The 144,179-nt window shown below is 45.9% G+C and overlaps 2 protein-coding genes across 3 annotated transcripts; both read right to left on the bottom strand.

The window, feature by feature from the left end:
• Positions 1 to 51,237: 51,237 nt before the first annotated feature.
• Positions 51,238 to 130,286, bottom strand: DHRSX (dehydrogenase/reductase X-linked; the record flags this gene model as incomplete). Its single annotated transcript, XM_038757090.1, has 7 exons — positions 51,238 to 51,569; positions 62,453 to 62,660; positions 71,442 to 71,649; positions 80,795 to 80,896; positions 100,936 to 101,004; positions 103,244 to 103,351; positions 130,256 to 130,286. Coding segments are annotated over 7 exons (975 nt in total), but the record flags the coding sequence as incomplete, so codon positions are not given.
• On the bottom strand, positions 116,741 to 130,297 carry ZBED1 (zinc finger BED-type containing 1). Of its 2 annotated transcripts, none has more exons than XM_038757088.1 (2): positions 130,256 to 130,297; positions 116,741 to 120,863 (listed from the first exon to the last, which is right to left on the bottom strand). In XM_038757088.1, exon 2 carries the CDS (start codon positions 120,805 to 120,807, stop codon positions 118,720 to 118,722), a length of 2,088 nt encoding a protein of 695 aa, XP_038613016.1. In that variant the 5' UTR covers positions 120,808 to 120,863; positions 130,256 to 130,297; the 3' UTR covers positions 116,741 to 118,719. The 2 variants fall into 2 exon arrangements, with proteins under 2 accessions (XP_038613016.1, XP_038613017.1); XM_038757089.1 differs by having other exon boundaries at positions 116,741 to 120,860; positions 130,256 to 130,282.
• Between the last annotated feature and the right edge of the window lie 13,882 nt (positions 130,298 to 144,179).

The raw sequence follows: 144,179 nt of genomic DNA, 5'->3' as shown, positions 1-144,179 counted from the left end.
TCAACATACCACTTCATTAACATCCTCTAATCATCCATTGGAGAAGCAGGGTGGCTCAGGGGAAAGAGCCCGGGTTTTGGAGTCAGAGGTCATGTGTTCAAATCCCGGCTCCGCCAGTTGTCAGCTGGGTGACTTGGGGCAAGTCACTTCACTTCTCTGGGCCTCAGTGACCTCATCTGTAAAATGGGGATTAAGACTGTGAGCCCCCCTGTGGGACAACCTGATCACCTTGTACTTGTAACCTCCCCAGTGCTTAGCACATAGTAAGTGCTTAATAAATGCCATTATTATTATTATTATTATTATTATCCTCGTCAAAAACTGCCACTGCTAGTTGGAAGAGTTGCATCGGCCATTTATTTGTATTGATGTGTGTCTCCCCACCTGTAGACTGTAAGCTCATTGTGGGCAGGGAATGTGCCTGTTTATTGTATTGTACTCTCCCGAGCGCTTAGTACAGTGCCCTGCACACACTAAGCACTCAGTTAAATACCACTGAATGAATGAATTCTCCTCTTGCCCAGCCCCCCTAGTTATTTCTTCCTCTTCTGTGGGGTCCTGCCTTAAAGGGGAGCAGATAGCTCCAAGCAGTATTGCTTAGTGGATAGAGCATTGGTTAGGGAGACAGAAGGACCTGGGTTCTAATTCTGGCTGCTCCCACATTCATTCATTCAATCATATTTATTCAGTGCCTACTGTGTGCAAAGCACTGTACTAAGCACTTGGGAGAGTACAACACAACGACAGACACATTCCCTGCCCACAGTGAGCTGCTGTGTGACCTGTTTGTACAGATTTATTACTCTATTTATTTTACTGATACATATTTACTATTCTATTTATTGTGTTAATAACAATAATAATGATGGCATTTATTCATTCTTTCATTCAATCGTATTGAGCGCTTACCGTGCGCAGAGCACTGTACTAAGTGCTTGGGAAGTCCAAGTTGGCAACATATAGAGACGGTCCCTACCCAACAGCGGGCTCACAACCTAGAAGGGGGGAGACAGACAACAAAACATTAACAAAATAAAATAAATAGAATAAATATGTACAAATAAAATAAAATGAGTAATAAATACGTACAAACATATATACAGGTGCTGTGGGGATGGGAAGGAGGTGAGGAGGGGGAGACGAAGGAGGGGGCTCAGTCTGGGAGCCCTTCACTTCTCTTTATTAAATGCTTACTATGTGCAAAGCACTGTTGTAAGTGCTGGAGAGGTTACGAAGTGATCAGGCTGTCCCACGGAGGCTCACAGTCTTAATCCCCATTTTACAGATGAGGGAACTGAGGCCCAGAGAAGTGAAGTGACTTGCCCAAAGTCACACAGCTGACAACTGGCGGAGCCAGGATTTGAACCCATGACCTCTAATGATGTGCATCTAGCTTTATTTCTATTTGTTCTGACGACTTGACACCTGTCCACATGTTTTTTTGTCTGTCTCCCCCGTCTAGACTGTGAGCCCGTTGTTGGGTAGGGACCCTCTCTATCTGTTGTCGACTTGTACTTCCCAAGCGCTTAGTACAGTGCTCTGCACACAGTAAGCGCTCAATAAATATGATTGAATGAGTGAATGACCTGGGGCTTGTCACATCACTTTTCTCTTGTCCTCATCTGTGAAATGGGGATGAAGGCTGTGAGCCCCATGTGGGACACGGGCTGTGTCCAACCCGATTAACTTATATCCACCTAAGCACTTAGTACAGTCGCCGGCACTTGGTGAGTGCTTAACAAATACCATTATTATCACAGTTGTTATTCAGTCACCTCATCTGAAAAATGGGGATTAAGGCTATGAGCCCAATATGGCACGTGGACTGCCTTCAACCGTGTATCTACCTCAGCGCTTAGTAATAATGGCATTTATTAAGTGCTATGTGCAAAGCACTGTACTAAGCACTGGGGAGGTTGCAAGGTGATCAGGTTGTCCCATGGCGGGGCTCACAGTCTTAATCCCCATTTTACAGATGCGGTAACTGAGGCCCAGACAAGTCAAGTGACTTGCCCAAAGTCACACAGCTGACAATTGGTCGAGCCGGGATTTGAACCCCTGACCTCTGACTCCAAAGCCCGAGCTCTTTCCACTGCGCCACGCTGCTTCTCCACTGCTTAGTACAGTGCCTGGTGCATAGTAAGCGCTTAACAAAAAATCACTGTTGGGTAGGGACTGTCTCTATATGTTGCCAACTTGTACTTCCCAAGCACTTAGTACAGTGCTCTGCACACAGTAAGTGCTCAATAAATGCGATTGATTGAAAAAATCATTTAAAAAAATAGAAGTGGACCCTTACTGTGCTGTGCTGATTTCTATTTAGAAAGCCAACTGTGTATAGATATTAAAAGATTCTATTTGCGCGCTCTAACAATCTGCTCCCTTCTGTAGCCTTAATGCATTTTTTTTGTCCCTGGGTTCATTAGAGCGAGTAGGATCATAAAATATTGTGAAAGAAAGCAGGATTCTAGTGGGAAGGATCTAAATTGTGCCTCAAGGGCCAGGTTTTCAGCTCCACCAAGAAGATAATAATAATGATAATAGTATTTAGCCCATTTCTTAAACAAGATTTATGGTGTAAAGGACCTGTCCTCTTTGGATATTGGATCGCAAACAATGTCACCACTTGGGCTGCTTCCTCTTCTTTCCCCCAGCAGATTGGATTTTTGAGTTTGAGGCTTTTCCTGCTTCTAAACTTCCCAAATGCGCCTCTTTTTTTTTTTTTGTGGTATTAAGTGCTTACTGTGTGTCAGGCACTGCACTAAGAGCTGGGATAGATGAGAATAATAATAATAATAATAATCATTCAATCAATCGTATTTATTGAGCACTTACTGTGTGCAGAGCACTGTACTAAGTGCTTATAATTAAGCGCTTACTAGGAGGCCCAGAGAAGTGGTGACCTGTCTGAGGCCACACAGCAGACAAGTGACAGAGCCGGGAATGACACAGTCGCTCACAGCAGGGAAAGCAGAGTTGATATTGAGGCTGTGAGCCCCACGTGGCACAGGGAACGTGAGCTGTCCGATTTACTTGTATCCACCCCCAGCGTTCAGTACTGTGTCTGGCACTTAGTAAGCGCTTAACAAATACCACAATTCTGATTAACATTATCCTTTTAATGGCATCTCTTTGTGTGAAACATCTGAATCTCTGCATCCTCTTGTACTCCCCAGGACCTTTCCCTGGCTCATCAATGATTGGGAATAACCCCCTTGTTTCCTTTCCACCCTAAATAGATCTGGTCGTGGGTTCTAATTCCGGCTCTGCCACTTGTCAGCTGTGTGACTTTGGGTAAGTCACTTAACGTCTCTGGGCCTCAGTTACCTCATCTGTAAAACAGGGATTAAGACTGTGAGCCCCATGTGGGACAACCTGATGACCTTGTATCTACCCCAGCACTTAGAACAGTGCTTGGCATATAGTAAGTGCTTAACAAATACCAATATTATTATTATCTGGTGCAAAACCTTTTCAATCCCCATCACTCCCATTTTAGTACTAAATCTCAAACTCAATCGAAACCGATTTGTCAACCTCTCCTGCTCTTCAACCATCCATCCGCAAGCTCTGATAAAAGAGGTGGCGGGGCTGAAGAGGTGGATTTCTGAACCAGCCCTAGTTGAAGACTCAGTGCAACTATCTCCATTTTCCAGAAAGAGGAATAGAGTAATTAGTACCTGACCTTGAAATTCATTGCGAGGGTCATCTACATGCTTTCAATTAGGCCAAGCCCTGTTCTAGTGCCCCGTAGGAAACCCGATTATTAACCAAAGCGTAGAAGCCAGTGGGAGAATAATAACATCCAGATGAACCGGACGATTCAGACGTTTCTTGGGGGAATTAGGGTTTTGACGATGAAAATATGATATCTCTCTTCTGCCCCCTCCCAATGTCTTGGGTTTCACTTATGGAAATTTTATTTGCACATCAAACAATGTTGTGGGGAGACTGTATTTCCAAAAGGTCACCCTAATGAGGAATTCCCAAAACAGGGCTGAGGGGATGGGGTTGCATTGACTTTGCCGTGTAAAAGGAATTGAAGTGGATTTTGCCTTCTGATCCTTGCAATAGCACGCTGCAGGGGCTCACGGTCTTAATCGCCATTTTACAGGTGAGGTAACTGAGGCCCAGAGAAGTGAAGTAACTTGCCCAAGGTCAAACAGCAGACAAGTGGTGGAGAAGGGATTAGAACCCAGACCTTTCCGACTCCCGGATCCACCAGATCATCCTCTATTCTAATTCAGCTCACGTGGACCTGAAAAAGTTACCAAAAATCCATATTTGATTTATTGGCTTTAATTTCTTCCCCTTAACTTTATAACTCAGCAGATTAAAGGAGAATCACTGCGTCTCATTGATTTTTGTTGGCGGGGCATGAGATTTTTTTCTTCTGGTCTCAGTTGAAAGATGGTTTAATTATTTGTGGCTTGGCTTTTTGTACGAGAGCAGAAACGGATTAGATCAATAGAGAGTTATAACCCAAAAATTAGGATGAGGAGAAAAGGAAGATTCTCCCTTTCTCCACAGTCCAGTGGAGAAAATCCTGTTGACCTGTGGGAAGTTGAGACTTCCATGAGGAGTTTTCAAATATTGCTTGAGGTCTCATTGACGCTCCCTTATTTGCCCACTTTTCCATGACCTCTCTTCTCCGAGGTACTACCCAGCCTCACAAAGTTCCCTACACATCATCTTCAGTGGTATTGAGCGCTCACTACCTGCAGGGCACTGTGCTAAGCGCTCCGGAGAATAGCACCGCCACCAGAGAAGGGGCCGAAAAAAATCAAAGGAGGCAGAACTTGAGTTGATGTGGTTTTTCTTGTCGTTAGCTGCTCCGGCAAAGAGGTTCGGTGGGAGAAAAGTTAACCGAAAAGCAGTGGAAGAAACAGCAGGAAAGTGAAGTGACTTGCCCAGGGTCTCACAGCAGAGAAGCAGCGTGGTCTAGTGGAAAGAGCATGGTCCCGGTCCTCAGAGGACCCAGGCTCTAATCCCAGCTCTGCCGCTTGTCTAATAATAATAATAATAATAATAATGGTATTTATTAAACGCTTACTCTGTCAGCCGCTGTTCTAAGTGCTGGGGTAGATACGATATAATCAGGTTGGACACAGTCCCTGTCCCACAAGGGACTCACAATCTGAATCCCTATCTTAGAGTTGAGGAAACTGAGGCCCAGAGAAGTGAAGTGCCTTGTCCAAGATCACACAGCCGGCCAGTGGAGGAGTCAGGATCAGAATCTCGGTCTCCCTGCTCTCAGATCCACGTTCTTCGCACTCAGATTTTCACGCTGTTTCTGTACGGGCATAAAAGAAATAGCTGGTTCTCGTCTTCCTGGCCCCTGGATCAAAAGTACCCCCCAAATCTATGTTTAAACCAGCTCTACCTAGTTGTTAGCACCACAGAAGCAAGATAGGAATGGGGTCCAAAAGTCAAGGCAGGTGTTCATTATTCCTAGGAAATCTTGTGTGTTCCAGAGGAAGGACAGGGTGATGGGGAGAGATTAGGTCCTGATTATCTGGCAGTTTTATTAAAGAACAGCAGGGCTTCTAGTTGGCTGGGAAACACCAGTGGATTGGAAGCCACCTCAGCCGAATGTACCCATCAAGGCAGAACGAGATTTCATATTTCGCGAGTGCCAAAGGGAACAGATTGTGTGTCCGCTGCACGGTAATCTCCCCTCTCGGGCCAAAAAAATAGATCAGCCTCCTTCATTTGTGGCACCAGATTTCGATCCCGGAGCGGGGCAGGTCGTGGTGGCCTAATGGAAAGAGCCCGGGCCTGGGTGTCAGAGGTTCTGGGTTCTAATCCTGACTCCGCCACTTGGTTGTGTAAATCACCTCAGTTTCCTCAGTTGTGAAGTGGGGATTCAATTCTTGCTCTCCCTCTTACTTAGACTGTGAGCCCTATGCGGTACAGGGACTTTCTGACCTAATTAACTTGTACCCACCCCAGTGCTTAGAACAGTGTTTGACACATGGTAAGAGCTTAACAAATAGCATTTAAAAAAATGGAGGCACTCAACCTCCTCTTCAAGCAACACACACAGGCCGTTGGCCTGGTGTGGAAACTGTTTTATGTTCCTTGAGATCAAACCAGCTGGTTTTTTTCGTTTTGCGGAAGGAGTTGGTTTTTGGTTTTTTAATAGTATTTGTGACACACTTGAGCAGTGTGGCCTGGTGGATAGATCCCGGGCATGGGAGCTGGAGGACCAGGGTTCTGATCCTGACTCCTCCACGTGCCTGCTGTGTGACCTTGAGGGGGTCACTTGACTTCTCTGTGCCTGTGGGGGAATCAATCAGTCAATGGCTTGTATTGAGTGTGCAAATCAGTCCTATTTATTGAGCCCTTACTGCGGGCACAGCATTGTACCAAGTTCTTGAGAGAGTCCAGTACAGTAGAATTAGCAGACATGTTTCCTGCCCATCACAATAATAATAATAATAATAATAATAATAATAATAGCATTTATTAAGCGCTTACTATGTGCAAAGCACTGTTCTAAGCGCTGGGGAGGTTACAGGGTGATCAGGTTCTCCCACGGGGGGGCTCACAGTCTTAATCCCCATTTTCCAGATGAGGTAACTGAGGCCCAGAGAAGTTAAGCGACTTGCCCAAAGTCACCCAGCTAATTGGCGGAGCTGGGATTGGAACCCATGACCTCTGACTCCAAAGCCCGGGCTCTTTCCACTGAGCCAGGCTGCATCACAAGCCATTAACATGACCAAATAAGTTACTTACAGTATATAATTGAAAGATACGTGCAGAAGCGCTGTGTGGCTGGGGTGAATAGCAAATGTCCAAGCGCACAGACGAAGCGGAGGATTAAATCCTTGTTTTCCCTGCTACTTAGAGGGGGAGCCCCATGTGGGACCTGATTGTCTTTTATCTAGTTTTATGCCGTCGAGGCGTCTCCGACCCATAGTCGACCCTTCCGCTCACTAGTCGCTGCCCAAGCTAGAAATGGAGTGGGTCTGCCTCTGCTCGACCCTCCTTCCCGTAGTCGAGACTGGTAGAGTATTAGAAACTCTCCAGGTGCGACTCTAAAAGCGGTGGTATCTTGTATCAACCCCATAACAAGAGAGGGAGACAGGCATTAATATGAAGAAATAAGTAATTCATAATATATAATTTAAGGATATGTTCATAAGTGCTGTGGGAAATACTGAGTTCCGTTGGGGGCTTTTTTTTTACCAAAGCGCCTCACAGTGCTTACTTTTATTTATTCTCCTTAACACCCTTGTGAGGTAGGTAGTATCTCCATTTGACAGCTGGGGAAACTGAGGCATGGGGAGGTGAAGTGGCTTCCCCGAGGCCACACAGTAGATAGCAGATCCAGAACTAGAACCCGGGACCTCAAACTCCCGTGGCTACAAGCTCCCATTTTGCCACACTGCCTTTCCATCATGTCCTCTGCTTTGTTGGGAGCAAAGCTATCAATTCTGTTGTAATGTACACTCCCAAACACTTAGTACAGTGCTCTACACACAGTAAGTGCTCACTAAATGCCATTGATTGACAATGAGGACTTAGATCATAAGATCATTGTGGACAGGGATTATATCTATTTATTGTTAAATTGTACTCAGGTACTTAGTACTGTGCTCTGCACACAGTAAGCACTCAATAAATATGATTGAATGAATAACAAATACTAAAATTATTGTTACTGTTTAGGGAGGTTCCAGGGAAGACCGACTAAGGCTTGAGATTTTTCTTTTTTTTCCCGGCATCTTCTTAGTCTTTTTCTTTTAATACCAGACAAAGACCGTTTCTTCACTTTGCAGCGTCTGCCAACAGCAGCTTTGTAAGACGTGATTTATCCCTTCTAGGTGAGCCAAAATTCAAGTAGAACTGGGCACTAGACCAATAATTTGTTTCCTCTTGGAAGGCAAGGGACTTCTCTTTTGTTCCAACATGTTCTCTCATCTGCTGTTATCTCTTTTATAAAAACAAACAAAAAGCCATCCCTCAGAACAACACTAAATCAAGGGCAAGTTTGATAAGCAATTTCATTTTCATTTCAACTGAATTGCGCAGCACGGAACTAGATGAATTAGCCAAGTGAGAGAAAATGTTGATTTGACAAATCAGCAGCTTTATGGACCTCAGCTAGAGCTATTTTTCTTCCCTGTTTGAGCTCCCGGAGAGGAATGTACCTCACTAGTGACTGTTAGGAATATTCCACTTAAATCTTCAGAGGGACCTCAAACTGAGAAAGTATTAAAATCGGATTGACCTTAGTGTATGAAATCAATGTGAAGAGAAGTTAGTTATCAATCTGCATGAGCCCGGGAGTTAAAAGGACCTGGGTTCTAATCCCGACTCCACCACTTGTCTGCTGTGTGACCGTGGGTAAGTCACTTAACTTCTCGGAGACTCAGTTAACCTCATCTGTAAAGTGGGGAGTAAGACACCGATCCCCTTGTAGTACATGGACTGTGTCCAACCTGTTTAGCTCGTATTTATCCCAGCGTTTAGTACAGTGCCTGGCATATAGTATAAGTACCATCCCCAAAATAATCAGAGGCACTTATTGATTTTTTTCTTCTATGAAGTCACATACTAATTGCTTGGCAGAGTACATAGAGTTAGTAGACAGATAGGATCCTTGCTATCAGGGACCTTACACTCTAATCATCCTTCTTCATCTAAATTTCTCATTGTAAAATTTTTCAGAATCATTTTCTAACGTTTCCCTAGCAATCCAGGCACGCAGTTTTTAGTCGGCAGGAAGCCAAGAGGAGCAGCGCGGTCCAGTGGATAGCGCCCAGGCTTGAGAGTCAGAAGGACCTGGGTTCTAATCCTCCACCTGTCTGCTGTGTGACCTTGGGCAAGTCGCTTCACTTCTCTGGGCCTCAGCTACCTCATCTTAATCCTGTGAGCCCCGTGTGGGTTATGAACTGCATCCAAACTGATTAGCTTCTATCTACCCCAATGCTTAGTACAGTGCCTGGCACATAGTAAGCGCCGAACAAATATCTGAAGGAAAAAAAGAGAAAACAGGTCACAGACTAGCCCAGTGGTAGAGTTGATTTAGAAGGCAGGTCTCCTGATTTCCTGGTTTCATGCTCATTTCCTAGTGAATCTGTTCTATTGCTTATTGATAATAGATCTCTTTTGATGATTCCAAGGTTCTGAATTATTCAGATAATTTGCTAGTCCTCATTGTCACCGTGAATCGTTGATTCCAGGTGCTCAACACTATCATGTTGAGGAGATTTAATTTGCCCAAACCTCAAAGCTAGAAAATCTTAAAATACTGTTTCGTAAACCGTTAACATGATGTACCCTAAAAATCAAACAGAGACTTTAAGGTGAAAAATAAATGACCTTCTCTTTGGAGCCAGAAAGTATTTGGCTTGGTTTTTTACAAAAGTCACCCTAAAGGCTTTTTGGTGTCCTTGAGAAGTCAGCCAGCAAAACCACTTGACAGTGATTAATATTGATCTTGTAGAAGACTGTTCAGTTGGAATTCTTTCAGCCAACAGAATAGTGTTCATTGCTTTAGACAGGAAACAATTAATGTTGCCTAAATAATCCGAGAATTATTGATCTGGGGCTTTAAGGCCTCCCTTTTTGGAGATTACAAGAAGCGGTGTTTAATGCGCTTTATCAAAATAACAATTATGGTTGGCAATCTCATTAGTGATTCTATAAAGGTCGAGAAAGGCGAATGAACACATCAAAAAACGCTAGGCAGAAAATCAGCTCTGAGACTCCGTGGGTCAGGGCCGAGCCATTTGACTGATTAAACCCAGCAGTGCCCTGAATCAGACTTTTGTCGATAGCTCTTTTTTTTATGGTATCTGTTAAGCACTTACTATTTGCCAGGCACTGTATTAAGCACTGGAGTAGTCCAGCATCATTAGGTTGAACACAGTCCCAGTCCCGCTTGGGGCTCACAGTCAGAATCCCCGTTTTACAGATGAGGTAACTGAGGTACAGAGAGGTGACACGACCCGCCCCAGGTCACACGGCAGACAAATGGCAGAACAGGGATTAGAACCCAGGTCCTGCCGATTCCCATGCCTGGACTCTATTCACTAGTTCACGCTGCTTCTCAAACTGTAAAATAGGATGAACTAAACAGAGGTGAGAAATGAAGTTGGGTCACAATTGGATGACTCCTACACATTCTGAAATTATTATTATTCATTCATTCAATCGTATTGAGCGCTTACTGTGTGCAGAGTACCGTACTAAGCACTTGGGAAGTACAAATCGGCAACATAATTATCATTATTATTATTATTGTATTTGCTAAGCACTTCCTATGTGTCAAGCACTGAGGTAGATACAAAGTTAATCAGGTTGGACACTTTACCTGTCCTGCCTGGGGCTCATAGTTTAAGTAGGAATTTAATGAATTGAAGAGAATTAACTAGCTGGCTTCTTCAGGTGACATTAAAGGTGGCATTGAGAAGGAGCCAGCGTGGCATAGTGGATAAAGCACGGGCCTAGGAGTCCTAAGGACCTGGGTTCTAATCCTGACTCCCCACTTGCCTGCTGTGACCTTGGGCGAGTCGCTTCACTTCTCTGTGCCTCAGTTACCTCATCTGGGAATTGGGGGCTAAGACTGCGAGTCCCTTGTGGGACATGGACCGCGTCCATCCTGATTTCTCTGAATCTACCCCAGGGTTTAGAACGGTGCCTGCACAAAGTAAGTGCTTAACAAATACCATTTAAAAAATGATGCAAAGCTGCAATGTGAACAAAGCGATATTAACTAAGGTTCGCCGAAGTCTCTGAGAAGCGGACTTCAACCCGCTAATTCTTGAGGTAAATTTCATAATGTGAAAAGAAAGGGCTAACTTTTCCAAAGGATATGGGATTAAACCTCAAATGAAATTGGGTTTCTCATTCATGCTTCCCTTTTCTGCCCAGATCACTTAAAAGACAAAAACTTTCAGTCCACATCTTTCAGTGGTTGCCAATCTGTGAGTCTGTTGATTTGTAGAGTATTATCTGGGGTCATTCCCCTTCGCACAACCAGCCTTTCTTCCCGGCACCTTTCTGGTGATCATCATCATCATCAATCATATTTATTGAGCGCTTACTGTGTGCAGAGCACTGTACTAAGCGCTTGGGAAGTACAAGTTGGCAACATAATCCCCTAGATAACGCACTTTGTAATCCAAAATCTCCAAAGAGTCTGCTTAATCCCCCATGCCACAGGTCTCACTCAGCTTTCTCACTTCTGTGATGGTCATGCTGTCTGGGAGAAGAGATTTGTCAGGACATTTTGAAGCCTGCTCAGAAAGACTGGCTTGATATAATCACTGACAGAATCGCGGTTTGACAGGCCACCTCTAGTTCCACTTTGAACACATTCTGGCTTTGCTCCCTCTGCCCTGACAGAGCTCAGAGTGAGAAGCAGGCCTGAAAGAATCAGTCTAGAGGGGTTCTGTGCACTCCCTATGTGCCAGGCACTGTACTAAACACTGGGGTAGATAAAAGGTAATTGGGTTGGATTAAAGCAACTACCAGCAGCCAATCAAGATATAGTACAGAAACTTGTGAGTTTGGAATTGTAAGCTCTTTGAAGGCAGGGATCATGTCTACCAATCCTGTTGTCTCATACTCTCCCAAGCGCTTAGTACAGTGCTCTGCATTCAGTAAGTAAATCGATCAAGTCAGTCAATAGTATTTATTGAGCCCTTATTGTATGCAGAGCACTGTACTAAACGCTCTGGAGAGAACAAAAGAACAATAAACAGACACATCCCATGCCCACAATGAGCTAACCGCCTAGAGAAGCACCTTGGCTCAATGGTAAGAGCAAGGGCTTTGGGTTCAAATCCCAGCTCTGCCACTTGTCAGCTGTGTGACTTTGGGCAAGTCGCAACTTCTCTGGGCCTCAGTTCCCTCATCTGTAAAATGGGGATTAAGACTGTGAGCTCCCCGTGGGACAACCTGATCACTCTGTAAGCTCCCCAGCACTTAGAGCAGTGCTTTGCACATAGTAAGCGCTTAATAAATGCCATTATTATTTTATTATTATTAGAGGACCTGATAAAGTTAGGAGGTGTCCCCACATTGCTTCCCTCTGAGTGATTTCTCCCGCCACATTTTGAAGAATCGGTGAGTTTAATTTAGATGACGTTGTGAAGGAGCTCATTTTTTTTCCTGCTTAACGAGACTGAGAGGCTCATACCCCAAAAGCACTACTAAACAGTAATTCCTGGAGATGTTGGGGCTGACATTGAAATTGACATCAATCCATGGCAAGCCCACTTCACAGGCTAGTTCCATTTCAGAAAGTCCTTCTTTGTCGATTTGTCTTCAGTTTGAAACCCCCACATTCTGCTAACCGGCACTATTTAATAGACCACCTGTCGCTAATCAGTTTTTATTATTGATAACACTCTCATCACCAGATGGAGCTTCTCAAAAGAAACATTTATCTGCAGTAACTGCCATTACTGATGGCCAGTTCATTGCTCTGTTAATTCCGTAACCAATTTCTCACTTAGGTGATCCTGACATTCAAAATGAAAAATGGTGAAAACGCCAAGGATGACTCCATTAATTAATAGTCCCCGGGCTGAATTGGTCTTATGTGCTCACTGTGTGTCAGGCGCTGAACTAAGCCCTGGGATAGACACAAGATAGGTTACAGTCCCTGTCCCACATGGGGTTCGCAGTCCCAATCCCCATTTTACAGATAACTGAGGCGCAGAGAAGTGGAGCGACTTGCCCAAGGTTACACAGCAGACGAGTGGAGAGATTAGAACCCAGGTTCTGTGACTCCCAGGACTGTGCTCTTTCCATTTAGCCACAGTGCCTTGTTCAGAAGACTGGATTTGGGTGGAGAGGGAGTCCGTAATAGAATTTTAATGATTAATCCCAGGGAAGATTAGACTTTTTTCCAGAGTGTTATGCTCAGTAAGGCAGATTCAACAAATGAACTCATATGTAGAGACCCAAAATGCCATAATCTCGATTACATCTACCCACAGACTGCCATTTCATCTGGTAGGCTTTCTTGATAGTTCCATCCATCAATCAATCAATCAGTGGTATTGATTGAGTGCTTACTATATGCACAGCACTGTACTAAGTGCCCAGGAGAGCACAATACAACCGAGTTGGTAGACACATTCATTCCCTGCCATCTTCTACTGCTTTGGGAGCAGGAAGGGGAAAAGCATCAATACTAATTTGAAAACTGAATGACACTCAATTTAGAACCAGAATTACAAATGTTGGGGAAAAAAAATCAGTTTTAATTCCTTTTAAAATAAGTAGTGCTCTCAACTTTAGTAATCAATGCCACATGAAGGCTGAACTGTAAAGGCAAAGCAATACTGAAGAAAATAAGCACTGCATGATTCTGAGAGGCAGTTCACTTGAATTGAGCAGTAAATGTAGTGGATAAATCTTTCCACTGGGTTTATGGATTTCCTGTCAAAAGCCTTTTATTATTAATCATAACAAGAAAGGTTTCTTCTTTAAGAAAAAGAAATGTACACTAAAGACCATACCTACAATCTCATAAGCAAACTGAAAATAATTTATCATATCCACTTTTGTCAAAATGGCACTGTAGTTATACATCTGCAATCTGGTAACCTTAAATGGTGGCATTTATGAAAAGTCTTGGAAGATTGGGGAGTGGTGAGAAGAATGAAAATTCATAATAAGAAGCGGGTTGTCCTAGTGAGAAGCAGTGTGGCTTAGTGGAAAGAGCCTGGATGTGGGAATCAGAGGACCTGGGTTCTAATCCTGCTCCACCACCTATCTGCTTTGTAACATTAACTTAACTTCTCTGTGCCTCAGTTACCGCACCTGTAAAATGGGGTTTAAGACTATGAGCCTCACATGGGATATGAACTGTGTCCAGCTTGATTATCTTGTTTCTATCCCAATGCCTAGTACAGTGTCTGGTATGTAGTAAGCTCTTAACAAATACCATTTAAAAAGAAATATGGGCCACAGTGGTGGAATGAGTAAATTTAGCCTATTTTCAAGAACGACATTAACTAAGGGAAACCCTTCAGCTTACACAAAAACAATCTGCAAAGCTGCAGTTAACGGAATCATAAACATTCAGTAATCTAGATTTAGGAAAAGCGAATCAAGCCTGATAAACTTAATAGCTTTTTTTGACAGAAGTACCAGATCTGTGGATAAAGAGACTGCATTAGACATCATTTTGTGTAGTTTTAGCAATGTGCTGGATGAAGCGTCTGATGAAATCACGGTCATGGAATTAATTCCCATTGACTCCATTTTAATAGTAATTATTGTTATCATTAATAATAATGGTATTTGCTAAGCACTTATGGGCCAGGCACTGTACTAAGCCCTGCAGTGGACACAAGCAAGTCGTGTTGGACAAAAGACTGCAAAGTGTCATGGGCAATGGAAATCTATCTTTCAGAGCTTAGAGAAACATAGAGAAATCTGTGTTCAGTGCTTTGCACATAGTAAGAGCTTAATAAAAGCCATTATTATTATTATTATCTGGTTAGCCAGAAGGGATTGAATGGATTGGAGTCTGTGTGCTGAGGGAAAGGGAAGAATTAGTAGTCTTATTTGCCATCGAATTAATGATCTGGGAGAGAAGCATCTTGGAAGATGATGTTTCAGGGGCATGCCAGCAAAATCCTCTCAACTCACTCATCTTTCACTAAGGGATTAGCCCTGTGGGAAATCAAGTTCACATTTTGGGAAATGCGATGCAACTTTGATAAAATGAACCTGATTTGCAAGCCCAAACATGGATATTTAGGAAGGGAAAGAGATCTGAAATAGATGAAAGAGAAAGCAGGGAACGTGTCTACTAACTCTGTGGTATTGTACTTCCCCAAGTGCTTAGTAAACTGTGAACCAGTTGTTGGGTAGGGACCATCTCTATATGTTGCCGACTTGTACTTCCCAAGCGCTTAGTACAGTGCTCTGCACATGGTAACTGCTCAATAAATATGATTGAATGAATGAAGGAATAGTAGAGTGCTCTGCACAAAGTTAGCATTCAATAAATGATTGACTGATTTTTTGATTAATGGCTCTAGGAAAACATCCTCCAGTTCCATAAATTTTCTTGGATGAAAAGTAACAGACTCTATAGCCTGAAATCCACCCAGACCTTTAAATATCCTATAAAGATCACTTCCCCTATTCTAATTCATTTTCCCAATCTTCCATCTAAGTGAGATGCCCTCCAGTCTTTCTCAGTACCCTTTTGTCTGTTTTGTATAAACAAAACCCAACCTCAAGGACCTCGGCCTTTTTAAATTCATGTTATCAGCTTTTCATCTTTATCGACCTGATACTTATCATCTAAAACAATTGGAGATTTTGTGTCCCCTTTTATGATCCGGGAGAGTTGCATTTCCTTTCCAGATTTTGCTTTCCTCATTCTGCCCCTATTCAAGGGAATGTGTGTGTTTATGGTTGTGTTGTACTCTCTCAAGCACTTAGTACAGTGCCCTACATATAGTAAGTGCTCAATAACTGACTGAATAATTGACTCACTAAGACTGAGTGAATGCATGAATGTTATCCCTTCAGGGTTTTATCCCTTGTAGACTGTAAGCTCGTTGTGGGCAGGGAACATGTCTACCAATTCCAATGTACTCTCCTAGGTGCTCTGCACACAAGTGCTCAATAAATATGACTGTCTGGTTTCAGGGAGTTTGATTTTTTTTATTTTTTATTTTTTTTTAGTCTCGAGTGCTGGTCTCGGGTGACGTGGCATTTTGTCAGTTCTTCTTATAGCCCTTCCTCCAGTTTCATTTACTGCTGAGCCTGCTGAAATTAATTTTTTGGAAGAGGATAGTGACTTAAGCAATGTGGCTTCGTGGATAGAGCCGAGGCCTGGGAGACAGAAGGCTCTCCGGTGACCCTGGGCAAGTCGCTTCACTTCTCAGTGCCTCAGTTCCCTCATCTGTAAAATGAGGAGTAAGACTGTGAGCCCCACGTGGGGCAGGGACTGCATCCAAACCGAATGATCCACCGCCCGGGGCTCAGTACGGTGCCTGGCACAAAGTAAGCGCTGAACAAATACCATAATAAGTGACTCAAGTTTCTGAAGCCTGATCGAATTGAAAAAACTCTCAGCGTACAAATGTGACTTCGAATGTGATGAATTGCCTCAGAGCTGACAAGTTGCTCTTAACTCGGAGAACCCGGGAGCTAAAGACATGATTGCTGGCTGGAAAGAAGCAGCCAAAAGATCCAGATGGCAGAGTTGAAATTGTTTCAGGTGTTGGCAGACATTCACCCCCAGCTCTGCATGCGACCCTTATTTTTCTGTGACAGCACCAGGCAGCCCCAGGGAAAAGAAAGAGAAGAATGATTGATCATTATTTATTGTCCAAACTCTGTTGTTCTTCCAAAGGGAAGATTTTTTTTTCTTCATTTTTTTCCTCAAAGGAGAACAACCAGAAAATTTAGAGGAGCATTTTCCAAGTCACCTAAGCTCGTGTGATCTGGTCAGGTAGAAGATGTTCAGACTGGACTCTCTTCCAGCAAAGGCAGTTCCATAATTTGGCTTTTCCCACAAGAAAAACAGGGTTCATCTAGCAGGTTTGTCCAAAGATGCTTTTGCTACCACAAAAACAGTGATTTGATACCAGCCTGTAGTAATTTAACACTTGGTAGGCAAATGAGGAGACATTATGTAAATAGGACCTGAATTTTAGTCGTAATTTCTTCATTTGGCAGTTGATGTTTAAAACAATCATTCAAACAATGGTATTTATCGAGTGCTGTGTGCAGAGCACTATACTAAGCGCTTGAGGGAGTTCAGTACAGTAGAGATGATAGCCAAAGATCACTACTCAAAAGGAGCTTACAGCATAAACAAGCTCTACTTGATTTAATAACTGGTATTATTGAGGTTCTTACTTTGTGCCAAGCACTGTACTGAGCTCTGGAGTAGATATAATACAATCAGATCGGACACATAAGCAGCCTTAGTGGATAGAACAAGGGCTATGTGGGACAATCTGATTATCTTGTCTCTACCCCAGCGCTTAGAAGAAGGTTTGACACATAGTAAGTGCTTAACAAATACCAGAAAAGAAAAGCAACCAGCTCAAAACACTCAACAGGTATGGAAGTCAGTCAGTTGTAGTTATTGAGCGCTTAATGTGAGCAGAGCACTGTACTAAGCGTTTGGGAGAGTACAGTGTAACAAGCTTCTACCTCCACGTGATTCTTTAGTCCCTCATTTACCTGCTTATTTCTTCGGGTAGCTGTTCGATCTAGCCCTGCCCAGAGACCAACAAAAGGAGGGAAACAGTAGCAGAGAAATTAAATCCAACATTTTCAGCATATCGAGCTTTATTCCCTTGGCAGGTAGTGTAAGACGAGAACTAACCAACACTTTTAAATATGTGTATTATCTTCTTGTAACTTACGAATAGGCAACGTGGCTCAATGGAAAGAGCACGGGCTTGGGAGTCAGAGGTCATGGGTTCAAATCCCAGCTCCGCCACTGGTCAGCTGTGTGACTTTGGGCAAGTCACTTCCCTTCTCTGTGCCTCAGTTCTCTCATCTGGAAAAGGGGGATTAAGACTGTGAGCCCCACGTGACACATGGACTGTGTCCAACCTGATTTAATTTGTTTCTACCCTAGTGCTTAGGACAGGGCCTGGCATATAAGTGCTGAACAAATACCACTAACTCCCCACCCCACGACCCGTGAACTCCACATTTGAGTCCCCCCTCATCTTCCCTTTCTTTTATTTTCTGTCCTTATTCCCACCTCTTTCTTGTACTTTTTTCACAGCTACCTCGTCCATGACTCTTCCCATGAGCTGGGAAGCAGAATGATGAATTTCGGGCAGCCTTTTTTCTAGGGAAATGAGGGATGGGGAGGGGTAGGGGGTTGATGGAGGAAAATAAAAGAGAGAGGGTATACTCCAACTGAGAGTCCCTAATGCTTTAACTCAAGTATTGCGGTCCGTTTAGAGATGACAAAATGTAAACAGCTTCTGCCTATCTCACTCACCCTCCCTCAGTACGATTATTCTTAATCTTTGCCCATGTTTCAAAGGTTAACTGTGTTGCAGAAATCCACACCCCAAAGCTAAATGAACGCACAAAATAGAGAGGCTGGTAGAGATTGCACTATTCAACGTGAGCCGATGAGCTGAGATCAGTCATCCCCCCAGCCTGAAACCGCTCCGCTCCTAATCACACACAGCAGCGGGAAAATAGGCTCCTGCAATTAATTGTTGGGTTTTTTTCTTTCCATTCTGAATAGCCTTTGGTGTCCGCCGGTCTTACCAGCGGATTTTCCCCACAAGACCAGCGGAATTCGAAGAGGAAAATAGAAGCTGTGGATTATAGTTAGAACTGATCGGTTTCTTGGCCCATCATTTAATCACCCAGGTGGTGCCAAATGATAAAGGACTCAATTATTCAGCTCAGCACAGAGCTCAAACCATCTCATACCAGCTTGGGAGATTGATTTTTTTTTTTCCCCCAGTCCCGCAAGGAAAGAGAAGGCTAAGTGTATTCAGAAGAAAACCAATGTTTTGTCATTCCAATTTTGAAAGAGCTTATCTCACCCATCTGGCTTTGCACTGGAGGGGGAATAACTGCATGTTGAGATGAAATTTTATTTTAACATTTTTGAAAATGTCTCTTAGTAATTGTCCCCAGAAGAAAACGGGACAGGAAAAGGCACTTCATTCCTTCTGTGGATCTGGATCTGTGAGAACTCCCCTATTTTTTTTTTTCTTAATGGTATTAAGCGCTTACTATGTGGCAGGCACCGGATGAAGCCCAGGGTAGATCCAAGCTAATCGGGTTGGACACAGACCGTGTCCCATACGGGGCTGACTGTCTTAATCCCTGTTTTCCAGAGAAGGGAAATGAATTACCCAAGGTCACACAGCAGACACGTAGCAGGTCCTTCTGACTCCCAGGTGTGAGCTCTATCCACCAGACCACGCTATTTCTCTCTGGGAAAGAAGCTGCCCAACTCCCTTGCTTTTCAGAGCTCCCAGCAGTCAATCAATCGGTGTTATTTATTGAGCACTTATTGTGCGCAAAGCACTGTAGTAAGCACTTGGGAGAGTACAATGGAGCAGAGTTGGTCAACACGTTCCCTGCCCATAAGGAGCATCCAGTCTAGAAGGCTCTGCTCTGTCGGTCAGTCGTATTTATTGAGCACTTAGATGTGCAGAGCACTGTACTAAGCACTTGGGAGAGGACAATAAAGCAGACGCATTCTCCACCCACAGCTAAGATGGGCAAAGTGGTAGCAGAAGCCTGATTACTTCCTAATTTTCAAATTGTTTGGGGAAGTTTTGTGACTGCCCCATGCTCTGGTCCAGTTGGATTCATTGTGAGTTCGTTGGTAGGGGTCCAATAAATGCTACTGAATGAATGAATGAGAGGCTGGATAGGAGGGAGGAAGAGAGACGGATTTGGAAAACAAAGCTTTCATTTGAGAAGCCGTGTGGCTTAATGGAAAGAGCCTGGGAATGGATGTCAGTGGACCCGGCTTCTAATCGCGGCTCTGCCACTTGTCTGCTGTGTGACCTTGGGCAAGTCGCATCATTTCTCTGGGCCTCAGTTTCCTGTGAAATGGGAATTTGATACCCGTTCGCCACCCTACTTAGACGGTAAGCCTCTCGTGGGATAGGGGCCGTGTCCCAACTAATTGTATCTATCTCAGGTTTAGAAGAGTATTAAGTAAAAGCTTAATAAATACCACAATTACTTGCCGGCTATCAACCTGTAAAGGTTCAATTTTTTAATATGTATTGGATTGTCGCGGTATTTGTGGTAGATCACCACAATCCACATGGATTCATTCTTGAAGTAGTGTGGCTTAGTGGAAAGACCCTGGACCTGGGAGTTGGACAGTCAGGGTTCTAATCCTGGCTTCACCACCTGTCTGCTGTGTGACCTTGGGCAAGTCACTTCACTAGGCCCCAGTTGCCTCATTTTACAAAATGGGGATTCTATTTTGGGACCTGATTACTGTACATTCATTCAATCATATTTATTAAGCGCTTACTGTGTGCAGAGCACATCTACCCCAGTGCTTGGCAAATAGTAAGCACTTAACAAATACCACAACTATTATTATGCCTCGCCATCCTACCGCACTTCTGTGGAATACGGAGGGGAATTATCATCCTAGACTGGAAGCTTGCTCTGGGCACGGAATGTGTCTGTTTCTTGTTATTTTTGTACTCTCCCAAGCATCTAGTACAGTGCTGTGAGTGCAGACGCGCTCAATAAATCCGATTAAATGAAAGCCATGATATCTGTTCACCAGTTGATATCACACTGGAAATCTCTAGCTCACACAAGATCAAACTTTTCCTCAGCAACTCCATCTGACTGCATTCTACCAGAACTCACCCAATGGCATTTTGAGAATTTCCCCCAGAGTAATAATAATGGCCTTTATTAAGCACTTACTATGTGCAGAGCATTACCTCCTTCCCTTCCCCACAGCACCTGTATATATGTATATATGTTTGTACATATTTATTTTACTTGTACATATCTATTCTATTTTATTTTGTTAGTATGTTTGGTTTTGTTCTCTGTCTCCCCCTTTTAGACTGTGAGCCCACTGTTGGGTAGGGACTGTCCCTATATGTTGCCAACTTGTACTTCCCAAGCGCTTAGTACAGTGCTCTGCACACAGTAAGCGCTCAATAAATACGATTGCTGAGGAGGTTACAAGGCGATCAGGTTGTCCCACGGGGGGCTCACAGTCTTAATCCCCATTTTACAAATGAGGTAACTGAGAGAAGTGAAGTGACTTGCCCAGAACCACACAGCTAACAAGTGGCAGAGCAGGGATTTGAACCCATGACCTCTGACTCCAAAGCCCGGGCTCTTTCCACTGAGCCACGCTGCTTCTCAGTCCGAGCCCTCTTAAGAACAACTTCATGGGCTTTTCTCTCTGCTACATATCCAAACCACATCCGTCATTCACCTTTAATTCTTTCTCAGAAACATCCTCGCCCCCACCACCCTGCCTCTGGCGTTTAAATAACTTGTGGTTAACAGGTTGGATTTGGCCCAGTTCAATTGGACCAACAGGCTGCTAATTTCCCAACCTCTGTGAGAATTAGCAATAAAAGGAGGTCTTCAGTCAACCGCCGCTGAGACAGTTTAGTTAGTGATCAGGTAAGTCGGAGCATTTACTGATGTGTGGTGAAATGTCCTGTAGCGTTTTCCACTATCTTCTCGGTGTCCTATTAGAAGCCACAGGGAGTGAGGGAACTTGTAAGCCGTTAGCTGGGGAGGGTTTTTCCAAGAAAGAAAAGGCTTTAAATTTTCTCAGAAACTTTCCATCCTCACCTCTTCCCTGCCCTTTCCCCAGTCAACCAAAACACTGCGATTGAGAGGTTCAACACCTTTCAAAATGATTGTCGAATCAGGTATGAAGCCTTTAAACTAATGAGCCGGTACAATTAGGCGAATAGAAAGGAGTCTAAAGGAAGTCGATTATCCTCATTGTAATAAGCCTTCTAATTATCAAGAGCATAGGGGCTGAGAGTAGAGTGCTAAACACTAGGTAATCCCCGCCCCCAACCTCCACAGCCCTTATAATAATAATAATAATAATAATGGTATTTGTTAAGCGCTTACTATGTGCAAAGCACTGATTTAAGCGCTGGGGAGGATACAAGGTGATCAGGTTGTCCCACGTGGGGCTCACAGTCTTAGTCCCCATTTTACAGATGAGGTAACTGAGGCCCAGAGAAGTTAAGTGACTTGCCCAAAGTCACACAGTGACAATTGGTGGAGCTGGGATTTGAACCTGTGACCTCTGACTCCCAAGCCCGTGCTCTTTTCACTGAGCCACACTGCTTCTCTGCTAATCTGCCCCTTTCCCTACCTCTAGTTTATTTTAGGGCCCGACTACTCTGCTTGTTCGTAAGATCCTCAAGGGCAACGATAGTGTCTACCTACTTTTATTTTACTCTCCCAAGTGCTTAGTCTCGTTGCTCTGTACTGCTCTGCAAAGCAAAACCTGATGAGATTTATTTGATACCATTCATGTTTCTACCAGGAATTACCAGTTGTAAAATCAGATCAAGTTCTCTATAAAATCCATAAGCTTCTTAGCGTCAATAAGGCTCTTACCTTCAACCTTAAACATAACAGAGATGGTAGACATGTTCCCTGCCCAAAATTAGCTTTCATTCTAGAGGGGGATTGTATCCAACCCCGATTTGCTTGTCCACTCCAGCGCTTAGTATAGTGCCTAGCATAGAGTAAGAACTTAAATACCATTATTACTATTATTCATCAATTGATTATTAGTATTTATTGAGCACCTACTGTGGGCAGACCACTGGACTAAGTGCTTGGGAGAGTACAATATGGTAGACGTCCTCTGGACACCAGGAGCGTACATCTTTGGAGGTAGCCTTGGAGTGATCTGGTGCGGATATCGCACCAGCAGTGTTAGATATAAGATTCCCTGGGAGTTTCCAAAGCTATTGTGTTATTTTTTAAGGACTTTGTATGTGCCAGGCACCGAACTACGCACTGAGGCAGGTACAAGATAAGCAGGTTGGACACAGTCCCTGTCCCACATGGGGCTCACAGTCTTAATCCCCTTTTGACAGAAGATGAAACTGAGGCGTAGAGAAGCAAAGTGACTTGCCCAAGGCCGCATAACACAAGTGCCCAAGTCAGAATTTGAACCTGGGCCCTCTGCTCCCAGGCCCGGGCTCTATCTACTAGACCATCTTGTCTCTGATCTATTTAGAAATGGTTTCTAAAATATCTTCACCCGTATTGGTCCATTCATAAGAGGATCTAGATCAGTGAAAATTTCCGAATAAAAATCCCATTAACTAAGGATACATCGAATGGAAAGAAGTGATCGCATTCGGGTATTTGCTAGTGCCGAATTTCAATCCTTTCAGGAGATTAAAGTACATTTATATCAAGATAAAAACATCGACAAGGGAGTCTTGAGGTGAAGCAAAACCTGATGAGATTTATTTGATACCATTCATGTTTCTACCAGGATTTACCAGTTGTAAAATCAGATCAAGTTCTCTATAAAATCCATAAGCTTCTTAGCATCAATAAGGCTTTTACCTTCAACCTTAAAATGGGAATGGGAATTTGATATGAGATTTCTCTCCCGTGGTAGGATGTCCTGTGAACCGTGATGAAACTCCTATATGGGTATGATAATAGATCAATCAAAGTGTATTTATTGAGCACTTAAAATAAGTCCATCACGTTTGAGTGCTTACTAAAAATGGTGGAGCTAGGATTAATAATAATAATTATTGTAGTATTTGTTAAGTCCTTAGTTTGTGCCAAGCACTGTTTTAAGCACTGGGATAGACACAAGGTAGTCATTCATTCAATCGTATTTATTGAGCGCTTACTGTGTGCAGAGCACTGTACTAAGCGCTTGGGAAGTGCAAGTTGGCAGCATATAGAGACGGTCCCTACTCAACAACGGGCTCACAGTCTAGAAGTGGGAGACAGACAAAAAAACAAGGGTGGACACGGTCCCTGTCCCACATGGGGCTCACAGTCTTCATCCCCATTTGACAGATGAGGGAACTGAGGCCCAGAGAAGTGAAGTGACTTGACCAAGGTCACACAGCAGACAAGTGGCAGAGCCAGGATTAAAACTCAGGTCCTTCTGACTCTCTGGCCCGTGTTCTATCCACTAGGCCACGCTTCTTCTCTTGACTGTAACCGTCCCTGAGAGACAAGATGTAAATCATTAGGCATAAATCCCTCTTTTACTGGATCGAAAGTGGAGCTGCGAACCTTGACTTCGTTGCTGGAGTCTGAGGAACTTTTGTTGAGTTGGATTCATTCAGGTGAATAAAGGGGGAAAAATCGTTGCTTAGTTGGACCAGCACAGAGTCAGTGAATGTGGGTTCTAATCCCAGTTATACCATTTTTTAAAAAGGCAATATTTAAGTGCTGCTTATGTCTCAAACACTGTTCTAAATGCTGGGGTGGAAACAAGTTAATTAGGTTGGAATCGGGCCCTTTCTCACACGGGGCTCACAGTCTAATAATAATCATAATTATGATATTTGTTAACCATTTACTATGTGCCAGGCACTGTACTGAGCACGGGTGGATACAAGCAAATCGGGTTGAACGTAGTCCCTGTCCCATGTGGGGCTCACGGTCTCAATCCCCATTTTACAGATGAGGAAACTGAGGCTCAGAGAGGTGAAGTGACTTGCCCAAGGTCACACAGTAGACAAGTGGTGGAGCTGGGATTAGAACCCGTGACCTTCTGACTCCAGGCTCATGCTCTGTCCACTAGCGTGGCTCACTGGAAAGAGCACGGGCTTTGGAGTCAGAGGTCATGGGATCAAATCCCGGCTCCGCCAATTGTCAGCTGTGTGACTTTGGACAAGTCGCTTAACTTCTCTGGGCCTCAGTTCCCTCATCTGTAAAATGGGGATTAAGACTGTGAGCCCCATATGGGACAACCTGATCACCCTGTATCCCCCCAGTGCTTAGAACAGTGCTTTGCACATAGTAAGTGCTTAACAAATACCATCATTATTATTATTATTATTATTACTATACCAGGGAGAATACTTGTCTGCTGTTTGACCTCAGGCAAGTCACTTAACTTTTGTGTGCCTCACTTACCTCATCTGATTTAGACAGTGACCCCCATGTGGGACATGGACTGTGTCCAACTTCAGTATTTGTATCTACCCCAGTGTTAGTGCACTGCCTGGCCATTAATAAGCGGTTAACAATTACTAACACACACAATTTTGCCTCTTGCAGATGGGACCTGTGTTTTGCAGGTTGGATGTCAAAAGCCGAGAAAGCCCTTGTGCTTTCAAAACTAGGTTTTGCAGGGCTCATTAGGGTAGTTGATTGAAAAAGTAGGACATTTGGCCATGCCGCCTAAGTTCAGGGGAATAAATAAATGAGCATCCCAATTGAGAAAGATTAATTGCACTCAATTCAATCATCACAGGAACTATTGGGTAGGGACTGTCTCTATATGTTGCCAACTTGTACTTCCCAAGTGCTTAGTACAGTGCTTTGCACACAGTAAGCGCTCAATAAATATGATTGATGATGATAAAGCCCAGGCCCAGGAGTCAGAAGGACAGGGGTTCATTCATTCATTCAATCGTATTTATTGAGTGCTTACTGTGTGCAGAGCACTGTACTAAGCGCTTGGGAAGTACAAGTTTGCAACATATAGAGACGGTCCCTACCCAACAGCGGGCTCACAGTCTAGGGTTCTAGTCCTGCCTCTGCCGCTTGTCTGCTTTGTGACCTTCGGCCAGTCATTTCACTTCTCTGTGCTTGTTACCTCATCTGTAAAATGGGGATTAAGACTGTAAGTCCAGTGTGGCCAACCTGTACTTCCCAAGCGCTTAGTCCAGTGCTCTGCACACAGTAAGCGCTCAATAAATACGATTGAATGAATGAATGTGGGTTGTGGACTGTGAGGCCTTCCCAGACTGAGCCCCCTCCTTCCTCTCCCCCTCCTCCCCATCCCCCTGCCTTTCCTCCTTCCCCTCCCCACAGCACCTGTGTGTATATATATATATATATATATATATTTGTACATATTTATTACTCTATTTTACTTATACATATTTATTCTATTTATTTTATTTTGTTAATATGTTTTGTTTTGTTGTCTGTCTCCCCCTTCTAGACTGTGAGCCTGCTGTTGGGTAGGGACCATCTCTATATGTTGCCAACTTCTACTTCCCAAGCGCTTAGTACAGTGCTCTGCACACAGTAAGAGCTCAGTAAATACAATTGAATGAATGAGTGAATGTTCATCCTGACTTCCTTATATCTGTCCCAGTGCTTAGAACATAGTAAGCCCTTAATGCATTCCATTAAAAAATACGTTTTCTAGCACAAGACCGTGATCATGTTATCTCCCTCCTAATATTCAATATTCAAAGTTTTAATATTGTTTAAAATTGACCTTTCATTACATGCCCTGGAGGCTTTAAGCAAATAAATGTGTGTGAAATCAGGTCATTAGTGGAATGTGTTGAATATTTAAAAACCAAACAGCATTGGAATGAATTGATATTTCTCTTCCTTGGTTGAACCTGAGTTCTACTATTCATCAGTTTCTCACTTAGGGTTCAAGATGCATGTAGTATTTTAACTAGAAAAAAGAAAAGAGTTCCTTGGACTCTTATTTGCACCCTTTACTCACTCCCCCTCCCCACCCAGTAGTTGATTGATTGATGGATTAATTGAAGAGTAACTCCAAATTTGTTAGCAAATGGAAGGGAAAGTTGCTGTTATAATGTTTGAGTTGAAAATCAGAATACTCCATCTGGAGAACTTTGCCAAAAATAAAGCTTTGCATCTGTCTGGAAAGGGGAAAAGATGTGAACGGTTTGAAAAATTCCAACAGTCGCTGCAAAGTCTCTGTTTTCATTAGCTACAAAAAGCCTACTAGAAATGTTGCAAGATTAAGGAACACCAGAATGAGGTTTTTCACAGCTGGTGTGATTTTAAGGGAGATTAGATGAAATGGCATGGGGCTTTGAATAGCAGCCAGGAAGATCTCCCTGGAGAGGTTGTCCAACCTCAGTAAACAAGTCTCGTAAAAGCTGTGTGTTCTCTTTCAAGAATCCTAATTGTTATTCACCAAATTAATCTGCCCTCTATCCCAGAGAGATCTGATTGATCCCATTCTACCATCAAGAACCCAAGTTTTTCACAGGCAACATAAAACTTAATCCCACCTCTGAATTCTGCTACCTACACAGGCACTCCCCAGTGATGCTTGGATAAACAACATGAAAAGCAGAATGGATTTGGACATCGACATCTGTTTTCAAATAACACCGAAGGTTGGACATCGCTACAGCTTTTCATTCTCTCGATGTTAAGGTAAGGTTTGAGTCCGTTTCACCAAACTCTATTTTCTCTAAGCCTGTACCATTCTGTCCTGATTCGACTGTATGAGACACAACCGTATGAGATTGTACCGTATGAAACTTCAGAAGTTTCACCTATGAGCCGATTCAGCGTCGAATAGCAGCAGAAAATAATGAACAATGAGATTCTGAAACAGTAGCTCTCTCATTAGAGCTTAAGATCTTTGGGCAGGGAATGTATCATCTTGTGATTCTGAAGATTCTCTGAAGCACAATCTCAAGCAATGTGATTTAGTCGTGGACTGTTGGGCGGCCCCCACAGCAATTAATCCATGGTATTTATTTATTTTTTATACTATCTGTTAAGTGCTTACTATGTGCCAGGAACTATACTAAGTGCTGGGGTAGGTATCAGCCAATTAGGTTGGACGCAGTCTCTTTCCCACATGGGGCTCATAGTCTTAATCCCCATGTTACAGATGAGGAAACTGAGGCCCAGAGAAATGAAGTGTCTTACCCAAGGTCACACAGCAGATGAGTGATGGAGCTGAGATTAGAACCCAGGCCCCCTGATTCTCAGTCCTCTTTCCACTCGGCCACTCTGCCCCATGAATCCAGTATTCCTCTTTTAGGCATTTAACAGCCTAGGAAACTCAGTGATGGAATTCCTGGATACTTTTCCGTAGAGCTCATGACTTTGGTATCTGCACTTGGAGATTTAGCTCTCACACATTCCCACGTAGTAGGAAAATCCGTTCAAAAGGGAGCAGATTAGGAGAATGGCGAGGGCCATTTTACCTCATAAGGAAGGAATCTTCAAGTCCCATTTCCATTCACTGCAAGAACTCAGGGAAAGATCAGAGTGGTTTGAGCCTGCGTATCTTCATGTATCACTAGAGCGTGACATTTCTAATTAAGTTTATTGTGACCCTGGTAGAATATGGTTGTAGAACATTAGGCTGTGCATTTTGCCAAAAAGAAAAGGGCTTTGTTTCCTGATTACCTATTAATTTTCTTTCATGTCAGATCAATATGCCCTATTATGAGGTCACGGTAATTGAGTAGGTGGCAGTATCTTGAAATGATCGTAATACTCAAATTATTTCATTCATTCATTCATTCAATTGTACTTATTGAGCGCTGACTGTGTGCCGAGCACTGTACTAAGCGCTTGGAAAGTACAGTTCAGCAACAAATGATTAAAACAAATAGAGTTGTGTATCTATAGTTGTCCTATATCTTGGAGATGCTGATTAGGTTTGCCAATGGAGATGAAAATACTGCTGCAGAACAGACATGCTGTTTATCAGTATGGAGAGAGAAAGGTAACATAGGAACAAAATACTTAAGGAAGGCCATTCCTAGGTAGTAGTAATAGCATTTATTCTTTAATCAGTCAATCATACAATTGTATTTTTTGAGCACTTACTGTATGCAGAGCACTGTACTAACCCCTTGGGAGAGTAATGATGGCATTTTATTAAGCATTTACTATGCGCAAAGCACTGTTCTAAGCGCTGGGGAGGTTACAAGGTGATCAGGTTGTCCCACAGGGGGCTCACAGTCTTAATCCCCATTTTACAGATGAGGTAACTGAGGCACAAAGGGAGGGCGATAGCAATCCATCTGTACATGTGTTCTACATAATTTTTAATATTCGTTGTAATTACTGCCTAGGACCCAGAAGGATGAGAACAACTTGCAGTTACTTTAGGTGGATTGTGATCTTCTAGGGCAAATCACAGTTTAAAAGAACCATGTGATTCTCCGAGGGAGCAGAAAGACCTTTTATACACTCATTAGTAGAGTTGTGCTCTTCAGCTGCGGAGATGAAAACCAACCGTCTGACCTTCTGTAATTAGCTCAGGGGAAAGGGTGTTGGAGAATGTAAATAGAAGAAAAATAAAAGCTCAGGCCTTTGAGACCTCTATCTTTGCTGGGAAAAGTTAATCACTCTTCCTGCACAGTAGCAGAGTCAAATGTCAGCTCCAAAAGTGTCTTCTTTCAAATTCCTTATTTGCCTAGCTAAAATAGCAGACAAACCGGGGACCCAAATCTCCTTGAAGTTCCACTGGCGAAAGTCGATGAGAAAACCCCTTCGGACAGCCGGCCAGTTTGATTTGGCCAAGTCTGGGGAAGTTTCACGTCTTTTCTGTCTCTGTAGCGATAGCTCAACTGGAACGTGTTTGTACGCGATGAGTGTTTAACTACAGCTCCGGTCAGATTGGCAGAAGATGTGAGCGTCAATAAAATTCCAACGTGGAGGTGTAACGCTTGGAACTTCTTTTTGATTTGCGTTTGCCGGCACGGACATGCAGGATTTTCTGTTGTTCTGTCAGTTCCAGTGTTCTGGAAATATTTTGGGTTTGTGGGTTTTTTTTTTCTTTTATGGTACTTGTTAAGCGCTTCCTATTTTGCCAGGCACTGTTCTAAGCACTGGGGTAGAGCCAAGCAAATCAAGTTGACCACGGTCCATGTCCCACATGGGGCTCCCAGTCTTAATCCTTCTGTTCCAGATGAGGTAATTGAGGCACAGAGAAGTGAAGTGGCATGCCCAAGGTCACACAGCAGACAACTGGTGGAGCCGGGATTAGAACTCAGGTCCTTCTGATCCCCAGGCCTATGCTCTCTCCACTAAGCCACACTGTCAGACTTTTGGATTAAAATGGCTTACAAACTGCCTTCTCCTGGAGCCTGCTTAATCAATCAATGGTCTTCATTGAGCACTTACCATGTGTACAGAACTGTACTAAATGTTCAGGAAAGTACAAGACAACAGAATTAACATTATGGGTACATTCCCTGCCCATAATGAGCTTACAGTTTAGAGACAGGCATTAATATGAATAAAGGAGTTTATAATAAAAAATTTAAAAATAAGTACATAAGAGCTGCGGTGTAAAGACTCGTCTCAGTGAATCAATCAAAAAGTCAATCAATCAGTAGTATTCATTAAGCACTTATTGTGTGCAGAGCATTGTACTCGGTGCTTGGCTGGAAGTGTATCATACAATAGGGTAGGTAAACTAACTGCCCTCCGTGAGTTTATAATCTATCAGGGGAAACGGCCATGAAAATTAAATTACAGTTAGAGGAAGTGGCAGAGTATATGGATAGATACAAATATGCTTGTGGAGCTGGAGATAGTGAGAGTCTAAAGGGCTTAGGGGTACGGACTCAAATGTAGAAACTGTAAGCTAGGTGTCAGCAGGGAATGTGTCTACCACTCCGTTATAATAATAATAATAATAATAATAACAATAATGGCATTTATTAAACGCTTACTATGTGCAAAGCACTGTTCTAAGCGCTGGGGAGGTTGCAGGATGATCAGGTTGTCCCACAGGGGGCTCACAGTCTTCATCCCCAGTTTACAGATGAGGGAACTGAGGCCCAGAGAAGTGAAGTGACTTGCCCAAAGTCACACAGCTGACAAGTGTCAGAGCTGGGATTTGAACCCATGACCTCTGACTCCAAAGCCCTTTCCACTGAGCCACGCTGCTTCTACTCTCCCAAGTGCTTAGTCCAGTGCTCTGCACACAGTAAGTGCTCGGAAATTACCATCGATTGATTGCCTAGGCGACCCGGAAGAAAGGGCGAATTGGATGGGGAGATGAGAGGTTCGCCAGGGAAGGTTTCTGGGAGGAGGGCTGATTTTAGTAGGGTTTTGAAGATGGGGAGAGTGGGGATCTGTTGGATATGAGGGGTTGATGGTGAGAGATGAGCTTGAGGTACAGCAGTGTGGCTCAGTGGGAACAGCCTGGGCTTTGGAGTCAGAGGTCATGGGTTCAAATCCCGGCTCCGCCACTTGGCAGCTGTGTGACTTTGGATAAGTCACTTCACTTCTCTGAACCTCAGTTCCCTCATCTGTAAAATGGGGATTAAGACTGTGAGCCCCACGTGGGACCACCTGATCACCTTGTGTCTCCCCCAGCGCTTAGAACAGTGCTTTGCACATAGGAAGTGCTTAATAAATGCCATTATTATTATCATTATTATTATGCTTATTATTACAGTGAGTACGTTGGTGTCAGAGGACTAAAGGGTGTAGATTGGGTTGTAGTAGGGGAATAGCGAGGTGAGCAAGGAGGGGAAGAGTTGATTGAACAACTTAAAACTCCCGGTAAGGAGTTTCTTCCGATCCAAGGGTATAGGTTGGGTTGTAGTAGGGGAATAGCGAGGTGAGCAAGGAGGGGAAGAGTTGATTGAATGACTTGAAACTCCCGGTAAGGAGTTTCTTCTGAACCAAATCCCTGGGGAATATATTTTATAATGTTCAGACCTGGGCTGTTCAACTCATTGTGGGCGGGGAATATATCTGCCACCTCTGTTGCACTGGACCCTCCCAAGCGCTTAGTACAGTGCTCTGCACATAGGTGATCAATAAATACCATTGATTGATTGACCAGGCTCCAAATTTACAAGCCAGTTTAAACCAAAAGTTTGGGAAGGGAGTGTGGGCCAATGGATAGAGCATGGGCCTGCGAGTCAGACGGACCTGGGTTCATTCATTCATTGTCGTATTTATCGAGCGCTTACGGTGTGCAGAGCACTGTACTAAGCGCTTGGGAAGTACAAGCTGGCAACATCTAGAGACGGTCCCTACCCAACAAGGGGTTCACAGTCTAGAAGGGGGGAGACAGACAACAAAACAAAACGTGTGGACAGTAAATACGATTGAATGAATGAATGAATATATACCTGTATATATGTTTGTACGTATTTTAACTGTGTTTGTATGTATGTTTGTATTTGTATGTATGTATTTATTTATTTATTAAATGTATTTGTATGTATGTATATAGGTTTGTATGTATTTATTACTCTATTTTATTTGTATATATGTATTCTATTTATTTTATTTTGTTAATATGTTTTGTTTTGTTCTCTGTCTCCCCCTTCTAGACTATGAGCCCACTGTTGGGTAGGGACCATCTCTAGATGTTGCCAACTTGTACTTCCCAAGCGCTTAGTACAGTGCTCTGCACACAGTAAGTGCTCAGTAAATACAATTGAATGAATATATACCTGTATATATGTTTGTATGTATTTTAACTGTATTTGTATGTATGTATTTATTTATTAAATGTATTTGTATGTATGTAGGTTTGTATTTATTACTCTATTTTATTTGTATATATTTATTCTATTTATTTTGTTTTGTTAATATGTTTTGTTCTCTGTCTCCCCCTTCTAGACTGTGAGCCCACTGTTGGGTAGGGTCCTTCTCTATATGTTGCCAACTTGTACTTCCCAAGTGCTTAGTACAGTGCTCTGCACACAGTAAGCGCTCAATAAATACGATTGAATGAATGACTGAAATGAGCACTATCCAGCTTGGAAAGGTTATGAGCAATTGATTTATAGCTTGGCTTCCCAGTGGTACCACTGTCTTTTTCATCAGGAAAATGTTCACAGCACAGTATTTTACTTCCAATTTCTATACCTATCTAAACTAGGAGATTAAGCCTGCCAAAGATTTTTTTTCTTTTCCCCCACAGTGTGGAGGTCACAATGACAACTAAAATGACTAGTTTTTCCATTGGCACTGGGTGTCTTATTTTTGCTATTCTAAAACAAGGAGCAGGCGTGCATAAATTAAGCCTCAGTCTCTTCACAGCCAATAATTAACCATCTTCACGAGAAAAAGTGTGGGGTTTTAGTCCGTGTCACCTACAATTATATTTCTCCTTCAGTCTCAGTCCAATACCCCTTCCGTTTTAGACTGACCTTTCATTTTCTATATTGGAAACCTTCTGGGTTCTAATTCCAGTTCTGCCATTTGACTGCTGTAAGACCTTGACACATCACTTAACTTTTCTCCCTCTCTCTCTCTTTCTCTCTCTTTAATGGTACTTGTTAAGTGCTTACCAGGCACTCTACTAAGGGCTGAGATAGATACCAGATAATCAGGTTGGTCACATACAGGGCTCACAGTCTAAATACCTCCTGAGATTTAATCCTTGTTCTACCGAGGAGGAAATTTAGGCCCAGAGAAGTTAACTGACTTTCCCGAGGTCACACAGCAGATAAGTAATGGAGCAGGGGTAGAACCCAGGTCTCCTAGGCTTCTGTTCTTTCCTTTAGGCCACAATGCTTCTTGTGCTTCTGTTACCTCACCTGTAAAATGCCGGTTCGGTCCATATTCCTCCGTAATAATTATAATAATAATAATGATGGCATTTAAGTGCTTACCATGTGCAAAGCACTGTTGTAAGCGCTGGGGGGGGGGGATACAAGGTGATCACGTTGTCCCACATGGGGCTCACAGTCTTAATCCCCATTTTACAGATAACTGAGGCTCAGAGAAGTTATGACTTGACCAAGGTCACACAGCAGACATGTGGAGGAGCGGGGATTAGAACCCATGACCTTCTGATTCCCAATCCCGGGCTCTTCCCACTGAGCCACGCTGCTTCTCTAAGCCATGAACCCCACGTGGGGCAGGGACTGTGTCCGACCCTGATTATTTTTTTATCTACCCCAGTGCTTAGTACAGTGCCTGGCACAGAGTAAGCACTTAACAAACGCCACAATTATTTGAAATAATAGTAGTATAAGCAAGGACCGAAATTCTTGTTAGAATACAGATGGGGAGATATCACTTCCACAACCCACACTTTTGCACTGTTTCTGTAGATCACATCACCCGCAGGTTTGAAACTGATTCTCTAATCTCAGCTTTTTATAGAGGTGTCTTGAGTCTGGAAAGGTAATGGGAAATATCTAGGCTACGGAACTCCTAAATAAGATTCCTTCTGTGAAAGTGAATAAGGAGATGATTTCATCAAGCAGCAGTGTGGCTCAGTGGAAAGAGCCCGGGCTTGGGAGTCAGAGGTCATGGGTTCGAATCCCGACTCCGCCACTTGTCAGCTGTGTGACCTTGGGCAAGCCACTTAACTTCTCTGGGCCTCAGTTACCTCATCGGTAAAATGGGGATTAAAACTGAGCCCCACGTGGGACAGTCTCATCACCTTGTATCCCTCAGCGCCTAGAACAGTGCTTTGCACATAGTAAGCGTTTAACAAATACTATCATTATTATCAAGGAAGACGGAAAAGGAACGAGCCAGCTAGGCTTGTGAAATGATGATGTTGATGATGATGGTATTTGTTAAGCGCTTACTATGTGTCAAGGACTGTTCTAAGCGCTGGGGTAGATAAAAGCTAATCAGGTTGGACTCAGTTCCTGTCCCATATGGGGCTCCCAGTCTCGATCTTCATTTTACTAAAGAGGTAACTGAGGCACAGAGAAGTGAAGTGACTTGCCCAAGGTCACACAGCAGACAACTGATGGAGCCGGGATTAGAACTCAGGTCCTTCTGAGTCCCAGCCTGAGCTCTGTTCACTAGGCCACACTGCTTCTGTGAGATCTCCCCTGGCTTATGGTCACTGAGAGACACAGGACGGCTAGAATTCTCCCCCTCTAGACTGTAAGCTCATTGTGGGCAGGGAACATGTACAGAAGCAGCGTGGCTCAGTGGAAAGAGCCCGGGCTTGGGAGTCAGAGGTCATGGGTTCGAATTCCGGCTCCACCACTTGTCAGCTGTGTGACTTTGGGCAAATCACTTAACTTCTCTGTGCCTCAATTCCCTCATCTGTAAAATGGGGATAAAGACTGTGAGCCCCACGTGGGACAACCTTGATTACCTAGTATCCCCCCCAGTGCTTAGAACAGCACATAGTAAGCGCTTAACAAATACCAACATTATCATTATTTTTATTAACTCCATTACACTCTATGTTTCCAAGCACTTAGAGAAGCAGCATAATGTGGATAGAGGCAGAAGGCCCGGCTGTGTGACCCTGGGCAAGTCACTTCATTTATCTGGGCCTCAATTACCTCATCTCTAAAATGGGGATTAAGACTGTGAGCCCCATGTGGGACAGGGACTCTGTCTAATCTGGTTTGCTTTTATCCATCCCAGCGCCTGGCACATAATAAGCATTTAACAGATTCTACAATTTTTAATACTAGTTTTAAATGGATTTTCATACTCTGTATTTTAAGCCCTTCCTTGTCTGTAATTCCACCTTTCCATTCTGCTTCCTCCTTTCCGTAATTTATTTTTGTGTCGGTCTCCCCGCTAGATTGTCGGGTAGGGACTGTATCTTCTAACACAAACTTCTAGACTAAACCTCTAAATGGAGCAGCATAATAACGAGAAAATGGTGGGAATATTTGAACGTCTTCTGGTCAGGGATTAACTCCAATGGATCAGTTCCTTCCTCTCATCACTTTTTCTGCTTCATAAAATTCACTCAAAGCCGGAAATTCCAGTCACTCCAGTTTCTTGCTAAATGCCTCACCGGCATCTGCTTTTGGACGAAGCAGTCGGCCATGAAAACATACGAGAATCCCAGAAATACAAAAATATTATTTTCAGGTTGTTTCTAATACTCCCCAGAGAAGCAGCCGTGTTCACAAACGCAAACCCCCATCCCTGATTCCGAGTTCAAAGTTTTAAAGCCAGTAGCAATCCTTTGGTGCTGATAGTTCATTAGCACTTGGCAAATCATGACTTGTTTTTCTAAGGAAAAAGGTTTGAAACTCCATAGGGAGGATCTATCAAAGCCTCCCTGCCCAGCGCAGACTGCTTGAGGGCTTTGATCAAATATTCTTCAAGAGCATCAGAAAATCTCGTGATTATGTCTGCAGTGGACGGAAAAATCACTAGGAGTGATTAAGTAATTGATTACAGAATTTATCAAGCTCTTAGAATAATATTAATAATGGCATTTATTAAGTGATTACTATGTGCAAAGCGCTGTTCTAAGCACTGGGGGAGATACAAGGTGATCAGGTTGTCCCACGGGGGACTCAGTCTTCATCCCCATTTTACAGATGAGGGAACTAAGGCACAGAGAAGTGAAGTGACTTGCCCAAAGTCACACAGCTGACAAGTGGTGGAGCCGGAAATTGAACCCATGACCTCTGACTTTCCACTGAGCCACGCTGCTTCTCTAAAAGGACCTGGGTTAGAGAATGTACCAGGCATGGTCCTGGGACAGCCGCAAAATCAGACCAGACCCACTCTCTGTCCCCAAGAGGGGACTCAGTCATTCATTCATTCATTCATTCAATCGTATTTATTGAGCACTTACTGTGTGCAGAGCACTGTACTAAGCGCTTGGGAAGTACAAGTTGGCAACATATAGAAACGGTCCCTACCCAACAGAAGGCTCACAGTCAAGAAGCGGGCTCACAGCAGTCTAGGAGGTAGGCAGGGTGGTATCTTATTCCCATTTTACAGATGGGAAACTGAGGCACAGACTGCCACTGGGGTTCTTGCTGAGCACCTCCAGCTTTTCTCTGGAAGGTGCAGAAGAAATGGTAATATTAGCCGTAGCAGTAGGGAGAGGAGATGAGGCCGAGTCATTTCTGACCCCTAATGACTCCATGGACACATCTCTCCCAACATGCCGCACCTCCATCCCAAATTGTTCTGGGAGCGGATCCGTAGAGTTTTCTTGGGAAAAATCCGGAAGTGTTTTACCATCCCCTTGTTCCACGCAGTAAACTTGAGTCTCCGCCCTCAACTCTCTCCCAGGCCGCTGCTGCCCAGCACAGGGGAGTTTTGACTTGTAGAAGATGGCCCAACTACAAATGGAGTGGGTAGGCCTCTGCTTGACTTTTCCTCCTGTACCCGAGACTGTACCATCTCTATATGTTGCCAACTTGTACTTCCCAAGCGCTTAGTACAGTGCTCTGCACACAGTAAGCGCTCAATAAATACGATTGAATGAATGAATGACTGGTGGAGTATTGGAAACTCTCCAGGTGCCGTTCTGAACGGGGAAGGAGGAGGTAGAGAAGTAATAAAAGGGAATACTAATAGGAGGAGGAGGAGAAGGATGATACGATAGTAGTAATAGAAGTGGTGGTAGCATTTTTTTATGGTATTTAAGTGCTTACTATGTGCCAGGCACTGCACTAAGCACTGGGGTAGATTCAAGTTAATCAGATTGAACATATTAATCGTGGTGGGAGGAGGCAAAGTAGTAATAGTAGTGATAAATGTAATAATAGTAGGAGTCTTAGTAGTATTTGTAGGAAGAGAAGTAGTAATTGTAGCAATCGGAGGAGGAAGAGAAGTAGGGATAGTAATGATAGATGTAATGATAGTTTCGACGTCTGTCTTCCATGCTCTAGACTGTAAACCCGGTGTGGGCAGGGATTGTCTCTCTATCGCTGAATTGTACTTTCCAAGCACTTAGTACAGTGCTCTGCACACAATAAGTGCTGAGTAAATATGAATGAATAATAGTAGTAGTATTTGGAGGAGGAGGCGAAGTAATAATAGTGAGCATGTACTCGGTGCAACTGTCGTTGTGGTATTTGTTAAACGCCTACTATGTATCAAGCACTGTTCTAAGCATTGAGCTGTACAAAGGTCTTAGGAAGTAAAAACCACAATCAAGTCAATCTGAGCCTGTCCCCGATGAGTTCTGCGTAAATAAGCCACAGACATAGCTCCATTAGGGTCATCCTGAAAATAGCATTTATGTGTAAACGAGAGAGCGCCTTGGCAGATTCCTTCCACAACTAAGGAGTCAGCAAAGAAGGCTTCAGCTCTTCATTTCCCTGCCTGCTTTCTCCCCTCGTTTGAGGTTATTCACGGCCGAGGGAAAATCAATTCCCCATCCCTCCCCGTGAGTAAGTTAAAACACGAATATCAACCCAGATTCCGCTTAGGCCACTTACTTTGAGTAGAACACATCTGTGCCATTAATTAAACAGAGCAGGTCACAAGGCTAAACACAATGACGATGTCTTCTTTTGTTAGATTAATAACAGAGCCTGCGAGTCAAAGAGAAAAATCCTTTCAAGCCCAGGGCACTATAAACAGTCAAACTCCCAGACAAGAAGATACCTAAAGGAGCACCCGGAAACTTTAATTATCTATGTCAGTTCTACTTAATTACTCCACTGAGGGAGAATTACCTCAGTAGTCTGCCATATGTGGTCACTCTTCATTTCTTCCAGTCTTCAGCTCAACCAAAGGCATAATTTTCTCTGGGACTTGGACTTTTCATACTTTTGATCTTCAATTTGAATAGGCGCCTCCAAAACGATCACGGAGAAGCGGCCTGGCGGTTAGAGCCCGGTCCTGGGAGTCGGAAGGACCTGTGTTCTGACCCCGGCTCTGCCACTTGTCTGCTGAGTGACCTTGGGTAAGTCACTTCACTTCTCTGTGCCACAGTCACCTCATCTGGAAAATGGGGATTAAGACTGGGAGTCCTGGGTGAGAAATGGACTGTGTCCAATGTGATGACCTTGTATCGGTCCCAGCGCTTAGAACAGTGCCTGGCACATAGTAAGTGCTTAACACTTATCCGACAGACAGCGACTCTCCCCCACTGCAAGCCTTATTAAAATCCCATGCCCTCCCTGACTAAGCCCTCACCTCCCCTATGCCCGCTCCCTCCCGACACCTTTATGTGTGATCCCAAGCCCTTTAATAATAATGATAATAATAATTTTGGTAATTAAGTGCTTACTATGTGCAAAGCACTGTTCTTAAGCGCTGGGGAGGGTACAAAGTGATCAGGCTGTCCCATGTGGGGCTCACAATCTTAATCCCCATTTTCCAGATGAGGTAACTGAGGCCCAGAGAAGTTATGTGACTTGCCCAGAGTCACCCAGCTGACTAGAAGTGGAGCTGGGATTTCATTCATTCATTCAATCGTATTTATTGAGCGCTTACTGTGTGCAGAGCACTGTACTAAGCGCTTGGGAAGTCCAAGTTGGCAACATATAGAGACGGTCCCTACCCAACAGTGGGTTCACAGTCTTGAAGGGGGAGACAGAGAACAAAACAAAACATATTAACAAAATAAAATAAATATGACCACCTGATAAGCACCTGATATTCAACCCGTCCTCAGCCCCACAGTGCTTGTGTCCATATCCGGAATTTATTTTAATGTCTGCCTTCCCCTCTAGACTGTAAGCTCGTTGTGGGCAGGGAATGCGACCACCAACTGAATTGTTGCACTCTCCCCGTAGTGCATAATGGTGTTCTGTGCAGTACACACTCAATATCTACCATTGATTGAGTGATAGACTGAGAGTTGAGGTTTCACGTCACCGTTGTTGGAGTCCTCCTGGGGCTGAAGCAGGGGTTGACGGGAATCTTGGGGTCCTGAGGAAGGGGCAGCGCGTCTTCCCGTTGTAAGCAGACGATGATACTCTCCAGTCCTTTTCTGGGCAGTCTCCCCTCCAATTATGATAATAATAATAATGATGGTATTGGTTAAATGTTTACTATGCGTCAAGCACTGTTCTAAGTGCCGGGGTAGATACAAGCTAATCAGGATGGGCTTGGTCCCTGTCCCACATGAGGCTCCCAGTCCTGATCCCCAGAGAAGTGAAGCGACTTGCCCAAGGTCACACAGAAGACGAGTGGTGGAGCTGGGATTAGAACCCAGGTCCTTTGAATTCCCGGGCCCGGGGTCCACCCGCCAGGCCACGCTGCTCCTAATGCCTCGTCCGGTCCACGGCTGTGGTGAGAACTTCCCAAGGAGCCCGCTGAGTTATAGGGTAGTTTGATGAAAAGCCCACAAATACTCTCCTGGGGCCCTTTCTTCCTCCTCCTTGCCGAAGAACGGAACTGAAAAGGAAAGCGCTCTGAGTCGGTTAGAACAGAGGCTGCCCAGAGAAACAACAGCCTGTCAAATTCCCTCAGCATCATCGAGTAACCCCATGGTACGGGAAAGGCGGGGGGGTCAATATTTATCCGCCTCACAGCCCCACTGCTTGTGACGGTTAATGGGCTGGTAGCGTCAGCCAGCTAGTAGCCAGTTCCCATCAGAAGCCAGACAGCCAGAGCTAAAGGAGGAAACTTATCTGATCTGGCGGGAGAGGGTTTAAGGAGGCTAAAATTAACCTTAGACCACTCATGGAAGAAGTAATTGTTTGTGACGGCTAGATTTCAGCTTGTGGAAAAGATTCTTCTGAGGCACAGATCTTGTTCCCTACAGGTTGTTGCCCACCATGCACATCATGGAGGATAAAAGGGGGCATTTCAGGAGAACCAGAAGAGTCGGTAAAAAGCTCCTGAGTTTGGTACACAATGGGGACACTCCATAAATACTGATGATGATGATTTCAGTCAGTCATATTTATCGAGCACTTATTGTGTGCAGAGCACTGTAGTAACTAACCTAAGGACAATGCAACAATAAACAGACACATTCCCTGCCTATAATGAGCTGATTGGACTTATAATCAGCACATTCCAGCAGTTGCAGGCCCGTAGGCTCCCAGAAGTGGGCTGGAGTAGATGGTTTTGGACGTTTAGAAATCCTTTTAGAGATGAAACAAATGCCTGAGGGAAATCAGACGAGCCTCAGAAGAGAAGCAGTGTAGCCTAGTGGATAGACCTTGGGCCTGAGAGTCAGAAGGACCTGGGTTTTCTAATCCCACCTCTGCCACTTTCCTGCTGTGTGGCCTTGGGCAAGTCACTTCAATTCTCTGCCCCTCCATTCCCTCATCTGTCAAATGGGGATTAAGACCGTGAGTCCCACGTGGGACAGAGACTGCTTCCAACCCCATTTGTTTGTATCCACACTGGTCCTTAGTACAGTGCTGGGTGCATTGTTAGCGCTTAACAAATGTCACTATTATTAGTTAGGTCAGAATTCCCCTTCTCTCTGCTCTCTAAACCACACTGTCTCCTATTTGGCTTCTCATTGATAGTGACGATAATGGCATTTATTAAGAGCTCACTATGGACTAGCCACTGTGGTAGATACAGACTGAGCCCCCTCCTTCTTCTTCCCCTCCTCCCCCTCCCCATCCCCCCCCGCCTTACCTCCTTCCCCTCCCCACATATATATGTATATATGTTTGTACGGATTTATTACTGTATTTTATTTGTACATATTTATTCTATTTATTTAATTTTGTTAATATGTTTTGTTCTCTGTCTCCCCCTTCTAGACTGTGAGCCCGCTGTTGGGTAGGGACAGTCTCTATATGTTGCCAACTTGGACTTCCCAAGTGCTTAGTACAGTGCTCTGCACGCAGTAAGCGCTCAATAAATACGATTGAATGAATGATTGAATGAATACAGAATGTAAGCTCATTGTGGGCAGGGAATGTGCCTGCTAATTCTGTTGTATTTTCCTCTCCCAAGCACTTAGTACAGTGCTCTGCACATAGTAAGGGCTCAATTGATACCACTGTTTGATTAATAGATAATCAACACCGGTGCAGTTTCTCTACTTAAGAGATAGGGAAAGTGGGAATCTTACCACATTTTACATATGAGGAAACTAAGGCTCTGGTGATTTATCCGAGGTCACCAGGCCCTTAAGTGAGCTAGCTGTATTTATCGAGCGCTTACTGTGTGCAGACCACTGGACTAAGCACTCGACTTGCACTTCCCAAGCGCTTTGTACAGTGCTCTGCACACAGTAAGTGCTCAATAAATACGATTGAATGAATTGAATGAATGAATGAACCCCCACAGACCTTCCACCACCCCCATACAAGATCAAATTCTACAAGAATTTGAAGTAGCAAGGCCTACTGGGGGGCTAGAGCATGGACCTGGGATTCTGCTGTGTGACCTTAAGCAAGTCACTTAAATTCATTCATTCATATTTACTGAGTATTTACTGTGTGCAGAGCACTGTACTAAGCGCTTGGGAGAGTACAGTACAACAATAATCAGGCACATCCCCTACCCACGATGAGTCTACAGTCTTAATTCCTAACCCCTAGTCCTTAATCTTACTCCTTAATCCCTTGAGCTCCATGTGGGACAGGGGCTGTGTCTGACATGATTACCTTGCGTCTTGTCCCAGCCCGTACTACAGCACTTGGCACATAGTAAGCGCTTCAGAAATACCATAAAAACTAAAAAGAAGAATTCACAGGACTTAACTCTCATAGCTTTAGACCTCAGTACGGTAGTAGTTGTATTAAACATTTGCTGCCTATAGAGCACTGTATTAAGTGCTGGGAAGAATACAGTTGGTGATGATTGACTGATCAATCAGTGGTATTTATTGAGCATATACTGTGTGCTGAGCACTGTACTGAGCTCCTGGGAGAAAACTGTTCCATGCGCCTGAGAAGCAGCGGGGCCCAGTGGAAAGAGAGCGAGCCTGGGAGTCTGAGGACCTGGGTTCTAATCCCAGCACTGCCCACTGCTTTCTCTGTGACCTTGGGCAAATCAGTTACCTTCTCAGTTTCCTCAACTGGAAATTATTATTCTCCCTCCTACTTAAAACTGTGAGCCCCCTGAAGGACAGGGAAGGGGTCCAAACTAGTTAACTGCTTAGAGCAGCATAATAATAATAATGATGGCATTTATTAAACGCTATGTGCAAAGCACTGTTCTAAGCGCTAGGGAGGTTACAAGGTGATCAGGTTGTCCCACGTGGGGCTCACAGACAATAATAATAATAATGGCATTTATTAAGCGCTTACTATGTGCATTGCACTGTTCTAAGCACTGGGGAGGTTACAAGGAGATCAGGTTGTCCCACGGGGGGCTTACAGTCTTAATCCCCATTTTACAGATGAGGTAACTGAGGCCCACAGAAGTGAAGTGACTTGCCCAAAGTCACACAGCTGACAATTGGCAGAGCCGGGATTCGAACCCATGACCTCTGACTCCAAAGCCCGTGCTCCTCCTTTGGAGATGTGCTATTCACAACCAAAGATTTTCATGGGCTAAACGACACGTAGTGCTGATGACCAGATTCTGTTACCGAAGCAGTGAATCACATTTAACAGATGAGGTAACAGGCACAGAGAAGTTAAGTGACTTGTCCAAAGTCACACAGCTGACAATTGGTGGAGCCGGGATTTGAACCCGTAACTCTGACTCCAAAGCCCGGCTTCTTTCCAGTGAGCTATGCTGCTTCTCCATAGCACCGTTAGAGAGTGGGAGATGTGGCAGGAACTTGGAGAATTTGTCTGCTCATCCGGTGGAGAGAGTCGTAAGACAGACACCCGGTCGCGGCTTTTCAGGCGTCCACGGGATTTCAGGATTCTTCGGCCCAAAAGTTTTAGTTCTCCATATGAATCAAGCCCAAGAAAGTAGCTTAATTAAATAGAGAGGGCAGGAGGTCAACAGTTGGCAGGATAGTAGATGAATGAACCCGGCGGAAATTTTCCCCAGAGTCATTTCATGAGTGCATTTGAAGTAATTTTTTGTGGTTAGTGGATGACTTCACAGGCCTCCTGTTTTCTAATCTGCAGCCAATTTGTTCTGTGTTGAAAGCAGATTAATCTGTGGGTGTTGCCGTGGAGGAAAAAAGTTGTTGCCAAACCATCCTGGAAGAGTTGGAGCCATTCTTGTTTGGCCACGCATTGATATGCTAACCTTTGTCTTATTGTCTGACATTGATCACGATGATGTCAGTATTTGTAAAGCGCTTACTATTTAACCACTTTGTAACCTCCCCAGCGCTTAGAACAGTGCTTGGCACATAGTAAGTGCTTAATAAATAAATACTATTTACCAGGCATTGATCTAAACGCTGGGGTTGGTCCAACCCGATTTGCTTGTATCCACCCCAGGGCTTAGTACAGTGCCTGGCACATAGTAGGTGTTCAACAAATATCACAATTATTATTAGTAGTAGTAGTATTACAGGATAATCAGGTCAGACACAGTCATGTCCCACATGGGGCTCCACCGTCTGAGGGAGAAGGAGAATACGTATTGAATCCCCATTTTACAGATGAGGAAACTGAGGCCCAGAGAAATTTGGTGACTTGCCCGAGGTCACACGGCAGGTAAGAGATGGAGCCTGGATTAGAACCCGGGTGGTCGTTGAAGCTGTGGGAGTGCGGATCAGTCGATCGATCAGTGGTATTTATTGAGCGCTTACAATATGCAGAACACTGTACTAAGCGCAGAGAAGCAGCGTGGCTCAGTGGAAAGAGCATGGGCTTTGGAGTCAGAGGTCATGGGTTCAAATCCGGGCTCTGCCAATTGTCAGCTGTGTGACTTTGGGCAGGTCTCTGTGCCTCAGTTCCCTCATCTGTAAAATGGGGATTAAGACAAGTCACTTAACTTCTCTGTGCCTCAGTTTCCTCATCTGTAAAATGGGGATTGACTGAGCCCCCAGTGGGACAACTTGATCACCTTGTAACCTCCCCAGCGCTTAGAACAGTGCTTTGCACATAGTAAGCGCTTAATAAATGCCATTATTATTATTACGATACAACAGAATTAGCAGGCCTGCCCACTGTGAGCTTCCTGTTTAGAGGGGGAGACAAACACTAATATAAATATCGCAGATAGTAGAAAAGAACTGGAAACGGATACATGAGGAGTGATGGAACAGTAAAACACAACGAGCTTCTAGCAATCGCTACAGAGTCAGAGAGGGAAGATAGCCAGATCACAGAGCATCGAAAAAAGAGTGGGTGGACAGAAAGTCAGTCAATCAGGCAATTGCCAGTCAATCGCATTTACTGAGTGCAGGGCACTGTACTAAGCGCTTGGGAGAGGACAGTAGAACAGTATAACAGACACACTCCCTGCCCACAATAAGCTTACAGCCCAGTGTTATGAGCTTTCAGCCTAGAGGAAATGAAGACGGTGGGTGCATATGACCCGTTCTTAGAATTTGGATAGGAATCATCAATCGTATTTATTGAGCGCTTACTATGTGCAGAGCACTGTACATAGAATTTGGATAGGAATGGGACTAGGGAGAGGCAGGAGATGAGCGCTGGCCATTAACTTCTTTTTTATTATGGTATTTGTTAAGCGCTTACTGTGTGTGAGGCACTAGGGAATATATAAATTAATCAGGTTGGACACAGTCCGTGTCCCACATGGGGCTCCCAGTCTTCACCCCCATTTTACAGGTTGGTTCTATCGGTAACGCCGACCGTCGAAACAGCAAACTCAAACATGAAGGATAAGGCTTCAATAATTTAGTGCGTTAACTAAATGTCAGGAAAATTCACAAGATGTCCAAGACAGCGCATAGTTCCTTCAAACATCAATATGTCACAGTCAGGGACGGAATCCTAGGCAGGGAGGATCAGTTACTCTGTGCAAAAATCACCATGGATTAGGGTCTGACGTTTTTTCCCTCTAGACTGTGCGCTTATTGTGGGAAGGGAACATGTTTACTAACTGTCATATTGTATGCTCCCAAGTGCTTAATACAGTGGCACTCAAAAAATACAACTGATTCTGACGTTTTGCATTTCGATACGTTTCCAGACCCAGGCGCCTCCTGATTAATTTGGGTGACATTTTTGAGCGCATACGCTTATTGTTTCTCAATTCTGGGTCTTTAAAAATTGCCCGCATATTCTGACAGATCATATATTTCGGCACTTGGTGCTGAAATTAAAGTAAATTGGCTCCTTTCAGAGACATGGTTGCAATTCCGTGATCATGGCAGGGGAGGAAACGTTTCAGACGGATGAGTCGGGGAATCTCTCCGAGGAAATTCTCAAGACATAAATGGTGTGATGTAACGCAGGAGATGATGTTAAGAATAATAAATTACCCGATGACGAAAGAATTCCGGCATTGCGATGGTATTCACTTCCAGTTGGAAAGAAGGGGGAATCAAAACCCTTATAAAGGTGGGCTTTGGGAGAGGTGAGGAACCACGAGAAGCAGTGCGGCCTCGTGGCTAGAGCACGGGCCTGGGAGCCAGAAGGACCTGGGTTCTAATCCTGGCTCTGCCACTTGTCTGCTGTGTGACCTTGGGCCAGTCGCCTAACTTCTCTGTGCTTCAGTGACCTCATCTGAAAAATGGGCATTGTGACTGTGAGTCGTTTATTCATCCATTCAGTCATATTTATTGATCGCTTACTGTGTGCAGAGCACTGTACTAAGCGCTTGGGAGAGTACAACAGAACAATATAACAGACACATTCCCTGCCCACAACAAGCTTACAGTCTAGAGAGGGAGACAGGCATTAACAGAAACAAAGAAAGGACAGATATAGACCTAAGTGGCGTGGGACCGGGAGGGGGGATGAATAAAGTGAGCAAGTCAAAGCGATACAAAAGGGAGTGGGAGAAGAGGAAAGTGAGGGGCTTAGTCAGGGAAGGCCTCCTGGAGGAGATGGGCCTTCAATAAAGCTTTGAAGGTGGGGAGAGCAATTGTCTGTTGGATCTTCTAGACTGTGAGCCCACTGTTGGGTAGGGACCATCTCTATATGTTGCCAACTTGTACTTCCCAAGCGCTTATTACAGTGCCCTGCACACAGTAAGCGCTCAGTAAATACGACTGAATGAGTGAATCTGGGAAGGGAGAACATTCCAGGCTGGAAGCAGGATGGGGTCAGCAGGAGTCCAATATGGGACAAGGACTGGATCCACTCTGATTTCCTTTTATCTACCCCAGCATTTAGAACAATGCCTAGCAAATAGCAAGCCCTTAAATGCCATAGAAACCAACAAAGAAGTGCCAAGGGTATTTTATCTAATTCTGCCGCTTTTTCACCGGAACCCCATTCTGCTCAGTACCACAGCAAAAGAAGCATCTTGGTGTGTTGTTCAGTGGTCTGCACGCAGTAAGTAATCAATAAATATCACTGATAATGATGAAGAGGCTAACAGTCTAGGAGGATTAAATAGTGGTCATAAATTAGGTCTCCCAGTGTTAAATATTGACTAGGATTACGTCAGTTGACCAGGAAATCAGGAAAACAGAAATGAAGTCCTTGCCTTTTTCTCCTACAAAACACAGTATTTCCACTCGGGACTTCGGAAAGGCAACCTGTAGCCCAAAGCACAATTCCCGTCAGAGCCGAATGTGACGGGTCGCAGCTTTCCTGGCAGGCAGCCCACTTGAAGTTCATCTGTGGGTTTTCGTGAAGGGAAGTCTTCTAGGCAGCTGTCGGCTGCCTCGAGGAAACGATATGCAGGCACTCAAATAATCCTCAGAAATCATTCCCCGACACCCCGCGTGTGCCTGGAAATTACTGGCAGCAAAATGCCGCTACAATACCAGTGATTCCCGTCTTCCCTTTGTGATTCAGAAGGGCCGATTTTCAAACGGAATGAAATCCCACGCTCGGAGGATGGAGCCCGGTTGGGATACAGACCAGTTTCGGTACTAATTCAGAGACAAGGCAGGGGTCTGGCTTCTTTCACGCAAGCCAAGTGGGGAATCCGTAAATAGTAGAATCGAGATCCCTCACCTTCATGATCAATGGCATTGATCGTGTGCAGAGCATTGTACTAAGCACTTAGTACAATAGAACAGAGTTGGTAGACAGGTTCCCTGCCCACAGCGAGCTTTCGGTCTAGAGGAAAGGAGGAATCGGATTCACAAAGGAACCTTTCAACTCTCTCTTGCGGCTCAAACTCTGAGGTTTTAGGGTGCTGATCTTTAGGCATGAAATTCAGCATGGGTATTTCTGTTTCTTTCAGACTGTGAGCCCACTGCTGGGTAGGGACTGTCTCTATATGTTACCAACTTGTACTTCCCAAGCGCTTAGTACAGTGCTCTGCACACAGTAAGCGCTCAATAAATACGATTGATGATGATGATTGTACTAAGCACTTAGTACACTAGAACAGAGTTGGTAGACAGGTTCCCTGCCCACAGCGAGCTTTCGGTCTAGAGGAAAGGAGGAATCGGATTCACAATGGAACCTTTCAACTCTCTCTTGCGGCTCAAACTCTGAGGTTTTAGGGTGCTGATCTTTAGGCATGAAATTCAGCATGGGTATTTCTATTTCTTTTAGACTGTGAGCCCACTGCTGGGTAGGGACTGTCTCTATATGTTACCAACTTGTACTTCCCAAGCGCTTAGTACAGTGCTCCGCACACAGTAAGCGCTCAATAAATACGATTGATGATGATGATAATTTCTCCATTGTGAACTGTATCATATCACTCAATCAATTGTATTTATTGACACTTGTCTCCATGTTTTGTTGTCTGTCTCCCCCCTTCTAGATTTGTGAGCCCGTTGTTGGGTAGGGACCGTCTCTATATGTTGCCGACTTGTACTTCCCAAGTGCTCAGTACAGTGCTCTGCACACAGTAAGTGCTCAATAAATACGATTGAATGAATAAATGAATTGAGCGCTTACTGTGTGCAGAGCACTTATCTAAGTGCTTGGGAGTTGGGTAGGGACCATCTCTATATATTGCCAACTTGTACTTCCCAAGAGCTTAGTACAGTGCTCTGCACACAGTAAGCGCTCAATAAATACGATTGAATGAATGAATGAACAGAGTTGGCAGGCACATTTCCTGACCACAGGGATTAATTAACACTCTGTGATTCTGGTCTCAATTAGATGAATCAATCAACCCATGGTATTTATTTAGTTAGTTTATGGTATTTGTTAAGTGCTTACTATGTGCCAGGCACTGTACTAAGCACTGGGGTGGATACAAGCTAATCGGGTTGGACACAGCCCCTGTCCCACATGGGGCTCCCAGCCTTAATCCTCATTTTACAGATGAGGAAACTGAGGCACAGAGAAGAATAATAATGTTAGTATTTGTTAAGCTTTTACTATGTTCTAAGATACAGGGAAATGAGTTTGTCCCACATGGGGCTCCCAGCCTTAATCCTCATTTTACAGATGAGGAAACTGAGGCACAGAGGAGAACAATAATGTTAGTATTTGTTAAGCTCTTACTATGTTCTAAGATACATGGAAATGAGGTTGTCCCACATGGGGCTCACCGTCTTCATCCCCATCTTACAGATGAGGTAACTGAGGCCCAGAGAAGTTAAGTAACTTGCCCAGGGTCACACAGCTCCCAAGTGGCAGAGCCGGGATTAGAACCCACGACTTCTGACACCGAAGCCCGTGCTCTTTCCACTAAACCATGCTGCTTCTCAGTAATTATGGTATTTTATAAGCGCTTACTTTGTGCCCAGCACCGTTCTAAGCGCTGGGGTAGATAGAAGGTAATCAGGCCGTCCCACGTAGGGGCTCACAATCTTAATCCCGATTTTACAGATGAGGTCACTGAGGCACAGAGAAGTTAAGTGACTTGCCCAAGGTCACACAGCAGGCTAGTGGCGGAGGCGGGATTAGAACCCATGCCCTCTGACTCCCAAGCCCGGGCTCTTTCCACTAAGCCACGATGCTTCTCAGTTTTACTACTACTAACACCACCATCACAACTTCTGCTACCGCTCTCTCAATGACCCTCTATAAAGACACCAAAGCATGTCTTCTGCCTTAATTTACGTTCAATCTGAAGCACGCATTTGTGTCCTCTTTCCGAGCCGCTTCCCTTCTCTGTGCCTCGGTCATCTCATCTGTAAAAGGGGGATTTAGACTGTGAGCCCCTCACGGGCCGGGGACCGTGTCCAGCTCGATTTGCTTAGTACAGTGCCTGGCACATAGTAAACGCTTAACAAATCCCATCAGCGGCAGCATCCTTGGATTGTGGTTATATCAGTCATTTGCCAACGGATTCGGCTTTGGAAGTGGGTAGAGGTGTGCTACAGCTGAAAATCAGCAGGGTTTTGAATGTTTTTTTTAAAAAATAGTGTCATGTAGCATCTCCGACCCACCCTTTATGCCGTCTTAACAGCTCTATCCCAAAGCTCCATCTGGCCGATGAATGAGTCTCCTGGAAGCCAGTTTCCTCTGGCTCGTTTTCAAGTATTACGGCAACCGCTTGTAAAGCAGATGGTCCAATTTTACCTCTCGTTTACTCCCTCAGATCAATTATAATCCTGTTTTTCCAAGTGTAATTTCTCCAGGGCGGTGAGAGCGACGTCAGGACAGAACTTAATTTTCGTTTCAGTCGCAATCACTTGCGGGATGAAGACGGAGTCTAGTGAATAAGTGTGATTTGGTCTATTATGGTTTTTTTATGGTGTTTATTAAGCGCTTACTATGTGGCCAGGCACGGTACTAAGTGCTGGAGTACAAGCTACTATCTAATTCAGGTTTTTGGTTTTTTCTATGGTATTTATTAAGCGCTTACTACATGCCAGGCACTGTTCTAAGCGCTGGGGTAGATACAAGCAACTCAGGTCAGACACAGTCCCTGTCCCACATGAGACTCATCATATCAATCGTATTTATTGAGCGCGTACTATGTGCAGAGCACTGTACTAAGCGCTTGGGAAGTACAAATTGGCAACATATAGAGACAGTCCCTACCCAACAGTGGGCTCACAGTCTAAAAGACTCCCGGTCTTAATGTCCCTGAAGTAGCATGGCCTAGTGGATAGAGCACGCCTGGGAGCCAGAAGGTCATGGGTTCTAATCCCGGCTCCACCACTTGTCTGCTGTGGGACCCTGGCAGGTCGCGTAACTTCTCTGTGCCTCAGTTACCTCATCTTTAAAACAGAGATTGAGACTTTTGCTGTCTGTCTCCCCTTTCTAGACTGTGAGCCCGTTGTTGGGTAGGGATGGGCCGTCTCTATATGTTGCCAACTTGTACTTCCCAAGCGCTTAGTACAGTGCTCTGCACACAGTAAGCGCTCAATAAATATGATTGAATGAATGAATGTGAGCCCCACATGGGACAGGGACTGTGTCCAACTCGATATGTATATATGTTTGTACATATTTATTACTCTATTTATTTATTTTACTTGTACGTATCTATTCTATTTATTTTATTTTGTTAGTATGTTTGGTTTTGTTCTGTGTCTCCCCCTTTTAGACTGTGAGCCCACTGTTGGGTAGGGACCGTCTTTAGGTGTTGCCAACTTGGACTTCCCAAGCGCTTAGTACAGTGTTCTGCACACAGTAAGCGCTCAATAAATACGGTTGATGATGATGATGATTTGCTTGGCTCCACCCCAGCACTTAAAACAGTGCCCGGCACGTCCTAAGCGCTTAACAAATACCATTAGTATTATTCTACAGAGGAGGTCACTGAGGCACAGAGAAGTGAAATGGCTCGCCCAAGCGCATAAAGACCCTTCCCGCAGAGGTGAGCGAGAGGAAGCAGGCGGAAGCCGGGGAGAATTTCTCGTTTGTTTAATCACGCGAGGGATACGGAGCGGATCCCGGACGTGGGGCTGGACGTTCCTCCTTGGGGTGGTCTTCCCCCGGGGAGGGCAGGGAGAGGAACCCTTTCCGTGTGACCTTGGGAAGGTCACTTCACTTCTCCGGGCCTCAGTTACCTCATCAGTAGAATACAGATTGACGGTGAGCCCCCCCTTCTCCACCCCGGCAGAGCTCAGAACAGTGCTTGGCACATAGTAATAGTAATAATAGCATTTGTTAGACGCTTACTATGTGCAAAGCACCGTTCTAAGCGCTGGGGAGGCTACAAGGCGATCAGGTTGTCCCACAGGGGGCTCACAGCCAATCCCCATTTTACAGATGAGGTAACTGAGGCACAGGGAAGTGAGGTAACTTGCCCAAAGTCACACAGCTGACCATTGGCGGAGCCGGGATTTGAACCCATGACCACTGACTCCAAAGCCCGTGCTCTTTCCACTGAGCCACGCTGCTTCCATAAGTAAGTGCGCTTAACAAGAACAATTATTATCATTATAATGATTAATATTTCCGGGGGGACCAGGGACCTTGTCTCTAGTGGGGCCAGACGGGGTTTCAAGGCGCTCCAGGCCTGTCCCCGGGAGAGAGAGGCGGCGGTTTCTTCTTCGGGTCCTTTCTGTTGACCTCGTCCGGAATCCGCACCATTTTGCAACTCTGGGCCCAGAGTTTCCTCTGCAGCTCTTGATCGTAGGTTAGGTGGGCAGACCTGGTCCTCTCCTCCTCGTACAGGTAACAGCCCCCGACGCCCTCCAGCTCCGGGGACAAGGCCGCGTACAGGGAGGTGGACGCCCCTTCATCCGGGCTCTTTGCGGGAGAGGGGATGATGGGAATAATAAGAAAAAGCACGATGACAAAAATAATATTTATTATTATTATTAGACACTCCCCCTCTAATAATAATAATGATGGCATTTGTTAAGTGCTGACTGTGCTATTCATTCATTCAATCGTATTTATTGAGCACTTACTATGTGCTAATCTCCTCACCGTACCTCGTTCTCGCCTGTCCCGCCATCAACCCCCGGCCCACGTCATCCCCCGGGCCTGGAATGCCCCCAATCCCTCTGCCCATCCGCCAAGCTAGCTCTCTTCCTCCCTTCAAAGCCCTGCTGAGAGCTCACCTCCTCCAGGAGGCCTTCCCAGACTGAGCCCCTTCCTTCCTCTCCCCCTCGACCCCCTCTCCATCCCCCCCATCTTACCTCCTTCCCTTCCCCACAGCACCTGTATATATGTATATATGTTTGTACATATTTATTACTCTATTTATTTTATTTGTACATATCTATTCTATTTATTTTATTTTGTTAGTATGTTTGGTTTTGTTCTCTGTCTCCCCCCTTTTAGACTGTGAGCCCACTGTTGGGTAGGGACTGTCTCTATATGTTGCCAATTTGTACTTCCCAAGCGCTTAGTACAGTGATCTGCACATAGTAAGTGCTCAATAAATACGATTGATGATGATGATGATGATGTGCAGAGCACTGTACTAAGCGCTTGGGAAGTACAAGTTGGCAACATATAGAGACGGTCCCTACCCAACAATAGGTGCCAAACACTGTTCTAACTTCTGGAGTAGATACAATTTTATTTTGTTAGTATGTTTGGTTTATGTCTCCCCCTTTTAGACTGTGAGCCCACTGTTGGGTAGGGACTGTCTCTATATGTTGCCAATTTGTACTTCCCAAGCGCTTAGTACAGTGCTCTGCACACAGTAATCGCTCAATAAATACGATTGATGATGATGATACAAGTTCATCAGGTTGTCCCACGTGGGGCTCACAGTCTTAATCCCCATTTTAAAGGTGAGGTAACTGAGGCACAGAGAACGATGATGATGATGATGGTATTAAGCTCTTACTAAGTGCCAGAGAAGTGAAGTGACTTGCCCAAAGTCACATAGCTGACAAGTGGCGGAGCCAGGATTAGAACCCATGACCTCTGACTCCCAAGCCCAGGTTCTTTCCACTAAGCCACATTGCTTATCTAGACTATAAGCTTGCTGTGGGCCGGGAATGTGTCTGTTTATTGCTATATTTATTATTGTTGTGGAAAAATATTTTGATAAAATTAACATGCTGATTTCTACTGATACGTAAACACCCAATTTTCCTTTGGAGCACCTGACTCCAAACACAGAAATCTGTTAGAATAGTGCTTCGCACATAGTAAGCGCTTAAGAAAAGCCATCTTCTAGACTGTGAGCCCACTGTTGGGTAGGGACTGTCTCTATATGTTGCCAACTTGGACTTCCCAAGCGCTTAGTACAGTGCTCTGCACACAGTAAGCGCTCAATAAATACGATTGATTAAGAAATGCCATCATTACTATTATTATTTTAGTGCTGTTTTCACTGGGGAGCTATTTCTTGGAAGGAGACTGGTAATGTTTCTTCCCTGTTATTATAGAAATTAAGAACCGCTGTGAGTGACTAATTTAAAATCCAGTCATCCAGGGATACTCACGTACTCGAAAATGAACACTGTTGAACTTTCTCGGTCTTTGGTTTCCCTCTTTCTACCTCTCCCTTTCCTTTTGAGCCACCCGCCCTCGCCACATCCTGCCAAGGTGACTAGACTGGAAATCACAAAGGAGGGTCAAAATGTTTCATCAAAGAGATTATTACTCTGCTCACAGTAAGCGCTCCATTGATTGACTGACTGATACACACGTGTAGTAGTAGTAGAAGAAATTATTCTATAGAATAAATTTCTACAGAAAATACAGAATAAATATGTGACCTGCTCCCTGCCCACATGGACTTTATAATAATTAATAATTATGGTATTTGTTAAGCGCTTACTATGTGCCAGGCACTGTACTAATGGCTGGGGTGGATACAAGCAAATCAGGTTAGACACAGTCCCTGTCCCACGTGCCGCTCACAGTCTCAATCCCCATCTTACAGATGAGGTAACCGAGGCCCAGAGAATAATAATAATAATAATTGGCATTTCTTAAGCGCTTACTATGTGCAAAGTATTGTTCTAAGCGCTGGGGAGGATACAGGGTGATCAGGTTGTCCCACGTGGGGCTCACAGTCTTCCTCCCCATTTTACAGATGAGGTAACTGAGGCCCAGAGAAGTTAAGTGACCTGCCCAAGATCACACAGCTGACATGTGGCGGAGTCGGGATTCGAACCCTTGACCTCTGACTCCAAAGTCCTGGCTCTTTCCACTGAGCCACGCTGCTTCTCTATAGTAATTATGGTACTTGTTAAGTGCTTACTATGTGCCTAGCAAGTGAAGTGACTTGCCCAAGGTCTCACAGAGACAAGTGGCAGAGGTGGGATTGGAACCCGGGTCCTTCTGACTCCCAAGCGGGCTCCATCAACCAGAGCCTGCTGTTTTTCGACTCCCTGCAAATGCCTAGATCCAGGGATCTTAGTGGGGGTCTGGGGGGTGTTTGGAATCCTGTTCCCTTGGATGCATTCACCCCGATTCCCATATAAATAAGAAACCGAGAAGGGAAGTCGTCAGGCAAAGCAGGTGTTCTAACATTGGAAATGAAAGGGAATTTTTCCGTAGGCTGTTTTGTGGGGTGTGGAGAGGAGGGGGCTGACTTCTCTATTACTCAAGGTGGTGGGAGCGATCCATAAGAGAATTTAAACCAGTTATGCTAATGCTGCCTTCACGGGTGATAATCCCCCCGGCAAATTTCCTCCGGCCTGGAATTCCCTGTCCCTTTCTTATAAAACAGACCACCCCTCTCCCCACCTTCAAAGCACACCTAAAATCACACCTCCTCCAAGAGGCCTTCCCGGACTAAATCCTCATTTCCCCTACTTTCTCTCCCTTCTGCATCACCCTAGCTCTTGGATCTATCCCCTTTAGTACAGTGCTCTGCACACAGTAAGCGCTCAATAAATACGATCGATTGATTTATTCACCCCACCCTCAGCCCCGGCGCTTAGTACTAATAGTAACAATGATAATAATAATAATGATAGCATTTATTAAGTGGTTACTATGTGCAAAGCACTGTTCCAAGCGCTGGGGAGGTTGTACACATTTATTACCCTATTTATTTATTTTACTTGTACATATCTATTCCATTTATTTTATTTTGTTAGTATGTTTGGTTTTGTTCTCTGGCTCCCCCTTTTAGACTGTGAGCCCACTGTTGGGTAGGGACCGTCTCTATGTGTTGCCAACTTGTACTTCCCAAGTGCTTAGTACAGTGCTCTGCACACAGTAAGTGCTCAATAAATACGATTGATTGATTGATTGATTGATTACAAGGTGTTCAGGTTGTCCCATGGGGGGGGCGCACAGCCTTCATCCCCATTTGACAGATGAGGTAACTGAGGCCCAGAGAAGTAAAGTGACTTGCCAAAGTCACCCAGCTGACAAGTGGCGGAGCCGGGATTTGAACCCATGACCTCTGACTCCAAAGCCCGGGCTCTTTCCACTGAGCCACGCTGCTTCTCCGTAGTACAGTGCTTTGCACATAGTAAGCACTAAACAAATGCTATCATTATTATTATTACTGGTACATTTATCCGTCTTAGTGTCCATCCCCCCCTCTAGACTGTAAACTCCTTGTGGGCAGGAAAAACGTCTACCACCTCTGTTGTCTTGTTGCTCTCCCACACGCTTAGTATGGTGCTCTGCACGCTGCAAGTGCTCAATACCCAAGTCACTGATATTAATTTCCATTCCATTTGTTTAGCCCCCAAAGGCACATTGACTGCCATTCCTTTATCTGCCCTATGTCTTTTTATAAAAATAATTATGGTACTTGCTAAGCACTTACAATGTGCCAAGCACTGTAATAATAATAATGATTGTATTTGTTAAGTGCTTATTATGTGCCAAGGACTGTTCTAAGCAGTGCATCCCCATTTCCCAGATGAGGTAACTGAGGTACAGAGTTAAGTGACTTGCCCAAAGTCACACAGCTGACAAGTGGCAGAGGCAGAATTAGAACCCATGACCTCTGACTCCCAAGCCGGTGCTCTTTCCACTAAGCCATGGGGATATACAAGGCAGTCAGGCTGGACCTCTAGACTGTAAATTCATTGTGGTCAGGGGATGTGTCTGTTTATTGTTATATTGTACTCTCCCAAGCCCTTAGCACAGTGCTTGGCACATGGAAAGCGCTCAAGAAATACGATTAAATTAATAAATGAAAGACCCAGTCCCCATCTCTTGAGTTTCACAGTCTAAGTGGAAGGAAGTAGGAGTTAATTCCCATTTTACAGATGAGGAACCAGAGGCTGAGAGAAATGAAGTTCACCCAGAAGACAGGTGATGGAGTTGGGATTAGAACCCAGGTCCTGTGACTCTCATGCCCGGGCTCTTTCCTCTAGTCCACATTTCTTGTTGTTAAATCCTCCCCTGAAAGGCAAGAGTCGAGCTCAGAGAGAGGAAAAGTTAGAGCGAATCCTTCTTGCCTCAGGTAAAGCAACAATAACAAATACAAAACCCTCTTGGAGGCCATGTGTGCTGTCTGTTTTCTGAAGCTTGGCATTTTCCTAGTGTTTGCCCAACTGTCCTAGAATGCCACTAGCTGGGATTCTGGAACTGGTTTGTTTGTTTGTTTTGCGGGTTTTCACTTCGCTCAGTTTCCAAGTCATATTTCCCTTATTATAGATGAATAATTCATATAGTCGCATCGATTAGAATGGGAAATGTGAGTGTGAGATTGTCTGGTCTCAGATTATCACTGTGGGGATATGAGTGGGGATATCAATCATATTGAGCGCTTACTGTGTGCAGAGCACTGTATTAAGCGCTTGGGAAGTACAAGTTGGCAATCAATCAATCAATCAATCAATCGTATTTATTGAGCGCTTACTATGTGCAGAGCACTGTACTAAGCGCTTGGGAAGTACAAATTGGGACAAATTGGCAACATATAAAGACAGTCCCTACCCAACAGCGGTCTCACAGTCTAAAAGGGGGAGACAGAGAACAAAACCAAACATACTAACAAAATAAAATAAATAGAATAAATATGTACAAGTAAAATAAATGGAGTAATAAATAGGTACAAACATATATACATATATACAGGTGCTGTGGGGAGGGGAAGGAGGTAAGGTGGGGGAATGGAGAGGGAGAGGAGGGAGAGAGGAAGGAGGGGGCTCAATCTGGGAAGGCCTCCTGGAGGAGGTGAGCTCTCCCACATGGGGCTCACAGTCTTAATCCCCATTTTACAGATGAGGGAACTGAGGCCCAGAGAAGTGAAGTGACTTGCCCAAAGTCACAGAGCTGACAGTTGGTGGAGCCGGGACTTGAACCCATGACCTCTGACTCCAAAGATTCCACAAACACATTTTTTTGGGGCGGGGAGGGGGGTATGGTTTAAGCACCAGACACTGTAGTAAGCACTGGGGTAGATACAAGCTAGTCAAGCTGGACCCAGTCCATGTCCCACATGGGACTCCAGTCTTTACCCCCATTTTCCAGATGAGGGAATTGAGGCCTAGAAAACTTCAGTGAGCTGCCTGAGGGCACACGGCAGACGAGTGGCGGAGCCGGGATTCGAACCCAGGTCCTCCTGTTTCCCAGGCCCGCACTCTAGCCACTAGGCCACGCTTCTCTACAGTCCCATGGTTTGGTGGTGTTCATCCCACACAGATAGCTTATAAATGTCTTGATACATTTAAGTTGGGAAGACAGAGTCATTCTACTTTGCCTTTAGGTCTTCTAAATAAAGCAGCAATTTTTCATTCAAAATGAGATAATAGCCCCACACACAAGCAGAGGAAAGTATAATATTAATAATGATGGCATTTATTAAGCGCTTCCTATGTGCAAAGCACTGTTCTTAACGCTGGTGAGGTTACAAGGTGATCAGGTTGTCCCACGGGTGGCTCACAGTCTTCATCACCATTTTCCAGGTGAGGTAACTGAGGCCCAGAGAAGTGAAGTGACTTGCCCAAAGTCACACAGCTGGCAGGTGGTGGAGCTGCGATTTGAACCCATGACCTCTGACTCCAAAGCCCCGGGCTCTTTCCACTGAGCCACGCAAATATCATTTGGGATTTGAGAGGATACGGTATCAGAAATCCACAGAAGGGAAGTGAATGCTTGCAAGGGTTGATGCTCGTATGGGAAACTCGGCAGATAAACTCTCTGGAAAGAGCCCGGGCTTTGGAGTCAGAGGTCGTGAGTTCAAATCCCGGCTCTGCCAACTGTCAGCTGTGTGACTTTGGGCAAGTCACTTAACTTCTCTGGGCCTCAGTTACCTCATCTGTCAAATGGGGATTAAGACTGTGAGCCCTCCGTGGGACAACCTAATCACCTTGTAACCTCCCCAGCGCTTAGAACAGTGCTTTGCACATAGTAAGCGCTTAATAAATGCCATTATTATTATTACAGAAATGCGGAGGGAGGTGGAGAGGAAAAGGCAATAGGTCTGTTTTGGAATAATAAAAATTGTGTGGCAGGCACTCTGCTAGGGTTCTGCCACCTGTCTGCTGTGTGACCTTGGGCAAATCACTTCACTTCTCTGGGCTTCAGGTACCTCATCTATCAAATGTTGATGAAGACTGTAAACCCTAAGTGAGCCCACTGTTGGGTAGGGACCGTCTCTATATGTTACTGACTTGTACTTCCCAAGCGCTTAGTACAGTGCTTTGCACACAGTAAGCGCTCAATAAATATGATTGATTGAATGAATGAAAGAATGATAGGGACTACGTCCAACCTGATCGTCTTTTATCTACCACTGCTTAGAACAGTGCTTGTCAGGTAATACTCGCTTAACAAATTCACAATTGTTATACAGGAGAATTGGACACAGTCTCTGTCCCAAATGGGGCCCACAGTCAAAGTAGAAGGGAGACCAGATGTTGAATCCCCATTTTCAGGTGAGGAAACTGAGGCTCAGAGAAGTAAAGTGACTTTCCGAAAGCAGGCAGCAGGCAAGTGGCAGAACGGGTATTCGACCCCAGGTCCTTCAGATTCCCAGGCCGAGGCTCCATCCTGTAGGCCACACTGCTTATCTCCTTCCCCAACAATCAATCAATCAATCGTATTTATTGAGCGCTTACTGTGTGCAGAGCACTGTACTAAGCGCTTGGGAAGTACAAGTTGGCAACATATAGGGACAGTCCCTACCCAACAGTGGGCTCACAGCCTAGAAAGGGGAGACAGACAACAAAAGAAAACATATTAACAAAATAAAATAAATAGAATAGATATGTACAAGTAAAATAGAGTAATAAATATGTACAAACATATATATGTATATACAGGTGCTGTGGGGAAGGGAAGGAGGTAAGATGGGGGGGATGGAGACGGGGACGAGGGGGAGAGGATGGAAAACACATGTCTGTCCACTTTAACTCTGGGCTTACCCCCTCGTTTTGGGTCGGCGCCCAGGTATTTGTGAATTCCGTTCTCTGACTTTGTGACTCGGAAGCAGTGTGGCTCAGTGGAAAGAGCCCGGGCTTAGGAGTCAGAGGTCATGGGTTCAAATCCCGGCTCCACCTCTTGTCAGCTGGGTGACTTCAGGCAAGTCACTTCACTTCTCTGGGCCTCAGTTCCCTCGTCTGTAAAATGGGGATGAAGACTGTGAGCCCCCCGTGGGACAACCTGGTCACCTTGTAACCTCCCCAGCGCTTAGAACAGTGCTTTGCACCTAGTAAGCGCTTAATAAATGCTATCATTATTATTATTGTTATTAAGTGTGTTGGTAAACCCTGCTTTTCACTTGCCTCCAATCTCCACCTGCCTGCTCCCGGCGAAAAAAGCCATTCAGGCCTCTGACACCATTGGGCTTCGCTGGGTTCAGAAAGGAAAGCAGAAGTCCCACGTTTCGGTGTCGATCGGCCAAAATAAGCCGGCCAAACCGCTGTCAGCGATGTCTTTTGAATGTCTGCCCCATTTGCTGCCCTCTGAGTAGAAAATGCGTTTGGCTCTCCCACAAGAAGAAAGCACAGCAGGGGGTGTGGTAAGGTGCTGCAGCATTGTGTAACCAACACACAGCATTGTGTAACCAACACGCACTCATCTATCCGGGGCCGACGACTGTGACATTTGGGCACTGGGGAGAACGCTGCGTTTCTCCGATTTTGAGAGCCCACGGCCTTTCTCGAGTGGCACTCAAACTGGGCTCTTCGTGGCCAACTGGGGCAGGGTGAGTCCCGCATCTCAGGAGGCTTAATACATGCCATTCTTATTCTTATTATTGTAAACACCATTGATTGATTTTGGGGCAACTACTGCTCAGAAATAAAGTCCCCATGCTTAGATACCTAGCATATGCATATTCAGAAAACTGGGTTACCACATTTTTGGTTGTGATAAACATTTAAAGGGGTGTGCTATCTATATTCATCACTGTGTATATATGTTTGTACATATTTATTACTCTATTTTACTTGTACATATTTATTCTATTTATTTTGTTAATACGTTTTGTTGTCTGTCTCCGCCTTCTAGACTGAGCCCGCTGTTGGGTAGGGACCGTCTTTATATGTTGCCAACTTGTACTTCCCAAGCGCTCTGCACACAGTAAGTGCTCAATAAATATGATTGAATGAATGAATGAGCTCAGGGTATTAAAAATGGCAGCTACATTAGAAACAGCTATTTTTTCCCATCATAATCCTCTACAGATTCACGTAGAAAGAATGATTCCCAAGGTTTAATTTTGCTGGAGATGATATTATTGTTATGATTGTTCAGCCAGCTAAAAAGCCAAGCCGGCGAAACATAAAGCACTATACTCGAGGGAAACAGCCGAGGATCCAAAATAGTAATTAGAGCAATTATTTCTCTTTAAAATGTTATATATCATCCTTCATCCCAAAGGAACCTTCAAGGTTTTAATTGCCCAAACAACCAGCTCTCTCTCTACTGGGCGAAATGACCCCGATAATGAAACACAGCAGGAAGGAGCGGCGTTGCTGAGTGGTTAGAGAGCTCAAGCCTGGGAGTCCGAAGGAGCTGGGTTCTAATTCTGGCACCTCCACTCATCTGCTGTTTAATCTTGGGCAAGTCACTTCACTTCTCCAGGCTTCGGTTACCTCATTCGTAAAATGGGGATTAAAGTGGGAGCCCCATGTGAGAACACGGACTGTGTCCACCCCATCACTTAGTACAGTGCCCGGCACCTAGTAAGCGCTTAATGAATACCACAGTTCTTCTTTTTCTTATTACTATTAACAGTGTTGGTAGGCGCATTCCCTGCCCTCGGGAGCTTACAGTCTAGAGAAGGTTTATACCTGACCTCTGACCCAAAGAACATCTCCACAAGGAGGAAGAGGGAACATTTCGAGTTTGTCGGGCTTCAGTTTGACGTTGCTTTTGGCTGAGGCCAAAGGAGCACCCCTAAACTGTTTGTCTTAGAGACATGGTTTCCAGGAGTAAGCTTCCATCATAATTGTAATTGAGAGTCTACAGGCTTTTGACAGCCTCTGAGCTGAAAGAAGGAATCGCTTTCAAGGCATCTAAACTTGAGACCCTTGCGTTTCATCCTGACGGACCATTTCTCTCCGGACAGTTCCCGTTTTCAATGTAATACGCTGGACTTATCATTTCAAAGACCAAGGCAGGGGTTTGCCTTAGAGGATGAAGATGGGGTGGGGTTATTTGGCACCGGGTTAATGCAGCTTTGTATGTCAGAGTGGAACAGGGGCTGGGCCAGGGAGAATGGATTCCGTCTGGGGAACTGGGAGAGGAGGGTTTATCCCTGCCATTGATTTCCGTGCAACCAGAATGCCAAACCAAGATACCTAAAACACGGAGGAGAGGATTTCTTTTCTTCTCCGCTCACCTAGTGGAATAATAATGGTATTTATTAAGCACTTACTATGTGCAAAACACTGTTCTAAGCACTGGGGAGGTTACAAGGTGATCAGGTTGTCCCATGGGGGGCTCACAGTCTTAATCCCCATTTTACAGATGAGGTAACTGAGGCACGGAAAAGTTAAGTGACTTGCCCAAAGTCACACAGCTGACAGTTGGCGAAGCCGGGATCTACACACCGATCAGTCAATCCATCGGTCAATCTTGTTCACTGAGCGTTTCCTTACGGTACTAAGCACTTGGGAGAGTACAGCACAACAGAGTTGATAGACATATTCCCTGCCCACAGCGAGTTTACCGTCTAGAGGGGGAGACAGACCTTAAGAGAAATATATAAATGGTGGATACGGACGTAAGGGGCGTGGGGCTGAGGGAGGGGTGAATAAAAGGTGAAAATCCAAGCGCAAGGGTGACGTGGGATGGAGTGGGAGAAGAGGAAATGTGAGCCTAGTCAAGGAAGGCCTCCTCCTTTTGCAGGCTTTGAAGGGGAGGGAGAGGGATCGTCTGTCGTATATCAATCAATCATCAGTCGTATTTATTGAGCGCTTACTATGAGCAGAGCACTGTACTAAGCGCTTGGGAAGTACAAATTGGCATCACATAGAGACAGTCCCTACCCAACAGTGGGCTCACAGTCTAAAAGGGGGAGACAGAGAACAGAACCAAACATACCAACAAAATAAAATAAATAGGATAGAAAAAGGGCGGGGGCGATCCAGGCCAGAGGCAGGAGGGGCCGGCGGCGAGATAGAAGAAATCAAGATAAAGCGAACAGGTTGGCGTTCGAGGAGCGAAATGGGTGGGCTGCATTGGAGTAGGAGAGCGGATACTTGAGCTAGGAGGGGGTGAGCTGATGGAGTGCTTTAAAGCCCACAGTAAAGAGTTTCAGTTTCGGAGCCAAAGGGACAGCAGACAGGTTTGATTACCTTGAAAAGCAGCCAGCCTGTGATCTTCTTCACTAGTCTGGTGCCCCAGAAGACGTGCTTGTAGAGGTCCGTGTTGACCACGCCGGGGTCGACGGCGTTGGCAGTGACGTGGTGGCCGCCCTCAGTCAGCAGCTGCTGGAGTTGGTACGTGAACATCACAAGAGCTAGTTTGCTCTGGGCGTAGGCTCCTTGAGGGGTGTAGAAGCGGCTGGGAAGAGGCAGAGACGGCGGGTGAGCGGACCCCGATGACCGGCTCCCCCGTTTCTACGCCAAGACAGCAGCGTGGCCTAATGGTTAGAACACGGGCTCGGGAGTCAGTTCGAATCCTGGCTCTGCCGCTTGTCTGCTGGGAGACCTTGGCCAAGTCACTTCTCGGGGCCTCAGTTCCCTCATCTATAAAATGGAGATCATCATCATCAATCGTATTTATTGAGCGCTTACTATGTGCAGAGCACTGTACTAAGCGCTTGGGAAGTACAAATTGGCAACACATAGAGACAGTCCCTACCCAACAGTGGGCTCACAGTCTAAAAGGGGGAGACAGAGAACAAAACCAAACATACCAACAAAATAAAATAAATAGGATAGATATGTACAAGTAAAATAAATAAATAGAGTAATAAATATGTACAACCATATATACATATATACAGGTACTGTGGGGAAGGGAAGGAGGTAAGATGGGGGGATGGAGAGGGGGAAGAGGGGGAGATGAAGGCTTTGAGCCCCATGTGGGACAGGGACTGTGTCCAACCTGATTTGCTCGTATCCAACTGAGCGTTCAGTACAGAGAAGCAGCGTGGCTCAGTGGAAAGAGCCCGGGCTTGGGAGTCGGAGGTCATGGGTTTGATTCCTGGCTCCGCCACTTGTCAGCTGTGTGACCCTGGGCAAGCCACTTAAATTCTCTGTGCTTTAGTCACCTCATCTGTAAAATGGGGATTAAGACCGTGAGCCCCAAGTGGGACAATGTGATCACCTTGTATCCCCCCCAGCGCTTAGAACAGTGCTCTGCACATAGTAAGCGCTTAACAAATACCACCATTATTATTATTATGGGTTCTAATTCCGGCTCCGCCGCTTGTCAGCTGTGTGACCTTGGGCAAGCCACCTAACTTCTCTGAGCCTCAGTTACGTCATCTGTAAAATGGGGATTGACTGTGAGCCCCACATGGGACAACCTGATCACCTTGTATCCCCCCCAGCGCTTAGAACAGTGCTTTGCACATAGCGCTTAACAAATGCCACCATTATTATTATTACAGCGCCGGGCCCACAGTAAGTGCTTAACAAATACCAATATTATTATTATTACACTAAAAAGCACAGAAGACGGCAAAGCACTAAGATGGCATCCTGTACTAAGGAGTTTGACAAGTCTGTGTGCTTTTTAAAGATAAGCAGATCAACCAGAGCTGAACAGTTGCTGTTAAAATGGGGTGCAGTTTAATTACAGTCTTCTCTAGACTCCAAGTTCGTTGTGAGCAGGGAATGGGTCTGCTCAGTTGCACTGTACTCTCCCAGGGCCTAAATCAGTGCTGTGCAAATAGTAAGCACCCATTAAATAACATTGACGGATTGACTGATTTCTCTTTTGGTTTTTCAATGGTTTTTCTTTCTTAAGCGCTTTCAATGGGCCAGGCACTGTACTAAGTGTTGGGGTAGATAGAAAATAGTCAGGTTGGACATAGCTCCTGTCCCACTTAGAGCTCACAGTCTCAGTCCCCATTTTACAGATGAGGGAACTGAAGCCTAGAGAAGGGAAGTGACTTGCCCAAAGTCACAGAGCTGACAGGCGGCAGAACCAGGAGTATTTCTGACTCCGAGGCTGGTGCTCTATCTACTAAGCCGTACTGCTTCAATTTAGATATTTTTTCCAGAGCTTCTTGTAAAAGGAATTCCCCTGATCCCATCTAATATTCATTCATTCAATCGTATTTATTGAGCGCTTACTGTGTGCAGAGCACTGTACTAAGTGCTTGGGAAGCACAAGTTGGCAACATATAGAGACGGTCCCTACCCAACAACGGACTCACAGTCTATTGAAACAACTCATGAGATATTTTCCTTTTGCATGTGGACGTCTGTAGTTTTTAAGAATTGCTACCCTTGTGAGAATGAAATTCCCCTTTATTTATCAGCTTTAAGAAAATCCCCAAGTCTCCCCTCGCTTCCTGTAAAAAATGTCACGAAGGGGAATGTACTTCTCCATTTCTCGGTTGGTTAGTGCACCAAGATGTCTAGAGCCAACATTCAATCGTTCCCCGATGAAATATCCCCGCTCACTCACTCCATTAGTGCTGGATCTTATTTTCTCAGAGAAGCATTTAGGCTTCAGGAAAGCTGAGGAAACAAGTCTTTGCTAGTTCACTGAGCCACCTGCATCTGGGAACGATTTACAATATCATGATTTGCCTATTTACCGGAACTCTAAGTTTCCAAGCCACTAAGTCAGTCTCCCCCTCTCAGGATGGCACCTGGAGAGTTTCCAGTCCTCTACCAGTCTCGGCTATAATAATAATAATAATAATGGCATTTGTTAAGCGCTTACTATGTGCAAAGCACTGTTCTAGCAGAGGCCTATCCAGTCCATTCCTGGCATTCTCTCCGGTCGTTCTTTCTCAGTCTCTTTTGCAGGCTCCTCCTCCCCCTCCCATCCTCTTACTGTGGGAGTTCCCCAAGGTTCAGTGCTTGGTCCCCTTCTGTTCTCAATCTACACTCACTCCCTTGGTGACCTCATTCGCTCCCACGGCTTCAACTATCACCTCTACGCTGATGACACCCAGATCTACATCTCTGCCCCTGCTCTCTCCCCCTCCCTCCAGGCTCGCATCTCCTCCTGCCTTCAGGACATCTCCATCTGGATGTCCGCCCGCCACCTAAAGCTCAACATGTCGAAGACTGAGCTCCTTGTCTTCCCTCCCAAACCTTGTCCTCTCCCTGACTTTCCCATCTCTGTTGACGGCACTACCATCCTTCCCGTCTCACAAGCCCGCAACCTTGGTGTCATCCTCGACTCCGCTCTCTCATTCACCCCTCACATCCAAGCCGTCACCAAAACCTGCCGGTCTCAGCTCCGCAACATTGCCAAGATCCGCCCTTTCCTCTCCATCCAAACCGCTACCCTGCTAATTCAAGCTCTCATCCTATCCCGTCTGGACTACTGCACTAGCCTTCTCTCTGATCTCCCATCCTCGTGTCTCTCTCCACTTCAATCCATACTTCATGCTGCTGCCCGGATTATCTTTGTCCAGAAACGCTCTGGACATATCACTCCCCTCCTCAAAAACCTCCAATGGCTACCGATCAATCTGCGCATCAGGCAGAGACTCCTCACCCTGGGCTTCAAGGCTCTCCATCACCTCGCCCCCTCCTACCTCACCTCCCTTCTCTCCTTCTACTGCCCAGCCCGCACCCTCCGCTCCTCCACCACTAATCTCCTCACTGTACCTCGCTCTCGCCTGTCCCGCCATCGACCCCCGGCCCACGTCATCCCCCGGGCCTGGAATGCCCTCCCTCTGCCCATCCGCCAAGCTAGCTCTCTTCCTCCCTTCAAGGCCCTGCTGAGAGCTCACCTCCTCCAGGAGGCCTTCCCAGATTGAGCCCCTTCTTTCCTCTCCCCCTCGTCCCCCTCTCCATCCCCCCGCCTTACCTCCTTCCCCTCCCCACAGCACCTGTATATATGTATATATGGTTGTACATATTTATTACTCTGTTTATTTATTTATTTATTTATTTTACTTGTACATTTCTATCCTACTTATTTTATTTTGTTGGTATGTTTGGTTCTGTTCTCTGTCTCCCCCTTTTAGACTGTGAGCCCACTATCGGGTAGGGACTGTCTCTATGTGATGCCAATTTGTACTTCCCAAGCGCTTAGTACAGTGCTCTGCACATAGTAAGCGCTCAATAAATACGATTGATTGATTGATTGATTGATTGGCTTGGACGGTGGCTAGCGAGCGGAAGGCCATCCGCTACAAGTCCAAACATATCCATGCCGGGCAGCAGCAGCACGGAGAGAGTTGAGGGCGGAGATTCAGTTTGACTGCGCGGAAGGAAGCAACGGTAAACCACTTCCGTAATTTTCCCAAGAAAAATCTTTGGATTCATTACAGAACAATCGCTGACAGAAGTGGGACGCACTGGGAGGGATGCGTCCACGGAGTCGCTATGGATCGGGGACAACTCGACGAGTCAAGTCAGTTTCGGCAATTCAAGTTTGTGGTTGTCTGTGTTTGCATCAAATTCCAAGCCGCTGGAAAGAGCACTCCCAACTAACATACGTGATATACTAATCCATATACTAATCCATAAACAGCCTGGCCTAATGGAAAGAGTGCGCTCCTGGGAGTCAGAGGACCTGGGTTCTAATCTTGGCTCTGCCTTGCTTTGCTCTGTGTCGTTGGGCAAGTCACCTCACATCTCTGTGCCTCGGTTTTCTCAACTCTAAAATGAAGATTAATTCCCACTCCCTCCTATTTAGACCGTGAGCCCTTTGTGGGACAGGGTCTGTGGCCAACCTGATTAACTCATTCATTCATTCAATCGTATTTATTGAGCGCTTACTGTGTGCAGAGCACTGTACTAAGCGCTTGGGAAGTACAAGTTGGCAACATATAGAGACGGTCCCTACCCAACAGTGGGCTCACAGTCTAGAAGTATCTACTCGTATCTACCCCAGTGCTTCAAACAGTGCTCAACACATAGTACGCACTTAACAAATACCATACTGAATCAATCAATCAATGGTTTTTATTGAGCACCTTCTATGTGCAGAGAACTGTACTAAGCCCTTGGGAGAGTACAGGAGAATTAGCAGGCATGTTCCCTTCCCATAATATAAATGATGATGATAACAATAATAGGAATAAATAATGCCTAACACCTTCTCAGGATTAAAGACAAATTCATTTTTAGCTGAGAATTTTTACAAGCTGGGTAAGAGAATTACTGCATTTCGATCTTTGAAGTTTTCAAACGTGACTTTTTTTAATTAACCAAGTGAAACAGACTGAGTAAAACAGACTAGACCACTGCTGAGATTTGGGACATTAAAGCAACAGGAACAAAAGGTGAATTTTATGGAGGTGCAGATCAGGTTTATGCATAAGTTCTGCATCATGTTTTAAAATGTTTTATGGCTATTCCAGTAAACTTATCTGCTTTTTGACTGCAAACATCATCTAGTACCACAGAGGCCAATTGCAATGATAGATGCTAAACTAGAGAGACAGGCCACAGCAAGTTTTATGAAATGCAAGCATTCCCTGCCATCCGAAGACAGATTACACACCACTTAATCTTGTGCTGTGAACTGTCTTCCCTAGACATACCCAGAGTATTTCCTTACCATCTCCGCAGAGACATGACAGCCAATTGAGGAACTAAAATGAGTTTTGGGAAACATGTTGCAATAATAATAATAATAGTAATGGCATTTGTTAAGCGGTATGTGCAAAGCACTGTTCTAAGTGCTGGGGGGTTACAAGGTAATCAGGTTGTCCCACATGGGGCTCAGAGTCTTCATCCCCATTTTACAGATGAGGTAACTGAGGGCCAAAGAAGTGAAGTGACTTCCCCAAAGTCACACAGCTGACAAGTGGCAGAGCCAGGATTAGAACCCATAACCTCTGACTCCCAAGCCCGGGCTCTTTCCACTGAGCCATGCTGCTTCTCCTGTTCTTCTTCTGTTCATCTTATGAACAGAAGGTAGAAGACCAGGTCCAACTTGATTACTTAATAGCTCCTCCAGCGCTTAGTACAGTGCCAGGCACATAGCGTTTAACAAATACTGTCTCTCCCAACACCCCTGCCCCCCCTCAAAAAAAAATCAATCATTGGTATTTTATTGAGGGCTTACTCTTTACTTGGGAATGAGGGAATGAGTCTGTTCATTTTTATATTATACTCTCCCAAGCGCTTAATACAGTGTTCTGCCCACAGAAAGCACTCAATAAACATGATTGACTGACATTATACAAGAGACAACAGGCATGATGTCTACCCACGAGGAGTTTACAATCTACAGGGGGAGACAGACATTAAAATAAAGTAGAAATAGGGGAAATGGCAGAATATACAGATAGGTATAAGTGTTAATAATCATCATCAATCGTATTTATTGAGCGCTTACTGTGTGCAGAGCACTGTACTAAGCGCTTGGGAAGTCCAAGTTGGCAACATATAGAGACAGTCCCTACCCAACAGTGGGCTCACAGTCTAATAATGAATAATTGTGGTACTTGTTTAGTGCTTACTATGTGCCAGGCACTGTTCTAAGCACTGGGGTAGATACATGTTAATCAGGTTGGGCCCAGTCCCTGCCCCACATGGGGCTGAGAGTCTTAATCCCCATTTTACAGATGAGGTTACTGAGGCCCAGAGAAGTAAAGTGACTTGCCCAGGGTCACCCAGCAGGCAAGCGGCGAAGCCAGGCTCAGAACCCAGGTCCTTCAGACTCCCAGCCCTGCTCTATCCACTAAGCCACACTGCTTCTCTGCAGCGTTGTGGGGTGCGTATCAAAATGCTTAAAGCGTACACAGCAAAGTGCATAGGTGACACAAAGGAGACAGCGGGGAGGGGAAATGAGGATTTAGCCCGGGAGGCCTCTTGGAGGAAATGTGAATTTAAGGGGAGTTCTGAAGGTGGAGAGAGTGGTGGGCGGTCATCTCTGCAGGGGGAAGGAGTTCCAGACCTGAGGGAGGAAGTAGGCAAGGTGGCCGGAGAGATGTGATGGAGGTAGAGAGATTAGATTGATGAGATTGGGGTTTTCTAGACTGTGAGCCCACTGTTGGGTAGGGACCGTCTCTATATGTTGCCAACTTGTACTTCCCAAGCGCTGTGTGCAAAGTACATGCCTCCATGCCTCAGTTACCTCATCTGTAAAGCTGTGAGCCCAACGTGGGAAAGGGACTGTGTCCACCCCAATTTGCTCCTATCCACCCCAGTGCTTAAAACAGTGCCTGGCACATCATAAGCACTTAACAAATACCATAATAATAATAATTACTATTATGTGTCTGTTCATTGCTCTATTGTACTCCCAAGCGCTTAATACAGTGCTTCCCAAGTACAGCGCTCTGCACACAGTAAGTGCTCAATACATACGATTGAATGAATGAATGAATGGGGTAGAGAGTAGCTTGGTGCTCAAGGAGCGGAGGGTGACGACTGGGCTGCTCCCGACTGTGAGCCCGTTGTTGGGTAGGGACCGTCTCTATATGTTGCCAACTTATTGCCATTATTATTAACTACTAATTATTATTATTAACTTGTACTTCCCAAGCACTTAGTACAGTGCCCTGCACAGAGTAAGCGCTCAATAAATGTGATTCAATGAATGAATGAATGAAATGAGTGAGGTAAGGCCACATGAGGAGCCCTGATTGTCTCAAAGCCAACGGTGAGGAGTTTCTGTTTGCCGCGGACGGGCAACCAATGGAGGTTCTTGAGGAGTGCAGAGATGTAGACAAGTCGGCTTTTAAGAAAAACCACCCGGGCAGCAGACTGACGCACGGACTGGAGGGGGGGAAAGACAAGAAGCAGGGAGGTCAGCGAGGAGGCTAATGCCATAGTCAAGGTGGGCTAGGAGACGTGCTCGGATCAGCGTGGTAGCAGTTCGCTTGGAGAAGAAAGGGCGAATCCCAGAAGTGTGGAGAAGCTGGAAGGGACAGGACTTCGTGACAGGTTGAATGTGAGAGACGTGTCATATTTATTCAGCACTTACTGTGTGCAGAGCGCTGTACTAAGCACTTGGGCTGAGTAGAGGATAACACCAAGGTTAAGAGCTGGTGAGACAAGGAGGAAAGTGTTGGACTGTATCAGAGAGGTAAAAAAGACCCCATTTTGGTGATAAGAAAGTTAGTTCTACTGGCTGAGCTGTTTGGTGTGCTACAAACTTCCAAACTGCCAGCTTCTTGAGGGCAGAAATGATGTCTACTGGCTATGTTGTCCTCTCCCAAGTACTTAGTACAATGCTTCTCTGCATACAGACTTGGGGCAAGTCACTTAACTTCTCTGTGCCTCAGCTACTTCATCTATAAAATGGGGATTAAGACTGTGAGCCCCATAAGCGCTTAGTACAGTGCTCTACACATAGTAAGCACTCAATAAATACGATTGATGATGATGATGATGTGGGACAACCTGATCACCTTGTAACCTCCCCAGCGCTTAGAACAGTGCTTTGCACATAGTAAGAAATGCCATTATTATTATAGTAAGCACTCAATAAATATCATTGATGACACTGTAGAAAATAAGTGCTCAATAAATTCCACAGACTGTAAAGTTGGGTTTTTTTGATGGTATTTCTTAAGCGGTCACTATGTGGCAGACACTGTTCTAAGCACTGGGGTGGAAACAGTTTAATCAGTTGGGACAGACAGGTATCGAATCTCCATTTTACAGTTGAGGAAACTGGGGCACGGAGCAGGTAAATGACTTGCTCAAGGAAATGCGACAGGCAAGTGGAGGAGCAAGTTCTTAATTTCTAGACTGTACGTTCATTGTGGGCAGGGAATGTGGAAGCAGCATGGCCTAGTGGCTACAGCCCGGGCCCGGGAGTCAGAAGGTCATGGGTTCTAATCCCAGCTCCGCCACTTGTCTGCTGTGTGACTTTGGGTAAGTCACTTCACTTCTCCATGCCTCAGTTACCTCATCTGTAAAGCGGGGATTGAGACTGTGAGCCCAACGTGGGAAAGGGACTGTGTCCACCCCAGTGCTTAAAACAGTGCCTGGCACATCATAAGCACTTAGCAAATACCATAATAATAATAATTACTATTATGTGTCTGTTTATTGCTCTATTGTACTCCCAAGCACTTAATACAGTGCTTTGCACACAGTACTCCACAGTGCTCCCTAAATATGAATGAATGAGTGAATGAATGAATCTCTGGTTTCCGCCGTACCTCCTGCCAATCGGACTGATCTTTTAGTGAGGAACTTTGTCGGCTCAATGCTCACACATACCAAGAACAACTCCTACCTGCTTTGTAAGTCGTCAATGTTGAGTTCTCCTACGTAATGGGTGGCAGAGGAGACGGTAATAACTCTCGCGTTGTAGCTGGGGGAACCTGTCTTCTTGAGATTCTCCAGGAGAAGGTTGGTCAATAGAAAGTGCCCCAGGTAGTTTAAACCAAAGTGTTCCTCAAACCCGTCTACAGTCTTCCTTTGTGGCACCATCATCACCCCAGCTGAAAAAGCAGAAAGCACGGTTGACTTTTGGAGGTGTCCAAGGAAAACGGAGCGCACGACAAACTGATCTATCCGTCATATTTATTGAGTGCTTACTGTGTGCAGGGCACTGTACTAAGCGCTTAGGAGAGGACAGAGCAGAGTTGGCACACATATCCCCTGCCTCATCTTGCCACCAATCTCTTGCCTATGTCTTGCTTCTGGCTTGGAATGCCCTCCCTCTTCATATCGTACAAATATTTACTCTTCCCACCTTCAAAGCCTTATCGAAGGCCCATCTCCTCCAAGACGCCTTCCCTGACTAAGCCCTCCTTTCGTCTTCTCCCCTTCCCTTCCGCGTCCCCCTGACTTGTTCCCTTTTATTCATCCCCACTCCCAGCCCCACAGCACCTAAGTCCATATGTGTCATTTATTTATTTATAATAATGTCTGTCACCCCCTCTGGACCATTGTAGGGGAATGTGTCCGTTCGCTGTTATACTGTAGTCGCCTATGTGTTAGTACAGTGATTTGCACGCAGGAAGCGATCGATAAATACGAATGAATGAATCTTGCGACGTTCATTTCCAAGCCTCAGCATGCCTAAAATTCTCACACACACTGTTTTCACTTTTATCTAGGGCAGAAACACCCAGAATGCGCTTTGTGCCCCAAACCCTGGAGCTTGTTAAGATCCGAAGACAACAACCAGCTCTAAAGAGACCTTCAGTTCACCTGACACTTTGCAGATGACTTTCCGGGCTACAATGTCAGGTAAACGCTCTCTGCTTCATAAATGTTAAATTCTAATTATGCTAATCGGCTGCCAAAGAGAGAAAATATAGAGTCTGGAATTAACCTTCCAAAAAGTTACCCGACTACAGCCTGTCTCCTCGCCTCACCTCACTTATTTCTCCTAGGGATTAAATCTCAGGACAGCCATTAGAGAGAAAAATAGATCAGCAGAGACATTTGAGCTATAAATGAAGGGGTAAAATCATCACAGGATAGTTCACCAAAGAATTATGCACAGTCCTGCCATGGGTGAGGAATCTCTTCTCAGTGGGCCTGTTTTATTAGAAACACAGGTCGGCTTCACCTGTAACTTATTTTTGTGTCTTTCTGCACTGTAGGATCTCTGAGGGCAGGGATCATGCCTACCCAGTGTAATAAGAATAATAATATAATGATGATAATAACAGTAACACTAATAATAGTGAACTGGTTAAGTACTTGTTATTTGTTAAGGCAGAAAAGTAGTGTGGGCTAGTGGATAGAGCACAGGTTGGGTGTCAGAAGGATCTGGGTCCTCATCCTGGCTCCGCCACCTCTCTGCTGTGTGACCTTGGTTAAGTCACTTCACTTCTCTGCACCTTGGTTCTCTCGACGGTAAAATTTGGAGTAGGACACTGAGTCCCACGTGGGACAGGGATTGTTGTCCATTCTGATTAGCTTATATCAACCCCAGTGCTTACTAGAGTGCCTGGCATACAGAAAACACTTAAAAAACACATTTTAAAAAATGGACAGGGAGAGGACAAGACCAAGTGGTTAATGGCGAAGAAAACTGAGGCCCGGTGAGTAGGATTAGAGGAGCAGAGTGTGCAGACTGGGATGGAATAGGAAATCAGCGAGATGAAGCAGGATGGGGGAGAGCTGATAGAGGGCCTTAAAGACGATCCCTCTAGACTGTAAGCTCGTTGTACGCAGGGAATGTGTCTGTTTATTGTTGTATCGTACTCTCCCAAGAGCCTAGTACAGTGCTCTGCACACAGTGAACGCTCAAATATGATTGAATGAATGAATGAAGCTGATGGTAAGGAGGTGGTTACCCCTGGAGGTTCTTGAGGAGTGGGAAGAGTCCTTTCTTGTTCTTGGTGATTGTATCCCCAACTGCAGTAATAATAATAATTATAACTATAATAGTAGTAACAGTAATAATGATGAGAAGCAGCCTGGCGTGGTGGTTAGATCGCAGGCCTGGGAGTTAGAAAGTCATAGGTATTAATCTTGGCTCCGCCCCTTGTCTGCTGTGTGACCTTGGACAAGTCACTTCACTTTTCTGGGCCTCAGTTCCCTCATCTGTAAAAATGGGGATTGAGACCGTGAGCCCCGCATGGGACGGGGATTGTGTCCGATCCTATTTGCTTGTATCCACCCCAGGGCTTAGTACAGTGCCTCGCACAGAGTGAGCACTTAACCAATACCATAATAATAATGATTATTCTTATTAATTATAATTACTAATAATAATAATTGTAGCATTTATTAAGAGCTTACTATGTGCCAAACACTGTACTGATCACTGGAGTAGATAAGAGATAAGCAAGCCCCACGTGGAGCTCACAGTCTAAGTGGAAGAACAGGTATTAAATCCCCATTTTGCAGATGTGGCACAGAGAAGTGAAGTGATTTATCCAAGGTCACACAGCAGACTAGCAGTAGAGCCAGGATTAGAACCCAGGTTCCTCTGACTCCCAGCCCTATGCTCTTCCCACTAGGCCATGCTGCATTTGTATGGTTATAAAATTAGCTTACAGTGCACCAAAGAATAGGTCTTGTATCACGGAAGCATTAATATGCTTAACTTACTCCAGGGATTGAGCTAGACAATAAGGATAACAAAGCCCATTGTAGATCACAGTTCTGCAAAACTTGGTTCAAGATCCTTTATCAGACCACATGATGATCTTAAATAAATTGCATATTGTAAAGTCTTTTAGAGAATATTAAATGGGACAGGGTGGCAAATACAATGAGGACAGAAAAGTAATTCAGAAGGACTGACAGAAGTTTAAATTGTCAGAGGACATTGAAAAGTGAAATTGAATTCTGAAAGCCAAAAATGAGCTTCTCTGAGAAGAATTATCTCAAGCAAGGGTATTCCGTGCGTGAAAATAGTAAGAATGCAATAATACCAATACAGTACAAAATAGAAATTAAAACTAGCTGGAGGTTTCAAATATTCTAGATGATATAGTGCAACTTAAACATACTCTAATCTTAACCTTAATGGAGGCTAACGCGTGTTCTGAACAGTGCCTTATGGCAACATCGAAGAAACAATGGGGCTCAATGGAAAGAGCCCAGGCTTGGGAGTCAGAGGACCTGCGTTCGAATCCCGGCTCTGCCACTTGTCTGCTGTGTGACCTTGGGCAAGTCACTTCACTATTACTATTGAGACTACGAGTCCCATATAGGACAGGGACTATGTCCAACCTGACGAACTTTGTATCTACCCCAGTGCCTGGCACAGAGTAAACGCTTAAGAAAACCCACAAAACAACATAACAGACACATCCCCTGTCCACAGTAGGCTTACAGTCTAGAAGGCGGATCTGACTGCTAATCCTGTGCTCTTTCCACTTTAAAAAAAAAAATAATATTTTCTGAGCACTTAATATGCGTCAAACACTGTTCTAAGCTCTGGGGTAGATACCGATGAATTAGGTTGGACACAGTCCCTATCCCACATGGGGCTTACGGTCTAAGTAGGAGGGAGAACAGGAGAACTGAGGTGTGGAAAAGCGAAGTGACTTGCCCAAGGTCACACAGCACGCAACTGGCAGAGCCAGGATTAAAACCCAGGTCCTCTGATGCCCAGGTTTTTTCTACTAGGCCACATGGCCTCCCTCATTCCAGTGTAGACTATGCAGGAAACAAATTCACTGTTGCAATAAACACTTCCAGCCACACAGTCCTCAATGTACTCATTTCAAAAATCGCAGAAACAGGAGGTGGCAAAGTTGTTTTTACCTCGGGTTTCTACCGTTCACTAGAGAGAGAATATTTTTAGAGGTAAAGACGAATTGGATTTATCTTCAACAGATCGGGCTGTGAGCAAATTGTAGTGGCTAGAGCACAGGAGTCAGAAGGTCATGGGTTCTAATCCTGGCTCTGCCACTTGTCTGCGGTGGGACCTTGGGCAAGGCACTTCACTTCTCTGGGCCTCAGTTCCCTCATCTGCAAAACGGAGATTAAGAGTGTGAGCCCCCCACCGTGGGACAACCTGATCGCCTTGTAACCTCCCCAGCGCTTAGAACAGTGCTTTGCACATAGTAAGAGGTTAACAAGGACCATAATTATGATTAATTATTAGCTGACCAGTCAGGTATGTGGCAGGCTGGGAGATGGGGTTCCCTCTCCCAAAGACTCCCCTAGATAATAACAATACTTATTACACACTTACTATGTGCTGAGCCCTTTATCAAGCACTGTCAGGCAGGGACTGTTTTCGCTTGATTATCTTCCATCTACCCCAGTGCTTAGTACAGGGCTTGGCACATATCGCTTAGAGAAGCAGCGTGGCTCAGTGGAAAGAGCGCGGGCTTGGGAGTCAGAGGTCATGGGTTCGAATCCCGGCTCCGCCGCTTGTCAGCTGTGTGACTTTGGGCAAGTCACTTCACTTCTCTGGGCCTCAGTTACCTCATCTGTAAAATGGGGATTGACTGTGAGCCCCGCGTGGGACAACCTGATCACCTTGTATCCCCCCCAGTGCTTAGAACAGTGCTTGGCACATAGTAAGCGCTTAACAAATGCCATCATTATTATTATTATTTCATATGAATAACTCCAGCCTCTATAGTGGACCTGATCCCTAGCCAGGGTTCTATTTAAAATCAAGCCCCAAGAGGCTGCTAGGAAAACCTAATCTCTTGGAAAAATTTGTATGGTTCTTAGGATACTTTCCCAAAGTCTTTTATTCTGAAAAGTCTCGAACAGATGCCCAAATCCTGGCCGGACTCTACAGAAAACCAACGTCAAGTCTCTGAATCATCATCATCAATCGTATTTATTGAGCGCTTACTGTGTGCAGAGCACTGTACTAAGTGCTTGGGAAGTACAAATTGGCAACATATAGAGACAGTCCCTATCCAACAGTGGGCTCACAGTCTAAAAGGGGGAGACAGAGAACAAAACCAAACATACTAACAAAATAAAATAAATAGAATAGATATGTACAAGTAAAATAAATAAATAGAGTAATAAATATGTACAAACATATATACATATATACAGGTGAATGTATACATATAAACATATATACACTCTGAATGACAGTGACTATTTTCAGATGCATTTTCCTCCGCTCAAATAGCAATAATAATAATTGCGGTATTTGTTAAGCACTTACTATGTGCCAGGCACTGGACTGCATGCTGGGGTCGATTACAAGCATATCAGGTTGGATACAGTCCCTGTCCCAAATGGGGCTCAAACTCTCAATCTTCATTTTACAGATGAGGTAACTGAGACCCAGAGAAGTGAAGTGACTTGCCCAAGGTCACACAGCAGACATGTGACGGAGCAGAGATTATTCATTCAATCGTATTTAGATCAGAAGCTATGGCCTTCCCTGAACTCTATCACTACGCCTCACTGCTTCTCGACCATAGTGGCCCATTTCTAGTTGTGCCCAGCTACGGGAATTTAATTCTGGAAAATGTGCAGCTTGAAACGATGTATCACTCAGCACCCTTCGGATGTGGCCGCTTGAACAGAGAAGCCGGAAAAATACCCAATCTGGTTTAGCTAGAAACGCTTCCAGGCGCGGAATAGTTTCTTGGCGTGAAACCTAATTTAATCGGAAATGGCTGAAACCGGAGGCTGCAGTTGGCGGGTCGCAAAAACTCCGTACGTGTCTGCTTGGTTGATAAACCAAGCATCAGCAGGTCGTTGCTGAGATTCCAACCTGTGATTTATTCTAGCGAGGCGGCTCACCCGCATCGAAGTCATGCTCAAAGCGATCCGGCTTTTTGAGTCAGGACACGTCAGCTGAATAGATGACGACCGGATATCTAAGCAGCTGCTAGATGGAGCTGACAGGGAGCACATATTTTTCTTTTACGGTATTTGTTAAGCGCTTACTATGTGCCGGGCACTGTCTAAGCTAATTGGGTTGGATGCAGTCCATGTCCCGCATAGAAATCCCCATTTTACAGATGAGGTCGATGAGGCCCAGAGAAGCTAAGTGACCTGCCCAAGGTCACACAGCAGACAAGTGATGGAGCTGGGATTTGCAAGCCAGGAGGGCCCAATAAGCGCTAGAGAGATGGAGACCATTTCGGTCTCAAACAATGCCAAAGAGCAGTTCCCCCTCCTACTTAAGACATGAGCCCCATACAGGACAGAGTCTGTGTCCAACCTAATTGACTTCTATCTACCTCAGCGCTTAGAACAGTGTTTGACACGTAGTAAGCGCTTGACAATTACCATAAAACAGGCGAGAAAACAGATCGAGTGCTTTAAAGCCAAAGGTGAGGAGTTTCTGTTTGATGAGGAGGTGGATGGGCAAATACTGGAGATTCTTGAGGAGCAGAAAAACATGTTCTGAATGTCTTTGTAGGAAAATGATCTGGGCAGCAGAATGAAGTCTGGACTGGAGTGGGGAGGTCAGCAAGGTAATCCGGGTGGGATAGGATGAATGATTGGATTAACGTCACAGCAGTGTGGATGGAGAGGAAAGGGTGGATTCTAGCAATGTTGTGAAGGTGGGACTGACCGAATTTAGTGATGGATTGAATATGTAGGTTGAATGAGAGAGAGGAGTCGAGGACAACACCAAGGTTACGAGTTTGTGAAACAGGAATGATGGTGGTGCCATCTACAGTGACGGGAAAGTCAGGGAGAGGACGGGGCTTGGGTGGGAAGTTAAGGAGTTCTGTTTGAGGTGACGGGAGGTCATCCAAGTAGAGGTGTCTTGAACGCAGGAGGAAATGTGAGACTGCAGAGAAAGAGAGCGATCATCCGCACAGAAGTGGTAGTTGAAGCCAAAGGAGCGAATGAGCTCTCCAAGAGAGTGAGTATAGATGGAGAAGAGAAGGGAACCCAGAACTGAACCTTGAGGGACCCCCAGAGTTAGGGGGCGGGAGGCAGAGGAGGAGCCTGCAGAAGAGAGAAGCAGTGTGACTCACTGGAAAGAGCCCGGGCTTTGGAGTCAGAGGTCATGGGTTCAAATTCCGGCTCCGCCAACTGTCAGCTGTGTGACTTTGGGCAAGTCACTTAACTTCTCTGGGCTTCAGTTCCCTCATCTGTAAAATGGGGATTAAAACTGTGAGCCCCCCGTGGGACAACCTGATCACCTTGTAACCTCCCCAGCGCTTAGAACAGTGCTTTGCACATAGTAAGCGCTTAACAAATACCATCATTAGTACTAGTATTAAGAGACTGAGGGGCCAGAAAGATAGGAGGAGAGCCAGGAGAGGACAGTGTCAGTGAAGTTGAGGCTGGATAATATCATGCTCCTTCTCTCGCTACTTCTTATACATCTTATTTATCTCAACCAACAGATGTAAACCCAGTTCTTCCATAATGCGTGTTTCCAGTAGGTGTTTTGAGTAGAATGCGGTAGGCAAAGGGGGAGACATTTTTTCAACAATGTGCATCTATCTAGATACACAATCACACACTGTAGCAGGAATTTTATTTATTTTTTTAACTGTGGGATTAAGTGGGGCCAAGTGCTGAATAGGCAATTACTATCCATGAACTAAATATATTCCTTTCTAGACCCATAAAATATAAAAGGGCTTAGGACTCACTTCAAGCTCATAATATCCTCTGGAGCCAAAGTCCTGTGATCCTGTTGCAATGAAGTCCCTTAGGAAAACACCCCGTATTATTGTATGGATTTTGGCCCAAACCCAAGCATTTGAATTCTGACCCCAACTGCAAAGTTAACGTGATATTGACTGCTGTTGATCAGAATCCGTAAAGCACATAAACAGCTATTGCACAAATGTTATCGCAGTCTGTGCTCAAAGTTCTTTTATGAGCAGGTGTCCAGGTAGTAGAGAAGCAGGGTGGCCAATGGAAAGAGTGAAGAATGAGGGGGTCAGAAGAGTAGAGAAGCAGTGTTGCCTGGTGGATAGAGCAAGAACCTGGGAGTCAGAAGGAACTGGGTTCTACTCCCGACTCTGCCATTTATCCGCTGTGCGGCCTGGGGCGAGTCACTTCTTGGTGCACTGTACTAAGCACTTGGGAAGTACAAGTTGGCGACATATAGAGATGGTCCCTACCCAACAGTGGGCTCACAGTCTAGAAGTACAGTGTCTGGCACGGAGTAAGCACTTAACATTTACAATAAAAAAACCTCACCCTGCTCTATTCCTCAGTTTTCTCATCTGTAAAATGGGGGTAAAATGCTATTCTCCCTCTCCTTCAGACTGCGAGTCCACAAGGGGACAGGGATTGTAGCCAATCTGATTAGCTTAGTATAGTGCTCTGCACACAGTAAGCGCTCACTAAATACAATTGAATGAATGAATCTTATTTTATCCCCAGTGCTTATTACAATGCTGTATATATGTATATATATACATATACCCTGATTGTTCAGGGTATACCCTGATATACATATATATATTATATATATATATAACCTGATTGTTCATATCTCAAGATGAAAAAATTTGAAAGGAATTGCACGATCTGTACAGCTGAAAAGAAAGCTAGGCAATCAGACGTCTCTTCCTCGATCTGAAAATGAAAAAGTTTCTTGGCTGAGATTAGAGTTAACTGTCCTTTCTACTACACCAACCCAACCCACACGGTTCCCTCCTCTAACACCAACGTACTCATTTTGCCTTGATTTTGTTTCTTCGTCAACGTCTCCTCAAGTCCTCCCCTGACCTGGAATGCCCTCCCCTTTCATATCCAACAGACCACAACCATCCCTCACTTCAAAGTCTGTTTAAAATCACATCTCCTCCAAGAGGCCTCTCCTGAATAACCCCTCATTTTCCCCCATTATCTGTCCTCCTCCTTGAGTCACCAATGCACTTGGGTGTGCATTCCTTAAGCACTTTGATTCTCACTCGTCTCACACCCCCTCAGCACTTACCCATCGATCCTTATACTCTGCTGCTTTCCCTGCCTGTAATTTATTCTGTCTGTCTCTTCCACTAGATTGTAAACATCTTGAGGGCAGGGACCGTGGCTAACAGCAGTAGAGCCCTTGAAGGAGATTTTCTTTTAACAAGCTCAAATTGTGGGTACTGTTGTGGAATTGTCAGTTCCCTTTGTAAAAGATTCCAGCCTTCTAAATACCTGCCATTATTTCTGTGTGTAAGACCTATCCCTAGGAATTTTAACGATAGGTGTTTCAAGATAATAGCCTGTGTCGTGCGAGGGTTAGGTCTTCTCATCACGTTTATTTGGACTTACCATTGTTGACCAGGATATGGAGCGGACACTTCTTTGCCTTGAATTGCCTCACGAACTTTCGGATGGACTTCATAGAAGCCAAGTCACAGTATAAAAACTCCACTGGAAACAGAAAAAAAAATAACGCAGTCATCTGCCAAAGAAAGCCTGTGTCCCAGGACAGGTCAAATTATTTTCAACGTGAATTCAATTGTTATCCTCCCCATCTAAAATTCCCAGGAAAAAAAAAATTGAAACCAGTTACGGGAAAGTTAACAGGGATGAAGCCCAAGAGGAAATGAACTTCTCAAGAACTTAAAAAGGGGACAGATCCAAGAAGGGAGAGGGAGTAGGGGAAATGAGGGGTTAGTCGGGGAAGGCTTCTTGGAGGAGATAGGATTTTAATTGAAGTGTGGGGGATATAAAGAGGGATATAAAGAGGGAGGGCATGGTCTGATGCGGAGGTGGATGGGTGACAACCGGAGGTTCTCGAGGAATGGAGCGAGGTGGATGGGATGTTTTTGTAGAAAACTGATCCGAGCAGCAGGGCAAAGCGTGGACTGGAGAGAGGAGAGACGGGAATCGGGAAGGTCAGGGAGGAGGCTGATACGGTAGTCAAGGCAGGATATGATAAATCCTTTGTTCAGTGCAGTAGCAGCTTGGATGGAGAGGAAGGGCGGATTTTAGTGATATTGTGAAGGTAGAACCGACGGGATTCGGTGACAGATTGAATATGTGGGCTGAATGAGAGAGATGAGTCAGGGATAATGCTATGATTACAGGCTTTATAAGGCCTCTTGGCCATTTCTTTTCAGTACATGCACCAAAATTGCAATTTAATAGCTAAACTAGTAATGCAAGAACATATGGGGAGAAGAGCAGTCAAAAATAAACTTCTTTATTTTCAAAGGTTCCAAGGTTATTATTTAAAATGAATGGGTATAATTTTTTTTTCAAAATAATGTTTTTTGCTACTCCTTTTTTTTTAAAAAAATAAAAGCCACCTTAATGATTGAGCACAATTACTGTCTCACACACTGTGGAAACTTAATAATATAGAGTTTAAAACTTTAAGACACCAGGAAAAGCATGAGGTAGTCATTTTCTGCCTGTCCATCATTTGGATGGAGGAGTTAGCAAATATGGCTCTTTTCTGAAGTATGTTAATTAAACTCCTTTTAAATCTGCCTTCGACGTACACAAAGTGAATTCTCTTGTGCGCATGATAAAATTAATCACGGTCTACAGAGCACAAGAACGAAAAAATCAACTTCACATTAATTGAATTCTCCTTCAAAATGCCAAAGAATCAAAACCAAGTGCCATTTGGAACAATTTTCTAAAAAAAAAAAAAAGGCAATCCACTTTTGCTCAGAATAGCAGGTACAAGTCACAATAGGAGACTTTCTTTCTTTTTTCTTCAAAAAAAGACCAAAACATCATTTCTTGCTCTCCATCCAGCTTTGAGCAGGAAAGGAGGTCGATAAGGAGGAAGGAGGGAAGGTCGATAAGGAAGGAGACCGCTTAACTTTTGTGGGGATTTATAGCATCATGAAAGGTGTGTCCATAGGCGCTTAGTACAGTGCTCTGCACACAGTAAGCGCTCAACAAATACGACTGAATGAAGTGAATCCAGAATTATTTTTCCCCAAATCTCACCCACCAGGAAGATGGGACGTCCACTGAAGCTCTGATGACCAATTCAGCGCAAACGTAAGAACAGTGTAGCCTAAAGGATAGAGCCCGGGCCTGGGAGCCAGGAGGACCTGGGTTCTAATTCTGCCACTTACCTGCTGTGTGACCTTTGGCAAGTCACTTCTCTAGGCCTCCATTACCTCATCTGTGAAATGGAGATTAAGACTGTAAGACTGTGGGACAGGGGACTGTATCCAACCCGATTTGCTTGGATTTCCCCGAAATGCTTAGTACAGTGCCTAGAACAGAGTAAGCTCTTAACAAATACCACGATTATTATCATTATTATTATTATTCCTCTAAACTATGAGCTCGTTGTGGGCAGGGAATGTGCCTGTTTATTGTTCTATTGTTCTCTCCCAAGCACTTAGTACAGTGCTTTGCACACAGTAAGCATTCAACAAATGCGATTGAGTGAATGACTGAATTCCTAAAATGCCACTCTGAATGAATCAGCCACTTGAAGTTGATGTTTTTTAGTCTCCTACTCCCACTGGGCACATATAATTTGATATTGTCTGTCTTTCCTGGACCGGGTTTTCCCCTAAACTCCAAACATAGTGTTGTGGACATTGAAGGTGCACAATGAATATGAATGAATGAGTGAATAAATGTTGCCAACTTGTACTTCCCAAGCTCTTAGTACAGTGCTCTGCACACAGTAAGCGCTCAATAAATACGATTGATGATGAATAAATGATCTTAGGATAGATTATGAAACTATTGCTACAAAGCACCTAGAGTCAACTCTTGGCTGTTCAAGACAAGGAGCGTGGCTTAGTGGCAAGAGCACGGACTTCGGAGTCAGCGGTCATGGGTTCAAATCCCAGCTCTGCCACTTGTCAGCTATGTGACTTTGGGCAAGTCACTTAACTTCTCTGGGCCTCGGTCACCTCATCTGGAAAACGGGGATTAAGACTGTGAGCCCCACGTGGGACAACCTGATGACCTTGTATCTACCCCAGCACTTAGAACAGTGCTTGGCACATAGTAAGCGCTTAACAGATACCATCATTATTATTATACTGTGAACCCCACGTGGGACAATCTGATGACCTTGTATCTACCCCAGCACTTAGAACAGTGCTTGGCACATAGTAAGCGCTTAACAAATACCCTCATTATTATTATTATGACGTAAAAATTTGGCCTCCAAAAGAAATGAAATACACACTGGTATCTTCTAAAGGCCAAGGTAGGCAGGCAGTGTGTTCAATTGGTGTGTTGTACTCTCCCAAGCGCTTAGTATAGTGCTCTGCATACAGTAAGCACTCAATAAATACCATTACTTGATTGACTGAAGGTTCCTTCTTGGCCTCACCAAACCAAAGAAATCCCCAATCAGTCAAACAATCGTTTTTATTGAGCACACATTTCCCTTACATCTAGCCATCTCTCCCTTCACATAAGGCTCAGTGGAAAGAGCACGGGCTTTGGGATCAGAAGTCATGGGTTCAAATTCCGACCACCAATTATCAGCTCTGTGACTTTGGTCAAGTCACTTAACTTCTCTGTGCCTCAGTTACCTCATCTGTAAAATGGGGATTAAGACTGTGAGCCCCCGTGGGATGACCCGATCACCTTGTAATGCTTAGAACAGTGCTTTGCACATAGCGCTTAATAAATGCCATTATTATTATTATTATTATTAGGATATTCCGGCTGACAAATTTGTGCACTGGCTGATTTTTCAAACTCTTTGTTCTTGAAATTGTTTCTTTCTCCACGGGCTGGTCAATATTCATTTCCTTTCTTTTCAAGATCTTTGTTTGAAATTCCATTTCAGCTCCTCCTCACAGCTTCCCTCACTTGATCAGAAGCACAGTCATTTGTGCTGTGCTTTCACGCATCGCTTGGAGAGCAATCCTGCCTCTACTATTTGTGGAAGTGAACTTCAAATAATATTCTCGCTATGACAGACCTGCAGGCCACCGCTATATGTTAAAGCAGAAGCATGTCAGGAAGCGCATAATTATCCCACTACTTGATTTCTTTTATGTGCCAGGCACTGTATTAAGTGCTGGGGTAGGTACAAGCGAATCGGTTTGGACACAGTCCCTGTGTCCCACCTGGTGCTCACGATCTTAATCCCCATTTTACAGATGAGGGAACTGAGGCTCAGAGAAGTGAAGTGACTTGCCTAAAGTCACACAGCAGACAAGTGGCAGAGCCAGGACAAGAACCAAGGTCCTTCTGACTCCTACGACAGGGCTCTATCCGCTAAGCCACTCTTGCTAGGATGAATACACTTCCCGAATACCTTCCCTTTCTTTGTTCCTCTCCATGATGCGACCAAATTCCTCCGGAAGGGACTCTCAAAAGGTATATTTCTTCCAATACAGAAGTACGACATCCCACCAAATAATTTCTTATAAAGTCTCTCTCCTGGGTTAATCCTGGGAACCATCTCTTCAGTCCACAATATTCTGTTCCTGGCAGGTGACCAAGAGGTACTCCAAATGCCTATTCTAGTCAACCAATTGATAGCATTTATTGAGCGCTTACCATGTGCAGAGCACTGAACTAAGTGCTTGGGAGCATACGATTCAACAGAAACGAAGCAGCAGCGTGGCTAGTGCAAAGAACACGGGACTGAGAATGAGAGGCCTTGAGTTTTCATCCTGCCTACAGCACTTGTTTGCTGTGTGACTTCGGGCAAGTCACTTAGCTTCTCTGTGTCTCAGTTCTTCAGCCCCATGTGGGACAGGTTCTGTGTCCAACCCGATTATCTTTTATCTACCCCGGTGCTTAGAACAGGGCCTGGCACATAGTAGCGCTTAACAAATACCACAATTATCATTATGATCATGTTGTGAGAAGAAAAATGAGTGATGCCCCTCCTATTTCCATCTAACAGTAGGAGGGGAATTAATCCTCCAGGACAATCAGCAGGAGGTCATTTCTATACCCTAAGACAGCAATTACAGATTAAGTAAATGAGTCCAAGTTCACACTGACCTTTACAGAAAAGGAAGAAAGTCAAAGAATCCCCGAAATTAAAGAGAAAAGACATACTGAGTGGATTTGGGCATTTCTCTCAAAGTAGACTAGCATTCTGCAATCCATTATCTCCTGCGTCCCTGGCCTGGTTTTAAATTTATGTCGTTGACTTGGTATCTGACCCGAAGCCTAATAAAACATTGTAACGAAATGTACTCCTCATTTTAGGCGAATTTTCCATGACTTCATTCGTGCCCTATAAATCCTCTATTCTATCCCAAGGAATTCTCCTCTGACCTAGTATGGGGCCACTTTAAGAAAAAGGGGCAATTATCATGTCCCCATTAGCCATGACATTTGTCGATTTTGGATGAGTCCTTTAATTATTGCCTCCAGCCTCTCATTAGCATTTACTTTCCTTAACAACTTCCTCTCCTCCTCACAAACCATGGATTGTGGGGACAGGCAGACAGTACTAAATGTGGTCTCTCTCTGATCTCATCTGATTTTTAGGGAGACAGCCTGTCCTCATGGCTAAAACCCAGTCCTGGGAGTCCGAAGGTCCTGGGTTCTAATCCCAGCTCTGCCACTTGTCTGCTGTGTGACCTTGGGCACCTCACTGCACTTCTCTGGGCCTCAGTTACCTTATCTGTAAAACGGGGGTAAGCCCGCAAGCCTCATGTGAGACTGGGAATGGGTCCAACCGTATTAGCTTGTATCTATCCCAGCGCTTGGTACAGTGCCCAGCAAATAGAAAGTGCTTAGCAAATACAACAATTATTATTATTCACAAGTCCTTCTCTCCACAACCTGACCCAAATCACTTCTTCTGTGTGCCTCGGTTCCTTTATTGCTAAGGAGCAGTATAAAGAAAATTGGACTGCCCACAGTGAGAGAACTAGGGAGAGTACCAGAGACAGAGTAGACACCACCAACTGTAAGCTTATTATGGGCAGGGGACATGACACTAATTCTGCTGCAGAGTACTCCCCCAAGCACTTAGTACAGTGCTCTGTTCAATGGTATTTATTGAACGCTGCACTAAGTGCTTGGGAGAGTACAATACAACCGAGTCAGGAGACACGTTCCCTGACCACAAGTTTACCGCTGAGAAATGACCGTGATCCTCTAACTGTAAGCTCCTTGTGGGCAGGAAACATATCATCATCATCATCAATCGTATTTATTGAGCGCTTACTATGTGCAGAGCACTGTACTAAGCGCTTGGGAAGTACAAATTGGCAACATATAGAGACAGTCCCTCCCCAACAGTGGGCTCACAGTCTAAAAGGGGGAAGTCTAAAAGGGGGAACATATTTACCAATTGTGTCGAAGTGTCCTCTCCCAAGCGCCTAGTCCAGTGCTCTGCACGCAGGAAGCGCTCAATAAATACCACTGACAATATGATGTACCACTGAGTCCAACATTCATTGATTCAGTAAGCCAGTGGTGACTTTCTGAGGAGCTGTCTTTGCCATTTCTACCGCATGGCTGAGAAGAGATACTTACAAGTCCCTAAAATGTTTAATTATTATTAATAATAATAATATAACAGCCTTTATTAAGCACTTATTCTGTGTCAAGTGCAGTTCTAAGCACTGGGGTAGATAGAAGTTAAACAGGTTGGCCCCAATCCCTGTTCTGCATGGGGCTCATAGTCTAAGTAGGAGGGAGAACAGGCATCTTATCCCCATTTTACATTTGAGGAAACTGAGGCCCAGAGAAGTAAAGTGACAGAGCATGCAGCTGGCAGAACCAGGATTAGAATCCAGGTCTTCTGAGTCCCAGGCCCGAGCTCTTTTCTCCAGGCCAAGCTGCTTTCAACAGCTAGTTCCATAGTTAGTTGTAGCAATCACCCTTCTGGAAGGACATGTGATGATGATGATGGTACTTCTGAGGCCCATAATAATAATAATAATGATGGCATTTATTAAGCACTTACTATGTGCAAAACACTGTTCTAAGTGCTGGGGAGGTTACAAGGTGATCAGGTTGTCCCATGGGGGGCTCACAGTCTTAATCCCCATTTTACAGATGAGGTCACTGAGGCACAGAGAAGTTGTGACTTGTCCTTGTATATATGTTTGTACATATTTATTACTCTATTGTATTTGTACATATTTATTCTATTTATTTTATTTTGTTAATATGTTTTGTTTTGTTCTCTGTCTCCCCCTTCTAGACTGTGAGCCCACTGTTGGGTAGGGACCGTCTCTATATGTTGCCAACTTGTACTTCCCAAGTGCTTAGTACAGTGCTCTGCACACAGTAAGCGCTCAATAAATACGATTGAATGAATGAAATGAATGTGCCAAGCACTGTTTTAAGCGCTGGGGAAGATATAAGGTAATCCGGTTGTCCCACGTGGGGCTCACAGTCTTAATCCCCATTTTACAGATGAGGTCACCGAGGCACGGAGAAGTGAAGTGACCTGCCCAGATTCACACAGCCAAGTGGCAGAGCAGGGATTAGAACCCATGACCTCTGACTCCCAAACCCGGATTCTTTCTACGACACCCTCGGTCAGCGTAGAAACCTATTTTCTACGCAGCTCGAGAGGCAAGTGTCAGCCAGCCTGTTGGCATTCACGCTAGTTACTCATGTCCTGCACACAAATGATGGGTGTTTCTGTTGGCACTTCACAGTACATATCAGTCATGGGTTTCCAAATTTACCTCCGCACCTGCTTCTCATTTGAAGGTAATGATGATCCATTACCGAAGTCTTGCAGTGATTGATTCTGACAGTACCAAGACAAAGTGTCACGTTAATTCACCTTCGTCACTTTCAGGTGTGCACTTGAAAAATCAAGACTCAGAGATAAACGCGGCTTCACGCCTTGCCGTGGAATGTCTACAGCGGAACAGGCTTAAGGGACTATTTCTATGAATCAAAATGAATTCTCCCCTCTCTAACTCTCACTGATGATTATCAAATTCCCCGGACCTTCATTTTATTTATGTTTTGGCCCCCCGGGGATCATCATCATCAATTGTACTTATTGAGCGCTTACTGGGTGCAGAGCACTGTACTAAGCGCTTGGGAAGTACAAGTCGGCAACATATAGAGACAGTCCCTACCCAATCAATCAATCAATCAATCGTATTTATTGAGCGGTTACTGGGTGCAGAGCACTGTACTAAGCGCTTGGGAAGTACAAGTCGGCAACATATAGAGACAGTCCCTACCCAACAGTGGGCTCACAGTCTAAAAGGGGGAGACAGAGAACAGAACCAAACAGACTAACAAAATAAAATAGAGTAGATATGTACAAGTAAAATAAATAAAGAGTAACAAATATGTACAAACATATATACATATAAACAGGTGCTGTGGGGAAGGGAAGGAGGTAAGATGTGGGGGATGGAGAGGGGGACGAGGGGGAGAGGAAGGAAGGGGCTCAGTCTGGGAAGGCCTCCTGGAGGAGGTGAGCTCTCAGTAGGGCCTTGAAATTACGGGATTCTGTTGACTGGTATTTATAGGGAGCAGCATTTCCTAGTGGAAAGAGCCTGGGCCCGGATTCTAATTCTGGCTCCTCTTCACACCTGCTGTGTGTCCTTGGGCAAGTCACTTAATATCTCTATGCCTCAGTTTTCTCATCTGCAAAATGGGGATTCAATACGTATTCTTCCCTCCTACTTAGACTCTGAGGCCCATGTGAGATCTGATTATCTCCTATCTACTCTTGCTCTTAGATCAGTGCTTGGCACGTAGTCAGTGCATAATACATTATTATGACGATTATTTTTAAATGCCTTGAGTTCTCTGAATCGTAACTCTCAATCACAAGCTCAAGATATCCTGGCACCAACCCTTATTAACATATCGTACAGACCTTCCATATCCCTAAAAGTGGCTTGGAAAATGATCCACAATTTTCATCTGCCCTTCATGATTTGATAGCAGGCAGAGGAAATGGAAGTTCATCTAAAGTGTCTCTCCTGTGACCAAAAATCCTGTGATATTCTCATCAACTTAAATTAATCCAAAAAATAAAGACTTCCAAATCCAGAAGGCAGGATGATTTCCCAAGGAGAAGCAGCATGGCCTAGCGGCTACAGCCTGGGCCTGGGAATCAGAAGGACCCCAGTTCTGCCAGTTGTCTGCTGAGTGACCCTGGGCAAGTCACTTCACTTCTCTGGGCCTTAGGTTCCTCATCTGTAAAATGGGGATTAAGACTGTGAGCCCCATGTGGGACAGGGACTGTGTCCAACCTGACTATCTTGGATCTACCCCAGTGCTTAGGACAGTGCCTGGCACGTGCTTAACAAATACCATACAAGAAATAGTGCTTTGGGAATTAACTTGCTAATTGGGAAATTAGCCATCTGTGGGGTGAAAGTAGAGTTTATTTGTGTGGGAATTACCAAGCTAATGGTGGTTATCCTTTGGGAGGAGGTGCTTCTGAGAAAAATTCAGCTCATCATTCATAAAAAGAGAGAATGCCTGTGTAATAGCAATTATGTTTTTGCCACACAGCTGGGTTTTTTTTTTTTTTTTGGCCTGATTAGTTTCCCAACAACAATTCCAACTGCAATTCCCAAGCGCTTAGTACAGTGCTGTGCACACAGTAAGCACTCAATAAATACGATTGAATGAATCCCCATCTCTTACCATTATTCTGTCAATCAATCATGGTATTTACTGAATGTCGTGTGCTGAGCACTGTACTAAGCACTTGGCAAATACAATACAACTGAGTTGGTAGGATAATAATGATGGCATTTGTGTGCTTACTATGTGCAAGGCACTGTTCTAAGTGGGCAGTGTGGCATAATGGACAGAGAGTCACAAGGATCTGGGTTCTAATTCCAACACCACACACTTGTCTGCTGTGTCACCTGGGGTTGGCACTTCACTTCTCTGTGCTCCAGTTCCCTCCTCTGTGAACTGGGGATTAAGATTATGACCCCCCCCCCCCACCTTTTGGGGGACAGAGACTGTGTCCCATCTGATGACCTTGAATCTACCAGAGTGCTTAGTACAGGGCCTGGCACAATGCTTAACAAGTACCGTAAAAAGAAAAAAAATAATGCCCAGTTTCGTTGAATTTTGGCTGTGAAAATCTGGGGTTGTGTGTGATATCTCCCAAACTGCAGCGTGGCTTAGTGGCTAGATCCCGGACCTGGGAATGGGGTCATGGGTTCTAATCCTGGCTCTGCTTCTTGTCTGCTGTATGACCTCGGGCAAGTCCCTTCACTTCCCTGGGCCTCAGTTACCTCTTCTGTAAAATGGGGATTAAGACTGTGAGTCTGATTTATTTATTTTACTTATACATATCTATTCTATTCATTTTATTTTGTTAATATGTTTTGTTCTCTGTCTCCCCCTTCTAGACTGTGAGCCCACTGTTGGGTAGGGACCGTCTCTATATGTTGCCAACTTGTACTTCCCAAGCGGTTAGTACAGTGCTCTGCAAACAGTAAGCGCTCAATAAATGCGATTGATTGATTGATTGACAGGGACTGTGTCCAACTCAATTTGCTTGCATCCACCCCAGCACTTAGCACAGTGCCTGGCACACAGTAAGTGCTTAAATACCATTATTATTATCTGACACAGCCCCTGTCCCACATGGAGCTCACAGTCTAAGAGGGATGGAGGACAGGAATTTAATACCCATTTCATAGGTGAGAAAACTGAAGTACAAAGAAGTTAAGGGACTTGCCCAAGGGGACAGAGAAGACAAGCGGCAGAATTTGAATCAGAACAAAATCCTGACTTCCTGACGACCAGTTCGCTGCTCTTTCCACTAGACCTCACTGCCACTTCAGAAAAGACAGAGCCCAACTGCTTTTTTGCTGCTGTTAAGAATTCCAGACACGATGCAAAAGCAGTTGCTTCCTCCTAGATGATGGGAACATCCATTTGCTCATTCTATACAAAATTAAACCATACAAGTCACCGAGTGTTCGGCTAGACAGATGAGCAATAGACCTGATTGACTGCGATCCCATCTGTAAATGGAGCCTACAGCTTTAAAATATCTGATCTAAACAGGAACAACACAAAATCAGAAAGTTCAAGGATACGGTGGGGAAGCAGTGTGGCCTCGTGGAAAGACAGAGGGCCTGGGTTCTAATCCCACCCCTGCCGCTTGTCTACCGGGTGACCTTGAGGAAGTCACTTTGCTTCTCTGGGCCTCAGTTCCCCCATCTGTCAAATGGGGATTTAGACTGGGAGCCCTAAGTGGAAAAGGGACTGTGTCCAGCCTGATTAGATTGTATCCACTCATTCATTCATTCAATCAATCGTATTTATTGAGCGCTTACTGTATGCAGAGCACTGTACTAAGCGCTTGGGAAGTAGTCCAAGTTGGCAACATATAGAGACAGTCCCTACCCAGCAACGGGCTCACAGTCTAGAAGGGGGAGGCAGACAACAAAACATGTGGTCAGCGCTTAGTACAGTTCCTGGCACATAGCAGACTGTAAAGTCATAATAGGCAGGGAACGTGTCTGCTAATTCTGTTGTACTGCACTTTCCCAAGCGCTTAGTACAGTACTGTGTACATAAGTGCTCAATTACAGTGTTAATTGATTGATTTTGATGTTAAAAAAAAGATTCTGGCCAAAGAGGGAGAATATTCAGCAAAAGCTATAGAGCTTGGTGATTATAGCCAATTGATACAGCAGAGCCAAGAGAGGAGCAGTGTGGCTTAATGGATAGAGCACGGACCTGGAAATCAGAAGGACCTGTGTTCTAATCCTGGTCTTCCACATGTCTGCTGTGAGTGACCTTGGGCACTTCACTTCTCTGGGCCTCAGCTACCTCAACTGTAAAATGGGGTTAAAGAGTGTGAGCCTCATGTGGGACAGGGACTGTGTCCAACATGAATGACTTGCATCCAGCTCTTAGAACAGTGCTTTGCACATAGTAAGCGCTTAAAAATGCCATTATTATTATTATTATTATTATTATTATCTAGACCAATGCTTAGAAAAGTGCTTGGCACAAAGTAAGCGCATAACAAGTACCACAATTATTATTATCGATAAAATCAGTTGTGTCCTAGAAAGCAACATCATCTGGCAATGTGATTGTAATTTACAATGAATAATCCATCTAACAACAGTATTTATTGAGCATTTTGTGCAGAGCACCATACTGAGCACTTAAGTACAAATGAGTAGGTACACATGAACCCTCCCTCAAGGATCTTACAATCCAGTGGTATTTGACAGTAAATTTGAAATGTCTGTAATTCATTCATTTCATTCAATCGTATTTATTGAGCACTTACTGTGTGCAGAGCACTGTACTAAGTGCTTGGGAAGTCCAAGTTGGCAACATAATCATGCCCTATCATCAGCTAAAAGTGCAGATGGAAATCCATGAGCTCTTTTCTGTTTTTTAATGGTATTCGTTAAGCCTTCGCTATGGGCCGGGCACCGTTCTTATGGTCAGCTTACTTTTCTGGAGTAAAAAGGGCACTTTAGTCAAGATTTGTTAACTTCAGTTCGATAAAGGATCCAGACCACACATTGAAATAAGAACTACTTTAGCTGGCAATAGAAACCGTTGGATATGTCTATAGAATTTAGATATGTCACTGGGATTAACCTTGAGAATCATATAATCAATCAATCAATCAGTGGTATTTACTGAGCACTTTCTATGTGTGGAGCACTGTAAAAGGGCTTGGGAGAGTACAGAACAACAGAATTAGTGGACATGTTTCCTGCCCCTAACGAGCTGACAGTCTAGACTGCAACTGATTTTGCCGGACTGTAAACTCATTGTACGCAGGGAATGGGTCTGTTATCATCATCATCATCATCATCAATCGTATTTATTGAGCGCTTACTGTGTGCAGAGCACTGTACTAAGCGCTTGGGAAGTACAAGTTGGCAACATATAGAGACAGTCCCTACCCAACAGTCTAAAAAGGGGAGACAGAGAACAAAACCAAAGATACTAACAAAATAAAATAAATAGAATAGATATGTACAAGTAAAATAAATAAATAAATAGAGTAACAAATATGTACAAACATATATACAGGTGCTGTGGGGAAGGGAAGGAGGTAAGATGGGGGGGATGGAAAGGGGGACGATCTCTTAGTACAGTGTTCTGCACACATTAAGCACTCAACAAATACCACTGACTGATAAAACATAATGCCACTAAATTTATTTCTTTGGATTTTTTTACGGTATTTGTTAAGCACTTACTATGTGCCAGGCACTGTACTAAACGCAGGGGTGGATACAAGCTAATCAGGTTGGACACAGTCCATGTCCTACATGGGGCTTACAGTCTTCATCCCCATTTTACAGATGAGGGAACCCAGGTACAGGGAAGTGAAGTGACTTGCCCAAGACCATGATGATGCTTTCTATGTGCCAACACTGGGGGAGATACAAGGTTATCAGGTTGTCCCAGGTGGGGCTCACAGTCTTAATCCCCATTTTACAGATGAGGTAACTGAGGCACAGAGAAATGAAGTGACTTGCTCAGAGTCCCACAGCTGACAAGTGGCGGGGCTGGGATTAGAACCCATGACCGGGCTCTTTCCATTAAGTCACACTGCTTCTCTTGGAGCCTGGATTAGAACCCAGGTCCCTCTGACTCCAAAGTCCGGGCTCTAGCCACTAGGCCACACTGCTTCTCTTAAGAAAACGTTGTCTCCAACTCTCTTGACTGCCATCTCTTCACGCTCAGGCAAGCCAGGTCATCCTGAATTGGTTGCTAATGTGAGTGAGTCTCCAAAACATGTTTGGAAGGAAGAAGCTCCCTAAGTGGAAGAGTAAATGCTCTCTGTGCCGTTATTCCAATATAAGTGAAAGCTTTTCTAATTGAAAACAAATGCTGAGGGGACCAAAATGAGAGTTACCTCCCCTCTCCATGAGCCGAAAAGAGCCACCGTTTAAATGGGGAGAAGTTTGAGCTTCTTAATGCTGGAATGGTTTCTGCTCCAAACACCTCCAGGGTTATCTAAAGCTTCTAAATTGATCAGTCCATCAGGCTGTCGATTCACCTATCCACCTACTTTTTTTAAAAAATCGTATTTAAGTGCTACAGACAATGACTCTCCCCTCTGCCCCTGGCACTTCAAAGCTTTATTGAAGGCCCACATCCTCTGAGAGGCCTTCCCTGACTAAGCCCTCCTTTCCTCTTTATCCCACTCCCTTCTTTGTCACCCTGAGGAAGAAAATCTAGACCATATCACCGATATCCCCTTACATGGGAAAATTCTGGGTCAGATATGAGGTGAAAACTCACAGTTCCTAATTACTATGTTGATTCCCCCGTATCAAGCAGCGATATCTATGGAGCACCTACTGAGTGCACCCCTGAGTGGTTCTGCGGCTATATGTGAGTGGTCCTGAGACTATAAAATCATCATCATCAATCGTATTTATTGAGCGCTTACTGTGTGCAGAGCACTGTACTAAGCGCTTGGGAAGTACAAGTTAAAATGAGGCTATCTGGCCACCATTTTGAAACCGGGAGAGAAACAGAGTGTCCTGGGCCCACTGACCCTCAAAACCCCCCTCCTAATTTGACCAAATCAGAGAATCAGCATGGCGTCGTGGAGAGACCCCAGGCCTGAGAGTCAGAAGGTCATGGGTTCTAATCCCAGCACCACCACTTGTCTGTTCTGTGACTTGGGGCAAGTCACCTCACTTCTCTGGGCCTCAGTTACCTCACCTGTACAATGGGGATTGAGACTGTGAGCCCCAAGTGGAACAGGGAATGTATCCAACCCGATTTGCTTGCATCCATCCCGGTGCTTAGTACAGAGAGGCAGCATGGCTCAGTGGAAAGAGCACGGGCTTTGGAGTCAGAGGTCATGGGTTCAAATCCCTGCTCTGCCAATTGTCAGCTGCGTGACTTTGGGCAAGTCACTTAACTTTTCTTTGCCTCAGTTACCTCATCTGTAAAATGGGGATTAAGACTGTGAGCTGCACGTGGGACAATCTGATCACCTTGTAACCTCCTCAGTGCTTAGAATGGTGCTTTGCACATAGTAAGCACTTAATAAACACCATTATTATTATTATTATTACTACTACAGTGTCCAGCACATAGTAAGCACTTAACAAATACCCACCACTATTATTATTAATTATTATTGTCGAGTTATCTAGACTCAGTCACAACTTCAGAGTTGGAGGTTCAATTTGAAAACCATCCCGATAATGCGTTCGTAAACTGGCTTTCAGTTGCCCAATTTTGTTTTCACATCAACCATAGCGTTTAAATCCCGTGCAGTGCTCTGCACACAGTGCTCCACAAATAGATCCAAGGATTGGATCCCTTGGGTCTGTACCCATTAAGCATTGACTGAATTAAGCCAACGGTACAGGAGATTTTGTGGAGTGGGGAATAGGGATTCCACAGGGACTCTCCACTGCTAGTCCGAATTTCGATACTATTTCACCAACTCCTTTTATTGGTGTTTTATTTCTCAAAAACGCCCTCCCGAGAGACTAAACACTATCATTTGTCTTCCCTGATGAAGAAAGAGAGGCAGAGAAAAATGAACCATTCTGCTAGGAGAAATAAAGTCATTTCAACCTTGTCGGGCTAATAGAAAATAATTCCTCTCCAAATTAAATCAAACCTGGCTTTACCGGCACTGTGAAATCCAAGGTTGGTAATCATTCCTAAATCTCTCTGGACCCAAAGCTAAACATCGCCTCTAATGCAAAGGCAGCATTTCGCCCCAGAGGACCGTGATGAGAGAAATGCATTTTGAAAAAGAAAACCACCTTTTAATGTAATATATTTAAGGTGGGCTTATCTCCGGGCCAATCAGTCAGGTAGCACTAGGAATCAAGATCTAGGCCCCAACAATATTTGTTTAAAAGGGACACCAAACGGGTCAAATCCCGCTTTTTCCCAAGTGGAAAGGAGCCCATTAAATATTTTCCTTCAGTGTCACTGAGACAAATCTCGTAATCGATCAATCAGTGCGTTTTACTGAGCGCGTACCATGTGCAGAGCACTAGACTAAGCGCTGTGGGGAGTACAGTGTAACGGAGTCGGTAGCCACGTACCTGCTCACAATGAGCTTACAGTCTAGAGGGGGAGGCCGACATGAATAGAAATAAATAAATGACAGAGATAAGTGGTATGGGGCTGGTCGGGGGGATGCATAAAGGAAGCAAGTCAGGGTGACGTGGAAGGGAGTGGGAGAAGAGGAAAGGAGAACTTAGGGAAGGCCTCTCAGAGGAGATGGGCCTTCAGTAAGGTTTAAATTTGGTGTGGGGGGTGATGTTTCCAGATCACAGAGCAGACAAGTGGCGGAGCCAGGATTAGAACCCAGGTCCTTCTGACTCCCAAGCCCCTGCTGTATCCACTAGGCTAATTAACTGTGACTAAAAAGCCCCCAGAATCTCGTGATGGAGGACACACCATTGTCTTTGCCTGACAAGATTGCATTTACCACCTAGCGGGAGCATCAAAGACAACCTTAAAATGATTGGATTTTAATTTTAAAGAAATTGTTCATCCAAGTCGGCCCATTTCTGGGTGACCCCCTTTGCTATGTCATCTGCCCTTCTCTGAAAGATGAAGGAACGTAATCCTTCATAAACATTCTCAGTCAATCAGTCTGGCAGAGTAAAATGTAAATACTCGTCAGAACAAGAGTTCACTTCCACCGAGTTGTGGAAATTAACTCGCTCATGGCGAAGCGTCTGTTAGAGGAGACTGACGTCTAAGGGATCAAAGGTCCTGACACAATTACATGTAGCTGTGTCCCTTGCATTAAGCTCGGAGATTCGCATATTCGGAATCTAAAACCTTGCCAAGACCGATTTTTCAACTAGGAGAAACATAGTGTTTGAAAGCTGACTGGATTTATTTGGACACCTTGAGCGACATCAGTTCTGAACGGCTACTCTTCTCCTACAACGTGAAATCAATAACCCTCCTGGTTATTTGACAGGGTGGCGAACAGAATGCTAAGTGAAGGACTTTGGGCAAGTCACTTCTCTGTGCCTCAGTCACCTCGTCTGTAAAATGGGGATTAAAACCGTGAGCCCCCCGTGGGACAACCTGATCACCTTGTAGCCTCCCCAACGCTTAGAACAGTGCTTTGCACATAGTGAGTGCTTAACAAATTATTATTATTATAACTCACGGAAAGGGAAATGAACTAGGCCCTGAAGGATAACGTCGTCTTCAACCGGGCATAATTATAATCGATCAATCATTGGTATTTATTCAGTCCTTACAGTCAATCAATGGTATTAATTGAGGGCTTACTATGTGCAGAGCACTATACTAGGTACTTGGGAGAGGACGATACAACAGAATTAGAAGACACTTCCCTGCCCTTAACGAGTTTAAAGTCTACAGAGCACTGTACTAAGTGCTTCAGAGAGTTCGATACAACAAAAATGGCAGACTCATTCCCTGCCCACAACAAATTTACAGTTTAATAATGATGCTAATACGGGATAACCCAAGGATTCTGCTAAGTGCTGGGGTATTTACTATCAACTTGGACACCGTCCGTGTCCCACGTGGGGCTCACGGTCTTAATCCCCATTACACAGATGAGGTTACCAAGGCACAGGAAAGTGAAGTGACTTGCCCAAGGTCACAGAGCAGAGGAGTGGCAGAGCCGGGACTAGAACCCAGGTCCTCTAACTCCCGGGTTCTTTTCAACTGGGCCGTGCTGTTTCAAACATGTATAATAATAATAATGATAATAATGGCATTTATTATGCACTTACTATGTGCAAAGCACTGTTCTAAGCGCTGGTGGGGGAATACAAGGTGATCAGGTTGTCCCACGTGGGATTCACAGTCTTCATCCCCATTTTCCAGTTGAGGTAACTGAGGCCCAGAGAAGTGAAGTGACTTGCCCAAAGTCACACAGCTAAGTGGCAGAGCTAGGATTTGAACCAACGACCTCTGACTCCAAAGCCCGGGCTCTTTCCACTGAGCCACGCTGCTTCTCTATACTGTATCCACTACATTAATAATAATAATAATAATGATGTTGGCATTTTTTAAGCACTTACTATGTGCAAAGCACTGTTCTAAGCGCTGGGGAGGTTACAAGGTGATCAGGTTGTCCCACGGGGGGCTCTCACGGTCTTCATCCCCATTTTCCAGATGAGGTAACTGAGGCACAGAGAAGTGAAGTGACTTGCCCAAAGTCACGCCGCTGACACTTGGCGGATTGGGGATTTGAACCCGTGACCTCTGACTCCAAAGCCCAGGCTCTTTCCACTGAGCCATGCTGCTTCTGCTACTTTGTTGTGTTGTCCTCTCCCAAGTGCTTGGTAGAGTGCCCTGCCCACCAAAAGCGCTCAATAAATACAGCTAATGGACCGATGTTTGAACTCTTTAGGAAAGTTTCACTCTCTCCCACATGCGCTTGCAGGAAATAGAATCCCTAAGTCCAAAGCAGCACCCATGTTCACGAACAATCTTTAACTCGGCTACTTCTGAAACATGCCGTCGCTAAGATTAGCTACAACACCAGAATGAAATTGCTATTATAGGATTTCCAATAGACAGTGTTAAAAGACACTGTGGGAGGACTGCATATGACACAATCAATCACTTGAAGTACCGGGTAATTCATCAAATATAGAAATAAACTCAGAGTTTAAACCACTATTGTAAAATGGTGACAGTGGATTAAAATAGTTTCACTAAAACACAAGCTTAGCAAATACACACTTAGCAAATACCGTTAAAAAATGCCATGGGTGAGATTGATTTCTTGAATATTTATGGATGTTGGTAGAACCGGAATTTACCAACTGCTCAGATATTGAGGGTTCCGCTTTAAACGCTACTGAGAAAGGAGGCTTGCGATCCAGGCTGAAATAAAAGCTTGGAATACAGAAAATACAGAAATAAACTCAGTTTAAACCACTATTGTAAAATGGTGACAGTGGATTAAAATAGTTTCACTAAAATACGAGCTCCTTAAGGGAAAGGTTTGGGTCTACCATCCCTATTATACTCTCTCAAGTGCTTCCTACAGTGCTCTGCACACAGTAAGCATTGTTCAGCGCTGAATATGGTGTTTGGCATGTAGTACAAGCTTAGCAAATACCGTTAAAAAATACCATGGATGAGATTGATTTCTTGAATATTTATGGATGTTGGTAGAACTGGAATCTACCAACTGCTCAGATATTGAGGGTTACGCTTTAAACGCTATTGAGAAAGCAGGCTTGCGATCCAGGCTGAAATAAAGCTTGGAATGACAAAAAATGGACGGCAAATGTTTTTAACTGAAGAAAAACACCCAAGATCACAGCCCAATAGCTTGAAGAGAGGTTTTAGATTCAATGCTGTGAATGTTCATGGCGACAGTTACCGCAAATTAAATTTGTTCATCACTTAAGGCTCAGTCAATCATATTTATTCAGCGCTTACTGTGTGCAGAGCAGTGTACTAAGAGCTTGGGAGGATACGATATAACAATATCATACAAACACAACTGTCATTTTATTTATTTGTATTGATGTCTGTCTCCCCGCCTTTGGACTGTAAGCTTGTTGTGGGCAGGGAATGTCACTGTTAATTGTTGTATTGTAATAATAATAATAACGATGGCATTTATTAAGCGCTTACTAGGTGCAGAGCACTGTTCTAAGTGCTGGGGAGGTTACAAGGCAATCAGGTTGTCCCACAGGGGTCTCACAGTCTTCATCCTCATTTTACAGATGAGGGAACTGAGGCACAGAGAAGTTAAGTGACTTGCCTATTGTACTTAGTATAGTGCTCTGCATGCACGACTGAATGAATGAATCTGGGGCTTCCTAATGGCCAACAATTTTGTGAGATTTTCCTCCTGAAAGTACAGATAATTTAATTTTTGCAACTACAATGCAAGGTAGTACATGCAAGCGCTTAGTACAGTGCTCTGCACACAGTAAGTGCTCAATAAATATGATTGATAGTACATAATCATCTTCTGCACTTGGGTTTAGAAAAGACATGACTAGGCGCTTAATATGAACAAAGCAGTGTTGTGCTAAGCGCTTGGGAAAGGACAACGCAACAGAGGTAGCAGCCACAATCCCTACCCACAGGGAGCTTACTGGCTAGGTAGTAATTCCAAAAATACCTGCAAATGACTATTTCTATCTGCTCTGTCATCCTTCAAACTTCACCGAGAAGCAGCATGGACTTGTGGATAGCACCCAGGTTTGGGAGTCAGAAGTACCTGGATTCTAATCATGCTCTGCCCCTTGTCTGCTGTGTGATCTTGGGCAAGTCACTTCAATGCTCTGGGCCTCAGTTCCCTCATCTGTAAAATGGGGATGAAGACTGTGGGCCCCATGTGGGACAAGGACTGTGTCCAACCCGATTAGCTCTCAGCACTTAGTACAGTACTTGGCACTTAAATACCATAATTTATTATTATTATTATTAGTAGTAGTAGTAGTAGTAGTAGTAGTAGTAGTAGTAGTAGTAGTAGTAGTAGTAGTACCTAGGCCCTGGACCTGAATTCAGTGCCCCGTAAAATACGCGAAAACAGGAAAATAGAGCCAATTTAAATGAAAAATGGCAAACACCTTTCAATTCTAAATTGAAAATACCTTTATCATTTGAAGTTTCTTCTTTGATTTTCTTCACGGCTTCTTGTCCCCTGATGTCCTCATTCCCAGCTGAAATGGCAAAAAAAAAAAAAAAAAAAAACCCTCAGTGTTATTGAAATTCCCATGAACCATTCTTTGGAACTATCATGAAATGAAATGACCAAGATACTGATACTGTTTAAGGAATGTCACCTTCCTACTATGTTCGCCTAGCTACTTTAGTTAAACTAGTGGCTCTGAATTCATGACGAGAAGCAGCGTGGCTCACTCGGAAAGAGCCCGGGCTTTGGAGTCATGGGTTCAAATCCCGGCTCCGCCGATTGTCAGCTGTGTGACTTTGGGCAAGTCACTTCACTTCTCTGGGCCTCAGTTCCCTCATCTGTAAAATGAGGATTAAGACTGTGAGCCCCACATGGGACAACCTGATCACCTTGTAACCTCCCCAGCGCTTAGAACAGTGCTTTGCACATAGTAAGCGCTTAATAAATGCCATCATCATTATTATTATGACCCCCTTAAAGGGAAGAGAAGCAGTGTGGCTTGATGGTTAGAGCCCAGAACCTGACTTCTTATCCCGGCTCTGCCACTGGTTCGCTCTGTGACCTTGGGCAAGTCACTTCACTTCTCTGGGCCTCAGTCCCCTCATCTGTAAAATGGGGATTAGGATCATGAGCCCCATGTGGGACAGGGACTGTGTCCAACTTGATTAGCTTCTATCTACCCCAGTGCTTAGCACAGTGCCTGGCACATAGTAAGCGCTAACTGCTGATTCTGTTGTATTTATTCTCTTGGGCGCTTAGTACAATGTTCTGTACAGAGCACTCAATAAATACCATTTGGTTAATTGCTTGATTAATAAATACCATCTGTAATTTATTTCTATTAATGTCTGTCTCCCCCCCGCCCCCAACACACACACTCTAGAATTTAGGCTCATTGTGGCCTGGGAACATATCTGTCTATTGTTGTATTGTCCTCACCCAAGTGCTTAGTACAGTGCTCTGCAGCACACAGTAAGCGCTCAATAAATATGAGTGAATGAATGAAGAAAACAGCTCAGAGAAGGAAACGGTATTTCGGGTCATCATTTCCAAGTAACGCAGAACGGTTCTCAAATTCTAATCCAGTAGTCGGAAACTCTCCTTCCCTTTCAGGATACTGGAAGCGTGAATTACTTTTCCAGCCTTGCTTTCCGGATTCACGGTCCTTTGAACTTTCTAAAAGATGTGATAGTTTTTTATGTTCTCTTTAATCTGCCCCGAGAGATTGGCTATGTAATGTTCATTTCAGACATATCAAACTGAGGAAACGGGTTGAGCCGAAAGCATTACCAATTGTTTTATGCAAACAACTTTCAATGTCCTTTTTTTTTTTTCCACCCCGCAAAAATACATGAAGTGTCATTCTCACAGTGAATTTTGATCACTTTTCTCCGGTGTGATCCTGAATTAAAATGCACACCCTGGTACAACTATCCAGTGTGAAGAGCTTGTTCTGAGTGAGTCCTAGCAACATTCTTCGCGTTTTCCAATAATACAGGGATGGGAGTGAGCCCCTTGAGAGCTGCTTTTTTAAAAAAAAAAAAATTAGAGAGTCCAGTCAGATTGTCAGGAGGATGGAGAGAATTTAGAAACAGGGCAGTTCCATTGTTTCTCATCAACATCATGGTATTTATTGAGCACTCACGATGTGCAGAGCACTGTGCTAAGTGCTTGGGAGAGTACAGTATGACTATAAACAGACTCATTCCCTGCCCTCAGTGAGCTTAAAGTCTAGAGGGGGAGACTTCAGTCTAGAGTGTGCAGTCTTTCCTTCTTTCCTAGGACACAGTTCGACACTTCCTCCTCCTCTTTTGGATTCCACCGCGGTTCACAGTAATGGATCTTTTTCCTCTAATAATTGTGGTATTGGTTAAGCGCTGACAATGTGCCAGGCACTGTACTAAGCCCAATCGATCACATTGTACACAGTACCTCTCCCACAGAGGGCTCACAGTCAAAGGAGGGAAGAAAGCAGGGATTGAGTCCCCATTTCTCAGATGAGGAAATTGAGGCACAGAAGAGTTAAGGGACTTGCCCAAGGACACGCAGCAGACGAGAAGTCACTTCAATCCTCTGTGCCTCAGTTACCGCATCTGGAAAATGGGGGTCGAGACTGTGAGCCCCATGTGGGACAGGGACTGCGTCCAACCTGATTAGCTGGTGTCTTCCCCAGTGCTTAGAACAGTGCCTGGCACATAGTAAGCGCTTAGCAAATACCACAGTTATGATGATTATTGTCCATACGGATGCCCCGACAGTGACGTTACCTATTATGACGTGCACCCCAAGTCTTGCAAGATGCTTCGCCGTGCTGAAGCCAATGCCCTGGGTGCCTCCGGTCACTATGGCAACAGTTCCGCTAGGCAGAGGAACAGCTGTGTGAGGAGAAAAACAATTCCAGGTAAATCAGTAGTGCGTGGCAGCCCATAATAATTATGGTATTTGTTAAGTACTTACTATGTGCCAGGCACTGTACTAAGCGCTTAACAAAAGCAGTAGTGTTTGACTGTTAAAACATGGACCGCTCCCAAGGCTGATTTTATGATGGCAAGTCAGACTGTTAAAAAAAAAATGTAGGGAGCCACCTAGACAGATCAATCCATCTATGGTATTTATTGAGTGCCTGCTGTGAGCAGAACACTGTTCTAAACGCTTGGGAGAGTACAATAAGCTCATCTCCATTCATTCAATCATATTTATTGAGCGCTTACTGTGTGCAGAGCACTGTACTATGCGCTTGGGAAGTACAAGTTGGCAACATATAGAGACGGTCCCTACCCAACAACGGGCTCACAAAAGCTCGTTGTGGGCAGGGAATGTGTCTGTTTATTGTGGTATTGTACTCTCCCAAGCGCTTAGTATGGTGCTCTCCACACAGTAAGTGCTCAATAAATAGGATTGCATAAGTGAATGAATGAATGAATACAGTACGGCAGAGTTGGGAGGCATGTTCCCTGCCCATAACGAGCTGACAGTCTAGACCAGGGTACATTCTGGATAGTTGTTTCTGTCTTTAAACAAAATGTCCTTCCATTTATTATATGAGATTTTCCCATTTTCCGTTTATTATATTAAATGAATGAGATGACACTGAAAATTAAGGGTTCAGTAAGTACGGGAATCTCTATTTTGTTCTTAATGTGCTCATTTCATTTGGAGATTGGCAGATTGTATTTAATGTCTATTTTCTCTCATCGCTGAGCTCGAAGGCCTTTAAATTCTCATTCACCATACAGAATCACTTCTCTCTTATTAATAATAATAATAATAATGGCATTTATTAAGCGCTTACTAAGTGCAAAGCACTGTTCTAAGTGCTGGAAAGGTTACAAGGTGGAACAGTGAGTGTTGCCGAGGTTTTGAGCCAAGTATTTGCCCACGTATTGTGTCAGGTCTCTTGACTCTTAGTCGTGTGAACATGCCGTAGTGGATAGAGCACAGGCCTGGGCGTTAGAAGGTCACGGGTTCTAATCCTGACTCCACCACTTGTCTCTGTGTGACCTTGGACAAGTCAGTTAACTTCTCTGTGCCTCAGTTACCTCATCTGGAAAATGGGGAACGAGACTGTGAGCCCCATGTGGGACAGGGACTGTGTCCACCCCGATTTGCTTGTGTCCACCCCAGTGCTTAGTACAGTGCTTGGACATAGTAAGTGCTTAACAAATACCATTATTATTATTGTTATTATTTTACTAGGCTATGGTGGTGGGGTGGGGAGGGAACTGAGATGGGTAATACCAGTCCAAGCATTTCCCAACTTTGCTCCCAGAAGCCTTCAGAAGGATGGCAGTTGTTGTGACAGGAGAACTTCAATCAGTCAACACTAATGAGCGTTTACTGTGTGCACAGCACTGTACTAAGCGCTTGGGACAGTATTTCTATCTATTCTGATGACCTGACACCTGTCCACATGTTTTGTTGCCTGTCTCCCCCTTCTAGACTGTGAGCCCGTTGTTGGGTAGGGACCATCTCTATATGTTGCCAACTTGTACTTCCCAAGCGCTTAGTACAGTGCTCTGCACACAGTAAGTGCTCAATAAATGTGAATGAATGAATATGAGACACATTCCCTGCCCACAATGAGCTTACAGTCTAGAGGGAGACAGACATAGTACTCTGACAGAAAGCTGACTCCTGTTCTTCTTCCATCTTCCCCATTGCATAATTCCAGAATCCATTGCTTTCAAAAGCCACTTGAGTCCTTCTGACCTGGCTCCAATTTCTGCTTCTTCCCGTGGTTAAAAGAGCATAAATGATTTCCAGAGAGGAATTTTTTATGGTATTTATTAAGCACTGATTATGTGCGAAGCACTGTACTAAGTGCTGGGGTAGATACAAGAAAATTGGGTTGGACACAGTCCCTGTCCCACATGGGGCTCACAATCTCAATCCCCATTTTTCAGAGGACGTAACTGAGGGCCAGAGAAGTGAAGGGACTTGCCCAAGGTCACAAAGCAGATGAGTGGTGGAGCCGGGATTAGAACCCATGACCTTCTGATTCCCAGACCCGTGCTTTATGTGATGCTTCTTCTCAATTATTTACAATTGGGGAACATTTTAGGTCTGGGGAAACTGATCTCAATACATTCATGCCTGAGACACTGTAATACCAAATATATTTTACCCAAGACCTGCTTAGATTAACTACTGTGTCACTACTGAAACTAATGCTGCAAATTATCAGCCTCAGCTGTGTATTTTTTTTTGCTAAAAGACTCATTTATATGTAAATAGCATATGCCTGCACAGTGTAATCAGCGCATTTGCAAATTGTAAGTATAATAAAATTGATTAGCTATATAAGGGGGATGACGAGAAGGTGGAGAACTGTTCCTCCGGAACAGCAAAAAGGAAAAATTAGATTATTGTTTAAATGGATGTTATCGTAATTATGGTATGTGTAAGCTCACTGTGGGCAGGGAACGTGTCTACCAAGTCTGTTGTACTAGAACAGTGCTTTGCACATAGTAAGCGCCTAACAAATGCCATCATTATTATTATTATTACTCTCCCAAGAGCCAGTACAGTGGAATGTCACTGTTTAGTGTTGCATTGTACTTTGCCAAGCACTTAGTACAGTGCTCTGCACACATTAAGCACTCAATAGATCCGATTGAATGAATGAAAACCCACAACAGGTGCTCAGTAAATACCCACTGATTAAGCACTTACTATGTATAATCAGGTCAGACACAGACCCTGTTCCAGCCAAATCAATTATATTTACTGATCGCTTACTGTGTGCAAAGCACCACACTAAGTACTTGAAAGAGTACAATGTGACAGAGTCGGAGTATACATTCTCTGCCCATGAGGAGCTTACAGTCTAGAGCGGGAGACGGACATTAATATGAATAAATTAGGGATATGGACATAAGTGCTGTGGGGCTGAGGGAGGGATGAATAAAGGGAACAAATCCAAGTGCAAGGATGACGCAGAAGGGAGTGGGAGAAGAGGAAAGGAGGGCTTAGTCAGGGAAGGCCTCTTGGAGGAGACGGGCCTTCAATACGGCTTTGAAGGTTGGATGAGGTATCATCTGTTGTATGTGACATAGATCTTATTCATTCATCGAATCATTCAATCGTATTTAACGAATGCTTTTCTGGCCTGGTTTCTGAAATCTGCAGCTACCGATCTAATCAATCGATCAGTGGCCTTGAACATCGACTGAGGCACACTAAATATGTGGGGAGATTCCATCAAAATAGTCTCAAGGAGTTTACAATCTATTCATGTGCACATTTGACCACTCCTTTGCTTTTCATTTGGTGTTTCCTCATTTCATTTGAGTTAAGGAGCATCTTGGGTGGGAAATCAAAGCTTCAAAGGTTTTCCCTTGCAACTGAGAAGCAGCTTGGTCTAGTGGGTAAAGTCTGGGGCTATGAGTCAGAAGGACCTGGGTTCTAATCCCGGCTCCACCAATTCTCTGCTGCATGAATTTGGGTAGTAGTAATAATAATAATAATAATAATAATAATAATAATAATAATAATGCATTTATTAAGCGCTTACTATGTGCAAAGCACTGTTCTAAGCGCTGGGGAGTTTACGAGGTGATCAGGTTGTCCCACATGGGGCTCCCAGTCTTAATCCCCATTTTACAGATGAGGGAACTGAGGCCCAGAGAAGTGAAGTGACTTGCCCAAAGTCACACAGCTGACAAGTGGCAGAGCTGGGATTTGAACCCCTGACCTCTGCCTCCAAAGCCTAGGCTCTTTCCACTGAGCCATGGGCCTCAGTTCCCCCATCTGTAAAATAGGGATTAAGCGCCCCGTGAGCCCCATGTGGGACAGGGACTGTGTCCAACCCGATTTACTTGTATCCACTCCAGCGCTTAGTACAGTGCCTGACACATAGTAAGCACTTACCAATTACTTTTACAATTCGAGAGTGAGTACTTCATCGAAGCTATCGGCCTTGGAAATGCACTTCAGCCAAATCCATATTCCTAGAATTTATTCTTTGGATAATGGCGATCGTATCGAGGAAGAAATGCTCCGGCAACTGGCCGAAACAGGTAGTGAAAACGCCCCACAGAAGAAGCCAGTGTGCTTGGGAAGGCATTAACTGGTTTTACCTGAAATAGAAGGGGCCTGATGTCATACTCCTATTACACAACCATACATTTTGACCACAGACCAGTCCAGAAATCTTTAGAGAACAGAAGGAAAGCGAATAGGGATTGCTGTCTCCCCTGCCCTAGACTGTAAGTTTGGTGTGGGCAGGGAATGTCACTGTTTGTTGTTGTACTGTACTTTCCCAAGCGCTTAGTACAGTGCTCTGCACACTGTAAGCGCTCAACCCGCATTTTAATCCCGTCTGATCGCTCCTCATGGCATGTATATGCAGAGCGGAGCATGGGAAAGCTAGCTTCCTGGCATTTCCTTGATCCTTAGATTTGCCTCCACCACTACCATTTCCTCTCTACTCTGTCCGGAATTGGAGCTGCCCACAGAGCTCTTACTGTCTTCAGAGCCCTGGACTAAGCACTTAGGAGGGTTCGGGGGAATTAGCTGACATGCCACCTGTCCTTAAAGAGTCTATAATCTAGCGGGGAGGATGGGAACTAAAACACATTACAGGTAGGAGGAAGCAAAAGATAAAAATCTGAACCTAAATCCTGTGGGGGTCAGAGAGGAGGAAGAATTCCAGTGCCTCGATGGTATGAAAAATGTCTCGACATGGAGGAGGTACCTGCTTATGAAGGAGGGAGTGGGTGGGAGGAGTAAAATGAGGTCATCCAGTACTTTATAAAAAGAAAATATTATTTTCTCTTTCAAGTGGATGCTCGGCCTTAGAAGTTCGAACAGAGTGAAGCCAGAGGGCTTCGGTAAGGTTCGGGTTTGATCTTTCTCCCGAAAAGATGTTAAATCTATTCTGGTTTTACAGTTGAAAAGCAAGTTTAGAGATCTGGTCCGTAACTTTAGTGTTAGGTTTTCTTTTTTGGCCCTTCAAATGCATTTCTTTGGGTCTTTCGCAGCAAAGGTTTGGTGTTGAAGAGAACAGAAGTTGATTATAAGATTCCGATCCCATCTTCCTCAGCGTGACCCATTTCTTGTCCTTATTTCACTTGGACATTTTTGACGGGGGCATTAATAGGTTTCTTTTGTTTGTTTTTTTAAAAATAATTGGTACATCTGAGATTATCAGTGCCACCAGGCATTCATTTAGGGCTGTTGGCTTTTTCTTATTCTGTGGTATTTTTTAAGCGCTTAGTACTTATCAGGCACGGTACTTAGTGCTGGGGTGGATATCAGCAAATAGTGTTAGGCACAGTCCCTGTCCCACATGGCACTTACAGTCTCATTTTTCCATATGAGGGAACTGAGGCCCGGAAAAGTGAAGTGACATGCCCAAAGTGACACCACTGACAACCGGCAGCGTCAGGATGAGAACCCAGGTCCTCTGACTTGTGCTCTTTTCACTAGGCCATGCTACTTTTCAAGGAAAGTACGTTCCTTGTGAAAGGGAAAGTTACAGCACACTTAAGTGTACATACATGTATTCCGATCTAAGCACTTAATTTTCAACTTTTCTGCCTCCTCTGAGCAGTGGGGAATCTAAATCTCTTGAAAATGAGAGAAACTCTTGTCAGGAAAACAGCCCAGAGTCAAAACAGTTTCGCTGACTCATTCGGTCATTATCTTTTGATTCCTACAACATCATCAAGTATACTTAATAATAAATGTAAATAAGGGGTTAGGAGAGCAATTACAAATGCAATTGTGGATGCAGAAGGTAACACAAGTTATTTGTGGAATTAATAAGCGAAATGCCTTGCAGTAATTAACACTGCAAATCTTTTGTAAACATTAACTTGTGGCACCTCACAACGTGACTTACGACCAGAACATATGCAATGAGACCAGTTTCTTTCAGGCTTTTACTGCAGTAAGTTGAACGAGAATATATTATTCATCAGTGGCAAAGCTATCAATTACTTTTACAACTCCTCTAAAATTAATGATATTGCAAGCACACTTTTCAGCATGTCAAACTTCCTCTTGATTGGTTAATGATAATGATAATAATTGTGGTACCTGTTATTATTAGTAATAATAATGATAATGGTATTCATTAAGTGCTTACTCTGTGCCAGGCACTGTTCTAAGGACTAGGGTAGATACAAGATAATTGGGTTATAATAATAATGATAGCATTTATTAAGTGCTTACTATGTGCAAAGCACTGTTCTAAGCGCTGTGGAGGTTAACAAGGTGATCAGGTTGTCCCACGGGGGGCTCACAGTCTTCATCCCCATTTTACAGATGAGGTAACTGAGGCCCAGAGAAGTTAAGTGACTTGCCCAATGTCACACAGCTGATAAGTGGTGGAGCCGGGATTTGAACCCATGTCCTCTGACTCCAAAGCTCGAGCTCTTCCCACTGAGCCATGCTGATGCAGTCCCTGCCCCACATGGTGCTCACAGTCTTAATTCCCATTTTACAGATGAGGGAACTAAGGCCCAGAGAAGTTAAGTCACTTGCCCAAGATCACACAGCAGACAACGGAAGTGTTTAATATGTGCTAGGCACTGTATTAAATACTGGGGTAGATACAAGATCATCAGGTCCCAAATGGGGCTCATAATCTAAGTAGGAAGGAGAACATGTATTGAATCCCCATTTTATAATAATAATAATGATATTATTAAGCTCTCCTTATGTGCCAGACTGTGTACTACAGTACCGTGGATAAAAGGAAATTGGGATGGACACAGTCCCTGTCCCACATGGGGCCACAGTCTTAATCCCCGTTTTCCAGATGAGGAAACCGAGGCTCAGGGAAGGGATCTGACTTGCCCACAGTCACCCGGCAGACAAGTGGAGGAGCCAGGATTAGAACTCGGGTCCTCTGACTTCAAGGCCTGGGGTCTTCCCATTAAGGTCATGCTGCCCCCGAGTAATTCAGTGAAGCGGTTCTATCACCTCGTGTCTACCAACTCTGTTCTATTGGACTCTCCCAAGCGCTTAGTACAGTGCTCTGCATGGAGTAAGCACTTAATAGATACCATTAATTGACTGATCGACTCTTCTGCCTCGTCCTAACCCACGCCAGGTCTGTACTAAGGAGAAATGTCATCCAAATCCTTATTTTGTTTCCAGTCCTCTCAACTCCCCCCGACTGTCTGGCAGAAGGGGTTTCCCGAGGCCTTCTCATCTGTTCAGATTTATTTCCAGTGGCAGAAGCCAGAAATATCATTAAATAAAACGCACCACCTGCTCCCTGTTTTTATAGTGAGATGGGAAATAGAGAAGAGGTTTTAAAACACTGAATTTGAGGGAAAGTGTTATGGCATAACACACTGAACTGAATCCTGATACCCATGGAAGTGAAAGTACGACAGAGACGTTCTCGTGTACCAGAAATTTACGGTCCAAGATTATTTTTTCTTCAATATGGTATTGGTTAAGTGCTTACTACTTTGCTTTGAACAGTGCTTTGAACAGAGAACAGTGCTTTGCACATAGTAAGTGCTTAATAAATGCCATTATTATTATTATTACCACCATGTGTCACACACTGTTCTAAGCACTGGGATAGGTACAAGTAAATTAGATTGGCCACAGTCCCTGTTCCGCATGGGGCTCACAGTTTGAGTTGGAAGGAGGAGGATTTAATCCCCATTTCACAGATGAGATAACTGAGGCCCAGAGAAGTTTAACTGACTTGCCCAAGGTCACACTGCCAGCAACTGGAGGAGCCAGGATGAGACCCCAGGTCCACTGACTCCTAGGCTTGTTCATTTTCGACTAGACCACGCTGCTTCCTGCATTTTAACTTTCCTGATTTCGTTCTGCGGGGTTCCCTTTGCGATCTACACGGAGGGAGAACAAGATGGGGGCAGAGATAATAATAATAATGATGGCATTTATTAAGCACTTACTATGTGCAAAACACTGTTCTAAGCACTGGGGAGGTTACAAGGTGATCAGGTTGTCCCACGGGGAGCTCACAGTCTTCACCCCCATTTTCCAGATGCAGTCACTGAGGCACAGAGAAGTGAAGTGACTTGCCCAAAGTCACACAGCTGACAGTTGGCGGAGCCGGGATTTGAACCCATGACCTCTGACTCCAAAGCCCAGGCTCTTTCCACTGAGCCACGCTGCTTCTCATTTTACAGGTGAGGTAACTGAGGCCCAGAGAAGTCACACAGCTGACAATTGGCGGAGCGGGGATTTGAACCCATGACCTCTGCTGCCAAAGCCCGGGCTCTTTCCACTGAGCCATGCTGAAGGATGTGGGTTCAAATCTTGGCTCTGCCGTTCATCTGCTCTGTGACTCTGGGCAAGTCACTTCACTTCTCTGTGCCTCAGTAACCTCATCTGTAAAATCATCATCATCAATCGTATTTATTGAGCGCTTACTGTGTGCAGAGCACTGTACTAAGCGCTTGGGAAGTCCAAGTTGGCAACATATAGAGACAGTCCCTACCCAACAGTGGGCTCACAGTCTAAAATGAAGATTAAGACTGTGAGCTCCACATGGGACAGGGACTGTGTCCCAACTGATTAGCTTGGATCTACCCCAGTGCTTAGTAGAGTCCCTGGCACGGAGTAAATGCTTAACAAATATCATAAAAAAGAGAGTCCAAGGGCCAAACAAGAGTAACTTACGTTAGTACAGTGCCCTGCGCACAGTAAACCCCCAGTAAATACTGCTGATTGATTTTAGGGGACTGTTCAGGCAGCTTTTGAGCAGAAACAAGGTCAGTCATATTTATTGAGCACTTTCTGCATGCAAAGCACTGTAACGCACGCTTGGCAGAGTACAATATAACAGTATGACTTGCTGGCTAAAGCTCTTCGACAATTTCTGATTGGAAAAAATCCCGCTCTACCGTAAACTCCTTGAGGCCCGGGGTAAAGTCTGCCAACTCCACTGTACTCTGCCAAGCACTCAGGACAACATCCTAAAGCACCGTAAGCACTCAGTAAATCCTAGGAATTGGGACATCACTTAATTTTCTGTGCAGGAGGGCTGATTAAGATTTTTTTGGTTTAAAATGAATCCCAGGAAAAAAAGAACATACATTACAATCCGCGAGGTCTGATAAGTTTTCCGGTCTTTAATAATAATAATACTTGCGGTATTTATTAAGCACTTATTCTGTGTCAGGCACTGTATTAAGCGCTGGGGTGGCTACAAGCAAATCAGGTTGGTCACAGTCCCCGTCCCACACGGGGCTCACAATCTCAATCCCCGTTTTCCAGATGAGGTAACTGAGGCCCGGAGAAGTGAAGTGACCTGTCCAAGATCACACGGCAGGCAGGTGGCGGAGCCGGGATTAGAACCTATGACTCCCTATCCACTACAGCACACTGCTTCTCGTGGTCTTTGACCCACCCCTCCCAATTCACAGCCCTAAAAACAGAGACGGGAGGAGGGGAGAGAAGCTGACTGCTGTCTTAAAAAATTTCTTCTCTAAAACAAATCAGAGCAGAGTATTTTCAAATAATGATGACATTTGTGAAGCGCTTACTACGTGCAAAGCACTGTTCTAAGCGCTGGGGGGGATCCAAGGTGATCAGGTTGCCCCACGTGGGGCTCACAGTCTTCATCCCCATTTTACAGATGAGGGAACTGAGGCTAAAATAAATTAAATCCCACTCTACCGTAAACTCCTTGAGGCCCGGGGTAAAGTCTACCAACTCCCCTGTACTTTGCCAAGCACTTAGTACAACATCCTCAAGCACCATAAGCACTCAATAAATAGTACTGATCCTAGGAATTGGGACATCACTTAGTTTTCTGTGCAGGAGGGCAGATTAGGATTTTTTTGGTTTAAAGTGAACCCTAGGAAAAAAAGAACATACATTACAATCTGTGAGGTCTGATGGTTTTCCTGTCTTTAATAATAATAATAATTGTGGTTATCAAGTCTCACAGCGGACATGTGGCAGAGGCAGGATTAGAACCCATGACCTCTGACGCCCAAGCCCGTGCTCTTTCCACTGAGCCACGCTGCTTCTCTGCTTACATGTCAGGTAGTCTCCCATATTGCGACAGCCTTAAAATGTGCATTCAGTCTGTGACTTTTCTCCTCTGTGATTACCTGCAAAAATGGAGTTTAGCCTGTTAGCTTCTTAACTCTCTGATTTTGAAATGCAGTTGCTCAATCCGTACCGAGAAGTGTCAAAGCAAATTTAGCAGCCCCAAGGACGGCGTGGTTTACTGGAGAGAGCACGGGCTTGGGAGCCAGAAGGACCTGGGTTTAATCCCGGTTCCGCCGCCTGGCTTTCGTGTGACCTTGGGCAGGTCACTTTGTGTCTCTGTGCCTCAGTTCCCTCATCTGGAAAATGGGGATCAAGACTGTAAGCCCCAGGTGGGACGGGGACTGTGTCCAACCTGATGAACTTAGATCCCCCTCAGCATTTAGGACTGTGCCCGGCACACAGTCGGCGCTTAAATACTATTTTAAAAAAGGGATTAATTAATGTTGGTATTTGTTAAGCGCTTACTATGTGCAGAGCACTGTTCTAAGCACTGGGGTAGATACAAGGTAATCAGGTTGTCCCACGTGGGGCTCACAGTCTTCATCCCCATTTTACAGATGAGGGAACTGAGGCCCAGAGAAGTTAAGTGACTTACCCAAAGTCACACAGCTGACAAGTGGCGGAGCCGGGATTTGAACCCACGACCTCTTGACTCCAAAGCCCAGGCTCATTCCACTGAGCCACGCTTCTTCCCTATTAATACTAATACTAATAGTGTTAATACTAATAACATTAATGATGGTATTTGTTAAGCGCTTACTATGTGCAAAGCACTGTTCTAAGCGCTGGGAGGATACAAGGTGATCAGGTTGTCCCACGGGGGGCTCACAGTCTTAATCCCCATTTTACAGATGAGGTAACTGAATCCCAGGGAAGTGAAGTGACTTGCCCAAAGTCACCCAGCTGACAAGTGGCAGAGTCGGGATTTGAACCCATGTCCTCTGACTCCAAAGCCCAGGCTCTTTCCACTGAGCCACACTGCTTCTCTAGAACACCAAGGTTGAGAATCCCTGGCAAAATAATTCACGTGAAGCACCGTAAATGAAGGGAAGGCTTTTTCTTTCCAAAGAAATTATTCAGAGTGTATTTTCAGATGCAACTTTGTTGGGGGCAGGGAATGTGTCTGTTTATTGTTCTATTATACTCTCCGAAGCACTTAGTACAGTGCTCTGCACCAGGTAAGCGCTCAGTAAAGCTAAATGACAGAATGAAAATGCTATTTAAAGCACTCTGCAATAAGAAGCACTTTTTCTGACGGAAAAACAAAGCTGAAACCAGAAAGCTTTTGGCTAACTACTAATAAATATCCTCCTAGCCCTTCAGATGCTCCTCTGACAAATCCCTCTGACAAGTCAATCCACAGCTTCAGATCCATAAATACCAAAAAGCCGAATCCGAGAAGCTCCTCGATTTTTACCACTTGCAGCGATTTATCAACCAGAGGGCTAATCTGAAATACTTTAGCCTATCTTAAAGGGCAGTGGTTGATGAAAACTGCAGTTCTGAGCCACAAACAAATTGCCGTCTCTTACTCTCTCCCCATGACTCACCCTACGGGATAAAAAGCCCATGTAAGAAAACAACTCCGTATCTATTTTATTAAACACAATGCATAATAAATGGGGAAAGTGTCAAAATCCACTAGCATTTCACAACTCCTGTGTGGTCTAAACTTCTTCCAAACCCAGTCCGTTGGACCTCCTGCTTCTCACAGATTCATATCCCCCTGCCTAATTAAATGATGTTTTAGCACTTTTTTTTTTTTAGTTCCAGGAAAACGTTTCTAGTTAAATGGGCACAGCTGCTCTAACTGTCATTTTGAGGCAGGGGAAAAAGTCAAAGAAAAAAAAAACTCCTAAAGATAACTGGGTAGGACACAGATACTGTCCCACGTAGGGCTCACAGTCTTAATCCCCATTTTACAGGTGAGGGAATTGAGGCCCGGAGAAGTGAAGTGACTTGCTCAAGGACACCCGGCAGATGAGTGGCGGAGCCGGGATTAGAAACCAGGTTCTTCTGACTCCAGGTATTTCTGACTCTACTTCTCATTGCCCTGCACATAATAAGCGCTCAATAAGTACCGCTGATTGTTGATTAAATGTTTGCTAAACATGAATCATTCAGAGAAAAAGATGGGCTTTCCACATTTAAAAATTCAGAAAATTGGGGGGAAAGGAGATCTGTTGATCTGTTGAAAACTATACCTTAGCTTGGCTTTGAATTTGGACTAGGATTTATTCTTGGTTGAGTTTTTCACCCCAGGTGAAAAAACGCCATCTGATTAGCCCAAAAGGAAGGGGTCATTTTGTCTGTCAGCACTGTCTGACGAGATAAAATTGGACATGAACTGGTCTGTTGCCTTCAGTTGAAAGAAGTGGTCCTCACCATTCCCTTTGAGTAACTATTCTACAATCAGTGTTGGCGAAACTGTGCCTGAATTACGAATCAACTAGTAGTGATTTATCAATCAATCGTATTTATTGTGCGCACGGCACTGTACTAACCACTTGGGAGACTACAATGTAACAGAGTTGGTACATATGTTCTCTGCCCACAAGGCGCTCACAGTTTAGAGGGGAAGATGGGCATTAAAATAACAACAATTGCGGTATCTGTTAAGCGCTTACTATGCATCAAGGACTGTACTAAGCGCCGGGGCAGTTCCAAGATCATCAGATCCCACATGGTTTAAAAGAAGGAGGGAGAACAAGTGTTGAATCCTGATTTTGCAGAGGAGGGGATTGAAGCAGAGAAGTGAAGGGACTTGCCCAACGCCATACACGCAGACGAGTGGCGAGATCGGGATTCAAACCTAGGCCCTCTTTCCGGGAAAGTGGAAAACTAGGCCCCGTGGCTTCTCAAAAAACTGCAGCTGTGGACGTGAAGTGCCGCAGAGCTGAGGATGGGGGTTGAATACGGGAAACAAATTCAAGTGCGAGGGAGATGCAGAATACGTAAAAGTAGACAACTAATCCTGTGAAAGTCCTGACATCTACCGTTCCACCCTGATTCTACCTTTACAGAGGGGCAAGGTTAAGAGCAATCTTTGCCCTTTGAAAGTGTCCAACCGATGGCCCGCCTTATTCCTCTAGAAATGTGTCCATCCCAAAACACAAGAGTGCACGATTAGAACTCAAATGGCCCAGACAGAGTCATCAGATTGTTATCCCTAGGGCGAAAAAGGTTTCGCTTCTCCCTCACTTGTTTTAATCTGCCACCGATGGAGAATCTGAAGAAATAAAACGTTCCAAATAGCGACACGTATCTGACAAATAAATAGGTAGCTAATTTATTACTCTGGTTTATTTAACGATAGTCAAAGCTTAAAACAATTAAATAAGAAAAAACATTACGGACGGACAAAAACGGCTTTGAAAAATAAAGACACTGAGCTGTGGAACATCAGAACGCTTTACAGTCTCATGGAGGATTGCAAAAATTCTCAGGTCTCGAGGGACAGAGAACAGCGCACGGCACCGCTACCGGTTAACACCACGGAGCTCAAATTACAGTTGCACTTGGCACGGTTTCCAGGGTTGGGACGGCGAAAGAGGCAGTTGAAGGGCCCACGCTCTCCCCCCGAAAACCCGAGAAGTATCTCAGAGTATACGTGAGCAAATGAAGGTCGGAAACTAAATCTACATACCCCGGTCGGGTGGGATAGGCCTCTCTGTTGACGTCGGCCCACATCCCGGCCTCTGAAAGGCCCGGGAGAATCCCAGTCGCTTCCGTGGATCTCTCTCCTATGGTCAACACCTCCCTCGTCCCGTTCCTCTACCCATCCCGGGAAGGAGTGAGGCCTCATCCCTCGTTTTCTACACGGACGATCGATGGTAAGAGAGTTCACCCATCCCGACTCGGACTGCTGAACGCATCACTGGAAAAAGTCACCGGGGTGAATCCGACGAGGGAAAGGCCCTAATTTCCCAGACCCCCGGAACGACGGCCAGAATCCCCGCGATCAAATAACGGGCTGGAATCTCGCGCTGGGCCGAACGGTAGACGTCAATCTGAACGGTCCCAAAGAGTCGACTCCTCGAGACTTTTTTTTGATTTTCTAAATGGACAGCGGGGTGTGGTGGAGAACCAGAAGGCAGAGAAAAGAGTACATCTTCTCCCTCTGTTAAAATCCCAAAATGTCCCACGGGGATCCCGCTACTTTAGGGGAACGAGTCGGAAGGCGGGCAGGCCGCAGACCGGTTTTTTAAAGGACGATAGCTTGGAAGAGACAAGGGGGAATCATTCCGGCTGAAGGAAAATCACCGGGACTAGTTCGGAAGGTGAAAGCTTCGGTCTTTGGCCCACCGCGGCCCGTGTATACCCGACTCGGAAATACGCTCGGGAACAGTGGACAGCTAAGACCTCCGCAACCGGAATCTTGAGCAGGGGATGGAGAAACGGGCTCCCGGAGGGCGCCGGTGCCAACCGCCTCATGCTTCGTTCCTTTTGTTTCAAGTGCTTCTACCTCGTATTTGCCCCGTGACCCTAAACTTTCACCTGGCCTCCTTTAAAGGCTATTTCGCCCCGAAAGGTTCTGAGGGTCCCGGCCAGAGCGCCTGCTTAAATTAAAAAGTAAACCTCTTTCTGTACTTACATAGGAAAAAGACAAATATTACACCTGAAGAAGAAGCCCCAGCAGAGACTTTTATTCCCCTCTGCCAAAGGAAGGACTCGATCTGCTCTCCGCTCTTCCCGCGCCGTCCCAGTTTAAAGAAAGCAAAACTGAGTTTAAAACAGAAAGGCAAAAAAACTGAAGAAGAAGCCCCAGCAGAGACTTTTATTCCCCTCTGCCAAAGGGAGGACTCGATCTGCTCTCCGCTCTTCCCGCGCCATCCCAGTTTAAAAAAAGCAAAACTGAGTTTAAAACAGAAAGGCAAAAAAAAACGTATCCGCAGGGGAGTGTAAATGTTTTAAAACAGAGCACCCACCCCGATTCTGCTTTGGTTGGGTGGCTGAGCATGTAAAATCCTCAAGTGGGGACACAGAAGCGGGTGCTTTTTTTTTGTTCGTTTGTTTGAGGAGGAGCGAAGCGAGTCCAGACGCGGAGAACACACTCCGCCGGACCCGCTCCGGTCTCACCGGTGAAGCGGTCCGCCTCTCCGCTTCCGGAAGGCGGACGTCCCTCTCCGGTCTGGAGAAGGCGACCGGTCGGGGTCGCCTCCGTCCGCCCCTCGGCGCGGCGAGCCGGGGTGGAGGGGCCGGGTCCCTTCTCCCCACCCGCCGTCCCCCGCCTCCCCACCCGGGGTCAGATGAACCCGCCGTCCCTGATGTTAAAGAAGCCGCCGCTCCCGCCGACCGGGTCCCCGAGCGTGTAGATGTGGTCCTGCTCCAAGCCCCACTCCCCCTCGTCCTCGTCCTCGGGCTCGGCCTCGGCGGCGCTGCGCGTGTTCTCGTAGAGGAAGACCTGCTCGTCCACGTGGGCCGGGGCCAGGCGGTTCCTCTTGGCGCTGACCACGTTGGCCGAGGAGCCGAAGAGGCGCTCGGGGAAGACCCGGGTGGCCGGGACGCACCAGTACTTCTGCAGGACCTTGGGCAGGACGGGGAAGAGGGCCAGGCGGTCCGACCACCACTTGAGCGGGTCTTCGCTCAGGCCCAGGACCTTCTGGGACTTGAAGTTGCTGAGCTCCTCGACGACCTGGGCGTGCCACTCCTCCTGGTCCTCGGCGCCGCCGGCCTGGCAGAAGATCTCCGCCAGCAGGTCGTTGATGGCGCTGGTCGGGGGCGGGGTGGCGGAGACGGGGACCCGCTTGGCCGGCGGCTCCTCGGACGGCGGGAAGGGCTTGTCCTCGGGCCCGAAGGCGGGGTCCCGGACCCGGTCCAAGAGGCCCTTGGCCTCCTCCACCACGCGGCTCTCCACCTGCTGCCGCTCGAAGGCCGACAGGAAGGGGAGCTTCTTGTAGCGGGGGTCCAGGAAGGTGGCCACGTTGAGGAACATGTCGATCTCGGGGGCGTCCTGGTAGGTGGCGGCCAGCTCCTTGGCGATGACCTCCTTGGCCATGCTGACCTCCTTGGGGTCGTTGTCCTTGACGCCGAGGGTGGTGTTGAGCAGCATGTGCAGCAGGGGCTTGACCATGCTGATGGTGGGGAAGCGGCAGGCGGCCAGCATGTCGGCCACCTGCCTGAAGGGGTGCAGGAGCTCCGCCAGCCCCTCGATGGCGGCCCACTCGCTGGCCTCCAGCATCAGGTGGTGGCTGTTGCTGTCCTCCACCAGGACGGCGGCGATGACGAACTGCTGCTCCCGGAGCCGCTGGAGCATGGCCAGCGTGTTCCCCCACCGGGCCACCCGGTCGCTGACCAGCATGCAGTGCGGGCCGCCCTGCCGCTTCTGCTTCTCGCTCAGCACGTAGGTGGCCACGGCCGACTGCTGGAAGTACTCCACCAGCCTCCGGCAGCGGGTCAGGAGCCCGCCCAGCTTGGGCAGCCGGAAGGCCTGCTGGATGCCGGCGTCGAACGTCCGGCCCAGGCACGGCAGCTGGACGGGCACGTCCAGCAGCGAGCAGGCCTTGGCCACGTCCTTGCCGTGGTCCGTCGTGGCCCCGAACACCTTGCCGTGGACCCCCCACTCGACGAAGGCCTCGTAGAGGACGCGGGTGATGGTCTCCGCCGTGTTCTCCTCGGGCACCTCGAAGGTCTTGAGGCAGCGCGAGGCCAGCGCCAGCCCGCCCCCGGGCCCGCCCTGGAGGAAGTGGACCGCCAGAGTCACGTAGGCCCGGTTCTGGTTCTCGCTCCGCCAGGCGTCCGTGGAGATGCCGCACCAGGGCACGTCCGCCAGCTCCTTGAGCACCGCCTCGCGCAGCGCGCCGTACCTCTCCGGGATGGCCTTGGTGCAGAAGTACTTGCGGCCGGGCAGCTCGTAGCGGGGGTCCGCCGCCTTCAGCAGCGCCTTGAAGGTGGGCTCGTCCACGACGGAGGCCGGGTACATGCCCTCGCAGATCAGGCCCGCCACGGCCGCGGTCAGCTCCTGGTGCTTCTTGTTCTCGTAGCCGGGGCCGGGCTTGGCCGCCAGCGGGTCCGGGCCCCCCGGCTGGGACCCCTCGGGCTTCAGCTTGGAGAAGGCCGTGGCGAAGGCCTCCCTCATCTGCTCCGTGTTGCTCTTGACGAACTCGCAGAACTCATCCGGGTGGTTCTTCTCCAGGTGGTAGGAGAGGTTGGATGTGTTCCCCGAATAGGCGATCTGGGCCATGCAGATCCGGCAGTAGATCTTCTTCCACTGCAGGATGCATCCTTCCGCGTTGGTGTCGAACCCGAAGTACTTCCACACCTTGCTCTTCGCCCTCGGGTGCGCGACTAACTTCAGGTCGGACGGGGAGCTCTCTAGGCACTTATTCTCCATCGCCTCGCCTCGCTGCCGGCCCGATTTGCGGTCCTTCGCTCATTGAAGAGCACCTGCTGAAGGCAGGAAGATAAACACACGATGAGAAGGCACGGGGTGGTGAGCGGGCTCCGCTAACGGCGTGGCCCGGGGGCTTAGAGCCCGGGCCCGGGAGTCGGCGGGACCCAGGGTCCCGTCCCGGCTCCGCCACGTCGTCTGCCGGGTGACCCCGGGCGGGTCACTTGGCTTCTCCGGGCCTCCGGTCCCTCGGCGGGAAAATGGGCGTTAAGACCGCGAGCCCCACGTGGGGCGAGGGGCCGGGTCCAACTCGATTCCCTCGTACCTATCCCAGCGCTTCCAACGGGGCCGGGCACAGAGTAAGCGCTTAACGAGTACCGCCATCGGTGCTTTTCCCGGCCCGGGGAACAGAAACACCCCTCCGACTGGAAAACGCTTTCGCAGAGGGCGAGGAGACTCGAGTCAGAGAAGCAGCACGGCCTGGCGGAAAGAGGAGGAGGAGGAGGAGAACGACGACACCGGTACCCGTTCGGCGCTCACTCTGGGCCGAGCACCGTTCTCAGCCCCGCGGTAGAAACAAGTGAATCGGGTGGGACCCGGTCCCCGATCCCCCATGGGGCTCACACTCTTATCCCCATTTTACAGACGAGGGAGCCGAGGCACCGGGAAGTGAAGCGGCTTGACCAGAGTCAAAACAGCATCTAGCTGACGGTCGCGGGACCCGGGTTCTGATCCTGGCACTGCCAGAAGCTGGCTGGGTGACCCCCGGCTGGGGGCGCCGCTTCTCCGGGCCTCGGTTTCTTCATCCATCCGTGAAACGGGAATTCGAGCCCGGTTCGCCCTCCTACTTAGTCTCAGGTGGGACAGGGAACATAGCCCGTCTCCACACGCTATCAACTCCGGGCCATGGGACAGAGTAGGTGCCTGCTGAATACCACGATTACTCTCACTGTTACTCCTAAAGTCAGGAAAGGAGAGTTTACCCAACTTTTGCTCTCTCACCAAGTGAGAATTATGTGCCACTTTCATAGGCGGGGGGAGGAGGGGAATAGATTTCTTTTCATTCCCACAAGAACCTGGCAAGGAATAATGTGTAATAAAGCATAGAAGGTCTGCACATTCTAATTACTGTTCATTCCATTTAGTTTCTCATTTCAAGTGCTTACTGTACTACTATTTGCACCCGAGATCGGAGCTTTACGCACTAATTATCAGGATGATTTTTTTTAAACTCTACTTTTCAGAGCCCACACACACACACACACGCGTGCCGGCACATGCATTCACGGTGGGTAGGGCTGATTTGCCGTTTCTTTTCCCGTTTCCTTTCTTAGACTCCGATTCTTCCTGAAGCTTGGCACAGGCCTACGTGAGCTATGCGTCTTCTGGAAACCGAGGTCTTTCCAAGAAGACAAAACTCTGCCCTGTCGTCCGACTTGGTTCTGCCAAAAGAGGAAGTCCGAGCCTATCCGTCTTTAGAGTGAGGCGAGGTAGGTTTGATTTTCTTTTCTGCCTGTCATCGGAGGTTTGTTTAAGCCCCCGTCTTTTCCGAGAGCAGAAGAAAAATTTCCAAGTAATTTGGCAATACTGAACGAAGGCAACCCTAGCTTTGGAATTCTGCAAAGAGCACAGGACAAAACTGTCACGGTAAAAAACCAAAACAGACCCATGAAACAAAAAAAAACAGCCTATCACGTGAAAGTTAAGTTTATTTTTGGAGTCGAGCGTAACTAGAGTCCGCAACTCTGGTCCCTGTTATTTCTACTCCGGCGGAAAGCCTAAATGCTTCAGGCCTCCTGTCCTCAGATGCCTCTCTACGGCCGGCTGAGTCAAGTTTGTGCTATTTATGTTGTGGGTGCGAAAGACGCTTGAGGTAGTTTCTGAAGAGCAACCCCTATCCAATGATTACGTCTCAGAAGGGAGTAAGGAGCAATCTCAAAAAAATATGAGAGTATCTTTTCCAGTGCATCCCAAGTTGCTTTTTCAGCTTGGTTGATTTAATAATGATCGGCTTTGGCCACTGCCAACATCGCCATGGGGTAATAACGACTGCATGACCCAAGGCTACCACATTTGTGGGGCTTTGCGAGTTGGGTTGATACGGCCCGGGGAGTGACTTGCAAGGATCCTTCATTCACTTGCTTTGCTTGAGAAGCAGCATGGCCTAGGGGGAAGAGCCCGGGCCTGGGTTCTAATTCCAGCTCTGCTGCTCGACCCTGGGCAAGTCACTTCACCCCTCCGTGCCTCCGTTTCCTCGTCCGTAAAATGGGAATTCAATACCTGCTCTCCCTCCGACTTTAGACTGTGGGCCCCACGTGGACCCGATGATCTTGGAACGCCTGGGACACTTAGAACGGTGCCTGACGCGTAATAAGCGCTTCCCGAATCCCACAGTTATTATTCCGGGACCTCCGTTTCGATCGACACTGGTATTTTTTCGGGAATTCACCGGGTCCCGGGACGCTGAGGGGAATCCCCCCCCACCCCGCCCCAAGCCACCGCTGACTGGGCCTGCGGGTTTCCGGTAGAAACATAAAATTTCCCAAACTCCAGCCCTTGACATGAAACCATTCATGTATTCATTCAATCGGTCGTATTTCTCCGAGCGCTTACTACGTGCAGAGCACCGTACTAAGCCCTCGGGAGAGTACAGTACAACAATCAACAGACACGTTCCTTGGCCACGACGAGCTTAGAGTCTAGAGACGAAGCTCTGCAAACACCCGGTCCCCGGAAGGGAAGGAATAAACGATTTTTCAGTGGCTCTGTCTGTACCCGTCAAGTCAGAGACCTTTACTGTTATTTTCCGCAATAGTTGATATTTAATGGGAGAGGCAAACAAGGGCAGGAGTTCAGTTAAACTCCTCGTTTCACAGGATTTTACAGCACAAGTCGTGATTCCCCAGCACAGACCCCTGAGAAGACAACTTTACACTCACCTCCTCTCCCCCAACCCCCAATCTTCTTCCTTTCCAAGCGTGTGTGATGACAGATGCTTGGGTCGAACACGTTACACCCACAAATGTGCACTCGTAAGTGTCTACGCCGGACGTGAAAGAACTCTGCCGTCATTCTGGATGAAAGGTACTCTGTGAAAGTGCTACCAACTCAGAGTGTACTCTCCCAAGCGCTTAGTACAGTGTTCTGGCACACAGTAAGCGCTCAAAAAATGCCACTGATCGACCGATTCATTCTAATTTGCACCGCCTTTCTTCCTAAAGAATACCAGAGTATTTACTCAGGCCAACGTGTTATCTGTCAATGACTGCTACTCTTTGCCAAAGACCAAAAAGAGAATTAATTGTCGTACCTCTCACCTTACAAAATTGAGGGATTTACCAAGCGACACGGACCCACACAAAACTGTAGGCCCCATTCCAAGTCTCCTTATTTAAGTGGACAGAATTGGCGGAGAGCAAAGAAGAGACCATTCAATTTGCGTTTTTCAGATTCCAATTTTCCATTTCTCAATCCACCCGTCCAAGTCCAGTTCCCATTCCAAAAGACCAAAATGGGCCGGGTCTTTGAATCTGCAGATAGCTTCTTCGTACGCTGCTTCAGGGGGAGGGTACTGGCATGTGAAGATGAGCTGGCCCTTTCTGCCAAAACCCCAAACATAACCCCATTGAGGGCGAGCAGAAAAAAATAAAGGGCGTACTGGGCCCAAGATGGAACGCAGCCCGAGACCCGCTTTTCTTGGCAGCGTTCTCCGCCCCTGACAGTTTCTCTTGGGACCCTAGAAATTCCCTCTCCGTGAAACTCTTATGAGTGTCAGAGAGCAGCCGATTGCAAAAAAGCTGAACCCCAAAGTGATGTCTTCCAGGCTCCACTCCGGAGTTCCCGGTGACATAATTAGCATTAGCTCATCCTTTCTAACTGCACCGATAAGATTTCTTGTTTTGAAAACCCAACGAGGAGGCCAGGTCACATCTTACCCGAAAATGTTGGAAGATGCCTGCATTTTTAACTGAGGAAGTTAAGCACCTGGGGCGATGCGCACGGTAATTCTCGATTTACCTTATATTCTAACTTTTACTGATCGGCAGTTCTCCTTGTTTTCGCACGATTAGCATTACAAACTGTACGTGGTAATTTTTCTTGCCTGATGGGATACCCTATCATCGCTCGTGCGTGCCCCAGAACGGAGCCGCTTATTTGGGCGGAAGAGGTTAGGGAAGCAGCGTGGCTCAGTGGAAAGAGCCCGGGCTTTGGAGTCAGAGGTCAGGGGTTCAAATCCCGGCTCTGCCAATTGTCAGCTGTGTGACTTTGGGCAAGTCACTTAACTTCTCTGTGCCTCAGTTACCTCATCTGTAAAATGGGGATTAAGACTGTGAGCCCCCTGTGGGAAAACCTGATTACCTGGTATCCCCCCCATCGCTTAGAACAGGGCTTGGCACATAGTAAGCGCTTAATAAATACCATCATTATTATTATTATTATTAAATTCAAAAAAGAAACAGTCTGCTGTTCTGAAGCCGCGCAGCCTCGTGGTTAGAGCACGGGCCGCGGAGTCGGAAGGACCTGGGTTCTAGTCCCAGTTCCGCCACTTGTCCACTGTGTGACCTTGGGCAAGTCACTTTACTGGGCCTCAGTTCCCTCACCTGTAAAATGGGAATGAAGACCGTGACCCCCCCCCCCAAGTGAACCGTGGGCTGTGTCCAACCTGATCAGCTTGAATCTACCCCAGTGCTTAGCACGGTGCCTGGCACATAGTCAATTCTTCACCAATCCTATTACAATAAACTCCTTCCAGCCAGATCCGATTTTCGAGTTTTAAGCCAAGTTCTGGCTATTTCCACTCCGTTACGCCGGGAAGCCAAACCTCGGTTACCTGCGGATCATGGCCCCAGTTGGGCTTTCAACTTTGGTGACCCCTCAGCTCTATACCTTAATGAAATCTGTACCATCTGAAGTCCGGGGGTAATTCACACCTAAACTGAAGATTAGTAGTTCACCAAGAGAGAGGAGAATACATCACCTCTGAAAAGCCAGGCTAAATTCAAAGTAAACAGGAATGCCCCATATTAATCACTGACCAAAGAACACCCACTTGGGAAATGGGGAGAGGACAGGATAAGGCTCTGCTAATAATAAGGAATGTTGAGCCTGAAGGTGCAGACCTTAGAGAATGCAACTTGTAAAAAAAATCTTGAAGGCAGCCTTCTCTGAATGTTAACATCCCCGCTTCTAGATTGTGAGCCCGGTGTTCGGGAGGGATTGTCTCTATTTGTTGCCAAATTGTCCTTTCCAAGCCGCCCCCTCCTACCTCACCTCCCTTCTCTCCTTCTCCAGCCCAGCCCGCACCCTCCGTTCCTCTGCTGCTCACCTCCTCACTGTACCTATATATATATACCTGTATATCAATCAATCAATCAATCGTATTTATTGAGCGCTTACTGTGTGCAGAGCACTGTACTAAGCGCGCTTGGGAAGCACAAGTTGGCAACATATAGAGACGGTCCCTACCCAACAGTGGGCTTACAGTCTAGAAGTCTATATATGTTTGTATGTATTTTAACTGTATTTGTATGTTTGTATGTATGTTTGTATTTGTATGTATGTTTGCATTTGTATTTATGTATTTATTATGTATTTGTATGTATGTAGGTTTGTATGTATTTATTACTCTATTTTATTTGTATATATTTATTCTATTTATTTTATTTTGTTAATATGTTTTGTTTTGTTCTCTGTCTCCCCCTTCTAAACTGTGAGCCCACTGTTGGGTAGGGACCGTCTCTAGATGTTGCCAACTTGGACTTCCCAAGCGCTTAGTACAGTGTTCTGCACACAGTAAGCACTCAGTAAATACGATTGAATGAATGAATGAATGTATATCTGTATATATGTTTGTATGTATTTTAACTGTATTTTTATGTTTGTATGTATGTATGTTTGTATTTGTATGTATGTATTTATTTATTTAATGTATTTGTATGTATGTAGGTAGGTTTGTATGTATTTATTACTCCATTTTATTTGTATATATTTATTCTATTTTATTTTGTTAATATGTTTTGTTTTGTTCTCTGTCTCCCCCTTCTAGACTGTGAGCCCACTGTTGGGTAGGGACCGTCTCTATATGTTGCCAACTTGGACTTCCCAAGCGCTTAGTACAGTGCTCTGCACACAGTAAGCACTCAATAAATACAATTGAGTGAATGAATGAGTGAATGTACCTCGTTCTCGCCTGTCCCGCAGTCGACCCCCGGCCCACGTCCTCCCCCTGGCCCGGAATGCCCTCCCTCCGCACATCCGCCAAGCTAGCTCCCTTCCTCCCTTCAAAGCCCTACTGAGGGCTCACCTCCTCCAGGAGGCCTTCCCAGACTGATCCCCCTTTTTCCTCTCCTCCCCATCCCCCCAGCCCTGCCTTCTTCCCTTCCCCACAGCACTTGTATATATATTTGTATAGACTTATTATTCTATTTTACTTGTACATATTTACTATTCTATTTATTTTGTTAATGATGTGCACAGAGCTTTAATTCTATTTGTTCTGACGATTTTGACACCTGTCTGCACGTTTTGTTTTGTTGTCTGTCTCCCCCTTCTAGACTGTGAGCCCGTTAATGGGTAGGGACCGTCTCTATAAGTTACCTACTTGTACTTCCCAAGCGCTTAGTCCAGTGCTCTGCACACATTAAGCGCTCAATACAAATGAATGAATGAACATAGACTGTTGGATTTTCCCATGGCATTTCACGGCCTGAACCTTTTGTCTTTTAACACTGGCCACTTGACTAAGGAGGAAAACCAAAAATGCCGTCTCTCGTTTCCAAAATCGGCAGTTCTAATTTCTTCTGTTTCCAAAGTGAACATTCCTTCCGACTTCCACTTGGCAAGAGAGCCATTCCAAATAGAGGACGCGTTGGAGAGTCTTCGAACTGCTTTTCCAATAACTTGAGTCATTAGGGCGAAGCATAAAGGAATCGTGGCCCGGCTCCCCGATCTGAACCGATTCTTAATGACGTCGTAAAAAGATCAAAAACAAACCTGCGCTTGTTACAGATCTAAGAAGTGCCCTTTTCCCAATTTTCTCCTTCTGGGTATTAAGGATGGATTTTTAATTCCTTAAAGCATTCGGGCCTTTTTGCATCCCGCCTGACTTCTAGTGAGTTTGAGGCCCGGAAACGTGCCCCACTGACTTACTGGCACCGCGAGAGCCGACTCCACCCTGTTGAGAAAAACCCACGCTGGAAAAGCGCCTGGCCGGGTACCTGAAAGCCAAGGTCCCCCCTTATTGATCCGAGCATCCGAAATTCCCTTTTCACCTTCTCCCCGAAAGATGCTTTAAGGGCTTGGCCGAACCAGGCCGGGAAAAATGAAAGGAAACGGAAGGCATCTAGTGGGAAAACAGCAACGTGGCCTCAGTGGAAAGAGCCCGGGCTTGGGGGTCAGAGGTCGCGGGTTCTAATCCCGGCCCCGCCACTGGGTGACTTTGGGCGAGTCGCTTCACTTCTCTGGGCCTCAGTGACCTCATCTGGAAAATGGGGATGAGTCCCATGTGGGACAACCCGATCACCAAGCGCTTAGAACAGTGCTTTTCACATAGTAAGTGCTTGACAAATACCATCGTTATTATTATTATATGACAATGCCCCAGCCCAACGCCTGGAGCTGGGAGATTCGTGCCTCGGTGGGCTCCAGAGCCCACCCAGGCCCATGCCCCCAACCAGGTCCCGGGCAAGCCGGAGGCCCCTCGTGAAGCCAGGCGCAATACACTAGACGCCACCGACCACGCCGCTTCCAGTCCACAGGTTATTCAGATGTGATCACAGCCCGCCTCCCTGACTGCTGGGGGAAGTGGGGAGAAGTAAGGGGAGTGGAGAAGGGTGAAGATCAATCACTCGTACTTACGGAGCGCTTATCGCGTGCGGTGTACTGAGCGACTGGCAGAGTACGAGAGCTTGGGAGAGTGCGATATAACAGTTGGTAGGGGTAAAGGAAGGGAAAGGGGTGGATGAGGCGGAGAGAAGAGAGAGTGTAGAGGGATGGGAAAAGCTCAGGGGGAGAAGTGGGGGAGGAGAGGAGAAGATGAGGAGAGGGGATAGAGAGAGAAGTGAAGGTGGGGAAAGACGGAGATGGGAGAAGGAAGACAGAAAGGAGAGGGAAGATGGGGGTGAAGAATGATGGGGGGGAGAAAAGATGGGCGAGACCTGAGATGCAGCGTGGCTCAGTGGAAAGAGCCCGGGCTAGGGAGTCAGAGGGCGTGGGTTCTAACCCCAGCTCTGCCACTTGTCAGCTGTGTGACTCTGGGCGAGTCATTTAACTTCTCTGGGCCTCAGTTCCCTCATCTGTCAAATGGGGATGAAGACTGTGAGTCCCATGTGGGACAACCTGATCACCCTGTATCCCTCCCAGCGCTTAGAACGGTGCTTCGCACATAATAGGCGCTTAACAAATACCATTATAAAAAAGAAAAGATGCGGGGGGGGTGGGGGGGAGAAGGGAGATGGGAGACAGGGAGATGGAAGATGTGGGGGAAGAGGAGATGGGGGAGACAAGGAGAGAAGGAAGACAGTCGCAGAAGGAAGGTGGGGAGAAGCGAGACAAGGAGAAAAGGAAGATAGGGGAGAAGGGAGATGGGGGGACAAGGAGAAGGAAGGTGGTGGAGAAGGAAGACAGAGAAAGGAAGGTGGGGGAGAAGGGAGATGGAGAGAAGGAAGGTGGGGGAGAAGGGAGATACGGGAGACAGTGGGAGAAGGAAGGTGGGGGAGAAGGGAGACAGGGAAAGAAGGGAGACGGGAGAAGGAAGGGGGGAAGGGAGATGGGGAGACAGTGGGAGAAGGAAGGTGAAGGAGAAGGGAGATAGGAGAGACAGGGAGACTGGGAAGAAGGAAGGTGGGGGGGAGGGAGATAGGGGAGACGGGGAGAGAAGGAAGACAGCGGGAGAAGGGAGATGGGGGAGAAGGCAGACGGAAAGAAGGAAGACTGGGGAAAAGGGAGACGGGGAGATCAGGAAGACTGGGGAGAAGCGAAGTAGGGAGATTAGGAGGAGTGGGGAGAAGGGAGACAGGGAGATTAGGAGGAATGGGGGGAAGGGAGACAGGGAGATTAGGGGGAGTGGGGAGAAGGGAGACGGGGAGTGGGGAGAAGGGAGACAGGGAGATTAGGAGGAATGGGGGGAAGGAAAGTGGGAGAGAAGGAAGACGGGGAGAAGGGAGAGAAGGGGGGGCAGGCAAATAGTGTTTGGGGGGGGGGGGTGTAGTGAGAAGAGGAAGGCCAGGGGGAGGGGACGAGCCCCCACTTCCTCCGGGGCTGGGGGCGGGACGGGCCCGGGAGGGAGGGAGGAAGGAAGGAAGTCTGGCTGTCAGGCAGAGTGGGTTTCCCCACCCCCAGCGGGCAGGGCGCGCGCCGGGGCTCGGGAGCGCGCTCGGGCTCCCCCCCACCCCCCCTCCCCCGGGTGGGCACCGGCCGGGGGGTGGGCAGGGGCCGGGGGGTGGGCACTGACCTGGGGTGGGCAGGCCGGGCCCGGGCCCGGGCCCCAGGGGGCGGAGGCCCAGGCCCAGGCCCAGGCGAAGGCCCAGGAGGCGGCGGCCCAGCTGCGCCAGGAGGACGGCGGCGCCCACACGGTACAGCCGCGCCGTCCACACAGCAGCCCCAACGGCGCGCATCACACTCACACACGGCCTCCTCCTCCTCCCTCCTTCTTCCTCCTCCTCCTCCGGCCGCCCCGAGTGACGGGGACCCCGCCCCCCGACCCGCACGCCCCGCCCTCCTCCACCTCCTCCTCCTCCTTCCCCTCCTGAAAACCACCGTGGCTCCCTAACGCTTAGAAAGGTGCTTGGCACATAGTGAGCGCCTAATAAATGCCATCGTAATTATTATTGAGCGCTTAATGAACGCCATCGTGGAAAATGGGGACTAAGACTGTGAGCCCCACGTGGGACAACCTGTTCACCTTGTATCCCCCCCCTCCAGCGCTTAGAACAGTGCTTTGCACATATTAAGCCCTTAATAATAATAATAATGGCATTTATTAAGCGCTTACTATGTGCAAAGCAGTGTTCAAAGCGCTGACCAAATGCCATCATTGTTATCATTATTATTATTATTATTATTATTATTATCTCCTTGTAACCTCCCCAGCGCTTAGAACTGTGCTTGGCACATAGTGAGCGCTTAATAAATGCCATCATTCGGATTATTGAGCGCTTAATGAACGCCATCGTGTAAAATGGGGACTAAGACTGAGAGCCCCATGTGGGACAACCTGATCACCTTGTAACCTCCCCCCCAGCGCTTAGAACAGTGGTTTGCACATAGCCCTTAACAATAATAATAATAATAATGGCATTTATTAGGCGCTTACTATGTGCAAAGCACTGTTCTAAGCGCTGACCAAATGCCATCATTGTTATTATTATCATCTCCTTGTAACCTCCCCAGCTCTTAGAACGGTGCTTGGCACATAGTGAGCGCCTAATAAATGCCATCGTAATTATTATTGAGCGCTTAATGAACGCCATCGTGTAATATGGGGACTAAGACTGTGAGCCCCACGTGGGACAACCTGATCACCTTGTATCCCCCCCCCCAGCGCTTAGAACAGTGCTTTGCACATAGTAAGGGCTTAACAATAATAATAATGGCATTTATTAAGCGCTTACTGTGTGCAAAGCACTGTTCTAAGCGCTGACCAAATGCCATCGTTGTTATTATTATTATAATCATCTCCTTGTACCCTCCCCAGCGCTTAGAACGGTGCTTAGCACATAGTGAGCGCCTAATAAATGCCATCGTAATTATTATTGAGCGCTTAATGAACTCCATCATGGAAAATGGGGACTAAGACTGTGAGCCCCATGTGGGACAACCTGATCACCTTGTAACCTCCCCCCCAGCGCTTAGAACAGTGCTTTGCACATAGTAAGCCCTTAACAACAATAATAATGGCATTTATTAAGCGCTTACTGTGTGCAAAGCACTGTTCTAAGCGCTGACCAAATGTCATCGTTGTTATTATTATTATTATTATTATTATTGTTATTATTATTATTATTATCTCCTTGTAACCTCCCCAGCGCTTAGAACGGTGCCTGGCACATAGTGAGCGCTTAATAAATGCCATCATTCTGATTATTGAGCGCTTAATGAACGCCATCGTGGAAAATGGGGACTAAGACTGTGAGCCCCACGTGGGACAACCTGATCACCTTGTATCCTCCCCCCCAGCGCTTAGAACAGTGCTTTCCACATAGTAAGCGCTTAACAAATGCCATTATTATTATTATTATTATTATTATTATTATTATTATTATTATTAATCTCCTTGTAACCTCCCCAGCGCTTAGAACGGTGCTTGGCACATAGTAAGCGCTTAATAAATGCCATCATAATTATTATTGAGCGCTTACTGAACGCCATCATTATTATTATTATTATTATTAACCCTCCTCCCCTCACACCCCCTCAAACCCCCTCCCTCAGACCACCGTGGCTCGGTGGGAAGAGCCCGGGCTTGGGAGTGGGAGGTCTGGGTTCGAATCCCGACCCCGCCACTCGTCCGCTGTGCGAATTTGGGCGAGTCACTTGACTTCTCTGGGCCTCAGTTCCCGCATCTGGAAAATGGGGATGCAGACTGGGAGCCCCCGCCGTGGGACAACTTGATCTCCTTGTAACCTCCCCAGCGCTTAGAACGGTGCTTGGCACATAGTGAGAGCTTAATAAATGCCATCGTAATTATTATTGAGCGCTCAATGAACGCTATTATTATTATTGTTATTATTATTATTATTATCCCCCCTCCCCTCACACCCCCTCACACCCCCTCCCTCAGACCACCGTGGCTCCGTGGGAAGAGTCCGGGCTTTGGAGTCGGAGGTCGTGGGTTCGAATCCCCCCCCCCCCCCCCCACTTGTCCGCTGTGCGACTTTGGGCGAGTCACTTGACTTCTCTGGGCCTCAGTTCCCTCATCTGGAAAATGGGGATCAAGACTGGAAGCCCCCCGGGGGACGGCCTGATCGGCTTGTAACCTCTCCAGCACTTAGAACGGTGCTTGGCACATAGTAAACGCCTAATAAATGCCATCATTATTATTATTATTATCCCCCCTCCCCTCACATCCCCTCCCTGCCCTCACATCCCTGGGCCTCAGTTCCCTCATCTGGAAAATGGGGATGCAGACTGGGAGCCCCCCGGGGGACGGCCTGATCGCCTTGTAACCTCCCCAGCACTTAGAACGGTGCTTGGCACATAGTAAGCGCTTAATAAATGCCATTATTATTATTATTATTATTATTATTATTATTATTATTAACCCCCCTCCCCTCACATCCCCTCCCTGCCCTCACACCCCTGGGCCTCAGCTCCCTCATCTGGAAAATGGGGATGCAGACTGGGAGCCCCCCGGGGGACGGCCTGATCGCCTTGTAACCTCCCCAGCGCTTAGAACAGTGTTTGGCACATAGTAAGCGCTTAATAAACGCCATCATTATTATCATTGTTATTAACCCCACCCCCACCCCCTCACGAAGACTACCGTAGCTCGGTGGAAAGAGCCCGGGCTTTGGAGTCGGAGGTCGTGGGTTCAAATCCCGACCCCCGCCACTTGTCCGCTGTGCGACTTTGGGCGAGTCCCTTGACTTCTCTGGGCCTCAGTTCCCTCATCTGGAAAATGGGGATGCAGACTGGGAGCCCCCCGGGGGACGGCCTGATCTCCTTGTAGCCTCCCCAGCGCTTAGAACGGTGTTTGGCACATAGTAAGCACTTAATAAATGTCGTTATTATTATTATTAACCCCCCTCCCCTCACACCCCCTCCCTCAGACCACCGTGGCTCTCAGAGGAAAGAGCCCGGGCTTCGGAGTGGGAGGTCGTGGGTTCGAATCCCGACGCCGCCACTTGTCCGCTGTGCGACTTTGGGCGCGTCACTTGACTTCTCTGGGACTCAGTTCCCTCATCTGGAAAATGGGGACCAAGACTGGGAGCCCCCCGGGGGGACAACCTGATCTCCTTATAACCTCCCCAGCGCTTAGAACGGTGCTTGGCACATAGTAAGCGCTTAATAAATGCCATCATTATTATCATTATTAACCCCCCCTTCACACCCCTCTCCCCTCACCCCCTCCTTCCCTCATTCATTCATTCAATTCATTCAATCGTATTTATTGAGCGCTCACTGTGTGCAGAGCACTGGACTAAGCGCTTGGGAAGTCCCAGTTGGCCACATCCAGAGGCGGTCCCTACCCAACAACGGGCTCCTCCTCTCCCCATCCCCTCGCCCCCCTACCCCTTCTCACCCCCTCAGCCCCTCTCCTCTGCATCAGCCTGCCCTGTCCAGTTAGGAGAGAACGACACAGGAGGGGAATAATAATAATAATAATAATAATAATAATAATAATAATAATAATAATAATAATATGTATTAAGCACTTTGTGACCAGCACCGTTCTAAGCGCTGAGGTGGATAGAAGCTCATCAGGTCGGACCCCCCACCCGTGTCCCACAAGGGGCTCACGGTCTCCATCCCCATCTGACGGCTGAGGGAACTGAGGCCCAGAGAGGGGAAGCGACTCACCCAGGGTCACTGTACTAAGCGCTTAGTACAGTGCTCTGCACACAGTAAGCGCTCAATAAATACGATTGATTGATTGATTGATTGTCACACCGCAGGCGAGAGGCGGGGCCGGGATTTGAATCCGGGTCCTTCCGACTGGAGGTCCGTGACCTATCCGCTTGGCATTTCATTCATTCAGTCGTATTTATTGAGCGCTTACTCTGTGCAGAGCACTGTACTAAGCGCTTGGGAAGTACAAGTTGGCAACATATAGAGACGGTCCCTACCCAACAGTGGGCGAGCGCCGACTGTGTGCGCGACGCTGTTCGAAGCGCTCGGGAGAGTCCGGTACGGCAGAATCGGCGGGCACCTTCCGAGCTCGCGATCTTACGAGCGACTCTTCGGGTTCTCATGTCCTGTGATTTCCAGACCGTCGCCCGATTTCAGCTGGCCCAAATCAAGCGAGAGCTAGCCACCGACGGCCGACACAGCGACGGGCCAGGTCACGTCTCCCCCGAGATGTGCAGCCTGTACTGAAGCCCCCGATGCCCCTGTGGAATCTGTATCTGTTAAGCACTTTGTGCTAAGCGCTACAGCAGATAAAAGCGTTATCGGTTCGGGCACAGTCTGTGACCCACAGGGGGTTCAGAGTCTTAATCCTCATTTTACAGACGAGGTCACTGAGGCACAGAGAAGCTCTGGGCAACACGGCAGACACGTGGGGGAGCTGGGATTCGAACCCAGGTCTCAGGCCTGTGCTGTTTCCACTAGGCCACGCCGCTCCTCTGGACACTAACCCTCTTCCTTTGGTTTTAATTCACATTCGCGTAGCCCGTGAATTAAATCGCGCACGTACTTGCCGAGCAGGATGACTTCCTCTGGCTATCTAGGTCTTGTGACAAAGTCTCGTGGCAAGGTCTTGTGACTTCTCAGACTCTGCCTGTCTCCATAAGCCAAGCCCTGTCACGACCGATGAATCTGTGCCACCAGACGGACCCTGGCCTTAAGCGACCGAGGTTTCCAGAAGCTTTCCATCGTACGAAAGAGAAGGGGTGATCTGAGATGACCGGTAAACTTCTTTGAAAGTAAAGGCCAAAATATACATTTGAGGATTCTGAGGACCTGTTAGGGTCGGAGAAGGAGCCTCCTCCGAACTTTCTGGGGTTCAGTACCTCCAGAGAGACCAGGGAATGGGTGCAACCGGGTATATCTGGGTGGGGGTGAGTTTGATTCTGGGGTGAATTTTCTTCGCCTTGGTATTTGGAAGGAAGCAACTTCATAACCGTGGTGTTTGTTAAGTACCGTACTAAGCACGGGGGTAGATACAAGGTCATCGGAAGCCACGTGGGGCTCACAGTCTAAGTAGGAGGGAGAACGGCTGTTGAATCCCCATTTTGTAGATGAGGGCACTGAGGGACAGAGAAGCGAGGTGACTTGCCCAAGGTCACGCGGCAGAATGGGGATTAGAACCCAAGTCCTTTGTCTCCCAGGTCTGTGCTCTTTCCACTAGGTCACGCTGCTTCCGATGCAGTTGGTCTCACAGAAGGATTCCTCATTTATGCCACTCCCCCTCCAACACAATCCCCTCCATGGGACTTGTAGAAAACACCCCCGGTTAAAATGGGCTAAAGATCCACTCCCATCTTGACCGTCTAGGGTTTTTTTTTTAAATCAATCAATCAATCAATCGTATTTATTGAGCGCTTACTATGTGCAGAGCACTGTACTAAATGGTATTTGGTATTTAAATGGTATTTGGTAATGGTAATGGTATTTAATGGTATTAAATACCAATGGTATTTAAATGGTATTTGTTATGTCCCAGACACCATACTGAGCACTGGTGGAGAGACAACCTAATCCGGTTAGACACAGTCCCCGTCCCCCATTGGGCTCACACTCTGAATCTCCATTTCACAGATGTGGTCACCGAGGCCCGGAGAAGTGAAGCGACCTGCCCAAGGTCACCCAGCAGAAAAGTGGCAGAGGCAGGATTAGAACCCACGACCTCCTGACTCCCGGGCCCGCGGTCTCAACACTGGGCCACGCCAGGAAGAGTGTTTGCCGTTGCTTCGGATGATGGCGGTAAGTGATTAGTACAGTGCTGTGCTCATAGTAAGCACTCGTCTTTTGACACCCCCACTCGCCCAAGAACTCGTTGTTCTTGATCGGTCCCTGCATTTCTGCTCTTCCGACACCACAGTAAGCTAGGATCCTGTTGGTCATGGATGTTTCCCCCCCCATGGTATTTCTTAAGCGCTTACTATGTGCCAGACACTGGGCTAAGTGCTGGGGTAGACACAAGATCATCAGTCTGCATGATCTGTCATGATAATAATAATAATAATAATGGCATTTATTAAGCACTTACTATGTGCAAAGCACTGTTCTAAGAGCTGGGGAGGTTACAAGGTGATCAGGTTGTCCCACGGGGGGCTCACAGTCTTAATCCCCATTTTCCAGATGAGGGAACTGAGGCCCAGAGAAGTGAAGTGACTTACCCAAAGTCACACAGCTGACAATTGGGAGAGCCGGGATTCGAACCCTTGACCTCTGACTCCAAAGCCCGGGCTCTTTCCACTGAGCCATGCTGCCTCTCAGCCCCATGTGGGACAACCTGATCGCCTTGATCAGGTTACAAGGGAGGCCTGGGGAGGTTACAAGGTGATCGGGTTGTCCCAAGGTGGGCTCACAGTCTTAATCCCCATTTTACAGATGAGGGAACAGAGGCCTAGAGAAGTTAAGTGACTTGCCCAAAGTCACACAGCTGACAATTGGAAGAGCCGGGATTTGAACCCATGACTTTTGACTTCAAAGCCTGGGCTCTTTTCGCTGCACCACGCTTCTTCTTATCTCCTTCTTATCTGCCCCGTGACCTTGGGCAAGTCACTTCACTTTTCTGGGCCTCGGTTCCCTCACCCGTAAAGTGGAGGGGTTCAGACTGCGAACCCCACGTTCTCTTTCCACCAGGCCACACCGCTTCCATATTCCCTGGACCTCATCCCTTTCCGAATGGCTCTCCCTACCCTCTTGCTTTGAATACATCTGTTATAGAGAGGGCAGTCTAGCCTTTTTATTTCCAAAAAAAGAATGCGAAACAAAGAAATGAATCGCAATCGTGTCTCCCAGGCGGGAAGCAGCGTGGCCTAGTGGATAGAGCCCAGGCCTGAGAGTCGGAAGGACCTGGGTTCTGATCCCGGCTCTGCCACTTGTCTGCTGTGGCACCTTGGGTAAGTCACTTCACTTCTCTGGGCCTCAGTTCCCTCATCTGTCAAATGGGGATCGGACTGTGAGCCCCACGTAGGACATTGACTGTGTCCAACCTGATTAGCTTGTATCATAACAGGAATCGTGGTGTTTTAGTGTTTACTATGTGCCAGACACTGTACTAAGCCCTGGGGTGGATGCAAGCAAATCAGGTTGAACGCAGTCCCTGTCCATCCCAGCGCTTAGAACAGCGCTTGACGCATATTGAACCGCTTCACAGATACCATCGTTATTAAGTTGGGAGGAAGGTTAAGACTAGAAGCTGAAGATTTTTGGCTTTGACTGATGTGCAGAGTTTTCCAAACTCTTCTGCTGGCCCTTCTCTTTCCCCTCCTCCCTATTTTTAGACTTTGGGGATCCCATGTCCCCCGTGATTTCTCCCCTCGTTTCTCCCCCGCCCGCCCCCAGTTGAATTCTTCTTTCCAAGCGGCCCTCCTTGAAAGGTCAGTCTGACATCAACCTATTTGCCATGACAAAAGGAACCCTAGATTTAAGAAAAGAACCACAAACACTTCGTGTTTAGAAATGTAATTTTATTAAAATATCCTTTTGCAAAAAAAAAAAATCCAGCAGGAATGGAAAAATACAATATTTTCAGGTGTACGACAAAGACAGGTTTTTAAAGACTATGTAAACATACAAAGTACTTTGTTATAAATGTGTCAAGAGTTTACTATAGAATGAGTGAAATCCCTCTTCATTCTAGACTCTTCCCACAAAAGTGCTACATCTAGTTGGTTTTTTTTTCCCTAGGATCTTACACATTTCTTCAAGAACCCTTCAGATATTTACATTTTTCTCGTCCTCTGCTCTCCAGAGGTAATCTAAAGACAGAGGACTATTGAGCAAACAGGAGTACATTTCTCATTTCGGTTCGTGGGGTTGTAGAAGAGCACGCAGCTTCTGGCAAAGGGAGGAAATTCTCATTTTAATAATAAAATAAAAAGCTGAAGAGCATTAGCTGCCGACCAGCTCTTTAAGTGCCATGAAGAGAAAGATAGAAGGCAGAGCCAAGATGTTACTGCACTGCTTCTAGACTGTAAGCTCGCTGTGGTCAGAGAACGTGTCTGCTAATTCTCCCAAGCACTTAGTGCCCTGCCCATTGTAAGCGCTCAATAAATCCCACTGTTAGATTGCTTCTCTGCTTCTAAACGCGGGCCTCCCAACTTTTGAAATGGGTGAAAGTTCATTTCCATGTGTTGGTTTGGAATCCAGACGTCAACACAAACCAACCATCACCTTTGTCTTACTGGAACCGTGTCCAACTTGACCGTCTTGTATCAACCCCCACGCTGAGGACAGCGCTTGACACACAGTAAGCACCTGACATTACAGAAGAATAAGCCCAACTGTACCTGAACTCACATGCCCTTCAAGTCATATTTATCGAGCTCTTACTTCGAGCACCAGCACTCGGGAGGGTACAATTCCACAGAGTCAGTGGCCACTTAGCTTTCAAATGAAGAGAGAATCTTTCACAAGAAACACTGCACATTTAGACGTCTGGGCAGATTTATTTTTTATGCTGAAAGTCTCGTGCCTCACCCACGAGTTATTACAGCAGAATTTGTATCAAAGATCACTTCATCTAGCAAGCACGTTTCTCCATATTTTTTTTCAGCAGCAAATATTTCCCCCCGCTTTTTGCTAATCCATCGATGGTATTTGAGCGCTTACCGGGTGCGGAGCCCTTGGAACTTAGCTACGTCCAAGAGGAGCGTTTTGATTTCCACCACCCGTTCAGGCTCTTCCTTTAAAAAAATTCCCTCGGGACGTTTCTTTTGCCCTCTGCTCTCCTTTCAGAAGAGGGCAGGGAACGGTCCGAGGTTGATCTGGCTCGGAGTCCGGCCAAATGGGAAAGGGAACCAGCCTGATATCGGGCGTCGAGGAGGCGGCCAGGAATTTCAAGAGGCGTGTCGTCTGTGGAAACATCAAGTTGTAAAAGATTTGCTCAGCAGTGATGCAGTGATTATATTTAGTGTGTGCCTTGCCTCCTCCCCCAGAGGTTTTACCCCTGTCAGTCATTCTAGTAGCCAATTACAAGCCCGACCGTTCACTTGAATTCCTCCCCAAGTTTGAGCAGATGTAAAGTAGCCGCTCCAAAACCGTGAAGATTCTGCTTTCAGTTCTAGATCTTTAACCGAAACACGCTCAAGATTAATATTCTATCTTCTATTGCGCTTTTGCCAAAGGCAATCTGTGCTTCCCTGCTTTTGGAAAACTCACCCCACAAAACTCTAGGGTTCTTGTCCTGCCTCTTACCTCCTGTTTGGGCAGGTCACTTCACTTCTCTGTACCTCACTGTTCTCATTCATTCGATCATATTTATTGAGTTCTTACCGTATGCAAAGCACTGTTCTAAGCGCTCTTCTGTAAATTGGGGCAAAAATTGACTCTGAGACTGTGAGCCCTGGAATCATCTCGGTCTAACTACCAATCCATGCTAGTTATTGAGCACTTATAATATGCAGTGCACTGTAATAAGCGCTCGGAAGAGTACAGCCCAGCAGAGTTGGTAGGCACATTCGCTGCCCACAGTGCTAGTTATTGACCACTTACTATATGCAGTGCACTGTAATAAGCTCTCGGAAGAGTACAGCCCAGCAGAGTTGGTAGACACATTCCCTGCCCACAGTGAGCTTACGGTCCATCTCGTTTCTACCATAACACTTAGCACGGTGCTTGGCACATAATAAGTGCCTAACAAGCATGGTCGTTGCTTAATGCATAGAAGTACAACTTAGAAAGCGACAGGGCAAGAAGCATGAACCCCGTAGCAAAATGGAAGAAAATAGAATTCTCACCCCAAACTGAAATTAAAGAACCAGTTATCTTGAGATCTCCCAAGTCCCCCACGTTTCTCTTCATTTTTCTTGTGATATTTATAGTAAGCCCCCTTTCTGTCATTTGGGTTTTCCTTCTTTTGTGGCCAGGGATCCAGGGTCCAACTTCACCAATGACACGTTTGTTAGAGAGCTCTAAAAGTTAATGCGGTTTGGTGAGAAAGTCCTTGGAAACGCTTGATACAGCCTTGAACTGATGGGTTTATTCTGGATGGAGACCCTATCAATCAATCAAAGGTATTTATTGAGTTCTTACCGTATGTAGAACACTGCACTAAGCGCTTGGGAGAGTACAGTAGAACAGAGGTGATGGACACTTTCCCTGCCCGAGAGGAGCTTACGGTCTAGAGACGAGTTTACAGTCTCGAAATAAATCTCAGAAACTGAAACGGATTTCAGGTGCATTTGTGAAGCTACTTTGGTTCTTGGAATTTGCCGGGTTAAGAGAGTCAAAAACAAAGGCAAGGAGGGTTCTCTCTTTTTTTATGGTAATTGTGAAGCGCCTATTATTTGCCAGGCACTATATTAAGTGCTGGGATAGATAGAAGCTAATCAGGTTGGACGGAGTCCATGTCCTTCATGGGACTCACAGTCTGAATCCGTATTTTACAGGTAAGGGAACTGAGGCCCAGAGAAGTGACTTACCCAAGGTCACATAGCTCACAGCCCCCAGCAGAGCCAGGATTAGAACACAGGCCCGTGCTCCATCCATTAGGCCGCACTGCTTCTCACGACATCATCATCGTCACCAACAGACACAAGCCACAGGACTGCTGTGGACATAGAGACATGAGAGGGTCGACAGTTCCGTGACGGAATCCTCTAGACCGTGAACTCCTAGTGGGCAGGGATCATGTCTGCCAACTCTCTTGTATGGTGCTCTCCCAAGCGCTTAGTACAGGGAGGTGAGTGCTCGATAAATACCATCGATTGATTGGTTGAATCAAACCAATGTCACTGAACTTCCCTGGGCCTCAGTCCCCTCAACTCTAAAGTGGAGATTGAGATTGTGAGCCGCATGTGGGACTTCTATTGTGTCCAACCTGATTAGCTTGTATCTGCCCCAGCGCTTAATACAGTGTCTGGCACTTTGTAAGCGCCTAACAAATACTGTTAAAAAAAAGAAATGGTCCATCTGGTTTTGAATTCCATCTCCTACACAGTGACACCGGAATGTTGAGCGACTCCTCTCCTCATGATTAGGGGTGCTCCATTTTTATTCCCTTAGCTTCTCCTCCCTAAAAATCCCTAATGTTCCCTCTAAAATTCTCCGGTCCTCTGGATCATGAGTTGATCCAATCCCTGCTTGAAGCTAATGGAATTTTCATCTGATTTTCTCCAGTGAAGAATCAGACATATTCATCCCTCCGAAACAATCCATCAGTGTTATTTAGTGAGCACCTACTATGTATAGGGCACTGTACTAAGCGCTTGGGAGAGTACAGTACCACGGAGTAAGTGGACACGTTCCCTGCCCGTTAACAAGTTTACAGTCTAGACGGGGAGGCAGACATCAATATAAATGAGTAATTTACGAACGAAGAAGTTTTTCATCGTAATAACTGCAGTATTTGCTAAGTGCTTGCTCTGTGCCCAGCACTGTACTAAGCTCTGGGGTAAGTCAATTAGTAGTGTTTATTGAGTACTTACTGTGTGCAGAGCACTATTTTAAGCTCTTGAGAAGAGTACAGTGCCGGGGGTTGGCAGACACAATCCCTGTCAATCAATCAATCAGTGGTATTGATTGAGTATAGAGCACTGTCTTCAGGAGGCTGACTGTCTAGCGAAGAGCTTCAGGATAATAACGGGTAGATATGTTAGATCAGACACAGCCCCTGTCCCATCTGGGGCTCAGAGTCTAAGGAGGAGGGTGAACAGGTGTTTAATCTCAGGCCCAGAGAAGTTAAGTGACTTGCCCTAAGTCACAAAGCAGGCCCAGGCTCTTTCCGTTAGGCCACGCTGCTTCTTTTGTGTGTGTGTGTGTGTGTGTGTTATACCTTTCAACCATAACTCTTCAACCGTTGACCCCTCCTCCTCCTCAAAGTGTGGATCTACTGAATAAGTAGCCCTCATCCACGCCCATCCATATTCTTCATTGTTAAGTATAGATCCCTGGCCCGGGAGTAAGAAGGACCTGGGTTCTAATCGCGGCTCCGCCAGTTGTCAGCTGTGTGACCCTTGGGCAAGTCACTTGGCTTCTTTGTGCCTCAGTCACCTCATCTGTCAAATGGGGATTAAGACTGTGAGCCCTATGTGGGTTAAAGACTGTGTCCAACCGGATTAGCTCGTCTCCATCCCGGCACTTAAAACAGTTCTTGACACATAATGAGCGCGTAACAAATACCACCATCACTAGTATTATCACTGTTAACTCCGCACACGCCGGTCGGAGATGACAAGCCATTCAGTAGTTTTTACTGAATACCACCCATGCGTGCTAAGCACTGGGAAAGATTTCAACAGAGGAAAAACACCGTAACAGTTCCTAGTCCTCCCAGGGGCTGGGAGAATCATCCGATCGAATCATTCAACCATATTGATTGAACCTTTCCTGTGTTCAGAGCACTGTACTAAGCGCTTAGGAAAGGACAATACAACAGATCTGGTAAACACGTTTCGTGCCCACGGGGAGTTTGCAGTCTAGCGGTGAGACGGACATTAATAGAGATAAATTATGGATTGGACATAAGTTTTGTGGGACTGAGGGAGGGTGAATAAAGCAGGGGCGATCCAAGGGATGAGAACTTAGCTCTGCAAGCCCAGAACAGGAGGGGTGAAATAGTGGAAGTTCCTACTACCTAGCCTTACCATAAGCAAGCTGAAGAATGGAGATTTGGCCGTAGAGAAAGCCGGGGCTGGGGGAGAGAGAGACCACCCTAGAAATGACTTTCCTCCCCATCAAAGCCTTACTGAAGCCACATCTCCTCCAAGAAGCCTGCCCTGATAAGGCCCTCAGTTCCTCTTCTCCCACTCCCTTCTCCGTCGCCCTAATTTGCTCCCTCTATTCACCCTCTCCAACCCCACAGCACTTAACGTCCCTATCCGTAATTTATTTCTATCGATGTCTGTCTCCCCGTCTCTAGACTTTGAGCTCATTGTGGGCAGGGAACGTGTCTGTTATATTGTTCTATCGTCCTCTCCCACGTGTTTAGTACAGTGGTCTGCACACAGTAAGCGCGCTCGATAAAAGCGATCGATGAACTGAAATGTAAAACAGTTCACTGGGGAGTGAGCAACTCCTGAAGGTGCTGGGCAGATAGAAGCAGCCGGCTTTATCTGGAATTTTGTGCAAGCTTTAGAACTGTGGACCCCTAGGACCCGCCTCCCCTTCGATCCCTTCGAACCAGGGAGAGTGAGAACTCCTGGGTTCTGCTAACATTTCATCATTTCTGCCGACAGTTTTGTTGTCCGCGGGCCTGCCTCTGTCCCCCATAAGCCTCCTCCAGTAAGACCCTCTCTCTGCTGGATCGTTGAAATGCATTTTTTGGTGTTGAGAATCCCAGAGCTGGCGGGAATCTCACCTGATCGTCCGATTCATCGAGGGATGAGAGGCGACGTGGCCTAGAGGAAAGGGCTTGGAACTGGGGTGTCAGATTCCGATCCCGGCTCCGCCACCTCCCTCCCGGGTGGCCTTGGGTAAGTCACTCTGCTTTTCTGGGCCTCGGTTTTCTCATCGGCAAAATGGGGATGAAATGCCTGTCCTCCCTCCTACTTAGGCTGAGGGACGGGGTTTGATCTGATTATCTTGTTTCTAGCCTCGTACATAGC

Source organism: Tachyglossus aculeatus, chromosome 15, assembly GCF_015852505.1.
Source record: "Tachyglossus aculeatus isolate mTacAcu1 chromosome 15, mTacAcu1.pri, whole genome shotgun sequence".
Classification (NCBI taxonomy): domain Eukaryota; kingdom Metazoa; phylum Chordata; class Mammalia; order Monotremata; family Tachyglossidae; genus Tachyglossus; species Tachyglossus aculeatus.
This window is presented reverse-complemented; position numbering and strand designations above follow the sequence as displayed.

What these genes read in the sequence shown, in the direction of transcription:
- ZBED1 (XM_038757088.1), bottom strand. Translation starts at nt 120,807, where the DNA reads ATGGAGAATAAGTGCCTAGAGAGCTCCCCGTCCGACCTGAAGTTAGTC.